Genomic DNA, 121,934 nt, shown 5'->3' with positions numbered 1-121,934 from the left:
CAGAATCCTCACCCTGGCTCAGACTCCAGCGGGGAGGGTGGAAGCCTGGGGAGCATCTTTGAGCTGTTAGGAAGGAGACCAGGAAAGGACGGTGGGAAAAAAGAATGGGTCCTATTAAAACATTTATCTTCCTGACGACAGTGCCAGTGATGGCCTCGGTCAAACATCATGCTGGAAACCGACATCAAATGAGCTCTCTCCTGAAGACACCGGCCTTGTGTGCCAAGGCCGCTAGCTGCTCTTGTGCTGTAGCAGAGGAGCCAACACACTCCATAGAGTTTGTTGAGAAACCAACTAACAACAAGGGAACCAGGATCTACCCTTGAATTCCAGGTCAGAAAGAAAGGAGATTGGATTCCGCAGTGTAGGATGGATGGATGTCCCAGCACAGACAAAGGTTTCTGGGGAGTTTCAAGACTGCAGCTAAACCGCAGTGATGAGGCCATGTGCTGAGATACTGTCGTTAGGTGACGTCACCTCCGTGCAGAGACCGGAGTGCTCACTAAAAGGCCTCCTGCATGAGGAACCAACACATCCCTGCATGTGCAGACCCACCCTCAGCGGAGTCATAAGCTAATGGGGCCAGAGCAGGACTATTAAGAGGGAAAAGATGAGCGAGGAGACGGCATATGTGTGTGCCTATGTGCTTTACCCATGAGTGTGTATGCAAAGACCCGAGGCCAACATTGGTCTATCATTCTCCACCTTAATTTGGAGGTGGGAATTTTTTTCTTCTCATAGTAGAGTTTTAGCTGGCCTGGAGCTTGTATATAGATGAGGTTGGCCTCAAACTCAAAGAGATCCACTGCCTCCTGAGTGTGTGCTGAGCCTGCAACTTGAGCTTTCAGCTAGAAGACAAGAGCCACCCAAGGATGCTAAAGTTGGGAACAAAACTTTAAGGAAGAGCTGGGTGGTGGTGGCACACACCTTTAATCCCAGCGCTTGGGAGGCAGAGGCGGGTGGATCTCTGTGAATTTGAAACCAGCCTGGTCTACAAGAGAGAGAGAGCCATGACGGGCTACAAAGCTACACACGGAAACCCTGTTTTGAAAACAAACTAAAGAAAAGAAAACTTTAAGGAAGAATCTGGCTTTTCTGGCCCTCTTTATTCATCCCTGGAGCATATACTACAGACACTCCTCCCTCCAGGAGCCATTAGATTAGTGTCTTTTCAGAAAGACAAGGGAAGCTAAGCATGGTGCTTCCTACCTTTAATTACAGTTCTAGAGACGCAGAGGCAAGCGAGTTCTAGGCCAGCCTGGTCTATAGAGAGTTCCAGGCCTACTAGGGATACATAGTGAGACCTTGTCTCAAAATAAATAAACAAACAAACAAATAAAAGGGAAAGTAACTGGAGGGAAGAAAACACCTAGCCTGGCAGAAAGCTCCTTAACCAAGAGGCTAATGGCAAAGCCATCAGCAGTGAGCCCATGTTGCTGTCATGGACACATGCAGGTCTGAGGAAAAACAGTGTGTGTGTGTGTGTGTGTAAGAACATCATGGCATGCTTGTGGAGGTCAGAGGGTAACATTCATGAATTGATTCTCTCCTACTTTAGATTCCTGGGTCTTTGTTTGTTGGTTGTTTTTTGTTTTTTAGTTTTTGTTTAAAGCAGGGTCCCTCTATGTAGTTCTGGCTGGGAGTAAAGACATTTGCCACCACACCCGGCTGGTTCCTATTATTGAATTCACTTATCAGGCTTGTATGACAAACACACCCCCCTGCTTTGTTTTTTGAGGGTCTCACTATGTAGCATTGGCTGTTCTGAAACTTTCTATGTAGACCAGGTTGGTCTTGAACTCATAGAGTTCCACCTGTCTCTACCTCCCAAATGCTGGGATTAAATGTGTGCATCACCATGCCCAGGCCCCCTTTCTTTTTTTTGAGAAATGGTCTTGCTATATAATGCTGACCTTCAACTCTGGGCCCCCCTGCCTTTGCCTCTCAGGAGGTGGGTCTCTGAGTTTGAGGCCAGCCTGGTCTACAGAGTGAGTTCCAGGACAGCCAGGGCTACACAGAGAAATGCTGTCTCAAAAAGAGGAAGAAGGAGGAGGAGGAGGAGGAGGAGACGGAGGGGGGAGGAGGAGGAGGGTAAGGAGGAAGCAGCCAGGCATTCGTGGTGCACACCTTTAATCCCAGCACTCGGGAGGCAGAGGCAGGCGGATCTCTGTGAGCTCAAGGGCAGCCTGGTCTACAGAGTGAGTTTCAGGACAACATCCAAACCCTGTCTCAAAAAAAAAAAAAAAAAAAAAATTCAGGTCTAGGGTGACAGCACTAGGCAAGTGCTAACCCTTTGAGTGTGAAGACTGAGTTTGATTACTCAGAACCCATGTTAGGAAAGGCCTGGCATGGTTTACAGTCCTGGCACTGGAAAGGCAAATATCCCATGCAATATAGCCACATCCCATCTCAAAAAAAGGGGTAGGCTCAGTGGGTAAGGGTGCCTGCTGCCAACTATGATGACCCCAGTTTAATCGCCAAAATGCTCATGGTAGAACAAATGAACTGACTCCTAAACATTGTCTTCTGGTCTCTACGTGTGCCCCCATCCTAGGATATGCCTGCCTGTACACATATGCATATGCACGTAAAACAAATAAATCTAATTGGAAAAACCCGAACATTGGACTCACAGGATGTCAAGGATATGAAACTGAGTAAAACTATGTAGATTGTCACCAAACAGAAGAGACTATTCTGTGTGGAATCGTGGACCAGAGGAAAAACTGGTAAGATATAAACACAATTTGTGGCTCCGTGATTGTGGTCCCATGGTTACCAACAACGCTCTGGATGAGGTGAAGGCTCCATGGTTGTGCTTTTCTCAGTCAGTCTATAGAACCTGTCTATATGGAAGGTGGCACATTTTACAAAGAAATTTGATGTAGTCAATTCTTTCCTTCCATCATGTGGGTTCCAGAGGTTGGATGTAGGTTAGTAGGCTTGGTAGCAAGCACCTTTACCCACTGGAACAGATCAAAGGCCCCAAAGGTGGTTTTCTTTTCTTTAGACAAGGTCTCTACATGTAGTCTTTGCTGTCTTGGAGCTCACTATGTAGACCAGCTGGCTTTGAACTCACAGAGATCCACCTGTTTCTGCTGGGATTAAAGGCATGCATCACCATGCCCAACAGACATTTCTTGGGGGTATAGCTCAGTTGTAGAGCATTTGACTGCACCATGCCCAACAGTCCTCAAGTTTTTATTTGGAAACCAGTTTACTTTTATCTAAGATTTGCAAAGATGTTGAAGGGTGTTCTTGTGCTGAATGTAGTGGGTACCATGACACTCGGAAGGCTGAGAAAGGAGGATGCCTGTGAGTTTGTTTCCAGAAAGAGACAGAGGGGATAGCTAGAGTACTTTTCATGGTGTGTGTGATGTATGAGTACATGAACGTGTGAAGGATGCTGTCAGTGTGTGAAAACCAGCCCAAAGCCTGGGGACCCAGACGCAAAATGAAACAGACCATTTTGCATCTCAGGAGGCTGTTCGTGGAGAGGCGGCCTGACATGGTGGTTCTGGTGGCAGCAAGACCAGTTGGAAGCTGGGTGTGGCATAACACTCTTGCAGTCCAGATATATAGGAAGTAAAGGCTATGGAGAATCAGAAGTTCAAGGCCAGCCTTGACCTCACAGAATTGGAGTTCAGCTTCACAAGCCCTCTATGGCACACACACGAACAAACACAAGCACACATACACACACATGCACATATACACTCATGATGCATATACACGTGTATACACATGCAGATATACATACGAACACACAATGCACATACACCCATACACATACACAAACGTGCATACACACATGCACATGCATGCATACACATCTATGCACATACACATGTACACACATGCATATGCACACACACATGCATATACACATGCACATACACACACTAAATTGCAAATAGATATATATGTAATAAGAGAAAAACAATCCAGAGGTTAACTAGCAGGCAGTTCTGGCATCCAAGGGCATCTGGCTATGGCCTTAGTATGAGTGTTTACTCAGTAGATAACAGACCATAGTGAAATAGTAAGCAGCAGTGATGTTGGTCTGATGATGGATAGATAGGGGGATGGATGGTGGGTGGACTGCTAGATGAAAATGGAGTTCTAACCGGGCCGTGGTGGCGCACGCCTTTAATCCCAGCACTCGGGAGGCAGAGGCAGGCGGATCTCTGTGAGTTTGAGGCCAGCCTGGTCTACAAAGTGAGTTCCAGGACAGCCTCCAAAGCCACAGAGAAACCCTGTCTCGAAAAACCAAAAAACAAACAAACAAACAAACAAAAAAAAAAACCAGAGTCAGCTATAGAGGAAAATGCTGAGAGATCAGAGAGAAGGAGCAAGCCAAACACACCTTTAACTCATTAGATTCCCAGCAGAAAAGAGAGCAAGTTCCTGTTTCCTTCTGCCTTTATCCTCGCTCCTCCCAGACATCTCACTTCCTGTCTGTCTGTACAGACCTCCAGACCCCCATGGTTAACTAATGGCAAGCTCCGCCCTCTGATCTTCAGACAAGCTTTATTTGTACAATCAAGATACCACCACAGATGTAGGGCACACGAGCCAGTCAAAGATAGCGCTGAGGGGAATTCAGATGGATGAGTCCTGCGTTATTTACAAAAAAAGATGATTGGTTGCCTAGATGGAACCAGATGAGGTCACAGCATGAACAGCTCCTGTTCACTAGGTAAAGCTTAGGGCGCCTAGGTGTGTGATAGGCTGACCTTTAAAACCATTGGCTGGCTGTGTCTTGTGTTGTCCCCCACCTCTTGCTGTTTTTTTTTTCCTCTAAAAGATGCTTGCTGTGTGGTAATGTATGAGTTCCTGCTTGACTAGACTCCATGCTGTGTCTGATTGTTTCTGGGATCCTGGGAGGCTGGGAAACGGGCAGGCAAGCAGTGTATTTACCTTTCCTCAGACCCAGCTCGGCCTTTCCGTGGTGGACTAAGACCCTGCACGTGGATGGATGGTGAGTGGGTGGGTGGATATGTTCTGGGAATCTTTCTGGAATAAACATCCTAATATCAATGAGAGTGGAAGAGAGGAGATGTCACAGGTGGACCAAAGCCCCTGAAAGACCTTGGTTGCAGGTTTGCACTCTCATTTTATGCTCTAAAGCTACAAATTGGGGCAAGAAAGCAAGAGAGATTTTACAAGACCATACGTGGCAGTCAGCCTTTTTTTTTAAGGCATGTGTTACAAACTTTTGGGTAAGCTAATAAGGTTTAAGCTTTGATGGTCAGGGGTAAAGAGCAGAGACCTAGCATATCAGCCATTTCTCCAGATCATTCTGTTCCAAGTAGCGAGTTCCATGCTTAGAAATGAACAGTACCAGCAACGCTTTAAGTACACCAATGCCCTGTCTGGCCTTTTGACCTCACTCTACTTGAGATGGTTCCCACTGAGCTTTCTCCCATGGCTGAGCTTACAGTTCTCGTTCTCACTCCGGCACTTTTATATTATGGGGTGAACAGTATGAACACTAGTAGAAATGGCTCACCTTCTGGGCTGTTCTGCTGTTCCTTCCTTAGGGGAGAGGGCAGCTCATCCCTAGACAAGGAATCTTTGAGGACACTTAATATAAAAGTATTTGGGCCTGAATTAGGGGTGGCAGCCTCATCTGCAGAGCTGGTTGCTCTGTGAGTTCAAACAGCGCATGACAGTTTGCCAGTGAATACTGCAGCTGGGGTGCTGGTGAAGCTGGCCTCTTTATCAAGGTGTTTGTTATGTCTGTTTGTGTACCCATGTGCATGCATGTGTTCGCCGTGTGGAGGTTAGACGACAACCTGTGAGGATTTCTCCTCCCATGTGTGGGTCCCCTTCGACCCTTCCTGGAAATGCCTTCACAGACACACCCAGCTGTCTCTCAGTTGATCTCAGATCCAATCAAGTTGACAAACAAGATTAAGTGTCACAGGGCTAGGAAGATGGCTGAGTCAATAAACCGATGCAAAACATGAGAAACTGAGTTTGATCCTCAGAAATCATATGTTAAAAATCCAGGTGGAAGCCAGGCATGGTGGCGCATGCACATCTTTAATCCCAGCGCTTGGGAGGCAGAGCAGGCGGATCTCAATGAGGACAGCTTGGTCTACATAGCAAGTTCCAGGCTAGTCAGATATTCTTAATGAGACCCTGTCAAACAAACAAACAAAAAAACAAACAAAAACAAGCAAACAAAAAGCCAGGCAGTGGTGGTGCAAGCTTTTATTCCCAGAACTGGGAAGGCAGAGTCAGGTCAATCTGTGAGTTTGTGGCTAGCCTGATCTACAGAGTGAATTACAACACAGCGAAGGCTACACAGAGAAACCCTATCTCAAAAACAAAAACAAAAACTAACTAACTAACAAACCAAAAGTTAGGTGCAGGGCACACGCTCAGTACCCCTGCCCTGAGAAGGGAGAAATAAGTAGATCCTAGGGCTCACTGGTCGGTCTAACTAGTTTGTGAGTTGCAGGTCCCACAGAAAGATCCTGTTTTAAAAATACAGCATAGGTGGTTCCTGAGAAATGGCACCTGAAATTGTTCTCTAGTCTCCACACACATGCACACTCATGCATATGCAACACTCACAGACACTTATACCTGCACACTCATGCATGTGCAACACTCACGGACACTTATACCTGCACACTCATGCATGTGCAACACTTACGGACACTTATACCTGCACACTCATGCATGTGCAACACTCACAGACACTTATACATGCACACTCATGCATGTGCAACACTCACAGACACTTATACCTGCACACTCATGCATGTGCAACACTCACAGACACTTATACCTGCACACTCATGCATGTGCAACACTCACAGACACTTATACCTGCACACTCATGCATGTGCAACACTTATGGACACTTATACATGCACACTCATGCATTGTAACACTCACAGACACTTATACCCCCACACAAGAACATACATACATATGTATATACTCACACACACACTCATATACAAGGTTAACCACCACGGCCTTCTTTTTTGAAGTATTCCTAGATGTTTGGGGCATTTTGGTGTGTGTGTGTGTGTGTGTGTGTGTATCTGTGTGTATGTGTGTCTGTGTGTGTGCCATCTGTGTGTGTGTGTGTTTCTCTTGTGTGTCTATGTGTGCATGTCTGTGTGTGTGTGCGTGTCAGTGTGTGTGTGTATGTGCGTGTCAGTGTGTGTGTGTGTTGCCTCTCTTCTATCAAAGCCAACAGGAATCAATCATAGAGGACTCTACTACATAGAGGACCTTATCACCTCCGCAAAGTCCCACTTCAAAATATCAGAGTAAGATTGAATTTCCATCTGAAGTAGTGGCACACTCCTTTAATCCTAGCACTCAGGAGGCAGAGGCAGATGGATCTCTCCGAGTTCGAGGTCAGCCTGGTCTACAAATCCAGTTCTGGGACAGCAAGTATTGTTACACATAGAAACCCTACCTCAAAAAAATTAGCACATGAGAACTTAAAGTATAAATTCTAGCTGTATCTGGTGTAGAGTACACACTAAGCTCTTAGGTTCCTCATATCCAAGTTCATGTCTACAGCCAACTTACAACACAATCTGCTTGGGGTCAGCACTATAGCCCACCAGCTAATGGCTCAGTCCCTCAAGACTGCCATAGTTCTCAATGCTAGTTGTAAGTACAGGGGGCTACATGTATTCTGATCAGTCATTGTCTTTGGGTTTCTGTTACTGTGATAAACACCACTACCAAAAGCACTTGGGGAGGAAAGAGTTTATTTCATCTTACAACTCTCTGCTCACACCCCATCACTGACAGAAGTCAGGGCAGGGACTGAAGCAGAAGCTGCTCCCTGGCTTGCTCAGCCTGCTTTTTTCTTTACCCCAACACCATTGGTGTGTAACCACCCAACACAGAGTGAAATAGGCACACTGGACTGGGGTGTGTCTCAGTGGTAGAGCACTCGCCTACAGAGAGCACGAGACTGACGGGATCTCCAGAACCACTGTGGCTACTGTGTGCGCACACATTACACACAAACTTGCACACACACACACACACACACACACTCACATGAATATTTACCTTGCTTTAGGATTGTGTCCACATAAATCTATTATAATTTGAAGTTAATTGAGTTGACAATGTACTGAGCACACCTGATCCACTGGATATCAGGTCATAATCCATCCATACTGTGCACTGGAGTGGAGCCCTGCTGTGCACTCCAGGGGCTGCGCAAACCCAGGCCTGTGACAGCACCTGATGCTTCCAGCTGTGCCACCTCATCGCTTTTTACCGGTGCTGTCCTGGAACTCGCTCTGTAGACCAAGCTAGTCTTGAACTTACAGAGATCCACCTGCCTCTGCCTCCTGAGTGCTGGGATTAAAGGCGTGCGCCACCAACGCCCGGCTCAGCCTTCTTTTGTTGGTGTTGCTTTGGTTTTGGTTTTGGTTTTGATTTTTGAGAAAGGGTTTCTCTGTGTAGTCCTGCTTGTCCTGGAACTCACCCTGTACACCAGGCTGGCCTCAGACTCACAGAGATCCACCTGCCTCTGATTCCTGAGTCCTGGGATTAAAGTTGTGTGTCACCGTGGCCAGAATAATTAGCCTTCTTTAGACGTGTTCTTTGTCAGTCAGACATACAGTAGCTTCTATCCTCTTGGAAGCAACTGAATTAAAAATGTATCCTAATTATGTACAGTAGCATCTGTCCTCTTGGAAACATCTGAGTTAAAAATGTATCCTAGTTATCAGGAAGATGCATCCCTGGTGTAGCATGGGAGACGTGCTGCAGCCCTGGGATACTGCATGTATCTGATGCATTCTCCTCTGCTATCCTCTGGCCCATAACTCTCAGACCCTCAGATCTTACTTTTGTGGGTCTTAGAACATGGCTTGTGACTCAGTGCGTGGGATGGCTCAGGAGTCAAAGTCTGTGCAATACAAACACAAAGACATGAGTTTGGTTCTCAAAGCATGTAAAAAGCCAGGTGTGGTCATTTAAATCTGCCAGCCTAGCCCTGGGGAGGCAGAGACAGATGGGTCCCTGGGGCTCACTGGTTGGCCAGCCTGGCATAATCAATGAGTTCCAGGCCAATGATGAGACCTTGTCACCTGAGAAACAACAGTTGAGGTGAGCATTTATCCTCCACATGCACACACATACATACCTCTCCATGCATTCCCATAAACATGCATACACATGCATGCATACACACATGCATACACATCCATATATGCATGCATACCCCCATACATACTCACATTCATGCGTAGCCACACACATGCATACATACATATGTACATACATACATGCACATCCACAAAGCACATCTCCACGAATATCCACATGCATACACACAGGCACACATGCATGTATGTACCATGTTCTGCATGGCTCCAGGGATCGATCTCTGGGGTGGCAAGGGAATAAGGAACGGAGACATGAACAGAAAAAGAAAGGTGTCAAGTGTTCTGGGTTCTCAGATGGAGAAGCTGCAATACTCTGGAAGCTCAGCATGCTTATTGGATGCAGATAAACAAGGAGGTGGAGTTGGCTAATCTTAGCAGGAGGAGGCTCTGTAGGGGAGATGTCTTCAGGTTGTTGACTTCTGGGGAGGAAAACCACAGTGGACATTTTCTTCACAAACTCTAAAACTCTCAACATTTGCACTCAGACCAGAGAAAGTCTTTGATATCACTCTCATCTTCACCTGAGAAAGGCTTTGCCACTCCCATGCGTCTGAGGGGTTAGGGTCCATGACACCCTGCCAAATAGTAAACATTGACTCTGGGCTTCACTTCTTACTCCCATGCATATACATTTCTACACACATAGATATACACATGAACACACATACACACATGGGTATACATGTGAACACACCCACACATCACACACATGCATTCCTACACACATGCATACTATCTCAGTTTCTCTTCAATTGCTATGGTAAGACCCTTCGACCAAGGCACGTTTTTTTTTTACAAAAATGCTGAGGTTTCAATGTGTTAGAGTCTATAAAGGCAGAACAAAAACATGGTGACAGGCAGCTTGATCCACAAACAGAAGGCAGAGAGCACTGAGTATTTTGGAATCTCAAAGGCCACCTCAGTGGCACACTGCCTCCAAAAAAGGCCACACCCCCTAATCCTTCCCAAACAGTTCACCAACTGGGGACCAAATATTTAAACATATGAGCCTATAGGGACCGTTCTCATTCAAACTCCATACATACTCACAGACCTGTACATACACATGAATGCACACATGTGGGCACACGTGCATGCTTGGTCTCCAGAGCCACAGTGCTGAGAGCAGCTGGGAACTTTCAGAGGTTTCCAAGGAGATAAGGCTTATGTTCCCTGTTTGCCATGAGTGTTTTACTCCTAAGAACTGATCAAGCTACCTTGGGTTTCCAGCCTCCCTTTTCTCGTTGTCCTCTACATCTACCACACTGACGTAGCCCACGGCCCTCACTCAAAGCTCAGGGACGAACTGCCTCATCTGAGACTCTCAGCATCCAGAACTTGTCTCTAGAGCTCACCCAGCCTCTGGTGCTCTGTGATAGCAACGAAATGGGCTTGGACAGTACCTGTATAAATGAGACTCTGAGGCATTCGTTTGGCCCTTCTGGAACAACAAGATCTTGCCATCCATGAGCCTGGAGGTGGATCCTCACCATAACCAGCCTACCTGGAATCCAGTTCTTCCAGGCCCTCAACTCTTCTTACTGTGGAACAGTATTTAAAAATCAAGACGGCTCTACTGTGGAGGCTCACATCTGTATCAATCCTTGGGAAGTTGGGGCAGGAGGATCAGGAGTTCAGTGCCAGTACGGACTACATAGTCTCAATCAGCCAAGGAATAAATCCATTAATTGATCAACTAACGGAAAGCCCAGTGTTAGGTGTGTTCAGAGCTATCGTGTCTATGGTTCTGGGGATGCAACACATTTCCATGCATGCTGAGCAGACAAGCTCTCTACTGAACCCCACCCCAGCCCTATGATAGAACACACTTTAATAAACATGTTAGGATAGATTTTGATGGGTCTGATGGCCCATGACTTAATTCCTAGCACTTGGAAGGCAGAGTCAGACAGACCTCTGAGTTTGTGGCCAGCCTGGTATACAGGGCAAGTTTCAGGACAGCTAGGGCTACACAGAGAAACCCTGACTTGAAAAACAAACAAAAATGGGCTGGAGGGAAAGCTCAGCCTTTAAAGGCTAGGCTTACAACCAAAAATGTAAGAAAAACAAGCAAAAACAACAGAAGAAAGATTTGTTTGCTTTGTGTGTACGTGTGTTTAGTCTGCGAGCGCGCGTGTGTGTGTGTGCGTGTGTGTGTGTGTGTGTGTGTGTGTGTGTGTGTGTGTGTGGTGCCTGTGGAGGTCAGAAGACACTGGGTCCTTGGGAGTTGGGATTACAGATGGCTCTGAGTTACTTCATGGGTCCTCTAGAAGAACCCAAATGCTCTAAACTACTGAGCCATCTCTACAGCTCCCTAGAGCACATTTTTTAAAAAACGTTTCATTACAATGTGTGTGTGAGAGAGTGTGCATATGCCAGGACAGAGGGCAGAGGACAATTTTTTAGTCATTTCTTTCCTTCCATCCCTGTGGACGGACCCCAGGGACTGAACTCTAGCCCTCAGGCTTTGTGTCAAGGGACTTGACCCCAAGTCATCTTGCCAATCTAGGATACATTGTATTTAACACCTCATCTGATCTGTAAGATTTCCCTTCTGACCTTCCCAGGAGGTCTCTGACTCTGCCCTCTGAGGAGCCCCAGGTGGGTCTCCAAGCTACACACCCCTTTTCCTCTTCACATCTGCCTTCTTCAGCCAGGCGACACTCTCCCTTTGCCAACGTTCACTCCTCTGCCTGAAACCTTTCCTCCCTTCCTGGTGTCAACCACAGAGTGTAGGGAGCTGGAGGTATGGCTCAGAGGTTAACAACCTGTATTGTTCCTTCAGAAGACCCCAGTTCGATTCCCAACAACGATGTCTTGTGGGTAAGAACCACCTGTAACTGTAAACTACATGACAGAGCCCCTGTGGGCACCTGCACATGTGCACATATATGTACATTATTAAAATCAATAAAATAAATCCCAAAAAAGGAAGAAAAGGTCACGCAGCACCCTTTAATCCCAGCAGCTGGGAGGCAGAGATCAGGATGATCTCTGTGATTTCAAGGCCAGCCTGGTCTACAGAGCGAGTTCCAGGACAACCAGGACTGTTACACAGAGAAACCTTGTCTTGGAAAATAAAATGAAAGGACAGAAGGGAGAAAGAGAGAGAGAGAGGGGGGAGGGAGGGAGGGAGGGAGGGAGGGAGGGAGGAAGATTTCACAGAGTACAGGTCTGCATTTATTTATTTATTTTTATTTTTGTGTATGTGAATGTGGGTATGTGTCTTAGCTAGGGTTTCCATCACTGTGAGCAGACACCATGTCCACGGCAACTCATAAAGATAAACATTTAGTTGGGTGGCTTATCGTCATGGGACAGCATGACAGTGTGCAAGCTGAGTGTTTTATATCTTGTACAGGCAACAGAAAGTTAGCTGAGACACTGGACATGGCTTGAACATATATGAGACCTCAAAGCCCATCCCCACAGAGACTCACTTCATCCTACAAGGCCACACCTACTCAAATAAAGCCACACCTAACAGTGCCACTCCCTGTGAGATTATGGGGCCCATTACATTCCCACTACCACAGCAAGTATGGACCACGGCGCTTGTGTGGAGGCCTATGGGCAACTTGTGGGAGTCTGCTCCTCCTTCGCCATGTGGGTCCCAGGGATTGAACTCAAATTATCAGGCTATACAGTGCCTTTACCCACTGAACCATCTTGCCAACCTAGCATGCTTTTTTTGTTTTTGTTTGCTTTTTAGTTAGGGTCTCATGTAGTTCAGGTTAGTCTTTTTTGTTTTTGTGAGAGTTTCTCTATATTGTTTTGGAGGCTGTCCTGGAACTAGCTCTTGTAGACCAGGCTGACCTCGAACTCACAGAGATCCGCCTGCCTCTGCCTCTTGAGAGCTGGGAATAAAGGCGTGCAGCACCAACACCGGGCTCAAGTTTGCCTTAAACTCATGATCCCCAGCCACTTCCTCCTTGTGCTGGGCTCACAGGTTATCACAGAAGGCTCCCCATATTTCTGATCACATGACACATTCCAGAAGACAATTGCCAGCTTGTCCCAAATGACATGTGGATTCAGCTGGAAATTACAGCAGTACACAGTATGGCAGACCACACTTTCTGTTCTCTGAATCACTAACCAGACATGGAAAACAGGCCCAGGGCACAGGGGGAGAGCCATGGAGTTAGAAATTATAACTCCTCCACACAGCCAGCTTGTATACCACTGGCAGCTCTTTTACTGTTTTCCTTAGTCTGTCTTGTTTTGTTTTGTTTTGTTTTGAGAAAGAAATCTAGTGTAGCTCAGTGTCACAGTTAAGGTTTCTATTGCTGTGCTAAAACACCATGATCAAAAGCAGCTTCAGATAGAAAGTGTTTATTTCATCTTACACCTCTCAGGTCGCCCTCCATCACTGAGGGAGTTCCAGGCAGGAACGTGAGGCAGGACCTGGTACAGGATCTATGGAGGAATGCTGCGTCCTAACCTGATGCTCCTGGCTTGCAAAGTTGCCTCCCCAACCCTACAAGCCAATCTGATGAAATTATTTTATCAGTTAAGAGTCCCTCTTCCCAAACGACTCTAGTTTGTGTCACAAAACTACCCAGCATACACAGGCTGGTCTGGAGCTCAATATGTCGCTGAGGGTAGAATTCTGTGATTCTAGATGTGTACTATCAGATCTGACTTATTTTGTGCTGGAGATGGAACCCAGGGCCCAGTGCATGCTAGGTAAGTATTCCATCTAACCATGCCTTTGGTTCTTCTGTTTTTAGGTTGTTTTATTTTAATGTGTATGAGTGTTTTCTCCGCATACTTTGCAGACAGCTTGCGATCAAAGCAGTTTTTTTTTTCAGTCAGCTTGGTTGTTCTGAGTCTTCTCATCAGTCCTTACTGCTTATGTAACCTTGGGAAGGAGGGGCTTGTCCATCTGCTAGGTTCAGGGACTTCCTGAGACTTATGAGTTGTTTTCTTCCTGAGTCTTAATGAGTCTCTGATAGTTGTCATCTTTAAAGAAGTGGTGTTTTTTTTTTTGCTGTTTGTTTGTGTTTTTTGTTTGTTTGTTTTTTTGAGACAGGGTTTCTCTGTGGCTTTGGAGGCTGTCCTGGAACTTGCTCTGTAGACCAGGCTGGTCTCGAAGTCACAGAGATCCGCCTGCCTCTGCCTCCCGAGTGCTGGGACTAAAGGTGTATGCCAACAACACCTGGCTTGTTTGAGGTTTTTTTCAAGAGAGGGTTTTTCTGCATATCCCTGGCCGTCCTGGAACTCTCTCTCTGTAGACCAGGCTAGCCTCAAACTAGCCTGCTTCTGCTTCCCAAGTGCCAGGATTAAAGGCGTGTGCCACCTTATTTATTATGTATTTTAAAAACAGAATCTTGGGGCTGGAGAGATGGCTCAGCAGTTAAGAGCACTGATTGCTCTCCCAGAGGACCTGGGTTCAATTCCTAGCACCCACATGGCAGCTCACAACTGTCCGTAACTCCAGCTCCAGGGGATCTGACACCTTCACATCATGGCACATAAAATAAAGAAACAAAACCATGAACGGAACCTCACTGTACGGCCACAGCTGACTTGGAACTTGCTATGTAGAGCAGGGTGGCCTTGAACTTGAAGGTTTGTTGCTTCTTCCACCTGCTGAGTGTTGGCACTAAAGGTGTGTCCCACAACACCTTGTTTCTCATAACCTGTTTTTATTTTACGTGCATTGTTGTTTTCACTGCATGCATGTCTGTGTGCAGGTGTCAGAAGCCCTGGAGCTGGAGCTATAGACAGGTGTGAGCTGCCATGTGGGTGCTGGGAATTGAACCCCAGTCCTCTAGAAGAAAAGCCGGTGCTCTTAACTGCCTTAGGACTCAGAAGCTCCTCCAACTTCTGAGTCTTTTCTCATTGTTGTTGTTTTGGCTTGTGGGTTTTTTGTTGTTGTTTTTGTTGTTGTTTTGAGACAGTGTCTTTGTAGCTTTGGAGCCTGTCCTAGAACTCGCTCTGTAGACTGGGCTGGCCTCAAACTCACGGAGATCAGCCTGCCTCTGCCTCCTGAGTGCTGGGAATAAAGGCGTGAGCCACCAACGCCCAGCTAACTTCTGAGTCTTTTTTTTTTTTTTTTTTTTTTTGGTTTTTCGAGACAGGGTTTCTCTGTATTGTTTTGGAGGCTGTCCTGGAACTAGCTCTGTAGACCAGGCTGGCCTCGAACTCACAGAGATCCACCTGCCTCTGCATCCCAAGTGCTGGGATTAAAGGTGTGCGCCACCACTGCCTGGCGTAAAGAAGGCTTCTTAAGACTCAGAAGTTAGCCGGGCGTTGGTGGTGCACACCTTTAATCCCAGCACTTGGGATGCAAAGGCAGATGGATCTCTGTGAGTTCGAGGCCAGCCTCCAAAGTCACAGAGAAACCCTGTCTCGAAAAAACCCCAAAAAAAAAAAAAAAAAGAAGCCTCCTTTATGTAACAAATTTTCTTGTTAGACTATCTTTTGTAGGACCACAGTTGCCATTGGTGGCCTGGAGACTTACTGTTAATTACCAAAGCCTGGTCTTAGCTTAGGTTTGTTTCCAACTATCTGTTATAACTTAATTACCCCATATTTTTTTCTACCACATGGCTCGGTTACCTCTTCTTAGTACAGCGCATTCAACTTGCTCTGAGTCTACTGGCAACGTCTGTGCACCTAGATTTCTCCTTCTTTTCCTCTCTCTCCCTGGAAATCCCACCTATCATCTCCTGCCTTACTATTGGCCATTCAGCTATTAAACCAATCATACAATACATCTTCACACAGTGCACAAATCCCATAACACCTTTAGAAACTCCCTGGGAGTTCTGGTTTCTTTTCTGCACTGACCAAAGCAGCTTAAGGTAGAAAAGGTTCATTTCATCTAGCCCTTGTATGTAGTTCATAATTTGATGCTGAGAGACCCTGGGGCAGGAACTGGAGCCGGAGTTCTGTACAGAGGAAGCTGCCTGCTCGCCTGCTCTCTGGCTGGTCCAAGCTCAAGCCTGACTCTCTTTCCGGCCTGCTCAGGTCTCCCAGCTGGAGTTACATGAGTCTGGGAACTGAAGTTGGGCCTTCAGAAGAGCAAGGGCTCTGAGCCACCTCTCTAGCCTCAGCTGTTCTGTGGAAGGGCTCTTTTCCTCATATTCTTTTGACATATTGTTTGTTTTCAGACAGGGTCTTAAGCAGCAGTCATTGTCTAGAATCGTCCCACCTTAGTCTCCCTAGGCTCTGGGTTTGTAGGACTGAGCCACACGCTGCCCACCTAGCTGCATCAGCTTACTGAGCTCTACAAGGTTTCTGGAAGGTGAGATGACCTTGACCAGTTCACAAAAAGGGAAGCCGAGGCACAGAGCCCAGGTTCAAACAGGCTGACTGGCCGCTAGCCCATATGGGTAGCCACCAGCCTCTGCTTCCCTTAAATGAATTTCCTTCCAAAAGCCATGCCTGTTGGGGGGTGGGCTGTGGCTGCCAGTCAGGCATGACAAGGAAAGCCCAAGCCTCTCTTGAGTCCTCCTGACTGCCTTCGTCTCCTTGGGGACTCTCTCTAATGCCTTCTCCATCCACTGACACCCCTATTCCTGCCTGTGGTCAGCCCAAATACCAGATGGGGTGAATAGCAGCCTTTCTCAAACATTCCTCGTCACTGCGGCTCAGTTTAGGCTGGCTGAGGTTATGAAAATAGAGCTGAGGTGGTTGGAACAGGCGGGAAGTGGAGGGATGGGCTAGCTGGGCCTTGCCACCCTATCCAGCCCTCTGCCAGCCCTCCTCAGGGAGGGGAAGGGGGTGGTCATCCTCCCAGGCCTTGTGGTATAGCCGAGTGTGTGTGTGTGTGTGAGTGTGTGAGTGTGAGTGTGTGTGTGAGTCCTATGCTGAGACATGGAGAGCAGCTGTAGTCACAGGGGATGTTGGAGCAAGTGAATGCTGGGCTGGAGCTTGAGGAGAGGCACCACAGAGCTGACTATGGTAAGGTGGGCAGGGAGGGTCTGGGGTGGGTCTCCCCACCCCTGCCTGGCTCTGTCCACTGGCTAGGTGGCCAAGCCTACCCTGCAGGGGGGACCCCTCACCAGGCTGGCCTGCTGACCCCAGAGGCCTCAAGAGTTGCTGCTGCTTCTGATGCTGAGGTGGACCAAGGCACACATGGAGGACCCTGCCTTCCCGCACTTGGGTGACGGCTCACAGACCCTGCTGAGGGCCTGTCCTTGGCGCTGCTCCTGTCCCCGAGATGACACAGTGGACTGTGCTGGTCTGGGCCTGAGAGTATTCCCAGACAATATCACCAGGGCTGCTAGGCACCTTTCCTTGCAGGTGAGGGCTAGGGGTCAGAGACTCAGGGAGGCATAGGGCCCAGGTGGGGTCCAGGTGGGAGGTCCACGTGCCAGAGCTGAACCTGGCCTTGCTCTGGGTCTGCTAAGCCAGGCCAACACCAGAAGGAGAAGCCCTGCATGTTGGGAGAGCTGAGTTTGGGGTCGGTCAGCATCTTAGAAGGAGTAAAGCTGCTTTGGTCAGAACACTGAGTTCTGGGGCAATTGTTGTGATGGTGGAGGTCATGGGGTGCTTCAGGAAGATCTGGGGTAAAAATTGTTGGTAAGGATTCTGAGGCCGGAGGATGGACACTGCATAGTAAAGCCCTGTGTGGTGGGGAGGGGGCTAGAGACGCGTCAGAGGCAGGGAACTCCCCACCAGGACCTGGGTGTGGGGGCTGGGAGGCAGCTTCAAAATTAGCAGCTTGTGGGGCTCGGGGGCTCAAGGTGCTGTTGTGGGTGTGTGTGTAAGGGGCCCAGTGCCTTGCCAGTCTCAAGGTTGTTTGGGGTCAAGGAATGGGATGTTTTCTCCTCTTCCTCCCCCTTCTCTTGTTTTTGGAGACAAAGGTGAACGCTAAGCAAGTGCTCTGCTACTGGGCCAAACCTCTAGGTCACAAGTTGAGGAGCAAGGGACAGGTGTTGGTGTGAACATCTTCTCTCCACAGAGCAACCAGCTGCAGGAGCTCCCCTACAACGAATTGTCTCGTCTCAGTGGCTTGCGCACCCTGGACCTGCATAGCAACCTCATCTCCTCAGAGGGTGAGGATGTCGAGCTTGGAACAACCAGGTCCCAACCACTCTCCACATCCGCTGTTTGCCAGTTGTGGCCAGCTCTTCGGGGGTTTCCACAACTGCTGAGCCGGGTGGAATTTCAAGGGTTGGGGGATGGTTGTGGCTGTGGCTTTTGAGAAAGGACAGGATGTGTGGGGAGTGGGGGTGGGCAAAAGTCTGAGGACCTATACTAGTCCCTAGCCCTCAGAATAAGGCCTTCAGAGTAGGGCTGCTAGAAATGCGGGTCCTCTCGTCATCGCCCACTGTGCTCCCCACCCAGGCCTGCCTGATGAGGCCTTTGAGTCCCTCACCCAGCTAGAGCACTTCTACGTGGCCCACAACAAGGTGAGCCTGTATGTATCCCTGAGAGGGTGCATACTGGCTGGTGTCACCCGGTATGCGGGGACCGGGTGTGGGGGCTGGGGGCAGGGAACTCCCCACCGGGACCTGGGTGTGGGGGCTGGGGGCAGGGAATTCCCCACCGGGACCTGGGTGTGGGGGCTGGGGGCAGGGAACTCCGCACCCGGACCATTTACTGTTGATGTTGCAGCTCTCTGTTGCGCCCCAGTTCCTGCCACGCTCCCTGCGTGTCGCCGATCTAGCTGCCAATGAAGTGGTGGAAATCTTTCCTCTCACCTTTGGGGAGAAGCCTGCACTCCGGTAGTCTTAGTCCTGGCTCTGTCTCATCCTTTGACTCCAGGATCCTAGCCTGGGAGAAAGAGGCCTGCCCTGGAAGTGTGTACATGACTTTGCATAAGAAGCAGAGGGCAGCCCTCTTTTGAAGGGTGTGAGGCACGGCTCTGCACGAGGGTGGGGGTAGGGGGTGGGGAGTGGAGAGTCAGAGAAGGCTGGGTTCTGTTCTGGGGATCCTGGGGCATGACCCTGTGCTTGGGGGTGGCAGATGGTGTCAGGGAGGACTCAGATCAGTTTTGAAGGGTCTGAGTCACTCAGCTCAGTTTGTGGACTGTGTCCCTAAACTTGGGGTCAGAGAGATTTCAGATTTCAGTGGGGGGAGCTTGAGTGTGATATAGGGTCCCATACACTGTATCAAAAGTCTAGATTAAGCCTGGCCATGGCAGCACACACCTTTAATCCCAGCACTTGGGAGGCAGAGGCAAGTGGATCTCTGTGAGTTCAAGCTCAGTCTATCTGGTTTTCAAAGCGAGTTCCAGGACAGCCAGGATTATGCAGAGAAACTCTGTCTTGAAAAAAAAAGTCTAGACTAGGACAGACATCATCTACTTCACACACACACACACACACACACACACACACACACACACTGAGAGGGGGGTGGTGGTGTGCACATGCGTGGCTGCAGCCTTGCCCTTCTCAGGTCTGTTTATCTCCACAACAACCGACTGAGCAACACTGGTTTGCCACCTAACTCTTTCCATGGATCAGAGGCCATTACCACCCTAAGTCTCTCCAGCAACCAGCTCAGCTACCTACCACCCAGCCTCCCAGCCTCCCTGGAGCGGCTTCACCTGCAGGTACCCTGCCTATTGCGCCCACACGTGTGCATACACACACACACACACCTGGGCCTGTGTCTCTTACCCAGCGCAGCCTGTGAGAGTTTTCCACCTGCTCCTTTTCCATCCTTTTAACTGCTCCTCAGAATTCCAGATGTTAGAACCATCATTTAGAAAAAACAAAACAAACAAAAACCCTCCACTGCCTTGCACAAGCAAAACAAGCTCCTAGACACTCCTTTACTCAAGAGCCATCCGTGGCTGCCTAGTCGTTCATGCCAGACCCTCCGTTTCACTCTTCCTCCCCCAGAATAATCTCATCTCCAAGGTGCCCAGAGGAGCACTGAGCCTCCACACTCGACTCCGAGAGCTATACCTCCAGCATAATCAGTTGACAGATGGTGGTCTGGATGCAACTACCTTCAGGTACACAGCAGTGCTGGCAGCGGCCCCCTCCTTTATAGGACTCCTAACCCAGGACTTCATTCAGTGAGTGTCTAATGCACACCCCGCTGCCTGCCTGCCATAAAAGGTGTTACTGTATGCTGTGATGCTTGGCTGGTGTCTGTGACCTGCTACCTGCTTTTGAGGTTCTATTACCCAATAGTTGTGGGTTTTTGTGCTGGGTTATGGAATCCAGGTTCTTGCATGTGCTAGAATCTGCCCCATCTCCAGATTCTAGACAGGTAGATGGGAGCTCTGAGCTGCACCTTAGCTCTTGCTTTTTCTTTTCTTTTCTTTTTTTTTTTTTTCTGACAGGGTCTGTGTAGCCTGGAACTTGTTTTGTAGACTAAACTGGCCTCCAACTCATTCAGCTCTGCCTCTTGATGGCTGGGACTAAGGATTACGCCACAACACCCAGATAAATTTATTTATTTTTATGTGTATGGGTGTTCTGCCTGCATGGACGTCTGCAGCACGTGTATGCAATGCTTGAAGAACTGTAAGAGAGTGGTAGATCTCCCAGGACTGGAGTTATGCAGTTGAAAGCCACTGTGTAGTGCTGGGATTCCAGCCCTGGTTCTCTGGAGGGCAGCAGCCAGTGCTCTTAACTGCTGAGCCATCTCTCCAACCAAGCCCCAGATTTTTGAAAGAGTCTGGTTAAGTGTAGTCCAGGCTGGCATGGAACTCACAATCCTCTTAGCTCACCTCATGAGTCCTGGGATTCCATACCTGTACCTATGGCCATTCTGGGCTGCTATATGCTTTTCTTTGTTTTGTTTTTGTTTTTGTTTTTCGAGACAGGGTTTCTCTGTGGCTTTGGAGGCTGTCCTGGAACTCATTCTGTAGACCAGGCTAATCTCCAGAGATCCTCACAGAGATAGTCTGCCTCTGCCTCCTGAGTGCTGGGATTAAAGGCATGTACCACCAACGGCCAGCCTGCCTTATGCATTTCTATATCATATCAACCCGACTTTGTTGCTCCATCACTCTCCAGCTTAAAGGAGTCCTAAAACCCTTCCCTTCTCTTTCTGTCCCTCCCCCCTTTTTGAGATAGGATTTCTCAATGTAACAGCTCTGGCTGTCCTGGAATTTACTTTGTAGACCAGACTGGTCCCATAGAGATCTGATTGCCTCTGCCTCCCAAGTGCTGGGATCAAAGGTGTGAGCCAGCAACTCACACCTGGCTGGGGTCCCTTTTTTTTATTTTTGGTTTTTTGAGACAGGATTTCTCTGTATTGTTTTTTGGACCATGTCCTGGAACTCGCTCGGTAGACCAGGCTGGCCTGGAACTCACAGAGATCCGCCTGCCTCTGCCTCCCGAGTGCTGGGATTAAAGGCGTGCGCCACCACCGCCCATTCTATCACCTGTCTCCCATCAGCAAACTGAGCAGCCTTGAGTACCTGGACCTGTCCCACAACCAGCTGGCCACAGTGCCTGAGGGTCTACCCGGAACCCTGACCATATTGCACCTGGGTCGCAACTGCATCCGGCAGGTGGAAGCGCTGCGGCTGCATAGAGCGAGGGGCCTGCGCTACCTGTTGCTGCAGCACAATGCGCTAGGGGCTTCTGCGCTGCCCGCGGGGACGCTGAGGCCTCTGAGGGCTCTGCACACGCTGCACCTCTATGGCAACAGGCTGGAGCGCGTGCCCCCAGCATTGCCCCGCCACCTGAAGTCCCTGGTGATGCCCCACAACCGCGTGGCCGTGCTAGGTGCGCGAGATTTGGTTTCTGCGAGAAGCCTGGCTGAGCTCAACCTGGCCTACAACCGCCTGGCCAGCGCGCACGTGCATCCCGGCGCCTTCCGCCGCCTGAGCGCCCTGCGCAGCTTGGACCTGGCCGGTAACCAGCTGAGCCGGCTGCCGGAGGGCCTGCCCGCCAGTCTGCGCTCCCTGAGACTGCAGCGTAACCAACTCCGGGCCCTGGAGCCAGAGCTGCTGGCCGGCCTGAATAAGCTGCAGGAGCTCAGCCTGGCACACAACCGGCTCCGCGTGGGCGACATCGGGCCTGGCACCTGGCACGAGTTGCAGGCACTGCAGGTCAGGGGTTAAGTACAATGTGGTTATCTCCACCTCATGCGGGCAGCTTGAGATGGCTAAAACAGACCCTGTTTGGGTTGTTGCTGGTATGTCCCCACTTCTGGGGGGAGACTTTACTTCTGAGCACTCCTCCATTCTACCCAGCGGCTAAGCTCTGGCAACCCAGCTGGGCACAAAACAGGGTCCTTATCCCTTATCCAAACATCCTAGTTAGAGAAAAGGCCATCTAGGCAATCACAGTGATAGAAGGTAAGGAGTAGCCAGGTGTGGGGACCACACTGTCTCTACAGCACAGGGGATGCTGAGTAGGTAGGTGGAATCTGAAGCCTGCTGAGACTGCAGAAAGAAGAAAGGAAAGGAAGGGGAGGAGGGAGGGAAGTCAGGAAAGAGAAAACAAAGGTTGGTGGCGCACACCTTTAATCCCAGCACTCAGGAGGCAGAGGCAGGCGGATCTCTGTGAGTTCCAGGCCAGCCTCCAAAACAAGAGAAACCCTGTCTCGAAAAAAACCAAAAAGAAAAGAAAACAGAGGGTGTGAGTGAGGAGGATGTGCAGGGCCGCTGTCTTCACAGTCTGGTGTCTTGCTGAGTCAGGCAGGTGGAGACCACACCTACCTGTACTTCCCGTGGATGAAACAGCAATTTATCAGCCCAGTAGATCTCTATGGAGCGAAAGGATTTGGCAACCATTAGTGAACAAGTGTGCCTGGGCACGACGAGGCAGAGGAGCAGGGAGGAGACAGCTGGACGCGTCCTTGGCCCTGAGCTTGCCATGTGCTGTGTGCCTGTCAGGTGCTGGATCTGAGCCACAATGAGCTATCCTTTGTGCCTCCTGACCTGCCGGAGGCCCTGGAGGAGCTGCACCTACAGGCTAACCGCATTAGCCACGTGGGCCCAGAGGCCTTCCTCAGCACACCCCGCCTGCGTGCCCTCTCTCTGAGGTGAGGGGCGGGTGAGGGAGCCTGGATATGACGTCTCTTCATCATGGTCCTAACATCCCTGCCTCTCTGCACAGGGCCAACAGGCTTCATATGACAAGCATCGCAGCTGAGGCCTTCCTGGGGCTTGCACACCTGCGTGTGGTAGACACTGCAGAAAACCCAGAACAGGTCCTGGTCCAGCTGCCACCCAAGGGCAGGGGGTCCTGAGCCCTGAGGGCTAGCCAAGTAGCCCTGATGAACTATGGACTAAGAAGTTCTCAGTTGGGGCCTTGGAGGCTGGGCCTGTTCTGCCCAGCGTTGGCAGACACTAGGAGCAGGTGTCTGTCTACTTGGTGGTGGTTGGGGGTTGAAGCAGGAAGTATGCTGCCTTGAACATTCTGGGGTGCACACTATACCTTCCACCAGATGGTGATGGGGAAAATAAACTGAACCCTTTTCTACATTCACACCCACTCAGTGCCCTGTGGGACCCATCTCTTCCCTACACCTCACAGGAGTGCCTTTTCCATCCCCGAGGCCAAGTGCACTTGGAGATAGGCTCTAGGATCTGAGGTCAGTCTGACAGTGTGGTTCCACAGTCAGTGACTGGTATGGATGACCCGAGACTGATACATTGGTCATTAACCAAGCCATGGGCTCACCTAGGCCTTCCCAGGGTACTGGGCTGAGTGGGGAGGCCTAGGTCAGCCACTGAACAGGCCATATCAAGGAAGAAAAAAGACAGAGCTGAGGTGGGTGTGGCCTTGGCTGTTTATTCTGTGTTGGTCCTGGAGGGGGGGGGCAGCTGGGTCAGCACAGTCCCTGGAGAGCCAGCTGAGTTTGACAGCCTCAGTGGCATCTTTGGAGAGGACTGTAGGCTTAAGACTGGGGAGGACAGGAAGTAAAGTGCTTGCAGGGCCTCTGGGCTCGTGCCCAGCCACCCGCCTTGCTCCAGATGCTCCTGGATGTGCAAACAGGACTCTCCAAGGCCCAACCAGCCAGGCTTAGGTGAGGGTGCTGTCCTGACGTCCCTGGGGCTGGGGGCCTGGACAGGGTAAGTCCAGAACCAACTGTCCGCTGATTGTCTGTTTGTCTGCTCGGTGGCCCTGGAGCTCGGCCTGGGCCTCACCTGCGGAGTCGCTGAAGCTGTGGGAGACATAGGGGGTGAGGACACCAGCACCACGTGTCCCTGTCCACTCCCAACCCTCCCACCCCCTGCCCCACTCCTGTGGCCACTCACCTCGCTCTCTACCAGGTTCCGGCGGTACAATGCCTCTTTCGCAGCCTCCTAGGGGAAGGGGTGATTAGTGGATAGTTCAGGATGACCCTGCCCCTACACCTTAGTACACAGCACCGGAGTCCAGCTTACCCTGCTTCCGTCGCAGCCTAAGCGCCGGGCAGCCTCTGTGTAGAAGTGCAGCTGGCGCTCCAGATGCGATGCGTACTCTTGAGAAGTGGCAGTGGGGGTCAGGGTCAGGCAGCTGCTTCTCCCCACTTTTGCCTCTGTCCCATCCCATGGGGTTTCTCGTTTCCCTATCCCCCACCTCTCTCCTATCAGACAGGCCTCTCCCCAGCCCCTTTCGTGACCCTCCCTTTTACAGTACCTCCCTCACCAGATAACCCCTCCAGCCCCACTGCTGCCCTACCCCTGCGGATGCCGGCACCCCCCTGCTCCAGCTGTGCCCTCTGCCACTGGCTACGCTGCACCACATCCTGGTACTGCTGGGCCACTTCTGGGGGCACAGGCCGGCGTGCCTGCCTCAGGGCCAGGATCTGGAGGATACAAAGAGGACTGTGAGCCAATCTGGAGTCCACTCCTAGGCCCACCATACTGAGCCCAGCAGGACAGGCACCCACCTTCCTTTCTAGCCGCTCTTGGTCAAAGGCTAGCACACTAAGGCTATGCAGGGGCCGTGCCGATCTGCAGGGTAGAGAGGGGCATGAGAGGACTATAGAGGGTGCAGTGGAGATCCAAAGGAACCGGTTGGGTAGAGGCACAGGGGGTAGGGGACCTCAAGCAGGGTCTCAAGAAGTTCAGGGACCAGAGAAAAGTAGTTCTGATGCTGGAGGTTCTGGGGCATGTCTGAACATGAACTGAGAGGAGGGACCAAATGAAGACAGAGAAGGCTGAATGTGTTGACAATGGTCACATCATAAAAGGTCAAGCAGAGGCTTTTGAACTGAATTTCCCAAGAGAAGGGGTCCAAGAATGGCTTTGGAGCCAGACAGGATATGGTCTGATGTGCCATGGACATTACAGAAGGAACTGAGAGACCAGAGGATTCACTTCAGTGTGACCTCGCCCAGACTCACCTGTTCCCTGGTTCCCTCCAAGTGGCAGCTATGGGAGGCACCTTTGCTTTGGGTCCAGAGACCTGTTTTTGTACAGAGAGCCAGTCCAATAAGCACTGAGTCCTTGACCCCAGCCCTACTCCCAGGGGTGGCTGACAGGCAGGGGGCTCACTGTGGGCATAGCTGCTGGGAGGTGATCAATGACCAGCCACCTCTCCGTTGTAGTCTCTAACTGCTGGGCTGTCAATGGCTCCCGGATCCGGACCATCACTTCAAGCCGCCCCCCAGTGGGCCGGCGACCATCCAAAACCTAGGTTGGAGTAACAAGGGGTGCTATGGGAAAGAGCAGCAATCTCAAACAGGAGTCCTCAGGAATGCCAGAGATGATGACTGTGACAACAGACCAGGGTGCTCAAAGTCTGCAAGCACCTGCCGCCACCTCACCTCCAGGATCTCATGGACTTCACACGCCGTCTCCAACATATCCAGCTTCAGCTGGGCAGTGCCCAGCACCCTGTCAGTCTTGAACAGGCCCCTGTGTGTAGGAAGGTGTAATGGTCGGCATGCTGCTCCAGCCCTGAGCCCAGGCCCTGTGGTCCTTGGCTCACCCCTTGTGGACCACTTCGAATTTGATGCCCTTGGTTTGGATGGCCCTTCGGAAGCCACGGTGGCCACGGTTGATGCACAGCTTGAACTGCTCCTTGAACTCTAGGCAGGGAAGGAGGGAAGAATGAGAGACTGGCTGTGCGGGAGTGGGCACTGGCCTTGTGTGTTATGTGTGTGCAGTGTGTGTTCATGTGGCAGGCAGAGCACCACCTCAGGGGTTAGTCCTCTCCTTCCGCCAGCGTCTCATTTGTGCAGTTGGCCCGCAAGCTCTCTTGTCCTCCCCTCACTGCAGGAGTGTGGGGTTACAGAGGCGGTTACCGCGCTGCCTTTAAGTCAGACCTGGAGATCTGAATTCCCTTACTTCTGCTAGCACTGCAGTTGCCTTGCCTACTGAACCATCTTTCCTCTTCCTTCCTTTTCCCCTTGAGGGTTTGTGCATGTGGGGTATACCTCTAAGCTAAACACCTTCCCCCCCCCCGCCGTGGCCCTGGTTTTAGATTTTCTTCTGTGGGAGGCCAGGTGACTCACCAGGGGAGTCTGTATTTTTGATCACACTGGTCTTGTCTTTCTGAGCTTCTTCCTGTATCAGGGGGAGACAGGAATGATCAGGCCCAGGCCAGCTGGATTTCCTGCTTGCCTTACTTCCTGGTCCCCACCTAGTTAAAGTTGCACCTACCACATTAGGATAAGGGAAGTCAAACCGGACAAAGGCATCCAGGTCACTGGGGGACAGCCCTGCAGGTAGACAAGGGTCAGGCCTGGGCGGAGACACCAGCCCACTCTTGCTTCTGGGCCACGCCTCACCTGTGGGTGTGGGTAAGTTGATGCCCTTCACGATAAACAGAAGCATGTCATTGTTGCTCAGGTCCGGAAAGACCCTGTCAGTAGTCAGGGAAACAGAGGCAGGCAACTTAGTCCCAACCTGCAGCTCTCATTTCCCTCAGTGGAGTAAGGAACCCTCCAGACTGTGGAGGTGTCACTCCTGGGTTCAGGGTGTAGCGTTGGGCATTCCCTTGCCTGACTTCTGGGCTTTGTTCAGTGCTCACATACTTATTTGGTACCTACTTCTTTTTTTTTTTTTTTTTTGGTTTTTTGAGACAGGATTTCTCTGTGGCTTTGGAGGCTGTCCTGTAGACCAGGCTGGCCTCGAACTCACAGAGATCCACCTGCCTCTACCTCCCAAGTGCTGGGATTAAAGGCATTCGCCACCACCGCCCGGCTGGTACCTACTTCTATTTGTGTCTGTGTATTTATTGTGTGTATACATACATGTGCATGTGTTCGTATGTGTGTATGTACACAGATGTGCCATGACACACATGTGAAGGTCAGAGACGCACTTTGAGAGTTTTTTTTTCTTTAACTCAGGTTGTCAGGTTTGGCAGTAAGTCCCTTTATTTGCTGATCTACCTCACTGGCCCTCATTTACCAGCTTTATTTGTATACCTACTATGTACATGGCAGCATCTGAGCTGTGCCCTTTACTCTGTATTCCTGGAGTCCAACTAAGCACCAGCCAGGACTCTAGCTGCTGGAGGAGCCTTTTCTTTTGAGACAAAGTCCTTGAATTTCTGATTCTCCTGCCTCTACCTCCTGAGAGCTGGGATCACAGGCATGTACATCTGGTTAATGAGGTCCTGGAACCCAGGATCGCATGCATGTTGGGCAAGCATTCTACCAACTGAGCTACACACCCAGTCTCTTCCTTTCTGAGTGTCTGCCAAGTATCAGCCAGGGCCTAGCCAATGAAGCACCTCATGCCCACCCCAGAGCCTTTGCATGTCTAGGCTCACACCATGCATTTACTCTTGACCAGAGTTGAGTGCCGCAAGAGCTTCCAGAAGTGTAGATCCCTCCCCAGCAATACCCAACCAGGGGGCTTTGGGCCCTACTTGATGACACTGAAGGTCCTTTGCTCAAAGCGGGCAGCGGGTGTGGGCAGACTTCGGGCAAAGGCCTGCTTTAGGGTGTCCATGCTCCGCTTACAGTCTTCTGCCAGCTTCTCGAACCTATAGGAGACAGTATTGCTTGGGGCCCTGGCCAGCTGGGCTGCCAGCGCAGGACCAGTGAGGTCGGCACTTACTTGATAGTCTCAGCAATGTTGCCCAGGTGGGTGAACTGTGTGGCATGGCTCAGACACATCTGTAGGGGAAAGAACGAGAACATGTGGAAGGCCAGGAGGAATAGTATAGGGGATGGGGACAGGGTCATGGGTGGGACCTTACTTCATGTTGCTGTCTCAGGAGTTTGGTAAGCTCCCCATAGCGCCGCACGGTCTCCTGAGACATGCCTGGGCCAGGCCGCTGCACCAGTACAAAATCATCCTTGTTGACAGGGGCGGGAGGCACCTATGGAAGGGGTGGGTAGATGAGGCTGGTAGGCAAGGACCTGCTGACCCAACTAGGAGCAGCTCGTCTGGGGCTTTGACATCGTCTCTGCCCCTTACTCTGTCTCCCCTCAGCTCCTATGCTGTCTGACATAACAAAACCATCTTTGGGCAGCCCTGTACATGTGCAGGCACTGCTCTGTGGCTGGGGACCAGGGACGCAGCAGTGAATGGAGTCACCGGCGCACACCGGTGAACTCAACACATAAAGAGATTGTGGCAAGAGAACTAGGAGTTTGAGGACAGCGTGGGAAACAGTGAGTTCAAGGCCTGCTTATATACAGAGACCCTATCTTTTTTTTTTTTTTTTATCTTTTTTGAGACAGGATTTCTCTGTGGCTTTTGGAGGCTGTCCTGGAACTCACTTTGTAGACCAGGCTGGTCTCGAACTCACAGAGATCCACCTGCCTCTGCCTCCCAAGTGCTGGGATTAAAGGCGTGAGCCACCAATGCCTGGCTTCAGAGACCCTATCTTAAAAAAATAAATAAAAATCAGAACTAAAAATCTAAGAAGAGGGGTTAGCCCAGCACGTATCTCTTTGGAGGAACATTCCAGGGTGAGAAGGGCAGGTGCAAAAACCCTGAGGCTAGAGTGGGGCTAGTGTCTGAGCCAGGAAGACAGTGAAGGAGGAGGCCGATCATGAATACCACGGCCGCAGGAAAGCTCTGATTTACCTGTGTGTCTCTGTGGTCTCCCTAGATAGAATGTGTACCCCACAAGTGGGGATATTAGTCTATTTTTGCTCAACATTAGGTTCACAGGATCCAGGATGTGCTCCATACAAATTTTCTGGCATGGATGCTACTGTCTATCATACAAGGGATCCTGGGATCCTGCCTGATTTTCAGGTGGAAATCAGTCTTCAGGTCTCCAAAGACAAAAATAATGCTCTGAGTGAACAATCCTGCCTGAAGTGGCAAAATCTGCTAACTGTCCCCCAGACCAGTCTCTACCCTAGTAACGGCACATAACATTGCTCCAGCAAGAAACTGTAAGCCCCAGATCCTTTGCAGCTAGGGAAGGCCATATGGTTATCTCTGGCCAATAAGAGCAAGCAAAAGGCCTAGGGTCTGGAGGCAGCGGGGGTGTTCTGCTGTAGAGGTCAGGGCATTCTCAGTGCCTGCAATGACTCTTTTAAGCCACTATCTCCCTTTTACTCCACCCTTCCCATGGACAGGAGGCAATGGGTCAGTGGTCCATTTGGATCAGCACACTAGGACAAGCCCCTCGGAAGGTGAAAAGCAAAAACACAGAAGGAGCTTGGACCCCTCAGGTGTCTATCCTAAGTGTGACACGCAAGAAATGACTGTCTCCTTTCAACTGCTGTCTTCCCAGGGCCTATTTGTCACAGCAGCTTGCTTAAAGGATGACTAATACATTCTAGGTCACATGGTTGCTAATGGGCCCACAGGCAGAACGCATGGGTATAAATGCCTCACCTTGGTGATGTCCACAGGCAGCCCATTGCGAGAGGCCTCCAGCATGGGTTCTAGCCCTTTGGCCTGACGCAGATGCATCTTGGCGCCCTCCACGTCGTTCTTTTGCTTGGCACGCAGCGCGGCCTGCAGGAGCTGCTTCTTACGGCCCTCCAGAAAGGCCAGTTGCTGCTGGGCTGCAGGTGGGGAGACCTCAGTGGGTGATGCCCAGCCCATTGGGGTCAGGTTGGCCTGGGTAGCCAGGGCAGGTGGGGTACTTACCCCTGGTAGATGTGCCCTTAGGGGCTGCTTTGCCTGCCGGGGCTGGTCCTGATGAAGGCGCCCTGGAGGGTGAGGACTTCAGTTGGGTTGTGGGGGCAGCAGTGGTATTTTGCTGCAGAGGAATAGAGAGAGGTCAGAGTGTTTCTAGTGCCTGCAGTTACTCTTTCTCAAGTGTCAGAACCCAAAAGCAAGGACCTATCTTTATATCCTCAACAGGGCGGCCTCGACCATTATATAGCTGTCGCTGGCTTTCAACTCTGCAGAGCTGAGATCACAGGTGTGAGCCAAAGTGCCTGGCTCACCCTCAGCCCTGGCCACATCTATGGTCCGGCTTCCACCTACTCTTGGGAACAGCTCTGCACAGGGAGGCTACTCTGTGCTCACTCTGTAGGTGAAAGGACTAGGGTTTGGGGAGCAAAAAGGCTTGCCGGCAGCCCCACAGCCAACAAGTGGCAGGCCTATGGTGGCTTACTCCTACTTAGGCTAAGGTCTCCCAGGGCTCTGTCCTGTTAACACCCCCCCACCAGTCCTGACCCCTTGCACCTTTTTAGGAGCCTCATCTTCTTCCTCCTCTGAGCCTTCATCATGGTTAGCAAGCTTCATGGCAGTTTCCAGGACTCCCACCAGGCTCTGCTGGGTGGGCTCTGCATTCTCCAAGCCCTGAATTGGGGGGAAGCCTGGGCGGCAGAGTGACCTGGTCAATCCCTCCTCCCACGTTGTGAGGGGGCCATCAAGCATTCCTCCCAATAAGGAATTCTAGGCCTTTCTTTTTGTTGGTTTTCTGAAATAGCTTATGTAGCTCAGGTTGGCCTTGAACTCGCAATTCTCCTGCCTCAGCCTCCCAAGTACTGGCATTACTGGTAATGTGCCATGGCAGTCTTACTGTTTTCTGCATATCAAAGACGTAACCTGGGACTTTGTGCATGCTAAGTAAGTGTCCTAGACCCTCCAGGCTACCCTGAGACAGATCTGAGTGGAGGAGCTGTGGGGCCCTTTAAGTGCCAGACTACCCCTTCCCCCGGGCTGCTCCTCCTTCCCATGGTGCTTGCTTCTCTTGCTGGACCCCAAGGGCTTGGGCAGATTCTAATGGGCTCTGTCAGGTGGGCCTCAGCTGGGAGAGGGGCTCCTAGAAGTGGAAGATAACTGTTTCCACAGAAGACAGGTGGGCAGCTGAGAACTTATGAGGTTTCTACTCTACTGAGGACTGGCAGGAGACACGGAAGATTCTGCAGAGTCAAAGCCCGAAGGCTTGGCAGGAGTGAATGGGAGGAAGCAGAGAGGGAGGGAGACATCTGGAAGATAGAACAGGACAACCTCCTAATTTTGAGAACTTTCCAGTTTCCCTGATATAACATTTCTGACATGACTCACATCACTCTGGCTAAGAGGCTTGCAAAGCTTCTGAGTACACCCACGGATGTTTAAGGCAGCCCTTAAGCAGGAATGGATCACCAAAGGCAAAGAGAGGGAGTGGGGGGGGCTACTTTGGGACAGATCTTCCTTGGGGGAAAACATACTTGGGGTGGAGCCCTACCTGGGGGTACTGGCAGCTCAGTTACATCCACAGCTCGGCCTGCCTTGTGGGCTCGAATGGCATCTTGGTATTGCTGCAAAGTACAGAGATGTTAGGGGACCTGAGAGGGGCCCTGGAGGCATTTATCTGGCCCCCTACATACCTTGACAATGCGCTCGTGCATGCGTGCCTTCCGCTGGTCGCCCGTGGCCTTGGCCTGGGCTGCAGCCACACGGTACCGCTCCATTCGCTGCTCCAGAGCCTCCAGGAGGCTCCTTGGGGGTTGGGGAGCCTCTGGGTCAGAAGAGGAAAGCAGGCTAAGGGCTCAGGGAAGCGGAACGCTGGCGCAGTCTGCCCACCTCTAAGGATCTCAGCAGCCTACCTGGCCTGATGGGTGCTGGGGAGGGGTTCAGAGGTTGTGCTGCTGGCAAAGGGGACTCTGGAGACAGCTGGTCTGGAGACAGAGAGGTCCGGCCCAGTGAGGGGCTTGCTTGGTGATCTTGGGCAGCACCAAGGTGAACAGTAGGAGTAGGGGGGGCATGGGATAGGGTTCTCACCAGGTGGAGGGGGCAGGCGGGAAAGGTCCACCAGCTCCCCACGGCTCAGGGCCTCCAAGACAGGGTCGAAACTCTGGGAGAAAGAATGATATGGGTGGAGAGGGGACTACCAGGACCTCAGGGGGTGTTCCATACCCTGCCCAGTGGCAGAGGATTGCCCCCTACCTGGGGCCACCCAACCCATGCTCTACCAATACTGATATGCTGGGCACAAAGATGGCAGCTGTTGAGAGAGGAGTTAGGGGGTGGAAGCCTGCACACTGGCTCCCTCCTCCAGTAGGCCCGTCTGTGGGTCGAAACACACCTTGGCCACTCTCAAGTGTCTGGTGGCCGCAGCAGTGTCGCCCTGATGCTTGGCATGGAGGGCAGCCAGTTTGTATTCATGCTGCAGGCTCTGCAGCTGGGCTAGCGGGGTGCAGGGACCTAGAAAGAGGAGCACACACAAGAAGCCCAGGCCAACCTCACCACACAAAATGTCTATTTGGTCCTCACAACCCAGTTTTGAGCCCCTTTTGTACAGATGGACACCTGAGGCTGAGAGGACATGCTCTCTGCGAGGTCACTCTCTTTTAGTTGGCACGAGGCACGTTCAGCCTTAGGCCTGGCGGTCCTGAGCACTGGATTCTCCCAGGATTCTTTAAAACCTGACAGGGCCGTGTACACTTTTAATCTTTTTTTTTTCTTTTTTCTTTTTTTTAAATTTTTTTTTATATTTTATTTTCCAGTTTAAATTTAGATAAGAAACAAGGTTGCTTCACAAGTCAGTTCCAGGTCCCTCTTCCTTTCCCTCCCCTCCTCCCGTGCCCTCCCCAATCTTTTTAAACTTTTAAAGTTTTCTTCTTCAAACTTTAAAGCAGCCAAGGTTGCCACTCACAGTAAACTATGGGCGTTATAAAGAGATAACTGTGTGCCTTCCCCCTTTTGTGGCATCTTGGGTTTTCAGGGCTGATGGTGGAATGGAGGACCTCACACATACTAGGCAACTGCATGGTCACCAAACGACACTGGGGTTTCAACACCAGTCTGTCTGACCGGGAGGTGCAGCAGCAAAGACATCTGTTACCACCTGGTGGCCTCGGTTTGATCCTGGAACCCACACAGCAGGGATGAGGACTCCCAGGGTTACCCTTTGACCTTCGCGTACATCCCATGGCATGTTCAACCCCACCCCAATTAAAAATGTAAATTTAAAAGTGATTGGAAACTCATCAACATTTACTTTAATGAACATTTTTAGATTCATTTGTTTTATGTGTGTGAGTATTTTGCCTGTGGGTATGTATGTGTACTGCATTCATGCCTGGTGCCCTTGGAGGCCAAAGAGGGTGTTAGCACCTTTGAAACTCAAGTTACAAACAGGTGTGAGCCACCCTGTGGAAGTTGGGAACCAAACCTGGGTCTTCTTCTTTTTTTTTTTTTTTTTTTTTTTCAAGACAGGGTTTCTCTGTGGCTTTGGAGGCTGTCCTGGAACTCGCTTGGTAGTCCAGGCTGGTCTCGAACTCACAGAGATCCGCCTGCCTCTGCCTCCCGAGTGCTGGGATTAAAGGTGTGCGCCACCAACGCCCGGCTCAAACCAGGGTCTTCAAGAGCAACAAATGTTCTTAACTGTTGAACCATCTCTTCAGGCCTCCTACTTCTTCCTTTTTTTTTTTTTTTTTTTTCTTTTTGTGAGACAAGGTCTTATTATATAGCCCTGGCTAGCCTAGGCTTGCTATATAAACCAGACTGGCCTTGAACTCAAAGTGATCTGCCTTCCAAGTAGCAGGACTAAAAGTGTGTGTCAGCATGCCCAGTCCTACTTGTTGTTTTGTAAATTGTAGTAAAATTCATAAAACTTACTTTAAATTGTTTTTCTTTTTCTCTGCTATTTTTTTTTTAAATCAGGTGGTATACACATTCAATCTTATTGCTCAAGAGGCAGAGGCAGGCATATCTCTGTGAGTTCACAGTCAGCCAGGTCTATACAGTGAGACCCTGACTCAAATAAAATAAAACATAAAAAGCTTAAAAAAAAAAACTGCTATTGTGCATGTGGTGGTGAGATGCCCAATTTTTTCTTCCACCTTTGCTGGGTCCAGCCTTTCCCATTTTACCGTCTCTTTGATCTTTCTGAGGTGGGTCTTTCTGTTGTCCTCCAACTTGTGATCCGCCTGCGTCAGGCCTCCTGAGTGCTGGGCTGATGTGTACGTGTCAGCATGCCTGCCGCACTGTAAACATGCTTGCTTTTGTGTGTGTGTTGTTTTGTATGTGGACATGGGTGCCTGTAGAGGACACAGGCTGACATCAAGGGTCCTCCTCAACTGCTTTCTGAGACAGTCTCTCACTGAACTTGGAGCTCACCAACTGCCTAGACTGGCTGGCCAACAGCCAGCCCCAAGGGTTCTCCTGTCTGTTTCTGAGACTGCAGGGACACACCATCATGCCTAGCTTTCTGTATAAGTGCTGGGATCTGAACTTATATCCTCATGTTTACATAGCAGGAACTTTACCTGCTGATATCTGCTTATCTAGTAACCACTTTTTTTTTTTTGAGACAGGATTTCTCTGTGTATCAACCCTGGCTGTCCTGGAACTGGCTCTATAGACCTGGAACTCAGAGATCTGTCTGCCTTTGCCTCCTGAGTGCTGGGATTAAAGGAGTGCACCACTACTCCTGGCTCTATTAAGCCACTTTTGAGTGCATAGTCTGGTGGCTTTACACACATCCACAAAATGGTGCAGCCACCCTCACCATCTCTATACTGTGTATTTCCCCAAACTAAAACTCCGCTTCCATTAAACTCTCACTCCTGTCCGCCCCCAGGATGCCACCTGCCATTCTACCTCCTGTGTTCACGGACCTGAGAGCCCTGGGGCCTCCTGGGAATGGCATTAGTGTCTCTGTCTTCTATAGTCTTTGCACTTAACATCATGTCCTCATGGCTCTTCCATGTTAGAGCATGCTAAAAATTAAAAATACTCCCCTTTATAGTAAAATACTATTGCATGCACAGCCCAGGTACTGAAGTCTCTGAAGAGCCTGCACAGACTCTGTATGACCCTGGCCCTTCCCACCATTTACCTGGAGGCATCTGGGGCTTAGCAGAGGTGTGTGGGGTGATAGATGGGGCCTCTAAGGTGACACTGGACTCTGGGGCTGGCAGGTTCACAGGAGCCAGGTGGGAAGTAGTATGGGTGTGGCTGTGCCCAGCTGCTGGTCCCTTCCCCACAGTGACGAGAGGTGGAATGTCTGCTTCATTGATTACGTTGCCCTTCCTGGAAGAGGCCAGCAGGTTTTCCAGTGTCTGAAACAGGGTGTGAGTATGAGTCTGAGAGTAACTTGGGCCTCAGTGCTCCCGGGTCCAGGTAGAATCTCAAAAGCCTGTCCTTGGCCTGCTCACCTTGAGCCCCCGATCATATCGTCGCATCCTGGCACTGTCCCCGGCTTGCCTGGCATTCTCCACTGCAGACTGGTAGAGGGCTAGCCTCTCCTGCAACACGGCCTCTACTCCTGGGTTGGAACCTGAAGGTTTTGGCTACAGGAGGATTGGGGTACAATTTGGGTGGTGACCCTACTTAGGTCACCCTGACCAACCACTCAGCATGAACACATATTTCCCCTGGAACAATCTTCCCCGCTCCCAATGATCACAGTCCAGAGGTTCAGAGGTCTGTCACCTGTGCCAAAGATCACATGAACAAGGGGGAAAGGTGAACCTTGTAACTCCAGGCTGTGTGTGTATGTGTGACTTAGGGAGACATACCTGGGTCACAGGCATCAGGGGCTCCACAGCCTTCTGTTCCTCCCCAAGGACCTCATTTAGCTCTGCCTGCAGAGACACAAGGCCAGGGTAGGAGGTAGAGGCTGCTGGACAGGGCACTGGGGTGACACAGTGCCACATGTCCTGGCCCCGCGCTCACCAGCAGGTCCTCATCAGCCTCCACATCATCCTCGTCCGTCCCCTCGTCATCCTCATCCAGGTCTCTCATGCAGAGCCGGGCCATCTTCTCAATGGCCTCCATTGGCAGGGGACCTGGAGGCAGGAAGAAGCCCCAGCTAAAGCAGGATCCTCCCAGAGCCCCAGCTGCCCACCCCTACACCCGGGGCCCTGGGGACCAACACACAAGCAACAGAGCAACAGATCCCCTTCCCTGACCATTGTGGCACCCCACCATCCGGGAGCGCTTCTAGCCTGATGCCGTTTACCTACCGCCACCAAGCCCAACCTCCAAGCACTCTTCTCTTCCCTATCCAGTCTCATCTATGTTGCCAGGTACCCCGAGTCTAAACCTCAGCTTTGTAATGTTCTCTTTGTATGACCCTGAATAAGTTCATCTCCCTGGGTTTCAGGAGATCGATAACTTAAGGGTAGACGGTGGGAACTAAGGGTGAATTAAATTCCTGGAGCAGCAATGCATACAGTTGCCCCTGCCTCATCCTTTGCCCCCAGGCTTGTGCCCTGGTGCCTCCTTTGAATCCCCACTCTTGTACTTGGGGTATAACCAAGTAAAACAAAGGCTACCGTAAAGCTCATCGTAAAGCTCATCGGATAAGCTAGATGGCGACAAGATAACTATAGCAGGTCTCTTGCGTGGCAGATGCAGCTGCATCCACAACTGACCCTGTCACCTAGACCCTAGACTCTAGGAAGGTGGGGGTGGGGGTGTCTTTTGTTTTCCTCCCCTACTTCCAACCCAGTGCCCAGCTCCAGGTACTGTCTGCAGCAGAAGCTCCAAAAATATTCTCAAGTGTGCTGAGCGTCTCACCTTTGCCTTTGAGTTTCTCTGGGGCCTGGGGCTGGTCCCCCACCAAAGCCAAGAACTCAGCCTCCAGTTCCTCATCGTTTACCCCATCCTCAGGGATCATCAGGCCGTCCGGGGAGAAATCAACCAGCAGGCCGAGCTGTGGGAACAACCATGGTCCAGTTAGACCTTCTATACACCACCCAGCCCAGGTAGCCAGAGAGACCCCATGGTAGGTAGGGACCAAATCTCTAAAAGCAAACTGGCTCTTGCAGAGACTAGGAGACTGAGACACACATACCATGCAACAGTGTTTTGGCCCTTTGACGGCACGCATGGGTCAACCGCGGAGAACCTGCCAGAGTGTGGCTGGCAGGCGCAATCACCAATAGCGCACCAACCCTAACCCTACCATGTGCAAAGCCCTGGGTTCCATCCCCAGCATGGAAAGGAAAAAAAATTTAAAAATGAAAGCCCTGACAACAACATCTACATTGAAACTGGGTCTTTTCTGTAGACCTGCCCTCCTGTTTTTGTGTTTTGGCTAATGACCAATAGAATATGGTGAGTTACATGAAATTACCCTTCCTGTAAGTCCAAATTGGTCAAATACTAGCAATTATGCATGGCTTCACCCTCTGGGATTAATAATTCCACACTATGTTATAGCATTTTTTTTTTTTTTTTGAGACAGGGTTTCTCTGTGTTGTTTTGAAGGCTGTCCTGGAACTCACTCTGTAGACCGGGCTGGCCTCGAACTCACAGAGATCCGCCTGCCTCTGCCTCCTGAGTGCTGGGATTAAAGGCGTGCGCCACCAACGCCCGGCTTGTTCTAGCATTTTTCATCAACAATCTCAGTAAGACTTTGCAAATGTCCTGCCATTTAGGGACTCTTTCAGGCCTCCATTCCACAGGTGAGAAAACGGAGACTGAAATACATCTGTCGTATGTACCAAGGGCAGCAGGGAACCTGTGGTCAGGTAAACTCAGACCTGAGCCTGAGCTAGGCCCTGTGTTCCCTGGTTCAAAGCTGAGACAAATCAAACTCCTGCAGGCTCTGGATCTGGGAGTATGGTGCTGGGCCACAGTCCTGTAGGTTTTCCTGTACACTTCTGGGCTGGCATGTCTGTCTGGCAAGGCTGCTCAATCTTATGACCTTTGTTAGAGGTCTTCGTCTCCCTGAGCCTCAATGTCCTCATCTATACAATGGGAGTAAAGAGTGTGACCTGGCCCAGTTGATGCAAAGGCTTGAAAAGCTGGTCTGGTGGCTGCCTCTTCTGGGCTGGAACTGCTGCAGCAACAGGTGTTACCCAAAACCAGGGTGGGGAGCCAGATGCTGGATGGCCCTGGCCAGTAGGCCCTACAGTCGGGAGCGAGCCTCACCTGGAGAGGCGGGGACTTGGGTTCACTTGTTAGGAGAATCAGGCTTTTTCTGGGGGTGGGGCACGCCCCGCGAGTGTGAAGAAGGGTGGGGACAGACCCTGAGGAAGGGTGGGAAGAGACCCCTAGGTGGGCAGAGTGGCGCGCACTCACCTGGCGGGCGGTGACAGCGCCTCGGCCTGGGGGCGCCGGGGGTCCATTCCTCTTGTGCATCTTCCAGGATCGAAGTCCGGACTATCAGCCCTGGTACCTTAGTCTTACTCTGCCTCTTCCCCGAACCCGGCTCTCTGTGCTTGCCGTGCTCCAGAGCCCTGAGTCCCTCCTCCGTACCCGGCCCCCGGAATTCTCCAGTTTCGGCCACCCTGCTTCCGCCTTGGCCTTCGGGAGCGCGGCCACAGGATTCGCGGATCTCTGCCAACTAAACTACATTTCCCGGCAGCCAGTGCGTGAATTCGCATGCGCTTGACACGAGGCGGCGCACGGCGCGGATACTGCGCTGCGTGGGGCGGGGCCTCGCGGGCGGGAAAGAGGTGGGGGCGCCGCAGGTGTGAGGGCGCGGCGGCGTGACAGCTAAGAGAGCCGTGGCTCCTCACGCCGCGCCCTGTTCTGCCTAGCCTTGTGGAGGTGTGGGGTGTTACTGCTGCCGGTCCCGTGACTGCCGCTGTGGTCATTTACTCAAAACATCACGCAGGTAGTTCAGGCGATTTTTTTCCCCATCGGATCCCAGCCGACCTCGTCCCTCCAAAGCGACTTCCATCTCTGCTGCGGCCCAGGTTGGTTCTGGCTTGCCTGGGTCCCACGGCCCGAAGACACTGGCCAGAAGCGACTTCTGCCCCGGTGGCTAAAGCCCTCTGTGGCTTTGGTGCGTCTCCAGTGGCCTCTCAAAAGCCGCCAAGTGCCCCACATCCCATATACACGAGCTTTGGCGGGCGCCATGGGGGTGGGGTGAAGCTTAGTTGTCTCCAACTAAGAGACTAGAGTAAGGGTCCTGAGGAGGACAGAAGACAGTCCCTCACACGGAAAAGGGGTGTGAATTCCTACCCGGCCGTGGTTCAAGGTGGCTGTGATCTGGCGTCCCACCACGGTCCTCCTGGAGTCCAGCTGACTCCCCCCAGGCTGCCCCGTGGGCCCAGTGGAGAGGGAAGCTTGGGCACAGATAGTGCTGGCAATAGCTGGAGGGTTTGTTTGTTGTTTTCAGATTTCTCAGGGAAAAATAAAATGAATAAGAAGAAGAAGCAGCGGAACTCAGGTATTTGGTTTATTAAAATTAGCTTTTTATTTATTATTATTATTGTCTTGTTTTTTTGGCACAGGGTTTCTTTGTGTAGCCCCCTGGCTGGCCTAATGTCCACAGAGATCCGCCTGCCTCTGCCTCCGAGTGCTGGGATTAAAGGCGTGCGCCACCAACGCCCGGCTTCAAATTGGCTTTTTAATATCCACTTATTTATTTGAGGTACTGGGCCTGGAACACAGGGTCTTCTGCATGATAAGTTCTCTACCATGGAACTACATCTCCGTCCCAAGTTCACCATTTTTGTTTTGGATGTGTGTTTTGAGCCGGGAGGGGATTCTTGCCATGCATGCTGACTAGTTTTATGTCAGTTGGACGAAAGCAAGAGTCACTTGGGAAAAGGGACTCTCAACTGAGAAAGGTTTGCTTGTGAGTTATGTCTGTAGTAGTTGATTGATGATGGCTGTGGGTGGGCCCAGCTCTCTGGGGGCATGCTACCTGGGGCAAGTCCTGAGTTACATAAGAAGGCCCCAGGCAGCTTTCCTCCATAGCCAGTGCTTCAGTCCCTGCAGCCAGGGTCCTGCCAACTCCCTTTTTTAAAAAAAATAAATTTTTATTTAAATTAAAAACAATCTTATTTTACATACCAATCCCAGTTCTCTCTCCCTCCCATGTCCCCCACCCCAACCTCCCATCCACCCCACCACCCCCATCCACTCTCCAGGGAGGGTGAGGCCTCCCACCCTGACTCCCTTTGATTATGGGCTCTGAAGTAAAAGTGTAAGTGAGATAAACCCTTTCTTCCTCGACTTTGCTTTTGGTCATAATGTTTTATCACAGTGATAGAAGTCCTGACTGGTGCATCATGTAGCCCAGGCTGGCCTTGAACTTGAATCTTGCTGCCTCAGCTTTCCAAATGCTGAGATGATAGGCCTGTGGACCAAGCTCAGGTGTTGTGATGTTGTATAGACAGGGTCTCACTGTGAGGTCGCAAAGGAGACTCAGTAAAATGCTTGCCAAACAAACATGAGGACTTGAGCTAGTCTCCAGACTCACCCTTAAAAAAGCCAGAGGCATGGTGACCCATGCTTGTAATCCCAGTGACTTGCTGGCCAACCAGTCTAGCCAGGCAAGTTCCATGTCAGTGAGAGACCTTCATAAAACAAGGTGGAAGCTGAGGGTATGGCTCAGGGATTAAAGAGCTTGCTGTGCGAGCAAGAGGACCTGGGTGTGAATTCCCAGCACTCACATAAAAGCTGGACTTAATGGTGCATATCTCTAACCCCAGCACGAGAGGGGAAGTGGACAGTCCAGGCACAATAGGGAACTCTAGGTTCAGTGAGAGATAGTACTGAAAAAAAAAATATATAGGGCTGGAGAGATGGCTTAGAAGTTAATATCACTGGCTGCTTTTCCAGAGGACCCAAGTTCAATTCCCGGCACCCACATGGAAGCTCACAGACAACTGTGTGTAACTCCAGTTCCACACCCTCTTTTAGCCTCCAAGAGCATGTGTGTGGTGCATAGACATACATGCAGACAAAATACCCAAATAAGCAAAATTTTAAAATGTTAGAAGACACAGATAAAGGAAGACACCTAGTATTGACATTTGACCTCCTCATGCTCACTTACACTCAGGCAAGAACACTGGCATACACATGCAGGTGAACACATACACACACACACCAAAGTGAAAGGCTCTTGAAGAATGACAAGTGGCATTGTGATCTGGCCTATACACCTGTACTCTCTCTCTCCCACACACTATCTGGTTAAGTCTGGCCCTGACCTCTGGGCTCAGGTGACTCTCCTACCTTAGCTTCCCAAGTAGCTGGGACCACCCACCCAGCTCTCTGTAGCACTTAATTTTTGCTTTTCACCAGAATGCTAATATGATAGCCTTAAACTAAAAGATAGCAAAATTTCAGTACAGGCTAGTAATAATACAAATTATGGAGGATTTATAGGAATTGAGGGATGGTTTAGTTGATCAAGTACTTGCCTTGTAATCATGAAGACATGATTTCAGTCCCCACAGCCTATGTAAAAGCTAGGTGTTGTGACACATGCTTTTAATACAGTATTGGCATGGAGGAGCAGAGATGGGTTGAGTCCTGGAGCTTGTAGGCCAGCCAGTCAACCCTACTTAGCAAGTTCCAGGTAAGTGGGAGACGCTGCGTGTAAAACAAGTGGACACAACCTGTCTTGGTTACTGTTCTGTTGTGAGGAGACACCATGACCAAAGCAACTTGTAACACATTTAATGGGGGCTTGCTTACATTTTCTTTTTCTTTTTCTTTCCCAAGGGTTTCTCTGTATTGTTTTGCAGTCTGTCCTGGCACTCACTCTGCAGATCAGGCTGGCCTTAAACTCACAGCTGCCACCGCCACCACCACCACCACCACCACCACCACCACCACCCAGCTGCTTACAGTTTCTAAGGGTGAATTCTTGACCATCAGGGCAGGGCACACAGCAGGCAGGCATGTCACTGATTGCAGCAGAAGCTGAGAGCTTACATCTTCCACATGCAGCGGACCCAGGGAAGATGGCAGGGAGCAGAAGAGGAAGAGAGACAGACAGACTGAGACTAGACCTGGTGTAGACTTTTGAAACCTCCAACAAGGTCACAGCTAATTTTTCTCAAAACAGTTCTGTCACCTAACCAGGGGGGGTGCATGCCTTTAAGGCAGAGGCAGGTGGAGCTCTTGAGTCTGAGGCCAGCCAGGGCTTTACACAGAAAAACCTGTTTCAAAAAACTTAGAAAAGAAGAAAAAACCCAAACTTTTCATTTTGAAATAATTTGAGGCTTACTGATAAATCTCAGAAATGGTGTGAGGAATCCTATCTTTTCTTCTCCAACTTCTAGCATTAATATCTAACAGAATCAAAGGACATTGAGTAAACTGTTAAGAACAGGAAACTGCCGTGTACAGCCAGACTCCCTCAGGACTCCCACTCTACCAGAATCACAATATAACACCTACCAGCAGACTCAATCCCTAGATGACTGAGAATGCCAAGCAGAATGCAAGTGATATGTAAATCATTATATTGTGTTGTTTAGGGAGGTGGCCAGGAAATATCTTTACATGGTTAATATAGGTGCAGTTTTTCTCCATCCATGGTGTAAACCTGTAAATGAGAAACCTATAGCTACAGAAAACTGTCTGCACACAAATACTGGTTCTCTCTCTCTCTCTCTCTCTCTCTCTCTCTCTCTCTCTCTCTCTCTCTCTCTCTCTGTGATATGTGATATCTTAGTGGTTATGTGCAGGTATGTATGTATGTTGAGGTCAGATGTCAGTATCAAGTGTCTTCCTTAATAGCTCTCCACTTTATTTTTGAGACAGGGTTGCTCACTGAACTTTAAGTTCATCAATTCAGTAAGGCTGTTTTCATCCCCCCTCCAAGTAATGGGGTTATAGGCAGATATGTGATTAGCTTGGCTTTGACATGGGTACTAGGATCCAAACTCAATCCTGTCTTCATGACAGCCATCTCCCTACACCCTGTGTTTGTACTGAATACAACCACCACACACCACACATGCCAACTTATCGATTCTGTTTTTGAGTTCTGGGCTCTGTTTGTTGATAGACCATGTAAAATTTCCTCACTTGAGCCCAGGAGTATAGCTGAGTGCTAGAACATTTGTCTGGTATGTGTAAGTAAGGCCCTGGTATCAAATAAGAAAAAAATTCTCTACTTAAAAATAATAGGCGGGCAGTGGTAGCACATGCCTTTCTTTAATCCCAGCACTTGGGAGGAGAGGCAGGCAGATCTCTGAGTTTGAGGCCAGCCTGGTCTGCAGTAGAGCTAGTTCCAGGATAACTAGGGCTACACAGAGAAAGCCTGTCTTGAAGAAAACAAGAAACAAACAAAAAGAAAATAATATAATAAATCCAGGTCAGTTGGTAGAGTGCTTGCCTAATATTATGTGAAGCTCTGTGTTCTATCTGCAGTGCCATATAAACCAGGATAGGTAGTAGACAGCTGTAATCCCAGCACTAGGGAAGTAGAGGGAGGAGGATCAGAGGTTCAAGATTGTCCTAGGCTACATTGTGAGTTTGAGGCCAGCTTAATTACATGAGGCCCTGTCACTGCTGCCCACCCTCCCCCTCAAAAAGGAAAATAAAGATGCCTAATTAAAAAACAAAATAAGCACATGCCACATGAGGGAAATGATCCCTGGGTGCTAGGAACCCAGCCAATGCCCTCTGGAAAAGTAAAGTGCTCTAGCCCCTTACCCAGTGCTTTCTCTGGATGGGTGGTGTCTTAATGTTTCTGTGCTGTGGAGAGACACCATGACCAAGGCAACTCTTAGAAAGGAAACATTTAGTTGAAGCTAGCTTATAGTTCAGAGGTTTAGTCTGTTACCATCGGTGGGAAGCATGGTGGTGTGCAGGCAGACATGGTGCTGGAGAGGTAGCTGAGAGTTCTCCATCTAGACCCACAGGCTGCAGGAAATGAAAGTGAGTCACTAGGCCTGGCTTGAGCTTCTGAAACCTGAAAGCCCACTCCCAGTGACACACTTCCTCCAATAAGGCCACACCTCCTAACAGTGCCACTCCCTATTCAAACCACTACATTGTCTGCTTTTTTATTGTTAGGTAGTCCAGTCTGGATGAGAACTGTGCCCTGCCTCAAGTTCTCAATGTTAGAATTATAGGCCTGTGTGGCCACAGTGACCTTAAAGCATCCAGTTACTAAGGTGTCTGAAACTCAGAGGCATTTTCTTTCCTTGGGGAGGATGAACTTTTATTTCTGAGACAAGGTCTTACCGTGTAGCTTGTTGGTACTTGATATGTAGGCTGACCTTTGCTTCCCAAGTGCTGGGATTAAAAGTGCGTCAGCACACCTGGACAGGAGGGATAAATTTAAAGATTGGTGTACATTTTCTTCTCAGATGTGAGACAATAGCTCATACCTGTTTTGTGCAGAGTGTGCAGGCCACTTGGAGGCATAAGGATTGCCCTGACCTTTGAGGAGAAAACTGAGGACAGCTGGGCCACCGTGGCAGGTCACCCACCTCTCATGGTCTCGAGCTGCAGAGCCCTATGGGCCTTTCTCTGTCCACGGATTCAGGAGAGAAGTAGGAAGGCTGTGTCTAGTGGTGAAAACAGGCCCTTCACTTCTTGCATCTCCAAGTTTTGGTGTGGAACATAAGGTTCTGCCTTAGTTGGTTTGAATTAGTCCTGTGGGACTGATCATAGGAAGTACTGATCATGGCTGTTGATGTTTCTGCCTTTTATTTTGGTACAAATGTCCACTGAGTCAGCCAAGCAAGCTGCTATTTGGGATCAATCTCAGGCAACCAACCAACCAAAGTTATTTATTTATTTTTGCCTTTTGTGGCAGAGTGAGAGGTGAGAACATAAGAAACATCCTTGGAATTCCTGGGTCCACAGTGCCAGCTGGAGCAGGCACCTGTGAGAGGAGGGTTTGGGCAGCAGTCTGAGCAGAGGATGGAACACACCCAGTAGTACTGGACACCTGCGGGATCATAGTGATCACACTGCTCAGCAAATGTACAGCAGCAGAGCAAAAGGACTGGAGAGATGCAGCAGGCATGGCTTAGCAGTAGAATAGTTGCCTGACATGCCTAAGGTCCTCAGGCCCATCCTAGTCCTGCTGTATGTGTGTGTATTCATGTGTGTGCACTTGTGTGTGCCTGTGTGTATGAGGCGCCAGGTGTCTTCCTCAGTCGCTGTCCACTTTATCCCAGCAAGCCCCCGGGATTTGCCTTTCTCCAACCCTCCAAGGCTGGGGCACAGACAGATGCCACATTCATGGCTCTTATATGACAGTGTGGATCTATACTCAGGTGCTCAATCTTTTAAATACCTGAGCTGAGCCTGGCGAGCATCTGACTGAATTCCAGGAAGACAGTATTCAGTTTTGTCTTTTCTATTTTATTCTACTTGTCTGGGAAGAAGCCCAGTATACAGTATATAGTGCACTATAAATATACAAAGGACTCTTGTAACAGGCTTTCTTTGGGGCCACCAACTAGCTCCCAAATCATGACACAGAAAGTTATGAATGTTTGGCCTTATCTTAGCTCTTGTTTTAATCTGTTTCTCTTTAGCAACATTTTGCCTCAGGTCTTTGATTCAGTGTATCTTACTTTCCTATTTCTTCCTTGTCTGCTGGTTGGTGGCTGCTTGGCTTCTGGCCCCAGGCATCTCCCTCTCTTTCTCCCTTGTTGTCTCTTCTCTCTCCTTCCTAGAGCCTAGATTTCTCTTCCTACTTATTCTCTCTGCCCACCAGCCCCACCTGTTCCTCTCCTGCCTAGCTGTTGGCCTTTTAAGTATGGTTTTTATTAGACCAATCAGGTGCCTTAGGCAGGCAAGGGTCTTTCCATAATTAAACAAATGCGGGCATAAACAAATGTAACACACCTTCACATAGTTAAAGTAATATTCCACAGCAGCCTCTTGAATGTGCAGGCTCTGGAGTTGGACCCAATCTCGTTCTGGTTACTTGGTTTTCTAACCTGGAAAATGGCATCACAGGTCAGATGTGTGACAATCCCCAAATTGAGGAAACTGAAGCAAGAAGAGTACCAGTTCAAGGACAGCCTGGGTATACAGCCAGACCATGTCTCAGGATTGGCATCACAGAAGATTAACCTCGAAGTCTACTTTGTAAGGGTGAGGCAGGAGGACCTCTCCTTAAAGGGAGGAAAGAAAATAATCATAAGCAGTTTTAGGCTGCCAAGGGCAAGTAAAGGACATTCCCCTTTACCCTGAGTGACAGAAGGGCATGCCAGTGCCTAAAGGACCAAGGGGCCTCCTTTGCCTGTGGCCCCACTGTTTGCAAGACATGTTCTTCAGGTGTCTAGAGCAGCTTGTGTACTCCAGGGTGTCACTGTCTATGCCTGATGAAGGTTTGTTCTAGGAGCTTGGTTTTGTTTTTGAAACAGGGTCTCATGTAATCCAGGCTGGTCTCAAACTCTTTTTTTTTTTGGTTTTTCGAGACAGGGTTTCTCTGTGGCTTTGGAGGCTGTCCTGGAATCGGCTCTGTAGACCAGGCTGGCCTCGAACTCACAGAGATCCACCTGCCTCTGCCTCCCGAGTGCTGGGATTAAAGGCGAGCGCCACCAATGCCCGGCCTGGTCTCAAACTCTTAATCCTACCTTAGCCTCACAAGTGCTAGAACTAAAGGCATGCACCGCTACACCTGGCTTCTGTGTGTGCTTAGTTATCACTTTAGAACCTGAACACCAGCGCTGTCCTGTACACTCCTCTAGTAAAACAGAGGAGGGAAGAAGGGCAAGCTCCGCTCACGTGTAGCTCAGTCGTGGAGATGGATGACCTGATGCCCCAGAGGCTAGCAGAAACGCTGTCCACTTTATCATGGAAAAAGGGAAGCCATGGTAAGAAGGGGAGGCTCCAGCCAGGCGTTGGTGGCGCACACCTTTAATCCCAGAACTCGGCAGGCAAAGGCATGCGATCTCTGTGAGTTTGAGGTCAGCCTAGTCTACAGAGCGAGTTCCAGGACAGGCTCCAAAACAACACAGAGAAACCCTGTCTCGAAAAAAAGAAGGGGAAACTCACAGGGACCTCAGACCTCAGACATTTGTCTCCACCATTTGAACTGAGACTTGTCACACTTCTCCCAGGGGAGAGAGGGTCTGGTCACACTTGTCCCATCTGGTTTATAGTCACACTGCTTCAAGATTAGTCTCAGGAGCTCTTCCAGAGGACCTGGGTTCGATTCCCATCTCCCACATGGGGCTCACAGCTGTCTGTAAATACAGTTCCAGAGGATCTGATGCCTCCTTTGGCCCCTGCAGATGCCATACATGAACATGGAACACAGACATACAGGCAGATGAAATACCCATATACATAAAACAAAAATTTAAAAATAAGCCGGGCATTGGTGGTGCACGCCTTTAATCCCAGCACTTGGGAGGCAGAGGCAGGCGGATATCTGTGAGTTCGAGGCCAGCCTGGTCTACAAGAGCTAGTTCCAGGACAGCCTCCAAAGCCACAGAGAAACCCTGTCTCGAAAAACCAAAAAAAAAAAAAAAATTTAAAAATAATACAGATAAAAATTTTATCTCAGTCATGGCTAAATTATAGATTAAAGCTGAGGTGATAGCACACCTGTGAGGTTAAACACTTGTAATGCCAGCACAGGGAAGGCAGAGACAATGTTCCCTGGACCAGCCTAGCCTACTTGATGTGTCCCTGTCTCAAACAGCACGTTGAGCGACTGGGAAATCACACCACATGTTCACCACTGGCACAAATAGGTGCACTTACAAGTGGACACACAAAGCCCTTGAATCAGTCTCCAAGATGCAGACCACCCATCATTCAGCATTTTGGAAGTTGGGGTAGCAGGATGGAGAGTTCTTGGTCAGCCTGGGCTACAAATAAGATCCTGTCTCACCAGAAAAGACAAAGAATCTAATTGTTCAGCCACATGAAGGAAGGGGTCCTGGATCTTGAGTGGGACTCGCTTCCATCTCCCCATTACCAGGTTGGCACTAGAACTGGCCTTCCTGCCCACAACACGGACCTACTCACCTAAGTCTAGCTGTGGCCCTCCTGTGCTAAGCTGACAGCCATGCTATTCCTGACCCACATCCCTGCCCCTCACTTCCCTCTCCAAACCAGGGGGTGACCTCCCTCTCTCAAAGCCTCCCAAGAACCCACGGCTGAAGGACCCCCATGGAAGCCCCGAGAGCTCTGTGCTGTCACAGTCACGCCACTCCAGAGAGTCAGAAGACAGCTCTGAATCTGCTGCCTCTGTAGAGCCAGGTGGGGAGGAACCACAACCCACAGCTTCCAGGTAGGTGGCTCAGAACTTTCCAGCAGGCATCTGCTTCAGTCATTCACAGCAAGCCCATGGGAGAGACAAAAAGGAGTGGACCAGGACGACCTGCCACCACTGCAACCCCTGTGGGGCTTGGGCCCAGTTCTTGCTTCTTGTAGTTCTGTTCACCTAGGAGAATGGTCACACTTAACTCTGGTACAATCTCAATCTCAGCCACACTACAGGTTGAAGCACAAAGAACCCATGTAAAAGTCTCAGCATGATGGTGCATGCATAATCCCAGTGCTGGGGAGGTAGGACAGATAGATCCCTGGGGCTCACTATCCAGCCAATGTAACCTAATTGGTGAGTTTCAGGCCAATGAGCGACTCTGGCTCAAAGTGCCCTGAGGATGACACCTGAGGTTGTCTTCTGGGTGCATGCATGTACATGTACACACATACATAAGAAAAACAGGCCAGTCACAGTGACAATGTCTTTAATACCAGCATATGGGAGTCAGAGGCAGGTAGATTTCTGTTAGTTTGAAGTCAGCTGGGTTATATATTGAGACCCTATCTCCAAAAGAAAGGGAGGGAGGGAGGGAGGGAGGGAGGGAGGGAGGGAGGGAGGGAGGGAGGGAGGGAGGGAGGGAGGGAGGGAGGGAGGGAGAAAGAAAGTAGAATTAGGAGGAGCAAAATGACTGTCTGTCTGTCTGGTTTCAGGTCACAGTATTCTTGCTAACAGTGGCACCATGAAGCCACTCATGTTGGCTCTGCAGACTTGTCATGTGAGCCACATCCTAACCTTCCTCCCAGAAGTCCAGCAATTTCACCCTCAGCAGGGATGTACTGCTGTGAGGCTCTCCAGTCTATAGACTGGGGCCTGGGGGACAGTCAACCCCTCTTGAGCTATTTCCTTAAATGGTCACTGAGCAATAGCACCTATGGGACTGGAGAGATGGCTCAGAGGTTAAGAGCACTAGAGTTCAGTTCCCAGCAACCATGTGGTGGCTCACAACCATCCGTAGTGAGATCTAATGCCCTCTTCTGGCATAACATTGTACATCAGATAGAGCATTTACATACATAAAATCTCTCTTTTAAAAAAATAGCACATATACAGAGAAAGACAGAGAAAAGAAAACCAATATAAAAGAAAATGTGAAGAAAAATCTTGCTGGTGTTCCAGAAGCCACACAAATAGCCTCAGTGTAAAACTTGTAATTTACTCTGCAGTGCTGGAATGGAACCCAGCCCTCAGCATGTCAGCACTCTACTGAGATACCCATATCCTAACATTTTTAAAAATGTCTGAGACACTGTCTTACTGGGCAGCCCTGGCTGCCCTGAAACTTGCTCTGTACACTAGCCTGGCTTTGAACTCACAGAGATCTGCCTGCCTGTGCCTTCTGAGTGCTGGGGTTACAGGTGTGCACCACCATGCCTGGTTAGGATTTTCTTTTTCCTCATGCCTCTTTCCCTTGTTTCTTTTTTGGTGTGTGTGAATAGGGGCTGACTTGCAGCTTATCATCTGTGTGGATATCAAAGAAGGTCTGGGACAACCTGTGGTGTCAGTCCTGACTTTCCACGTTTGAGACAAGATGTCTGTTGCTCTGTTACGGACAGGCCTGCTGCTCACAGCTTTCAGGCTTCTCTCTGGTGCCTCCTGGGGTTCTGGGATTACAGCTCTTGTACCACTCCTTTGGCTTTTATATAGGCCTGCTTGTGTGGCAAGGGCTTCTGCCCATGGAGCTATCTTCCCACATTCCTATTTTATTGCTAAGTAATACTGCACACTGTATATGCTTCTTTGTAAATCTCACCCTTTCAAAGCAAACAATCTGCGCCTGGAGCCTAGTGATGAAGCAATTGCCTAGCAGGTACCAGGCCCTGGGTTCCATCCTCATCTCTGTGAGGGGGAAATGGAATTGATATATATTTTAAACCCTAGAAAGGGATCTCCAGGCCCTCCCTGGAAGATTCAGAATTACTCTTCATTTAGGTTCTCATCTCCCTTTTCCTTGAGGAAGAAAGTGTGTCCATGCATATGTGTGTGTGCATTCATGCATGTGTGTATGTGCATTCGCATGTATGTGCATGTGTGTGGGTGTGTGTATGTGTGCATGAGCATGTGTTAGGGATACAATGCATAGCCTCACATACTAGGCTCCATTGCTGGAGCTGCACCTCTGATCTCCCTTTGTCTTGGTTTGTAAGTGACATCTGGAAGGACTTCAAGTCTCTGTTTTGCTTCTCCCCAACCAGCTGCCCTGTGGAGGACACAAGAGCTGTCTCTGACCTCCCAGGGTCACCAGAAGAGCTAGTCCCCCTGCCTCCTTCCCAGGTGAGCATCCTGTTACAGTAAGGTCTATGTCCTGTTCATGGCCAACAGCTCTTCACTGCCCACAGGGATGCAGGGACATAAGACAACTGTTGTGTGTGAGACTACAAGAAAGAAAATCAAAGCAAGGCATGGTAGTACACACCTTTAATTATAGAATTTGGGAAACAGAGGCAGGTGAATCCCTGAGTCCAAGGCTAGCCTGGACTACACAGTCAGTTCTAGACTAGCCTGAGCTACAAGAGTAAAATCTTGTCTCCAGAAACATTGGGGGAGGGTTTGGGATATAGGGTAAGAGGAGGAAAAGTTGGGGAGTTAGCTTAGTTGATAGAATACTTGCCCTAGCATGCATGAAAACCTGGGTTTTGCCGGGCGTTGGTGGCGCACACCTTTAATCCCAGCACTCGGGAGGCAGAGGCAGGCGGATCTCTGTGAGTTTGAGGCCAGGCTGCACCGACAGCCTCCAAAACAATATAGAGAAACCCTGTCTCGTAAAACCAAAAAAGAAAGAAAGAAAGAAAGAAAAAAGAAAACCTGGGTTTTATCCCCAAGGCTACATAAACCAGGCACTCCAGAGGAGAGGACAGGAGTACCAGGAATTCAAGGTCAACCTCAGCTATATATATCAAGATCAAGGCCAGCCTAAGTTATTTTTTTATTTTATTTTTGGTTTTTTGAAACAGGGTTTCTCTGTATTGTTTTGGAAGCTGTGTTGGAACTTGCTCTGTAGACCAGGCTGGCCTCGAACTTACAAAGATCCACCTGCCTCTGCCTCCCGAGTGCTGGGATTAAAGGCGTGCACCACCAATGCTCGGTTTAGGCTGGCCTAAATTATATGAAATCTCATCTCAAAAACCAAACTTCCAGGGGGAGGGACTTAAAATAAGGGGGAACTGGACATGGTGACACACAGCTTTAGTCCCAGCTCTCAGGAAGCAGAGATAGGCCTGGTCTGCATAGTGAGCTCCAGGATAGCCAGGACTGCATAGAGAGCTTGTCTCAAAAAAAAAAAAAAAAAAAAAGAAAGAAAGAAGGAGGAGGTTGAGGAAAACAAGTAAATAGTAAGAACTAGTCTGTAACTGTGAGGTCGAGTGCTTCCTAGTGTGCAGGGAAGTTCAATCCTGAGTACTGAAAAAGAAAAAGAAGGGATGTGTTGGGCTGCTACTTCTAGAGCCCATTCTTCCATGCTGCTACTGTTCTTGTGTCCCTTTTACAGAACTCAGCCAGGAGGTTTGTCCCCCAGTTTGTCAAGTCTAAGAAGACAATAACCAGAAAAGCCAAGGCATGGAAAGACGTTCCAGAGAGCTGCATTGGAAGCCAAGTAAGAGCCTCCTTCCCTTAGTTGGCTGCTCCTGCTGTTAACCTTGGTCTTCCTTGACTCTGCATTGGCTGGTGCTCTGCCTCTGCCCCCAACTGCTAGTACAGTACACTCCAGGTTCCCAGTATGCACTGCGTGCTGAGCAGCCCATCTGAGACCACCGTGTGGACCATGACTTGCAGCTTGCATGGAAATAGTCAAATTCAGAAAGGTAGTATACTTTTCCTGAGAGCTTCCTCTGCTCCTTGAGGGCTTCTGTGCAAGTCAGGAGCATTATAAAAATGTGGGGGTGGAGAGATGGCTCAGCAGTTAGAAGCACTAGGTGCTCTTCCAGAGGACTCAGAGCTGGAGTTGCAGGCAGTTATGAGCCCCCTGAAATGGGTGCTGGGATTCAAACTCAGGTCCTCTACAAGAATACTATACACTCTTAAATGCTTGCCATCACGAATCTTGGGGTTGACAATGTTGCTTTTGACACATGCCCCTGGAGGAGAGTACATCATGGCCTTTGCAGCAGCAGTGTTTGTAATAGTCCCTAACTGGGAATACTCCAAGTAACCTTCAGTGGATGAATGTTAGGGTTGGGGCATGGCTCATTGACAGAGCTTGAGTAGGCAGTACAGGACCCTGGGATCTGTCTCAGCACACAAATGTACATAGATTAATGGGGCTGGGGATGTTTGGTACAGCGCTTGCTCGGCATGCACAAAGTCCCCAGCTCTTGGGAGGTAGGTGGGAATGGGGGTCCAGAAGTTCAAGGCTATCCTGAGCTGTGTATCAGCTTTTGCCATCAGGTTGGGTTTCATGAGAATTAGTCTTGTGGGTGTGGGAAATTGGAGGGTTGGGATTGTAGAGTTAAGGCAGAGAGTTGTTTGGCAGGTGTTAAAGGCAAAGTGGATAAAGTGTGGGAGAGATGGAATGCAACTGTTTATTCTTTTATTTTTTTTCTTTTTCTTTTTCTAGACAGGGTTTCTCTATATAGCCCTGGCTGCCCTGGAATTGTAGACCACTTTGGCCTCAAACTCAGAGATCCACTTGCCTCTGCCATCTGAGTACTGGGATTAAAAGCATGCACCACCCCCAACCTGTGAGAGTGACCACTTATATAGTAGTGATTGGTTAGCACGTCAGCACTGATTGGACAGTGACAGTTCACACCACCAGGGTCTCCATGGAAGAAGCACATCAAAGGAGACACAGAGAGTGCAGACTGTCCTCAGGCCAGCTATGACTACTCACGCTACTCAGCATTCAGTGTTCTGACTTCAGGAGTATGGTGGGCCATACTATTTAAAAGTGTAGTGTGCCTGCCAGGTCATGCCTGCACTTTCTCCTACACCCCCCCATATCAGATACATACACTGTATACAAATATATATATATATATACATGTATATATGTATACATCCCATACACACATAAATGAATCACATACATGTCATTCATACATATCTAATAATCACATACACAACATTAATAATAAAAAAAATTTGCTGAGCAGTGGTGACACATGCCTTTAATCCTAGCACTCAGGAGGCAGAGGCAGGAGGATCTCTGAGAGTTCTAGGCCAGCCTTGTCTACAGAGCGAGTTCCAGGAAAGCCAAAGATACATAGAGAAACCCTGTTTCAAAAAACAAAACAAGCTGGGCAGTGGTGGCTCATGCCTTTAATCCCAGCACTAGGAAGGCAGAGGCAGGTGGATCTCTGTGAGTTCGAGGCCAGCCTGGTCTACAAGAGCTAGTTCCAGGACAGCCTCCAAAGCCACAGAGAAACCGTGCCTGGAAAACCCAAAAATATAAAATAAAATAAAAATTTAGCCAGGCATGGTGGTGCACACCTTTAATCCCAGCACCCAGGAGGCAGAGGCAGGCAGAACTCTATGAGTTTCAGATCAGCCTGGTCTACAGAGTGAGCTCCAGGACAGCCAGAACTGCTACACAGTGAAACCCTGTCTTGAAACAAAAAAGATATTCTCCCTTGGGAGGCAGAGGCATGTGTTTTGAGTTTTTACCAGCTTGGTCTGTGTAGTGAGCTCCAAGCCAGTTAGACTGCCCAGGGAGACCCAGTTTCAAAACCAGTGTACATGCAACAAGAGCAGCTTTAGTGCAAGGTCACGGTTGCTATGGCTGCTTAGCTTCCTCATCATGGTGGCTCTTTCTGGAGGAAAAGGTTGTTAGGCAGGTGGGATGCTGCTAAGATTGGCCCTTAAACTCCTGATTCTCCTACTTCTACCTCCCAAGTGCTGGATTATAGGCGTGTCACCACTGCTGGAAGGTAGGTCTTCCCCAAGTCACACCCAGGTCATGATGTTATACCTGAGCAGCACAGGGCGTCAGCATTGGAAGATGTGGGGACAGGCACAGGGAACTTTCTGTGGAAATTGTTACAGCATGACTACAGTGGCCTCATGGTAGAAAGGCCTCTGTTTTACCACTGTCACCATTGGGTGTATGAGATAGAATCATATATGTGTGCCACCAAGTCCAGCCCAACCCCAGCTGGTTTTGTAATGGTACTTTATTACCTATATGCGTGTGTATGAGTGTATGTGTCCATGTGCCACACTGTGTGTGTGAAGTAAGAAGGCAACTTGTGGAGTCTGTTTTCTCCACCATGCCTTGACAGAAAGTGCCACTCTACCCACTGAGCCTTCTCACTGGCTCTGGTATATCTTATTGAAGACGCTAAGGGGCTGGTGAGTTGGATGGTCAAGTCAAGACACTTGTCACCAGATCTGATAACTGAGAACCCTCTTAGTGGAAGGAGAGTGAACCAACTTCCACAACTCGTCCTCTGGCCTCCATGTGTACACTGTGGCAAGGATATGCATGTGTGCATGCACACACACACACACACACACACACACACACACACACTAATAAGCCAAAGAATCTGAAGTGCCATTGGATCAACTGGAAGCAGAACCTTTAACCTTTCATTGACTCTCTGGGAGTGGGGCTAGAACTCAGGGCCTTTTGAAACTAGGCAAGCGCTCTATTACCATGCAGCCCCACAGCCTTCTGCCTGGATTTTATTTATATATGTTGGTTTTTTAGGCAGGGTTTTCTGTGCCACCTGGATTTTTATGCTATAAGCTCCTGAATGCTTGGTGCTGGCAGGGAAGGATCCATGAAAGGAGGGGTGTGTGTGCTTCCGGTCCTCCTTCTGCCTCAGCATAAAGCTCTGCCTAGAGCAGCTGCTGGAACCCACTGTGGTACCTAATGATGTGTGCAGCCATCTGATCCAGAGGGCAGGGCTTGCAGCAACTAGTGACTCCTTCAGAGTGCTTGGTTATCCAAGTCCGGGACTGAGTCTTCCTATTTCCACAGGAAACATGGCCAGAGCTGGGTGCCCTCCAGGCAGACAGCCAGCCACAAAAGGAGCCCCTGAAGTTCCCTTTCCATGATGCCAGGAGACCAGAAGACCAGACATGGGCAGACAGTACCTGCTCAAAGGAGAGAACCATCTCCCCAGATATTGAAAGCCTAGCGAACAGTGATTTTGAGATGCAGAGGACCAGGGTTCAAGACAGTGATGGCCAGGGAAGACATCTGTCAGATGGCGATGCTGAAGGGAGGCAGGCAGACAGCAGAGCCCCACAGGATGGAGGTGCCCAAGAAGTGGGAACAGGAGCCCAGCAGTCTAGGGAACCCCAGGAAGAAGGCACCCTTTACATTTCAGTATCAGCTCCTGCCTCAGACCCCACTGTGCCTGTCCCCACACACATACTCAGCAGCACAGGTGCAACACCAAGCTGCAGCAACCCAGCAGATGCCTCTCTTACAGACAGTATCATCACAGATGTGAGCTTAGATCCCTCTCTGCTGCAGCAGAGGGCTCCAGAGGTGGCCATGCTGCCAGGCTCTCCCGATGGGCAGACTCCTGGTGCAGGCTGCAGTGGGACTCTGCTGGGCTACATACCTCTTGCTGAGGAGACTACAGCAAGCAGAGAGGAGGCCAGGCTGGAAGACGGGTCCCCTGGTGACAACCTGGCAAGCCTCGCTGAGGCTGCAGTTCCTGGAAAACAAAAGTCCATGGTAGATGCTGGAGATCCAGGCCATATAGAACAGGAAATGAGTCCAGCTATTGAAACCAAGGACTCTGGCTCTGACGGACAGTTGCCAGAAGAGATAGGAACACTGCCTTTAGAGGCACAGCCCATGAACCAAAAGGTAGTGGAGTTAAGCAGCCTAAACTGCCATCAAGACTTTGAGAACCTCAGTTTGTCCCCTGATACCTCCCCTCAGCTAGAGTATAACCATGCAGCTAATGACCTTCCCCAGGGGACCAAGGCCTGTCATAGCAGCCCAGGAATTCCCATAGACCTGGCAGGGCAGCCTCAGTCAGCTCCCAGTACTAGAGATGAGGCTGCATGGCAGGAGTCCTCAACAGTGGAATTAGACTTCCTGCCTGACAGTCAGATACAAGATGCCCTGGATGCCCCCAACATGGAGGCCCTATCTGAGCAGGTAAGTGCCTTCCTGTGTTCAATGCATACACACACGTGCGCATGTGCACACACACACACCCTTGTTGGTGAAATTCGAAGGCAAGATGGGGCTTGAGTGTTTAACACATTTATGCAGCACAGGCATCTGAGTTTGGAGGACTCAAGGCAGCTTTGGGCATGGTGGAGCCTGGTTTTCCTGAAAGGTAGACTTGCTGGCTATCCTTGTGTGACTGCTATGGAGCCCTAGGAAAGGGAGAGACAAGGACTTTGTCCGTCTGGGGCCTGCCTGCTATAACTAGAGCCTTCAGCTGGGCCACCATGCCCAGCATCTGCCCCTGGCTGGCAAGGGGATGTGGAAGACACTATTAGTCACATACCTGAGGGACCCAATGCTGTTACAGCAGATGGGGAAGGGGACTCACTCCTGACCTGCAAAGAGCCCTTGCTCCCTTGAGACTTGCTGGGAATGTTGACATGGTTTTCAGGCAGACACATGGTAATTGTGCTTTGTATTATACTTCCTAAGGGTCTTGTCTACCCACAGCTGCCCAGATGCAGCCTTCCATGCCTCTGAGCCAAAGCCAGACATGCAAGGTCACCTGTTAGCCCCACCTCCTGGGAAAGAGCAGCCCTGCTTTCTGTTGCTATACTGCCACAACCTGAGACTGGGCAGCTCTGTCCTATACAGGGTGTGTTACAGAGGCTCAGGGAGGCCAGGCACCTGCTGGAAAGGAGGAGCCTATGGTGTCCCTGTGTCTGCTGGAGTCCAAAGCTGCTCCGCCTTGGAATGGAGCATGGTGGTCTCCCGAAGGTGATGCGAGTGCCCTCTCAAAGAGCCACAGCCTCCTGATGAGACACTTAGTCCATTCTGACACTTTGAGAGAGGCTTTTCATAAAGACACAACCCCTCAATGCAAGCAAAGAATTTACCTAGTGATGAATCCAAGAAACAGGCAGCCATGCTTCAAGGCCATCGGTTCCATCCTAGCACCAAAGGACTGGAGAAAGAGCCTGCCCTTCCATCCTTGTTGGGGAACTTGCTGAGCTGCTATACTTCTGAACACCTGGCCTGTGGTGTAAGCCAACATGGCTTATTTTAGCACTGTGAGAATCTGGGGTTTCATCCAACCTTTGTAAAGAAAATCTATCAGGACCAAAGGATCCTAGCATTCAGCTTGTGTCAGACAATAGGCAGCACCAGCTTGGGAGTGGTTATCTTTGACACTAGGCATCCCTGAACAAGTCAGGGTGACCCAGACAGTGAGCATGTTCCCATTAGAGGGCCATCAGTAGCCCAGCCCAGCTGGAGGGCAGAGGCTCTGTCTTCCAACATAGGGACACCTAGAAGTGGGTCTCCTGTTGACCTCACAGCCATCTCACCAGAGGGCATGCCTGTAGGTCACCCTGCAGTGACAGTCTGAGCCTTGCATAGTGCTCTCCCACCAGGAATTTGGTGTTTTCCAGTGTTGATCTGAAGCTGGCACAGCTGGCATGGCTGAATGGCATATGTGGGCCCTGGGCTCCATCCCTAACACTTGGAGTAAACAGATCCTTTTGTCCCTCCTACGGTTTGAGCCATCAGCATTTGGCTGAGGTTTGTAGGGCGTATAGTGCCATAGCCCCTTTAGTCAAGACAACAAACACTCCACAGGCATGCTGGGAGTGTGGCCCCTTTTAAGGGGAGATTCTCTTCCCCACAAGTGGGCAGTATGATGGGTAAATGTGAACACCAGATTTCATTTTAGATGGGTTTTGCAAAGATGCCCTGTCTGGGTTCAAATGACCCTCCTAGGTCTGTGCCACCAGTCCAGTACGGTCCCCTCGTGAATTCCCAGCCTAATTTGTAGACTCTTTCCTATACTGGATGCTCATGCCTGAGGCAGGTAACTCGACCTCCTTTCTGCTGCTGACACCTGGGTCCCGAGATGGTGTTTCTGCAGGCCAGAGTTACATGTGCCCCAGTCCCAGGGTCTTTTTCCTTTGTAAGGGGGTGGGATCTCAGTCTCACATGACCACACTCACATAGGGTAGCCTGAAACCCAGGAGGCTGACCCCAGGCCCCAAGTTTCTAGGACTACAACCGTGTACCACCATGCCTGGCCATGGTTTTTGTTTTCTCAAAACAGGTCTTACTATATATTTCTGGCTGTCCTGGAACTCTGTGTAAAACTAGACTGGCCTTAAACTCAGCCTCAAACTCACGAAGATCCACCTGCCTCTGTCTTCCAAATTCAAGGATTAAAGGTATGCACCACTACACCCAACTTTGCTCCAGGATCTTTTAAGATCCTTTGGGACACTTGTACAGTGACTGGAGTAAAACTCATCAGTGTATCATGACACCTGCAGCCTGCTGGAAGGACAAGACAGAGGAGGGCAGAGTTGTCTGGAGCCCTCATTGGCATGGTGCTTCCCTCTGCCAGGCTGGGCCAGTCACACAGTGTCCCCACTCCTTCTAGGGCTTCCCTACAGAGAACCTTCCAGGCCATGACTGGCCTGTCCCTAACCCATGTGCCACTGGAGGATCTCCAAGGGCGCTGGCCAAATCTCAGCCCAGGTAGGCTTCCCAGTCTTCAACCTAGAATGGGAAGTGGGCTGTCTTTCAAACTGCCACGTACCATATGTCCTGAGAACTTAGGTGGCCCATGCTCCACACCCAAAGAAGTGCTTGTCCTTGGGAGCTGGGTCCCCTGGGGCAGTCCCTCCAGTTCCTTAGACTGTCCCAGCCTCTTTGCACATGGGTGCACTAAGAGGGGGCCTGAGTCTTCCTGAGCTCTGGTGTCTAATCAGAGCTAATAACTGCAGAAAGTCTGAGGCTGCCCCGGCCCTGGCCCTGGGCAGACACCCCAGGCACTACCCACCCATTCTCCTCTCAGGCCTCCCTCCTGTTTGTTACCTTCACTTGAACCTGGCCGTGCTTCTACAGAGACTCATGAATGATTTACTGCCAAGTTCCCATTTCCATCAGGCACTCATGAAGGAGGGCTAGAATGCCACCCTGTCCTCCTCTGTCCCCTTTCCCTCCTCCAGTCCCCTGACCACTGTAGCATGTACCCCATCTGCCACTTGTCAACATAGTCCCTTCCCATATACCTCAGTCTCCCCCTTTAGTGTACCAGAAGCAGGTTAGCTGTTACCCACTGTTACTGAGAAAGATCAGGGCTGCCTCAGTGTGGGTCCTGGAGTCCAGGTGATGGCCTATGACTGAATGAAACTCAGTCAGAGCTGAGGGCCTGACAGCCACCCATAAGTTGCCTAAAACCTGTGTGGCAAAACTGGGGCTCTTGAGTACAGTGTTGAGAGACAGGGTCAGCCTGAACGACAGGGCTCCTCCTCTGCCCATGCATACAGGTGCACATCCCTGTAGCATGGTCCCTTCTAGATTATCTTGAGTGCCAGGGACCATGGGGAGCAAATCAGAGGCAAACTGAATGTTGAGAAGGGGGTCGTTCAAGGAGTTAAAATCTAACCATCAAGACAAACTGGGTTAAGAATATTCCAGAGTTCTCAGAGGCACTGGAAGAATGGCCAGGGTCCAGGAGAGGGCAGGTGATAGACACAGCAACAACCCAAGCATGGCAGTATGTGGTGGCAGGGGTTGGAAGTGGGATGTTCTTGGTGTGGGGGAGGGGTGGTTGGAAAGCCCTCAACCAATGAATGGCTGACCATCCTGAGGACTCAGGCCACTCCTTTCTCCCCCCTCCCCTCAGACCCACTATGGGGACCTGGACCCAGGAGGCCTGCAGGATGCAAGACGCCACAGACACAGTGCGCGGCCTCGTGGTGGAACTCTCCAGTCTCAAGTAAGGGCAGCTCAAGTCACCAGAGAGGATAGGGACAGTAGAAAGTGAAGCATGTCTACGAGTGTTGGGGGGGGCATCTGGTGGCCCCACCCCTGGCTGCCTCTGCTTTCATTTCTGTGGTCAGACCCGGACTCCCCTCTGACCGACGTCTGAGGCTGTGCCTGCCCCTGACATTTGTGCACCTGTGCGGAGCCACCTGGCCAGTGTGGTCGAGACAGGGCCTGTACAGTGGGGAGCCCCAGCTAGTGCTCCCTCTTTCTGCTTCTCCTACAGCCGGTTGATCATGAGCACCCACCGCGACCTGGAGGCCTTCAAGCGCAGGAAGGCCAAGCCTCTGCCGTACCTGACAAAAGGGTTGGGGAGCCTTGCTAGAGGGGATCAGGGCTGGAGGGAACTATAGCTGCTCCAGCCTGCGGCCCCAGTGCCCTCCCGGCCTATGGGGTCAGCTTTTCTGGGGCTGCATATCCCAGAGGCTGAGGGCGCCTGAGCTTCATCTGGGAGCCGCCCTCCAGCCTTCAGAGCCAGGCCAAGCTGAGCTGCAGGTGTCTTTCCCTTTGTTCCGGGAGGAAAGAGGTGCTCTGTGCCTGTCCCCCTCCACGCCCCCACCTGCTGTCCCTGTTCCTTTTGGGAAGTCAGGGAATAAATGATGCAGTCAAGAGCCTGTGATTTGCAGCTGTGGTGGTGATGTTCCCAGTCCCTATTTTCTGCCCACAGACCACTCTACCCTCAACTTTCCACAGCTGCCCCCCCCTTTTTCCAGTTATTTCTTTCTCCACCTGCAAGGCTGCCAGAACACAGGTCAGGGGCTCCCCACAGCTCAGTGTCCCAAGTTTCTAGGACGGTGGACGTGTACACGGGAAACATCCATACACACACCTGGAGGACACAAAGCGTCCCTGAAGCTGCTACAGCCAAGTTCCCAGGCAGGGTGAGGTTCCTGCCTACTGCCTAGGAATGAACACTGACCACCCACCCCACCCTACCCCTGTCTCTGGACATGACAGTGTTCAGCTGTGCCAGGAGCAGTCACCCATTTGCAGAAATACATGCCTAGGTTGGCTCAGGCCTCAACTCACAGCAGAGGCAGGGCCTATCCACTCACCCTCTCGATAAGGGAAACCCACTGTAGGAGGCTGGGAGACAGGCAAGGTTATGACTGGAGGGGACAGCTGTCCCTAACTACCTAACCCCTCTCATCTCTGGGCTCAGACTCTGGTTGGTGACTTGGGTTATGCAAGGACTTGCTGCCACCCCAGTGCCACTCACAGGCCCCAGGCAACTAAGGAGCCCTCCTTCAGTCACCTCATCCCTCCCTGCCTTAGCCCCAGAAGAATATAGGCCAGTACGATGAATCCGGGCCGTGTTGTCCTCAGCACCCCCACAGGACATGAGGGGCTGGAGACAAAGGTGTGATGATCCAGAATGTAGCCCCCATCTAGTCAAGCTTGTCACTGTATCTGTGCCAGCCTGTTCCCCAAATCCTGTGCACCTTTGGTGCAATAGGAGGCCCCGTTTGGCATGTCAGTATGCACTGGGTGGCTGCAAGTTTAAAAGCCTCACAGATGCCCTCATGCTCCTGAGTCAGCTCCCCAAGGTGATCCCAAGATTCAAAGACCAGTTTGCCAGGTGGGAGGAGACAGGGAGTGAGGATGTGGTCTGTAGAGTAGAGGTGTCCCTGCCAGCCAGATTCACACCACCTTGTCCCAAGACTAGGCTCCACTCCTCACCATTTATTGGGTGCTGATGCAACAACACAAGCAGGACTAGGGTGGGGGAAGGGCTGGCGATCTCCAACAACTGTGGCCAGCCTCAGAGTCTTAAGCAAGATCCAGTCTCCAGCATGCCTTGTCCAGACCCTTGGCAAGGGTACCCCATGGTCCTCCCCACTCCAAGCTCCTAGGCTGTAGTGGAGGGACTGTAGGCCGAGGGTGAAGGTCCAGAGGACTTCCTGCCACTTTTGGAACCTGAAGGTTGAAAGCAAAGGAGAGAAATGCTGAAATGAGTGGCTCAGATTGCTGAGCGGGGTACTTACTCATGGGAGTTCCTAGGCCTCCCGGGCTGCTGCGCCACCTGGTGGTCACACATAGGATTGTCATCCTGGGACCCAGAGCAAAGCACAGAAATGCTATTCAAGTGAAGGTGGTGTGTCTCTCTCTGCCAGGCTGCAAGGGACTTTGCATTCCTTAACACCCAGAATGCAACCCTCAGCTTGCTGGGACAGTATGCTGGTGAGGGCACCCTCCAATACCAGGGAGGTGTTCCTGTCCCTTCAGAATTCAGAGACCATCATCTCTATAACTCCTCATTGTTAGCTTCTCAGAGCTGAGTCCCTCTAAGACCCCACTGGAAGGGATAGGGCTGTGGTACAGCACACAGAGAGAAGTCCTGGGATCCATCCCCACAAGAGATCAACAACATCAAACTCTTAATAGGCAGGCATGGCAGTTCACATCTGTTTCAGCAATAGGGAGACTGAGGCACATTCCTTCAAATCTACTGAGCTACACAGAGAGACTGTCACAACAACAACTTAAAAAATTCACAGAATGGGATCCTTGCTTGCAGATAATTGGTCTCTAACCAGAGGTTCACTGCAAAGTTAAGGGAGATACACCCCAGTCCATTGCCGCTCCCAGACTACTCAGGGAAACAAGCACAGAACCGTGGTGAAGCAGCCTCTGAGTCACCTTTGGACCCCCACCCACAAACTTTCAGTTTCGCTCCTGAGACCTCACAGGTACTGGGGCCTGCAGAGCTATTTGTGGTGCAAGCACCTGCCATCCTGGCATTTTGGAGGACAACCTGAGCTACAAAATAGACAGCTGTATCAAAAAGAAAAAATCTCAGAGCTCAGAAAAAACAAAACAAGTAAGAGCTAGCTTACCAAAATCAGCACCTTTGCAGAGGACCTACATCTGGCTCCCAGCACCCATACGGCTACCCACAACCAGCTGTTGACTGAAGTTCCAGGGTTTCTATGCCTTTTCTGGACTGCTCACAGGTGGTACAAGCAGGCAAAAAAAATACATAAACATGAAATAAAAGTGTCTGCATCTCCTGAGGGCTCATTGGGTAAAAGGGAGCTTGTGGCCAAGCCTGACAATCTGAGTTCTGTACCTCAAACCCACATGGTGGACTGGCTCTTGCAAGTTTTATGTGTAAAAAAGATTTAAGAAACAAACTGCTGGGCATTGTGGCACACACCTTTAATTCCAGCACTCAGGAGTTCAAGACCAGCCTGGTCTACAGAGCTAGTTCCAGTACAGCCAGGGCTACACAGAGAAACCCTGTCTCAAAAAACCAAAATAAGTAAGATAGATGGTAAACAAAGAAAAACAAACGGGAGGTAGATGCTGGCTTCTGAAGTCCTGGTCCTAGGGTCCATTAGCATGGAAACCAATAAAACTTCATAGGGCCAGGAGACCTGACTCCTTAGTTAAGAGCACTGGCTGCTCTTCCAGAGAACTGGGTTTCAACTCCTAGCACTACATGGTGGCTCCTAATCATCTTTCCAGTTCCAGGGGCTCCCATACCCTCTTCCGAAGTGCATGGGTACACACATACATGCAAGCAAACCACCCACACACCTACAAGCTTTAAAAACCTTATAGTTTCAGGTGCTTACGTCTGGCCCTGGAGGGTAGTGCTCTGCATTTGTGGGGAAGATGGGGAGGCTCCACACTGTAACACCAAGCAAGCACGTTCCTGAGGGCCCCCTACTCCTGCCTTGCTGCCTTGGAGTGGGCCCTTAAAGTCCATGACAACCATGGGACCCATTGGCCCTGGTCTGCCGCTCCAGTAGAATTCTGAGAAGTGTCCTTGCCTGTGTTGTGGTGTGGAGGTCAGGGGACAATTGGAAGGAAATCAGCTCTCTCCTACCGTGTGGATCCCAGGGATCTTCAGAGTTATATTAAAGCAGTCTTTACCCATTGAGTCATGTTGGCATCGCACCCCAAACATTTTATAGTTCTGACTCGGGACCAAAATCTGGGTCTCTTAAGCACTATGCATGAGCACTAACTGCAGATTCCTAAAGTGACACTCAAAGATCCAATGATTTCTAGCCACCCACAGTGCACACCCACACCCAGGCAGTCACACTGAACCTTATGATAGTTTCCAAGAAGGCCCTCCCACAGTGGAAATAAAGGAATTAAGACTCCAGAAGATACCTTCTCCAGGAAGTCCTCCTGGGATCCCCTCATCTGAGTCAAGTGCTCCCCCATTCAGCACTGTCCTAACTGCACCGGGTGCAGAACACACAAATGATTTCAGGGTTCAGAAAGGGTTTCCAGACTTCACAACTCCTGATGCCCAAGTAGAAATCAGAGCTCACACTACACCCTAACGTCTCTACCACCCCATGCCTGGGTGGCTCAGAGAGGGAGAATAGCTTGTGAAAGATCACACAGCAATGTAAAAACCACACTCCTCAGCCATTGCACTACACAAGGCTTTCAGGATGCTCTCAGCTCTACACACTGGGTTGCTTAGTTTCCAATACTGGCATCACACACACTTAAACACACCGAAGAGCTGAGAGCCTAGAATGGGTCCCTTCTCCACCCAGTCCCTAAACCACCTGCATAGACACCTGCTGCTGCTTCTCCTCCAGAGTGGTGGCCAGCATCCTGTGACTTTGCCTTGTCAGGCCGGGTCAGCTTTTTGCCTGCAGAGTTCCGGGTAGTGTAGCAGTAGACAGAAGTGTAGCCCTGGCCGGTGAGTGGGCAGAAGCGTCGAGTGTGGGCGTGCTCCTGAGTGGCCCCACACTGGGGACACACATAATCCCTCAGGATGGGACACAGCACTCGGCCCGCCTCATCCTTCAGGACGTGGGACTGATAGATGGCACGGGACTCCCCATTGTGCTTGCAGAATGAGCACAAACGTTCAGGAACTGTTGAGGGTTCCTTGCTGGCTCTCTGGCTTTCCAGGCTCGGCTTGGGCTCTGGCTTGGGGTCCAGCCTGACATCAGGCACCTCTTCCTCATGCAGAGCCCCAACCAGGCTTGCCAGGCCCAGGTAGTCTGTCCACAGATTGAAAGTCCCCATGGCTAGGAGCAGACGGCTTCCCTCCGTGCCTGAAGCCCAAGCGGCTCTGGCTGCTTTTCTACCTTGAGGGGGTGTGAGAGGGTGGAGCAGGCAGGCTCCAGGGGGTCCCTCAGTGTCACTGGGGGCTTCTTACATACCTGCCCAGGGGGTATATGGTGTTTGTGTGGGCTGGAGATAGACCAGGAGCCACTGAACCCCCAGGCTTCCCCAGGGTCTCCTCCCCCTCCCTGTGGGAGGTCAACCCTTGCTGGCCAGCTAGGTGAAGAGGCAGGGAGATGGCTAAGAACTCTGCCCGGGGCCAAACCCTTAAACAGAAGGATGATTTACTAATTTTTTCCCCTCTTCCTTCCCTAGAGCTGGGGAAGGGGCCAAGTGGCCTTGAGCCCTAGTTAGGTCAAGTAGCAATCCCAGTACTTAGAAAGGGGTCCTGTCCATGGGGGAGGGGACGATGATGAAAAGGACTGGGTCCCAAAGCTCTGGATTTGCTAAGGGATTTCCATGCCCACTCTAGTGGCTGAGAACTTAGTCAAGAAAAGAAATAAAAGGAGGACATGACTGCTCCTAAAGGACCGAGGGACAATACAGGCAAAGGCAGAAACACCTGGGAGTCCAGAGTGCACATGACGGCAAACTGAGCCAGCTCATGTGAGGAGAGGGAGAGGGGAACCTGGAATGGCAGCCAAGAGGCAAAAAAAAAAAAATTGTTTTAAAGATGGGGGGGGATAAAAAAAAAGCATATAGCAAAATATGGCTGGGCTGTATAGAAACCAGAAAAGCCAAGGGAAGGGCTGTTCCTTGGCTAGGAAAGTTCAGGGTAGGTGACAGGTATGCCAGCCAGGGGGACCTCAAAGCAGGTAGGGACTGAGGGATGCTGGAAGGACCTGGCAGCCAGTGTCAGCTTTGATATGTTAATAGGCACCTCGATTGTTTGTCCTCGGGTACAAAGTGGAGTTTCCAACTCTTTCTCCTTGGTTCATTCAGTTAGGAGCCTCCTTGAGGGGTGAGTGGAGGGGTCCTCCAGGCATGCCGTGGACAGGCTGCATCCCAGCAAGTGCCAACTCTCTGACCCCCAACACCCCAAAAAAGGCACTTGGTCGGGAGTCCCCACTGACTGGGACAGACTTTTCCACCCCTCCTGCCCACCTGCTAACCCATCTGTCCATTGCATGCCCGTCTACCAATTCACCCATTCCAGAAACGCAAACATCCATGCTTTCAGCCCCCACACTATGATTCCCCCAACATCTACCCCTCAAGGGTTTATTTCCCAATTTCAGTCTGCCCATTAAAGTCCCAGATACCAGTTCATCTCCTCAAGGGGAGCAAATGACAGGCTGAAGAACCTGGGGCTGTCTAAGAGGTCCTGCCCTCCTCACCCCTGAGACTGCTGTATGGTCCAGCCACAGTGACATTCATCCCCCGGTGGGTCTGGAACCCTCCTCACAACCCACCGACAACAATGAATGTTGATTGTGACCTACACTGTGGCCTGAGAGAGGGGGATGCCAGGTTGCCTGGGGGAATCTCCCAGATCTAGAAGGTGGGGATGTGATGGGGTAGATTGACGGCAGTTCCAGGCCTCGGGGTCCACTCAACAGTCGATGGTTTGTCTGAGCTGCTCAAACTCACCGACAGGTTGAATGTTCCCCCAAACCCTTGGCAAGTTTCTTGGAGAACTGGAGTAGGGAGTAGCCCAGAGAGGGAGGGGACGTGTAGGGTGATGAAGCCAGGGTCCTTTTGACTCCCATGAAGCCAGCCATCAGTTATTCAGTATCATCTGTCTTTTTGGAGACCCAGGAGCAGCAGCACAAGTATAAATCATAATGTAAAAGTGCGTGGCCTCTGCAACGGAGGCAACGGTGTACCTGTCTCATCTCACCATCCTTTATTCAAGGGACGCACCCAAAGCAGTGTCTGCCTGACACCGCAACACTCCGAGGCTCAGGACTCATAGCTCCAGACCAGCCTGTGCTAAATAGTAAGGTCCTAGAGAGGGCTACGCAGTGAGATAAAAATAAAATCTTCCAAAGCATCCCTGAGGTGCAGACCCCCACACACCACTAGTAAGGAGAGAGAGGCCGAAAGACCACAAAGGAGGGCGATTTTTAGCCACCTAGAAGTCTGGTAGCCTAGGTTCTGGTCTGGGAGGGTCACAGAGGCAACAGAGACGTAAACAAATTCCTTTAACACAATGTAACGGGCTCCTCTGGCAAGCTTGATTGTGAGATAAATAAAGGCTTCAATACAATGTAGACCTTTCTGCTTTCCCATGGTCTAAGCCTAAGTTTCCTCCTGAGCCCACCTCCGCCCTTCCCAGCCAAGCAGTGAGCTGGGAAAGGAACTGCCCCTCCCCCATGCCCACTCTGGGTCTAAAGGTTTCTAAATGGTCTGAGGAGGACAAGATTCCCTAGGCCTTCCGGTGGAGCATCTACCCACTTGGGCAAAGGTCCCGCACCCTTGGCACTGCCAACTTTGCTTTGCCTGAGCTCCTGACACTCCATAGAGGGGAGTGATCACCCTCAGGGATCTCCCGAGGCCACACAAGACAGATCCGGAGCACCACGTGTAACCAAGCTTGCGTGAAACCCAGTAACTCCAGCGCAGGGGTGGGGGTGGCACCAGCCTATGCAGCCCCAGGCCACAACCCCAGACTCAATTCAGTCCTCAGCCAAGGTCCCTGGGACCCTCCTGCAAGCCGGTCCTGCTAGATCTGCCTCCAAACTCAACTACCTGAGAGCTTAGGTCTCACCCTGTCTAGCACCTCAGTGGGCTTCCAGAGCATGCCCAGAATTCCCCTAGAAGCTAAGCTCCTGCCAAGATCCCTTAGACCCAAACCAGGTCCCCGAAGCCAGCGCGACTCAGGAAGCACTCCCACCCGGCTGGACCCTCACCCTGCTTCCTCAGCCCAGTCCCCAGGACTGGTCACATCCTCGCCCCGAGCCCGTGTACCTGGCCAGCAGCCCACATTTGAGGCCAGGGACTGCGGGCAGCCCTTCGTGGGAAAGGAGGGTCTCCTGCCTTGGACGCTCGCTCGTCCTGGATGCGTCCAGAGGAGGGTGAGCTGCAATCAAGGGCTTTGTATAGATTTCCCCTGTACCCCTGGGGAAGGGGACGCGGCGAGTTCAAAACAGTTTTTAAGGGGTTCCTGAAAGCTAAAATGGGCATTTACAAGGCACACAAGACACTCCGGGCAATACGGGTCATCTCGTAGACACCGTATTTTATTCTCTAAGTCCACTCTGCTGCTTACTTGTCCTTCGAAACTCTTGACTTTAACCTTATGCAATGGGAGGTGTCTGCTTCGGGTATTCCCAGCAGGACAGCGTGCCTGTGGGAGTCGGTCTGAGGGGGCGGGGCGGAGGCGCCAGGCCCCGCCCCCTCCTGTCTCTTTGTCTGCAGGCGTGGTGCAGGCTTCCCGCCCTCCGTGTCTGCGCTCGCCTGCCCTTTGTCAGAGGGGGTCTCCCGTCTGTGTCTGACTGCACCCTTCCTGAAACTGTGTCTGTCCCTTCTCTTCCCGGGGAGGGTCTGTGAGGTTGTTGGCAGCCATGTCCCCTGGTGTGTGGGGCTCACAGCCCTAACCTGGGCTGGGAGCTGATCGCATATTTCCCGCCACGTGTCTGCCGGCCTAGGGTGCTTGGGCGGGAGGTTTGACTTTGAAGTCCCTTATGGCGGGTGTGGGAAACAGTCTCCTCCCATCCCCCACCCCAGGTCCTGGTACAGGAGTGACCTGGGTGCGCCATGCCCCATGCTCACTCTGAGCAGCAAAAACAGCTGGGCAGCTGTCTTAGAGGTCAGGTTGAGGTGAGATTCCTGGCCCAGCCAGATGAGGTTAACTCTACAATGGGGGGAAGAAGTAGGGGATGGGTGAGCTGTCTGCTGTGGTCTGCAGTGTTCAGTGTGCCATGCCTATGTGTGAGTCAGCGGGGCAGGAGGAGCAGGTCGACCCTGGACAACAGAGAGCTCATTATTGGGGGTATAGTGACAAGACGTGGCGGTCTCCCTGGGGTCACGCTGATGGCCCAGGCTGGCTAGACCTTTTAGCCACACTTACATGGCTTCTCAGGTGCCCATCCTTCCCTCCCAAGCTTCTCCAGGGCTTCCCAAATACTCTGGTCTTTCATGGAGGGCCTCAGACAGGAGCTCCTGTGTCCTATGGGCAGTGGGTAGGTCAAAAACCCCAAAGTCCAGCTGGCTGGCTAGGAGGAGGCCAGGGCTTCGGGTGGGAGGGGGTTGGCTTCTCCTCTGTTGGGGGCTATGAAGGGCTGATGGGAACTCCAGATGCTCTTCTGAACTTACAAAGTTCAAGATGCAGGGTGGCCTGGGTATGCATCCAGGTGGACTGTCCTCACAAACTCACTGGTGTTAGTAGGTTAGTGGGTGTTGTCTGATCTAAGTTTACTCTGGGCTACAGGAGCTCAATGGTGTGTGTGTGTGTGTGTGTGTGCCATGGTGGGTACTGCTACTAGTGTGTGGGTGTGTCAATGTCTGTTCATCTCTTCCGTGGGCTTGTTTATGTGTAAATGTCAGCATTATTGTAGGTGGGTGTGTCAAGCTCCAGTCTAATTGCAGGTCGATGTGTGAGCAGGTGTATGTGGGTGTCTGGGGTTTGTTAGAGTAACTGGGTGGCTGTAGTCTGTCAGCTGATGGCATCCCTCAGGCCCAGCCCCACTAAAATAACAGCTGTGTTAAGGCAGGGAATTCATTCTGAGTCACAGGTATGTCCCCAGAGCCTGGCACACAATGGCTGCTCAGTGTCACTGGACATGGTGGCTGTGAGACCGGTCACCTCTGTACTTACTAACAGAAACCAGAGGTCAGCTACTGAGAACCTTTTTTTTTTTTTTCCGAGACAGGGCTCCAATTCAGACCCTGTCTCAGTAACAGCAGCAAAACAATTTTTTTTCAGTTTTTTGAGACAGGGTTTCTCTGTGTTTAACAGCCCAGGTTACCCTGGAACTAGTTGTTGTAGATCAGGCTGGTCTTGAACTCACAGAGATCCGCCTGCCTCTGCCTCCCCAGTGCTAGGATTAAAGGTGTGCGCCACCACTGTCCCAATTTAACAACAAAATATTGAGCTGTTGAATATCTGTGTGGCTCTGCCTCTGGGTGTCCTTCCCCCGTGGGTCTGTGTATCTGTGTATGCGTATAACCATCTATGTCTTCCGTGTCTGTGTAGGTGGCTGTGGATTAAGTTCCATGTTTTTGTTTGTGTGTTTGTTTTGACCTTGGGCACCAACCCCCAGGACCTGGCCATCAAGCTTTAACATTGAAGCTACAACCCCAGATCACTGTTTATTTTGACTTTTATGGAGGGTTGTTTGTTTTTTGCTTGAGACAGGGTCTCCCAATGAATCCCTGGTTGACCTGGAACTAACTATATAGATCAGGCTAGCCTGGACCTAATGAGATCTGCCTGCCTCTGTCTCCAGAGTGGTGGGATTAAAACTGTGCCCCATCACACCCAGCCTTCTCTTTTTTATTTATTTTTTATTTTTTAAGGCTGTCTCTAAATTGCCTAGGTTGGTTTATATAGCCAAGCAGGCCTTGAGCTTTCCCTCAGCCTCCCGAGGGCTAGGAGGACAGGTCTGTACCACCATGTCCAGCTCCATAAGGAGTCGTGGCTTTATGTGTGTATCTGTGTCAACATGCATACCTCTGATCTGGTGACTCTGTGTCAAGATTGCTGAGACCTGCCTTGGGCTCATATGTGGGTGTCCTTATCTGGAGGGTGGGTTTGCAAACCAAGTTACTAAGGGGACCATCCTGCCCCTATGGTTGTCAGTGACTCTGGCTGTGTGAGTGACCAGGTGAGGGTGGGCACCTCTAGCATGTCTCTATACTGTGCCACCTCTCACTGGTGACTTTCCTTTGCAGGGGTGTTTCCCCAGCCTTTGTGGGTGCAGTGTGTGCATGCGTGTCGGTGTTGTGGTTGACTGTGTGCTTAGGATATAAGATTATTAATGAGATAGTGTGTATCTATGTCACGCTGGATGGCTTTTCGGACTTTGATGACTTGAGACTAATTTTGGTTTGGCAAGTGCGTCTGTGAGTGGTGGGGGATGGGCAGGGAGGAGATGGGGAACCCAAGTGTGATGGGGGTACTTTCTCAGCCCCCAGTTAGCCAAAGAGGTGGCTTCTGCAGCCCCCAGCCCCAGCATGCATGCCTTCAGGGGAGAGGTCCCCGGGAAAGGCGCCCGGTCGCTTTAAAGCTAGGGCTCCTCAGCAGAGTGATCGGGGCCATCTTTCCTTTCTGCGGCCACTTTTGGAGGGCGGGTTCCAGTTGGCAAACCTTGTCCCCCGCAGTCACCGTGCAGATGCGGTCCGTGCCCCCGGCCGGAGGCGGCCTCCCGCCCCGCGCCCCGAGAACAAAGCGCCCCGGCCCCGCGCCCCTGTCGGCCCGGCCCAGGCGCTCGCAGCCGTGTCCCGGTGCAGGCGGCGTCCCGGGCCGCACAGCCAGGAACAATGGAGGCCTCGGCCGTGGCCGTGACCCGCAGGTGCGCCCCCCGCCCCGGCCCGCGCTCACCTCCTCTCCGCCGCCGCAGCGCCCTCCGCTCCGCCAGGGCCCGGGAGCCCGCCCGGCCGCCCGCGCGGGAAGGCACCGAGCGGTTCGAACCCGCGGCCACGCGCCCGCGCCCCCGAGGCCCCCGCGCGGCGCCGGCCGGTGGGTCCAGCTGCGGCCGTGCGCGCCCCGGGCTGCCTGCAAGCCCCCGCGCTCCAGGCTACGGCTCGCGGGGAACTCGGGGCGCGGGCAGGCACCGGGGCTGCGTGCAGCCCTCCAGGCGCGGCGGGAGCACGCGTGCACAAAGGCACACGGGCCACAGACAGGGAAGGTGCTCGGGGGGCCTTGGGGCGTACGCCTGCCTGCCGGACGAAGGGGGTGGCGGCCACACACGTAGGGATACCTGGGAGCGGCAGGCACCACTTTGAGGGATAGCACGGAATGTTTTTAGAACTGAATATGCCCAGCCAGAGCCCAGTGTCACGGATCACACCCCACCATGTACACACAACCGGGTGTACACCCCAGAAAAAACCTTAAGGTACAAAACCAGAGCACAGTTGGTGAGCCAGTCCACACCTCTAAACCCTGGAACTCAGGAACATGAGGTAGGAGTATCATGGTTTCAAGCCAGCCAGGATTAGAGTGAGCTTCAGACCAACCTGAGCTATAATGTCTCAAAACAAACAAAAACCATAAGCCAGAGCATGTCCCTAGGGAACATCAGACACAGTCTCTGGGCACACACAGTTAATGAGTGTACAAATGTTCACACCACCTTTCATGGTACAGAACAGGCAGGGCCACCAGGTACCTAACACTTGCTTCTGGGACCATGGGGCAAAAACGTGCACGCAGTCTGGTTGTGCAAGCTCCTTTTGGGATGGGGCACATACGGAGTGGAGGGAGGGCCAGGGATGCATATGCAGAACCCCAAAGTTGCAGCTCCCCGGGCACCACTCAGGAATCAAGCACTGGTTGAGCATCTCCAGAATCTACACACACACACACACACAATCCTGCCACAGCCTCAGCTGGCTGGGGGAAGGGCAAACCAGCCTGGGGTTGAGCCGACAGATGACATTGTATGTATGCCCCACCCAAGTACCAGGGCAGAAGACTTTGGGCCCCTCAAACTCAAGCCTTTACCTTTGTAGGACTCCAGCCCTGTCATCCTGGCCATTGTCTGCCTTCCTTTAACTCCTTACTGCATTCATTTCCTCAGTTTCTCCTTGATAGGCTTCCCTTTCAGACATCCTCCTTGGAAAGACAAGTCTCAGCTGGCCCAGGAAAATCCTCCAGGGTGGAGAGGGAGGCATATACAAGGAAATAGATGAGAGTATGAAGTGATTTGGGGCTGAGGATATGGAAGAGTGTTTACCCAGCAGTCAGGAAGCACAGCATAAAATAAACCAAGCATGGTGGTACCTCTGGAGGTAGAGGCAGGGGGATCAGAAGATCAGGGCATCCTTAGCCACAGAGGGAGGCCAGCCTCTCCACCGATGGAGCAATCCAAATCAGACCAAATCAAACTGAATTAGAAACAGCCCACGTTTAATGGATACAGTGCTCCTGGATGGCCTTCCAGTTCCCCAGAGATGAAACGGGAGAGACCGAAAAACCGCAAGTCTATCTTCTGGGGGACAGTTTAAATATCTTGGTCTTGAGTATCTCTGGGGGAGGGGGTAATCATTTGGCTGGCTTTCTGAGATGCAGCAGGGTTTGGAGAGAGAGAGAGGGGAGGGGGCTTGGGTGGAACTTCCACCATAGCATTCCAGACTCTTTGAGTATATGGAGGCCAGCGGCTGGGGCAAAGCTCTCACCATAACAGTTAAGATGGCCCTTGAACTTCCGATTCTCCTGCCTCTACTCCCAAGTGCTGGGGTTACAGGTGTTGCTACTGTGTCCAACCTGAAAGAGGTGGCTCTGGAATGCATGGCATCTATTCATTCACTCACCCATCCTTATCTCTCAGTTTGGGAAGGTGACACTGGAACGGGTTCCTCAACTTCATTTTGTATTTTCTCTCAGAGCTACAAAGACTGACATCTTAGAGCCAAGCCACAAAATCAGTGAAGGAGATATTGTCCTCTCCACAGACGGACAACTGAGACACAGAGAGGCTTAAACCTCTTGCCCTAGGCGGCAGTCACAGGGGCAGTCTGTTTTTCTCTCCTTTTCCCGGTTGGGCTCGCCTGTTTGTTTAGTGTCCTGTAGGGGGCAGCAGACTCCAGCGCTCCTCGATTTTTGGGTCAGGCTGCCCTTCGGTGAGCTTTTTCCTCCCACAGCAAAAGAGAACTCTGCCTCGACCTCCTGCCACAATCTGGGAAGCAACCTCCCGCCTCCCCCCTACACTGCTAAAATGCTGAAAGAGCTCTTATGAAATAATCCCACCCCTAGAAGTGACGTCTGCACCAGGCTCAGTCTGAAGCATCTTTCGGAACGTCTGGCTTCCCTGGTTTATTTACTGGGCCTGGGCAGGCGCCTTTGCATTCCGGAACTGGTTACTGTCCCGGGAGAGGATTTCTGATTGCTAGCCCAGTGACCAGTCTACGCTCCGATTGTTAGACACCCCCCCACCCACCTCGCCTCCAGGAGCCCAGGATAGAATAAGAGTGACTGGCAAGTCCGTGCCCGGGCGGCTGTCCAGAGGACTCCCAGCTCTACTCGAGTGATCTCTGCAAGATTCCCGTCTCCTTTGGGTCTCCTTGGGGACCTAGATGTGGCCGCCCTGGGTTCTACCATCCCAGAGTCCCTGAGTCGGCAGCTCTGGGCGTCGCCCACGGGTGTTCAAAAGCATGCGGCTCGCACACTTAGAAGTCATCCTAGAAGGAAGGGGGCTGCCTTCTTTATACCTTCATGGGGCCCAGGGCTAGAAGGAGGCTGTGGCAGAGTCTCGAACCAGCTTCTGCCACCTGTGCTGTCTGCAGGAACGGCAGCACCCTCATTCTCCCAACTGCAGAGCCCAGAACATTTAACATGCAGCGTTTCCGGTTTCCTATATATGCACCTAGAATCCTGCTTTCTTGAGCCCCCACCGGGTTCCCCATGGCATTTCTCTTGGAGATGTCCATGCGTGGTCTTCTCGCCCTCTCCGGCTGTTCCTTTATGGCCACCAGGGGGCGCTTGAACCACTCAAGGCTGCTCAGAATTAAGGCTAAATAAAGGCTTGCACTGCTCACCTGGCCCCTACCAGCCCTCACTTCCTCCATTGCCCACCTCTCCCTCGGTCCTCCTGCCAGGCCTCAAGCTGACAGGGTTTTGGCACAAATAGTTCCTTCCACCAGGGGCCTGTATACCCCTAGTGCTAGGACTGAAGGCCTGCACCACCATGCCTACTTAACTTGCTTTGAACACGATGAAACCTGTGGCTCCCATTAGGCTTGGCTAGCTTTCCCGTGAGCCCCATGGGTCCTTTTGTCTCCACTACCCAAACATGAGATTACACACATGCGCCAATAACCCAGCTGCCAAAAATTTTTTTTCTCTGGTGGGCGGTGATGGTGCATGCCTTTAATCAAGAGCACTCGGGAGGCAGAGACAGGGAGATCTCTAAGAGTTCCAGGCCAACCTGGTCTACAGAGTGAACTCCAGGGAAGCCAGGACTATTACACAGAGAAACCCTGTCTTGAAACCCCCACCAAAAAAGTTTTTTCTGAAATTTCATTTAACCACAGCACTCTGAAGACAAATGCAGGTGAATCTCTGTGGGTTTGACATCAGCCTGGTCATATAGTGAGTTGTGTGTGTGTGTGTGTGTGTGCATGTGTGCAAGTGTGTTCAGAGGACAGCTTGCAGGGGTTGTTTCTCTGTGTGAGTTCTTGGATTGGGACTCAGGACACCAGACCTGGTGGTAACTTCTTGTACCTGCTGAGTCATCAGCTGTCTTTATATGGTGAGACTGTGCGTACTGGGCTGTCTCCTCTTCCCTACCTCTTTCTTTTCCTCCTTTTCATCTTCATCCCTCCCTGTGCTCCCCCAAGTGTCTGTCTGTAGCCCGGCTGCCCCTGAACTCTATCCTCAGCCACCCTTCCTTCTGTTTGTCTGCTGTGTCCTTACAGCATCTGCTCCAAGTCAAGGAGTCTGATTTGGTTTGGTTTTTTTCACGACCGGGGACTGACCCTAGGCCTCATGGGTGCTAGACAGGCACTCCCACCCTCCAGTCTTCACCCCTGGTGTCTCACTAAGAGCAGCTGTTGAGCTCATAATCATAATTGTCAGGGAATAGAACAAATGTGGGAGTCGCCTGCACCACTGGGAGAGGAGCAGGCAAGCAGCAGTTTTGTGAAGTTTGCTGCTCTGAGAACTCTGGAGGCGCAGGTGTGGGAAAGGCTCAACCTTGTCTGGAGGACGGAACAACCCAAGGAGGGGCCATGGCTGTGGGGGCGGGGCTTTTGAGAGTACATGTGGGGCTGTGGAGGGCAACTAAAATTTATACTCTATAGTACTGGGGTTGCTTTGCTCTTTAATTCTCACTTTTTATTTCTATTTTGGTGTGTGTGCTTGTGTTCTTGAGGAAGTATATTACTGTGGAGGCCAGGCTTACCTCTACTCCTGATCCTCCTGCCTCAGCCTCCCAAATGCCCAGCTGGTTAGAGGAATTTTCAAGCAATCATGGCCGCATGGCTCGTGGCGACCATGCAAGCCTTAGGTCCCATCTGTCCTCATGTGGCTCCTTGGGGCTACATCATATCCTGTCCTCACTGGAAACTTCAGTGCTGGCTTCCTTGGGGATTTCTCTCCCTCCTTCCCTTCCTTCCGTGGGGGTGGGGATGGAATCCAGGGACTTACTGTAGCTACGCCCTTTCGTGTCAATGCCTGTTTCCTAAGAACTGCTCTACTGCACTGCCCATATAAAGACGCAGACACCAAGAGAGACAAGTCAGTACATGCCCAGACTTTTGGCTGCTTGGGAGGCTGAGGCAGGAGGATTCGAAGTTCAAAGCCAATTTGAAAAGTGAGTTTCAGGCCAGTCTGGGAAACTTGGTTAAATAGACCCTATCCCAAAACTTTCTTTTTTCTTTCTTTTTATTTTTGTTGTCATTGTTTGAGACAGGGTTTCTCTGTGTAGCCCTGACTGTCCTGGAACTCACTCTGTAGACCAGGCTGGCCTCAGACTCCCAGCTGCTGGGATTAAAGGCATGAACCACCAAGCTTGGCAAAAATTTCAAGTTTAAAACAACAGTTGGGGTTGGGTGACTGGGACTTGGCTCAGTAGTGACCATTTGTTTAATGTGTGTGACCCTCAGAGTCAATCCCAGAGCACATCATTACATCACCACCACCGTCACCGTCACCACCATCACCACCACCACCGTCACCACCGTCATCACCGTCATCATCACACTACACAGTGTAGTCTTTCTACAGGTCAGAACTGTACAGTGATAAGGAGAAATGGATTGATACTTACTACAATTGGGGTAACCCTACAAAGTGAGACTCATTTATACGTACACTTGAGAGCCCAGAGTTGCAGGACTTGGTGTCTAGAGAGAAAACAGAAGTCACCACTAATGAACTAAAGATTTCTTTGGAATGGTAAAAAGTTGTGGGACAAGGTGTGACAACCCAACCTGGTCCCAGCTACTTGAAAGGCTGAGGCAGAGCCGGGCATTGGTGGCACACGACTTTAATCCCAGCACGCAGGAGGATCCTTGTGAGTTCGAGGCCAGCTTGGAACAGAGCGAGTTCCAGGACAGCCTCCAAAGCCACAGAGAAATCCTGCCTCTAAAAACCAAAAAAAAAAAAAAAAAAAAGAGTTCTCACTCACTGAGCCGGGCAGTGGCACACACCTTTAATCCCAGTACTCAGGAGGCAGAAGCAGGTGGATGTCTGTGAGTTTGAGGTGGCCTAGTCTAAAAGCAAGTTCCAGGACAGCTAGGGCTGTTACACAGAGAAACTCTGCCTCGAAAAAACAAATAACAAACAAACCAATAAAAAGAGTTCACTGTGTAGCACTGACTGGCCTAGAATTTGGTGTAGAACAGGCTGGCTTCAGAGTCACAGGTCTGTCTGCCTCCGCCTCCCTAATGCGGAGTAAAAGCAACGGGCACCATGTATTCTGCTTCCACACAGCTTTTGTTTAAAAGTTTTATTGCTATCAGACCCAGTTTAAAACATCTCGGTTGGGGCTGCAGAGATGACTCAACAATTAAGAGTACTAGCTGCTTCCAGAGGTCCTGAGTTCAATTCATCCAGACATAGTGCCCACATACATTAATACAAAAACCACATCCTCCTACAACCATGTGCACGAGCGAGACACACACACACACACACACACACACACACACACACACACACACACACACACGAGTTCTCCCTCTGTAGCCCTGGCCTTCCTGAAATTCTATGTAGACCAGGCTGGCCTCGGACTCAGAGATCTGCCTGCCTCTGCCTCCAGTGAGTGCTGGGATTAAAGATGTGTGCTACCATGTCTGGTCATAAAGAAATTTAAAAAATAAAATAAAGACACCGTGATGAACTGTTTTTTTTTTTTTTTGTTTTTTTTTTTTTTTTTTTGGTTTTTCGAGACAGGGTTTCTCTGTATTGTTTTGGAGGCTGTCCTGGAACTCACTCTGTAGACCGGGCTGGCCTCGAACTCACAGAGATCCGCCTGCCTCTGCCTCCCGAGTGCTGGGATTAAAGGCGTGCTCCACCAACGCCCGGCGATGAACTGGTTTTTTTGATGCGTAATTAAATCTCTCTTTTAAAACATTTGTTTATAATATGGGTGTTCTGCCTGTGTGCATGTCTAAGAAGACATCCGGTTCCCTGGAATTGGAGTTCCTTCCGGCTGTGAGCAGCCACGTGGGTGCTGGGAATTGGGCCTAGATCCTCTGGAGAACTGGTGAGCCACCTCTCCAGAGACCTCCACCCCACCGCCCACTCCCTATCGCTGATCTTTTGAGGCAGCTGGGGTCTCATTCTGTGTTCTGACTGACCTAGACCTTGTTATGTAGTCCAGTCTGGCTTCAAACATGCGGAGAGGCACCTGCCTGGGTGCTGGGACACGTCCCCCACAAATGGCTCCTTTTTCTTTTTTGAAGCAGGGTTTCTCTGTGTAGCCGACTGTCCTGGAGCTCTTTCTGTAGACCAGCTGCCCTCAAACTCAGAGATCCGCCTGCCTCTGCCTCCTGGGTGATGGGATTAAAGGGTGCGACACCACCGCAGGCTACTGGCCCCTTCTTTAACCTTGTTCCCAAGTGGAGGCTTCTTGGCGTCCTCAGGCCGGGTATGACTGTCGGGTGTCCAGCCTGAGAAGGCTCAAAGGTCTCAGGGAGAGAAGCCCCTCAGGCTAGAGTGGTCCTGAAGATGAGGCAATGCCTCCAGCACTCGCTCTTCCTGACTCAGTTCGCCTGCTGTGTGCGTGCGTGCCTGGGCTCTGGGAAAAAAAAAAAAAAGATCCTCTGCGGTCCTGGCAGAGGCTCAGGTGGCCAAGAAGCCTCCTCCCTGGGAATGCCAGGCCCTGGATGGTGACTTTTCACACACATGTGGCAGTCACCCAGGCCCAGGCCAGCCTCCTGGGGGCAGCACAGAGACGGCCTGGGGGCCGGGCGGGGATGCTGAGCTCTTCTCAAAGGTCCTTTGTAGGAGCGGCTGGTGGGGGGAGGTGCCGGGGACCCCACCCTGTGACTCAACCTCATTGCTGGGCAATGACTCATGCCCAGGCCCCCTCCGGACGGACGCCACCCGCAGCAGGTGCTGCCCGCTCCAGCTTCCACAAGTGTCCTCTGCAGTCACTTCCATGGCAACTCTCTAGGCCTGTGACCCGCACCCGCTTCCGGGAGTCCCCGCGACGCTCTGACGGCCTCGTGCTACTGGGTGCAGCCCCGGAGGGCGCCTACCCTTCCCCCCAATCCCCGTTCCTCCTTGTGGCAAAGGGCTGGCCTCCTGGGGCGCGCTAGCCTCTGACTCACTTTTGATAGCTGCAACTCTCAGACCGGTCTGGAGCTCGCCTGTCCCAGTCTCCTTTAGTAGGAGGGGAAACTGAGGCTACGGGGGTGGGGGGTGGGGGCTTCTGAGCAGGCGGGCGACTCAAAGAGGTGTGTGGAGGCGTCAGAAGCGGTTCCCCCGGCAACGAGGCCTCCATTTTACTCGTGTAAACTGAAGTAAACTGAGGCAGCAGCCCAAAGCCCGGGCCTGCTCTGCCGTGCCCCCGCCGCAGTCCTCCCGCCGCCGCCGCCAGCCCTGGGCTGGATGCCCGCCCGCCCGGCGCCCGCCCGCCCGCGTCACGCCGCGGTGAGTCACCGCCCGCCCCGCCCCCGCGCCAACAAACAGCGCGTTACCCCGGCAACGGCCGCCGCCAGCCTCCCTTGGTCTGGGTTCGAGCCTCTAGCCGGGAGCGCAGACAGGCAGGGGCTGTCCCCTGGCGGCCTGCAGCCCCGTGTGGGTGCGCGGAGGGTTGAGAGAGACGTCGGCGGTCCGTTCCGAGGTCCGAGAGCAATCGAATTCTCAAACCAGGTTCACCCCCGACATCCCCCCCGCAGAAAAGCTGGCGGGCGCTGGACCTCAACGGTCAGAGCTGGGGTCCTAGAAGCAGCCTGCTTGGGTAGGGAGGGCAATCGAAAGGCTGCCACAGGCCGCGCGGTGGTGGCGGCCCCAGCCTTTAATCCCAGCACTTGGGAGAAGGGCCTCTGTGAGAGTTCTAGACCAGCCCTGGCCTACAAAGCTACGGAGAAACCCTGTCTCAGAAGGGGGGGGGGGGAAGGCCGCCACTGGAGTATATCCTTTTTAGCTGAGCATTCCGGTCCTAGGCAGGTGCTAGACTTCAGTCATTAACACATTAATTGGGCTGGGGGGGAGCACAGTTGCTTGGTTAGAGAGAGTTTCTTGTAGTCCAGGTTGACTTGGAACTCACTATGTAGCCAAGGGTGACTTCCAACTCCTGATCCTCCTCCCTCCACCGGAATTACAGACCTGAGCTACTGTGTTTGGCTCATTTAGCTAGCTAATTTACTGTTTGCTAAAGGCCTGTGATGTACCTGGGCATCCCTAGTTTGAGAAACAGTCTCAGGTCATTGCCATCTCTTGAGGATACAGGACAGAATTCCAGGTGGATGATTTGATGGTTGCTGGAACTGCTATGCCTGGAATCTTCTAGAGTGTGTGGGCATGACTGCCAAGTCCACGTTGGACCTGGTTGCTGCCTTTGAGCTCTGGACACAGACAGTTAAACACTGTCTCCTGGGTCACTTTCTCTGACACCCAGCATCAGTCAGTCACTCTATGCTCCCAGCACCCCATAATAGTCATCCTGGCCTCCTGTAGGAATATGACGTCTTGCCTGAGATGATTTTTGTCTCACTTAGGAGGGGTTTAGGGGTTGGAGAGATGGCTCAGTACTTAAGAGCTTTTCTTGCTCTTAGAGAGGCCCTGAGATCAGTTTCTGGCTCATAATTGCTTAGAACTCCAGTCCCAAGGGATCTGATGCCCCCTTCTGGTCTTGAGGACACCTGCATTAATCATGGGCATACACACACACACACACACTCATAATTTTACTTTATAAATTTTGGATTTATTTTATATGTACACATGTGTTTTGCCTGCATGTGTATATGTGCACCTGTGTGGGAGTCAGAAAAGGGTGTTGAATCCCCAAGAATTGGAGTTACAGATCAATGTGCTCTTAACCCCTGAGTCATCTCTCCAGCATCCCATATACTCATAATTTAAAATAAACCTTTTGGCTCCGAGTTGGTGGTGCATGCCTTTAATCCCAGCACTCGGGAAGCAGAGACAGGCAGATCTCTGTGAGTTCGAGGCCAGCCTGGTCTACCGAGCGAGTTCCAGGATAGCCTCCAAAACAATACAGAAAAACATAAATAAACCTTTTGTAAAAATGAAAAAAATTAAGCTACAGCATGATAGTGCATGCCTGCAATCCTGTCACTGTGGGAGGCAGAGGCAGGAGGACAGGCTTTCTTGTTGGACTGTCTTTGGACTGCCAGCGTGCAAATAATGATCTGGAGACTTATAATTATGAAAGCTTGGCCTTAGCTTTTTTTTTCCCAACTAGCTCTTATAACTTAACCCATATATATATTTAAATTTTAATTAAATTTATTTTATGTGCATTGTTGTGATGGTGTCAGATACCCTGGAACTGGAGTTACAGTTCTGAGCTGCCATGTGGGTGGTGGGAATTGAACCTGGGTCCTCTGGAAGAGCAGTTAGTGCTCTTAACCACTCAGCCATCTCTCCAGCCGTGTGTGTGTGTGTGTGTGTGTGTGTGTGTGTGTGTGTGTGTGTGTGTATACACATGTTCTACTGTGTGACTCGGTTACCTCTTCTTAGTTCAGCACATTCGACTTGCCCTTAGTCTGAATCTGCTGGCAAAATCATATGCCTAGATTCCTCCTTGCAATGCCCCCGAATCCGGGAGTCCCTCCTATTCTTTCCTGCCTAGTTATTGGCCTTCTAGCTCTTTATTAAACCAATCAGAAGATGTCTCAGGCAGATACAGATACAGATACATATCTTTACATTGTAAACAGATACTCTGCAACAGACTGCTTCAAGTTAGAGGCTAGCCTTAATAATACAGTGAGTGCCACCAAGCCTAGACTGCCAAATCTTGTCTCAACTTCCACTTCAAATAAAAAGTGATGTTTAATCCCAGCACTCGGGAGGCAGAGGCAGGCGGATCTCTGTGAGTTCGAGACCAGCCTGGACTACCAAGCGAGTTCCAGGACAGCCTCCAAAGCCACAGAGAAACCCTGTCTCGAAAAACCAAAAAAAAAAAAAAAAAAAAAAAAAAAGAAGCACTCAGTGGAGGGAGGCAGGGGGTCAGGAGGTCAGGGTTATCTCTGCCTACCTAGGGAGTCTGAGGCCACCCTGTCTCAAAACAGGGTTCAACACTAAAAATCCAGTGTCAAAGATTTTTATCTTGTAGAGGTGTGAAGGGAGGTGGAGCTGAGGAGCAGGTGGGAGAATGGAGTTGGAGGCGGGAGAGGGGAAGAGGATTGGATTCCACTGTTCCTTTTGAGCATACAGGGTGGAAGGGACCCGGTGGGGAGCAGGGAGCTACCTTAGGGCATTTAGGCCAGAGAGCCCAGCACCCACCCGGAATGACCAGATCGCCTGTCAACGCAAAAGAATCAGAGGCCCTCTTCTGGGCTTCACTGTCCTCTGCACAGACAGAAACACACACACATAAATAAAATATAGTTTTTAAAAATTTCTGCTGGGGGGGGGGCTGGAGAGATGGCTCAGAGGTTAAGAGCACTGACTGCTCTTCCAGAGGTCCTAAGTTCAATTCCCAGCAACCACATGGTGGCTCACAACCACCTACAATTCAATCTGGTGCCCTCTTCTGGCATGTAGACAGAACACTGTATATGTAATAAATAAAAATAAATCTTTAAAAAAAATTCTGCTGGGCTGGGCGTTTTGGTGGGGAACACCTTTAATCCCAGTGCTCGTAAGGCAGAGGCAGGCAGATTTCTGTGAGTTCAAGACCAGCCTGGTCTATAAGAGCTAGTTCCAGGTCAGCCTCCAAAGCCATAGACAAAGCCAGTCTCGAAAACAAACAACAAAACAAAACAAAAAGTTCATGCTGGGAGCTAGGTGGTGGTAAAGTACAACTTCAATTTCAGCACTCTTGATGCAAAGGCAGGAGGATCTCTGTGAGTTTGAGGCCAGCCTGGTCTACAAATTGAGTTCCAGGACAGCCAGGGTTACACAAGAAACCCTGTCTTGAAAAACCAAGAAAAGAAAATTCATGCTGGACAAAGCAGTGGTTGGGCATGCCTTTAATCCCAGGCAGAGGCAAGCAGATCTCTGAGTTCGAGGCTAACCTGGTCTACAGAGCGAGTTCCAGGACAGCTAGTCTGGTGTTAAAACAACAACAAAAACCCTCATGCTGTGTGTGGCGGCACACACCGTTATTGTCAGCACTGAGGAGGCAGTGGTAGATGGATTTCTACCAGGCTAGTCAATTTTACAGAGTGAGACCCTGCCTCAGAAAACACATTAAAATAAAAATGAAATAAAATGCCTTCCAGTTAGATTTGAATTTACGATAAAGTCAATTTTAGTGTAACTTCTTGTCTTTGTTTAATGTATCTGCCTACTAAATGTTGCACAGGACACATTTTTTTCTTTTTTCTTTTTTTTATGAGACAGGGTGTCTCTGTGGTTTTGGAGGCTGTCCTGGAACTCACTCTGTAGACCAGGCTGGCCTTGAACTCACAGAGATCTGCCTGCCTCTGCCTCCCGAGTGCTGGGATTAAAAGGCAAGGCATGTGCCACCATTGCCCGATTTTGTAGTTTTTCGAAATGATCTCACAATGTAGCTTTGAATGTCCTGGAACTCACTATGTAGACCAGACTGGCCTCCCAAGTACTGGGATTAAAGTCGTGCACCTCTGTACTGGGATTAAAGTCGTGCACCTCTGTACTGGGATTAAAGTCGTGCACCTCTGTACTGGGATTAAAGTCGTGCACCTCTGTGCCTGACTCACCATTACACACTCAGATAGAAAGCAGAGCTAAAACAAGACTATGGCTGGGGCTTGTATTCCCACCAATTGGAAGGTTGAGGGAGGGAGATTGCTGGTTTTAGCACAACTTAAACTGCAGCCGGAATTCCAAGCCAGGCTGGGCTACAGTAGGAGACCCTTCCTTGTCTTTCAAAACACTCCCTCCCGGGCCAGCGAAGCAAAAACTCAAAAGGAATTCCATGCTTTGAGATCTGGGAACCCCACTTGGAGGCGAGTATCAACACACCTGGAGCAAAAGTCATTTAACTGGTGTCAGCCCTAACCAGGGATCCCTCCCTGCACCTGGCAGAAGCCAAGAGAGGCGAATCTGTTCCTATTTTAGACATTAGTTGAAGCCGGGGGTAGAAGTGGGGGATCATTTTAAGTCCCTGGCTGATGGGTTTGGCGGATTCGGTGGGCCTGGTCCTCCCTGTCCCTGCTCCTGTTGCTGCCTGCCGGCTTGTTTTACCTCCTCCCGGAGCCGGCGACAGGAAGTGCACACGGGTGGGAGCGGCGGGGCTGTCCGCGCTCAGTCCCCTTGTCCGGACCTACCTCCCAGAGCCCTGAGACAGGGATCCCCCCGCTCCGGCCTCGGGACCCCAGTGCCGAGCCCCTCCCCTGCCATTGTTTACTCCGCGGCCGACTCCAGGAAACTTTGCTCGGCCGCAGTAATTTTATTTGGGAAAGTCGGCCGGTTGCCATAGCAACCGCACTGACGTAAGAGGGGCTGGGGCCCGAAATCTCCCGGAAGGGAGGGGGTGTCGAGGAGGGGAGACCCCGAGAAGGGCTCTCTTTAACCCTGCGCGCTCCTGCGCCTAGCGGCTGCCAGCAACCACTCCTGACATCTTGTGTCGCCTCCTCCTCCGTCCTTTGGCCAAGGCTCCATGTCAGTCGCTGGTGCTGGTTTAGGCCTGGCGATCACTCCTGTGTCACCCACCCCAACAGCGTCCTGGCGATCACTCCTGTGTCACCCACCCCAACAGCGTCCTGTTAGCTACCCACCCCGGGGGCCACTCCCGTGTCACCTACCACAACATCGTTCAGGTAACCACCCTCCCCGGGGGGCCACTCCTTTGTCCCCCACCCCAACAGCATCCTGGCAACTACCCACCCCTTGGCCATCCACCCTTCCAGAGACTCTGGCAAAGCTGTTGTCTCCAGGGGACTCTGAGCTGCAAAAGGCAGGCCACTCTGCCCGGCAGTAGGCCTCACACCGGCGGCTGAATGACAGAGCTGGGCGCCCTCCCCGGATGCGGGGAGCGGCAGTGCCCCAGCGAGGGGGCAGGGATCTGGTGGGCCCGGGACAGTCCACAACACAGCCGGTCGCCACGGCGACAGGAGGCGGGCTTCCTGACGGCCTGAGGAGCCAGCCGCCAGCCAGTGGGGAGGAGCCTCCCTAACCGCAGTGACGTGCGGCCTCCCTGTTTGATGTCTCTGTGCTGCGTTGCCATGGGGCCCGGAGCGCCCTCCGTGTGCGCCCGGGTGACCTGTTGGGCGACCTTCAGACCTGACAGGGTCCCTTGATACAGCCCTTCCCTGTTGCACCAACCTGGTGGGATCTAAATGTCCCCCCCACTCCTGTGGGCCAGAGCATGATAGACCCAGCACTCAAGACATTTCAGCTGTGTGTGTGTGTGTCTCTGTGTGTGTACACGTTTATGTGCCCACATAATCTGGTTTCAGCCTTTCCGGGACCTCTCTGTTTTCTTACATGACAAAAGAGTCAATAGCCAAGTTTGGTGAGCTGGGATCCCATTGGCTCCTGTCTTTGGGCTAGGGCCACTCACTACCTGAGGACAGACAGTGAGGGTCAGGAATTCTTCTCAGCCTGAGAGTTGTTGCATGAGCTATATTGACCCAAGCCACTCAGGAGAATGATAAACCAGTTGACTCACTGGCGAATGGGTGTCCCCAGGCCAGCCTGCCATCTTAGCACGAAACTGAGGCAGGAGGCTCATGAATCCTGAGCAACTAGAGCCTGGGGTACATGATGAGATTGTCTCAACAAAGCAAAATGGAAAGAAAAAAGGAGTGTCCACAGATGAGACTGTGGCAATGTGTGTCTGAGGACAGGGTGATGGTCTACACAGGGCGGAGTGGAGGGCACACCCAGAGGTTATCTGTGCCAGGGTCTGTGTGTTAGTTCACAGGACACCAGGGGACCTGGTGCATTCTCTCTCTCTCTCTCTCTCTCTCTCTCTCTCTCTCTCTCTCTCTCTCTCTCTCTCTCTCTCTCTCTCTCTCTCTCTCTCTCTGCCTTTATATATCTCTGTCTTTTATTTTTTTTGAGACAGGGTCTCATATAGTCCAAACTGGCCTGGAACTCACCAAGTAGCCCAAGGATACATTTGAACTGATCTTTCTGCTCCTACCTCGAAGGCCGGGTCACATTCTGCAGCCCAGGTTGGTTTTCAACCAGTGATTCTCCTGCCTCAGCTCTGGAGTGCTGGGCTGACTAGGTGGAATCCAACTTTTTGTTCTCATTTATACCTCCTCAGGGGGCCCTGAGGCCATCTGTCCCAGCTTCCAGGGCCCGCCCTGCGTTGGAGAAGTCTGTGCCACCCCAAATCCTCCCCCAGGGCCCCAGCGGGTGGGCCGCTCTTTCCCTCTCATGCCCCAACCTGTCAGATCCCACAGTCTGGGCCAACCTGCCTCTTGGGCCCCACGTGGAAGGAAGCTGAAGAGTCCCCAGGGCTTGGGCCTCTGGGGTGACAACTTGGTGTGGCTTCAACCCCAACCCCATGTACACCCCAAAGTGTGAGAGTGCTGAGCTGACCCGCTAACCCGTCCCTCCAGTGCCCCGCCTGGCATGTGCCCGGTCGCTCGTCTCCCCTAGCTCGTCATAGATGGGGCTCCGCGGCAGTCTTTGGAAATGTTGGAAGTTGTTGGAAAAACTGCGCCCAGTTCTGGGAAGGCCCTGACCCATACGTGCACGGTGTGCCCTGTGCGCTGGGGTCCATTCGTCTCTGTCCTGCCCTGCAGAAAGCCAAGTGGCAGCCCGACATGCCCAAGGAGGTTAGTGGGACCACACAGGGCACCCTACCCCTCCTTGGCTGGGTTTTGTTCCTGGCCCCTACCTGGGCACCAGTCCAGGCCCTGAGGCAGGGCCCCGTCCGGCGGAACAATGCCACCGTGTTCCTGACGGCGGGAGGGGAGGTCTAAGGATGAGGAGGGAGAAACTCAGAAAAAGGGAAGGATGGGGTGGGGGAGGGGGCGCTTTCTCAGGAATATACCCGTAGCTGTGGAGACTCCCAGAGGTCCCCGATGGGTGGGGGAGGGTGCCGGGAAGCCTGGAGAGGGGAGGGGCTCAGACTCAGGGGTCACCTGGCCTAGAGTCAAATTCTTTTCCACAACAGCAAGAGAGGGTTGGGAGAGATAAAAGGAGGGACTTTCTAAACTGGAGAAGATGCAGTGGAAGTGAAGATTCCTATTTGGCAGGACCCCAGAGTACCCAGGCCCAAGCCCACTCCGGATATGGAGAAAGTTGGGCCTGAGTTGGGGGGACAGGAGAGAGAGCGTGGGGCGGGCCGCCTCGGGGGCACATGACGGCGGCGCCCGCCCCGCCCCGCGCCCGCCCCCTGCCCGGCCGTGGGGGGAGGAGACGCGGAGGTTTTAAAGGCGATCTGGGCCGGCCGGCGGGGTGGGGCGCGGCCGGCGTCGTCTCGCCCGCGCGGAGCCCGCTCCCCTCCCCCGCGGGGAAGTGGGGTCCGACCCGGGAGAGACTCGCGGGGCGCGGGCGGCGACAACTTTCCCGCGCGGGCCGGGACGAGAGAGGGGCCGCGACCGGCCGGCCCCGGAGGCAGGAGCCGGATCTCGCTGCGGGCGACAGCAGGTAGACTTGCGGGGGCCTGGAGGCCTGACCCCGGCGTGTAGCAGCCGAGGCCACAGCCCTTGGTCCTCGCGAGAGGCTCGATGTCTTGTGCTGGCCCCAGGCTGACCTCTAGATTCGCAGGCCACCGAACCCCTGGGCTGTGCGTGACCTTCCCTCCGGCCCACTGGCTGTCTGAGTGTCTAGGAAGTGCCCTGGCTCCCTGTACCTGCCCCCTTCCCAGCCTCAACAGCTGCCCGCCTCTGGCAGGGTGGCCTGAGAAGGTAAGTGTAAGGGCTGGAGGACCCTGGCACCGGGCTGTCCCCGCCAGCCCAGCCCAAAGTCGGCGCAGCCCGACAGGTGTGCAGGCTTCCAGGCGAGGTGATGCGGGCTCGCCCGGGCCGCTCACCCACGCACTGTGCCTGGGCCAGCCTGGGCACATGTGTTCACACCACCACAGGGCCGAGAAGGGAGGAGCAATGAGGCCCGTGCCTCGGGGAGCATCACGGCTCTCTGTCTTTGTCGGGGTGGGCTCTCTGAGAGTATCCTTAAGACCCCCCAACTGGTCAGGCCTTGCTTGAGGACCTTCCAGGGGGCCTTAAAATAGCTGTGGGCCCAGCCCAGGGCTGGCACGCGGCGCATATGCGTGACAGGGCGTGTCCAGGGGGTCGGGCCTGTCTGCGCTGGCCCGGCCTCTGAGCTTGGCAGATTCTTGCTTGCTGGAAAGAGGCAGCCGAGGCGGGTGCCCCACGAGACACCCCATGCCATGGTCACCCTATGCCTGTTGCAAGTGGAGGCCAGATGTTCCCAGCAGGCCCCAGCTAGCCCCATCCTTCTGCACGTCCCTGCACACAGGCCTGTGTGAGGACAGGAGGGTCTCGCTCACTGGAGCATAGGCTGAGTCACAACAGTGTGTGGCCCAGGTTGGCTTGGAACTCACTGCAATACTCCTGCCTCAGCTTTCCGGGATGCAGCACCAACACCATGCCTACCCTGTTCCGATAGCAGCTTCTAGTTGTTTTGCTTTTTGAGATGGAGTCCCAGGCTGGCCGCAATCTTCGGAAGCTCCTGTCTCCACAGCCAGAGTGTTGGGATCACAGACCTCCAAAGTGCTGGTGATTACACCCCAGGGTTTGTGCATGCCAGGAACCACTCTGCTCTCTGAGCTACAGCTCCATCCCTTTATTTATTTATTTATTTATTTATTTTTGGTTTTTCGAGACAGGGTTTATTTGTATAGCTTTGGAGCCCATCCTGGAACTTACTCTGTAGACCAGGCTGGCCTCAAACTCACAAAGATCCGCCTGTCTCTGCCTCCCAAGTGCTGGGATTAAAGGCGTGCATCACCAATACCCGGCGCTCCATCCCTTTCTAGCTGATGTAGACAGGGTTTCTTGTAACCTGGGCTGGTGTCACACTTGCAACAAAACCAACAATGGCCTTGAACTCACCATCCCCCTGCCCACATCTCTCAAGTATGAGGAGGATGATGGATGTGGACCACCAACCCCAGCTCAGGCGTTCTTTTCTTTATGGAGGAAATGAGACAGCGCCGAGAATGTCACTGCCTCAGTCTTTCCACCTGTAAATGGGAACATTTGGATAAGCAGTGTCACAACTCACAGCTTGCCCCTCTAGTCTCCGGTGTGGTGCTCTGGTCTCTTCATCCCTGAGTGTCCTGAGTGGACATGGAGGTGTGTCTTCATAGCTGGTCATGGGGAAGGACCGAGGGTGGTGGCGTGGGCGTGAGAATTCTTGGGGAGGGAAGGACAGCGCCATGCCCGGCATGGCTGAGTCACACTCCAGCGGCGCCTTGCCTCAGGCTGCTGGGGCTGGCGCCACCCTGGGTGTGGCTACTGAGCTGTGGCCCTGGGCAGAGCAGGGTTGGGTGGCCAGGATGGGCACAGGGCTGGGGGAACAAATTCGGGATACCTCTTGGTACCTCCCTTTTGTCTCTCGAGTTGCCTTCCAGGACTGGGGGTCATCCAGCCACAAGTACACTTTCAGGGCTCAGGAACCCTAAGTCTTGGGCCTGGGCATGATAATTATTAACCTTATTTAACAAAAGAACTTTTTTGAGGCATGGCCCCATGTAGTCTATGCTGGCCTGAAACTGGATAAGTAGTCCAGGCTGGCCTTGAACCCTGGTCCTTCTGGCTGCACCTCCTGAGTGCTAGGATTACCAGTGTGCACCACTTTGCAGGATTTGGCTTAGGATAGAACCCACTGACCCTGTGCTTCCTGCAAAGTGGGCAAGCACTCCACTCCAGTCTGTTTTGGGGTTTGAGACAGTCTCATTTCATAGCCTACCATGGTCTTGAACACATAGCAATCCTCCTGCTTCAGCCTTATGAACGGTAGAATGACAGACATGCCTCACGGTGCCTGGCTGGTTCCTGGAAGTTTTGGGGTGTTAAGGGAGTGAGCCAGAGCCTTCCAGTTGAATGATGGAGGTCCCTGCGTCCATCTCCTATCCTAGGCTGGGCCAGGTCCTGGGATGAACTTCACCCTGTGGCCTCCAGTCGGCTTGAGGGGAACTTGAGTTGGGGACGTGACTCAGTGGTAGAGCACTAGCCCAGCGCGTGCCAGACACTGGGTCCGTCTCCAGCACCGCAAAAGGAATTTTAAGAAATGGAGTAAGGGATTTGGTTGGACCGTGTGGCTGGCGGGCAGCGAGGGTGGGACGTGGCTGTCGTCTTTCCCTATTTATAACAAGTGATTCAGCCCTCCCTCACCCTTCCTGCGCCCCCTCCACTCCCGGGTGGGCACCGGGGCCACCCGCTTGCTCATGCCCTGCCCCCAATCCTAGCGGGTTGTGTGTCCCTGCGTGGGGACCAGCGTGGAGGGCAGGCATCTGCGCCGCAGGTCGGGTTGGCCCCGGCCCAGCCGCCAAGCTCCTGGGAAGAGTCTGGGCCATTAGCGAGCGCTGGTGACCGGGGCGGGGGCGGGGTGGGGCGGGGCCTGCAGCCCTCGGTATTTTCCGATGATCCTCGCTGCTGCGCGAGGGTGGAAAGTATTTGAGGATCAAGCTAGGGGGACGGCCGCAGGGCCTCTGCCATGGCTCCTTCTTGGGGTCCACTATGGGTCCTCCAGAGATGCCGAGGGCCTGTAGGCTGTGTGTGCAGACACCGGCTGGGGTGCCACAGCCCCAGACTCGCCCTGTTCCCCAAGGTCTCCAGCGCCAGCATCCCTGTCCCTTTGGGCCCCCTCCTCCTATGAGGCAGAGAGGCACAATTTTTGGTACAGGTTGTCCCAGCTCCTGGACACCTGCGTGGTAATGCCCTTTCACACCAGACACAGACCTCTGGTGTGTGAGGATGGGAGTGGCCTTGGCCGCAGCCTTGGGCTCTTTGTAGGGGAAACCCCACAGGAAACCAGCCTGGCCAAATGGCCGCCCTTCCCGTTCTAGTCCCTGGAACGAATATGCTGTCTCACTTCCGGAGGTGACTGGGGAGGCTGGCCAGCCTGAGGCCCTGGGCTGCCCCCAGACCCCAAGGGGACAGAGCCAGACTGGGGCTTGGTGCGAAGAAGGGTAGCCAGTGTGTGTGCGTGCGTGCGTGCGTGCGTGTGTGTGTGTGTGTGTGTGTGTGTGTGTTCAGGGAGACACAGCCGACCATCTCTCAATCCCTATTCCTCCGAGGAGCCATTGTCCCGCTTGTCGTTGATGATAGGACAGAATCCTTTTGTCCTGATGTCCTATATCATACAAGGATACTTAGGATACAGTTACTTAGGAAGCAGAGATGTTCTTTCTTTTTTGAGATGAATTTGACTTTATTTTTGGGCATGTGTTGGGTATGTGCATGTTATGTGTAGGTGTCCACAGAGCCAGAAGAGGGCACCAGATTCCCTGGAGCTGGAACCACAGGCTGTCCTGAGCTGGGGAACCAAACTCTGAAAGAGCAATATGCAACCTAAACCATTGAACCATCTTTGCAGCCCTAAGATTTCGTTTTGAGAGTTTCATGTATCCCAGGCTGGCCTACAGCTTGCTCTGTAGCCAAAGATGACCTTGCATTTCTAAATTCCATCTCCACCTCCTGAATGCTTTTACCGTAACATTTCATTGATATGGTGCTGACGATGGAGCCAGGCCTGGTGTTCCGGGCCAGCAAGCTGTCACTGAGCCTCACCACAGTTGCTTTTTTTTTCTTTAATTAAAAATTATTTAAGCCGGGCGTTGGTGGTGCACACCTTTAATCCCAGCACTCGGGAGGCAGAGGCAGGCGGATCTCTGTGAGTTTGAGACCAGCCTGGTCTACAGAGTGAGTTCCAGGACAGCTTCCAAAGCCACAGAGAAACCCTGTCTCGAAAAACAAAAAACAAAACAAAATTATTTAGCCAGGTGGTGGTGATGTATACCTTTAATCCCAAAATTTGGGAGGTAAAGGCAGGTCACTCTCTGTTGAGTTTGAGGCCAGCCTGTTATACAGAGCTAGTTCTAGGACATCTAGGGCTGTTACACAAAAAACCCTGTCACAAAATAAACAAAAATAGCTGGGCATTGGTGGCACACGCCTTTAACTCCAGCACTCAAGAGGCAGAGACAGGCAGATCTCTGTGAGTTTGAGGCCAGCCTGGTCTCCAGAGCAAGTTTCAGGACAGCCTCCAAAGCAATACAGAGAAACCCTGTCTCGAAAAACCAAAAAAAAAAAAAAAAGGTATTTACTTTGTGTGTGTGTGTTTTGTCTGCATGTCTGCATGTATGGGGACTGCAGAGTCCAGAGGGTGTCAGATTCCCTGGGAAAGTAGTTTCCAACAGTTGCTAGCTACCATGTGGGTGCTGGGAACCGAACCTAGAGCCCCTGGAAGGTATCCTGTGCTCTTAACCACGAGCCACTTCTCTAGCTCCTTGTCTCTTGAAATACAGTCTCACTTGGTAGCCCAGGCTGATCTCTAGGTTGAGTTCCTCTATCCCTCTTGGATGCGGGAACTGCAAGCCCATGCCATTATGCCAGGGTCTAAAATAACTCATTATTGATATTTTGCAGATAAAAAGACTTGTCCCAGAGAGGCTGTGTTCTTTGACCATGTCAACCAGCAAAGATGCTACACAGCGCTCACTTGCAGGCACAAAGCTCCAGAACTGAACTCACCTCGCCAAACGCCTTTCCCCAACTCCTTTTTCTCTTCCCTTTTGAGAGGGTCTCGCTCTGCAGACCAGGCTGGTCTCAAATGCAGAGATCTTCCTGCTTCTGCCTCCCGAGTGCTGGGATCAGTGTGTGCCACTGTGAGGCTTCTATGAGACCTGGCCTTGGTGTGTGGCGTGAGCTGTCTGAAAATCTTACCCTCCTCCCGTGTGTGTGTGTGTGTGTGTGTGTGTGTGTGTGTGTGTGTGGTCACGAGGGCAGAGATCAGATGATGACTTGCAGGGGGTCAGTATGTTTTTCTACTATGTGGTTCTTGGGGTTTGAGCTCAAGGTATTGGGCTTGATGGAGAGTGTGTTTACTTGCTGGACCATCTTGCTGGCCCTGAAATTTTTAAGTGGCTATTCTACATTGGGTAGGTTCTAAATTCTTAGACTTGCCCTGGTGCCGAGTGTCAGATCGCTTCTTTTCAGTTAATGTATACTGGCCCACCTGGTAGAGGGTCTTGTTTGTTTTGTTAAGACTAGGATCTCAGACAGTAGCCAAGTTTGGTCTAAAACTCATTATGTTGCCTAAGTAGGCTTTTGACTCTTGACAACTCTCCTGCCTCAGTCTCCTCAATGCAGAGAGGAACCTGAGCCACCAACTGCAATTGTTCTCGGTCTACTTTACAGACGGGGAAACTGAGGCTTGGAAGGCCTCTAGGGAGCTTATGGAGCAGATACTTAAATTTTGCTGAGGTATTGGGGTAGAGGCCTGCTGCTCCCAGCTTGAGTGTTGGGTTGGTGGGCGTAGGGTGCGCCTGAGCAGGCTGTGGAGGAGACAGCTATAGAGGCAGGGGTGGGTGGTGCTGGAGTTCCCTCTGCCTTTCAGGCTAGGAAGTGGCGCCAGCTGGGGTGAGGTCACTTCCTCCCCCCCCACCACCCACCTCCCTCAGCTTCCTCTCTCCTTGGCCCCATTTGGCCTGCTTTGGGCTCAGGGCTATGGGTGGAAATCAGCTGAGCAGGCTGTGCATCCTATCCGGCCTGTTAGGGCTTCCTGGGCACATTGACTTTGCAGGGCTGAGGTTAGAGGCACTCCTGGGCGCCGAGCACCTGGCTGGCTCAGGCAGTTCTCCCAGAATGCTCCTCTGTGGGTAGGCTTCTTGCATCCTGGAAGCAGATGGAGGGCTGGGGTGTGGTTCTGTCACTAGCACCATGTAAACTGGGTGTGGTGAGGTGAGCCTGTGAATCCTAGACTCCAGAGGTGGAGGCAGGGGAGTCACCAGTTCAGAAACTGCTCAGCCATGTGAGACCCTGCCTGAAGTAAATAGCAAATGATAGGCCGTCAAGCGGGAATATTCCCAATCTCATCCTCTCTCCTCTCTCCCACAGGTGCTACACTCCGATCCAGCCTGCTGTTCCCTCACTGTGCCTCGGCCGGCTGGGGTTCCTGGGGATGGGATTTGATGCCAGTCACAAATCACATTGCCAGGGATTTCCAACTGACCCTGTGCTCTGCCTTGGGGACTCCGGTTGCCAAGGACGCCCACCCTGGGGACTGGGTGAGAGAGAAGCCCCGTGTGACAACCGGCCTGAGGAGCAGGGCTTAGCTGCTTGTGAGCAAGGTCCACAGCAAGTCGTGTTCACAGTGGCTAAGTTCCGCTCCCCCGGGCCCCATCTCCTCAGACGGCGCTGCCCGCCCTGCTCTGCCTCCTTCTCCCTGGGCTTCGCCTCCTGTGCCTACTGAGCTGAAACAGTTGATCCCAGTGCACTGGCTCAGTTCAGCAGGAACAGGAGTCCAGCCCCCAGGAGCTGGCCCCCACAATGTCTGCCACGGCCTGAGACCAGGATGGATGGGACCGGGGGCCATGGGGCGCTCAGTCGTGCCTAGGTCCAGCTATCTGCTGTAGGCCCTTCCTCTAAGCCTTCCTCTGGGCACGCCACTCCACATGGCCACTCCTGGAGCTCTTTGTGGTTCCCACAGAGAACAGATGGATGAGTGGGTGATCCTCGCATAAAAAGGCGAGCCGGCTGTGTCCTCTCAGCCTGCAGCCCTTCCTCTCCGGAGCCCAGTGGGGCCCAGGCACCACCCCTTACATACACCTTGCCTTGTCAGTTACCCAAGAGGAAGCTGCTCTAGGCCCTCTGACCGTTAAATGCCAACTCCCAGCTTCCGCAACAAAGCCCTGACCTTATCCGGTGTGCTTAGCACCCCATGAGGCCTGCAGCTTTCCACTGGTGTCAGTGATGCAGGGAGCAAGGTCCCTCAAAGGACAGGAACAGATCGGCCCCTTTCCCCTGATACTGTGGCTTCTTGGAGTAATCTCCAGGCTTAGAAGTTAAAAAGTTGCCTTCTGAACCGGGCATAGGTGGCTCACGCCTTTAATCCCAGCACTCGGGAGGCAGAGGCAGGTGGATCTCTGTGAGTTCAAGACCAGTCTGGTCTACAGAGCAAGTTCCAGGACAGTCTCCAAAGCCACAGAGAAATCCTGACTCAAAAAACAAAAAAGGTTGCCTGCTCTCTCCAAACCAGACAGGATGTAGTCTAGTTGGCACAGGGCTGAGTTACACTTCCCAGATCACCCAGTGTCCCCTCCCAACCCTGGGTAGGGGAAAATGGAGGCTTGGGTGGAGGGACAGATAGGTGGAGCTTGTATTGAATGTGCCTGTTTTCTAATTAAATAAAAGCTTGCCCAGTTCCCCCTTAAAGTCTGATGTTCTTCATTCCTGCCTCCCATTGTGAATTGTTGGCTTTTTTTCTTTTATTCTGAAACAAGCGTTTCTCTGTAGAACAGGCTGACCTGAGTCAGTCCTCCCTCGGTGCCTGGAGTTTGGGGATATTGGTGCACCCCTATACCCCACTCTGGCCCTGACCTCACCTATCCCTAATCCTGTCCCACCTGCTTCTAGGAAGGTGTGTGAAGGTGCTGGGTCGAGACAGCTGGGACCTGAAGATGTTGAGTGGGTGGCATTTGGGGGCAGCTTGGCTGGGGGGCATAACTCAGGCCTGGGGTGTATGAGAGAATTAATGAGTACAGGAACTTTGATTTGAGGTGTGATATGGAGTTGCTAGGTCTACCTAGACGACATTAGTGGCTGGCAAACCTGTGCTGCACCCCCAGAGCAATGTCCTAGGTCCAGAATGCACTGGCTAACGAGGTGCCAGGGATTCAGGCACCCTGAGTACTGAGGGGCCGCTCACACACACCAGAGGGACCTGCTAGGTGGGGTAGCCTCTGATTGGCTCTCTTGAGTAAAGGAGCACTATGAGCCAAGTGATGGCCAGTTCCCTTAGTGCCTGACCTTGCGCGCTGCTGCAGCGCCCCATAGCGGCCACCTCCCCTCTCCCTAACTATCCTCCACCATGACCCAGTCTGTTAGTGCCTAAAGGATACGAAGAACCCGAGAACGAGAAGAAAACCAAAGCAATGTCCCCTGGATGAATCCATCTGAGAACTGGGAGGCTCATCCACAGCCCAGATGCGCAATGGACTCGCCACCGCGGGCCCAGGAATCCCCGTCAGTTTCAGCGTCCCCAGCTGCACTCCATACCTGGCGTGACCTCCCGAGCTCGTTGTCTTGAGCCAGGCGCCCCCTGGTGGTAATTGCGGTGTACGTGCGGTGCAATCCTGGCAGTCAGGCTGGGTGCACTTTGCTAGAGGCATTATAAAAGCCTGACTTGCAGGGAGTTTGTCACATGCAGCAGAGCTGCCATCAAGAGATTGCTCTTTGTGTCACCAATATGCTACTGGAGGAAGCCAGCAGCCCCTCCTATCCCACTCTTGAAGCTGTGTCCAAAAACCAAAATGGATTTTTTTTGGTTAATCGAACAGGTGAGAAGCCCTGGCCTTGGGTATGGGGGGAGCAATGCAACTCAATCTCAAAGAAGTTGTTAAAAAAGAAGTTGTGTTCATTTGGTTTTTTTTTTTAAAGGAAAGGAATACAGTGTGGGATTCAATAAATAGGAAAAAAAGTTACAAAATGATGCCAACTTTTTCCTTAATATACAAGAGAGAAGACTGGTTCAATGGGGTGGAGGCGATCCCTTCTCTTCCTCCCTGGGCCAAGGCCTGGGATAAGGGATGCCTCTGTCAGCAGCTGCGACTTGAGAGATGCAGAAATGGTAAACTAAAGGAAGTGAGGAACAGAGATGGCGTGTGGAGCGAAAGGAAGACAGGGTGGGGTCCCTGGCTGTCTGCCTGTGCCTCCCCCTACAGGGTGGAGGCAGCCTGGTTCCTGAGTTGTGTATCCAGTTACTAGTGGTGGGGTCCCGGGCAGCAGAGAGCCGTGCCCAGCCTACCCTGTGACCTTGGTGCCCAAAACAAGACGGGTCCTGGCTGGACGGCGTGTTTGGGGGAGGTATATGGCAGAGGCTCACGGCCTCTTGATATCCTTCAGTGGGGGTGAGGCATTGATTTGTGCTGGCAGCTTGGGCTGGGAGTGCAGGGCAGTGGAATAGGACCCCTGAGCTGGAGGGGAGGGGAAGAAAAACAACAGGACTTAACTACCCTGATGTGAAGTCCCCAGGTACCTGGGTGGGCTCTGGAGGATCTGCTATACTGAATTTAAGAAATAATTTCTGGAAAGTTCTGCCTCTAGCCCTTCTCCTGGAAGTCCCAGCTAACCCTGTGAGTCTGGGAGAGCCAGAACTTGCCTCCTGCTTGTGGGGCGCCCAGGCACACACCCCCTGCAGGCCTCTAGTTAGCAGTATGGCTTCGGATCCTCAGATCTCCCATTTGTCTGCATACTTCTAGGCACACACTTAGAATAGTGTCACCTCCTGCCTCCCACATTCCGTAGCTTGATCCTGAAGTAGCCACGGACCTCCTGCTTCAGGAAGGCAGGCCAGGGGATACCCATGCTCTAGCTAGTGGTGGTCCCTCAGCCAAACCGCTCCCGAACCAGGAGCATCAGCTTCTTCTTCCCCTTGTAGGTCTGCTTAAGGTTCTCTAAGAACTGTGCGAACTGGAGGTGCCCATCTGGTGCCAGAAGGAAGGTCTCTCGTGCTTTGCCCAGGAACTCGATGAAGTCACCGTAGTGACGTGGGCTGATGTGGGTAAGTCGTGAGTGACTGGTGGTGATGTAGGCGGCTACTGCAGCATCCAGGAGTTGGCAAAGTGGTGCCCTGTCAGTCCCGAGTGGCTTGGTAGCCCTGCGGGCCCCCAATGGGCCCAGACCTGGTGCTGAGAGTGTCCAGCGGCGTAGGATGTCTGACAGCATAGGTGCGCAGTGGATGCTGCGGATGATGAGAGGGACAATGGCTGACAACTCGTGCCGCCCCAGTGAGTGGCTGAGTGAGCAGGCCCATAGCACGTCGTTGACCGCGGGATGGCTGTCTTGGTTGAAGGCGATGCTGAGTTGCGCCAAGGCTAGTGTGGCCAGCTTGTAGGCCCGCAAAGGCAGGCCTCGATGCTCCATGTATCGTGCCACTGTGAACAGATGGGCGTGGCCGAGGCCACCAGCTGCAGCGTCCAGCACAATCTGGTAGGCAGCCTCGAAGGCGGCGTGATTCTTTTCACACAGGGTCAGGGCTGGCAAGGCGCAGTTCTGGGGGTCCTTCATGGCGCACTGCAGTGCCAAGGTGCGGGCACAGGCCCAGAGCTCCTCTCGCCCGGCCGAGTCTAGCTGCAGTCGCAGCAAAGTGGCATGTGTGGTGCCTGTCACTGCCACAATAGTGACTGCCTCCACTGGGGTGAACAACGAGTACCAGTTCTTCATGATGCTCATCAGCGCTGGTGGGCCTGGGAGTGGGGAGAGGGAATGGAGCAGGGTACGTGCGTGTGTGAGTGTGTGTGTGAGTATGTGCGTGTGAGTATGCGTGCATGTGAGTATGCATGCATGTGTGTGAGTGTGTGCGTGTGTTCGTGTGAGCATGCATGCATGTGAGTATGTGTGCATGTGTGTGTGTGTGAGTGTGCGTGAGCGCGTGAGTGTGCTTGCAAGACTCTGTCATTTCCCTCCCCACCCTGCAACCACTACCTCTGCATGCTCCCAGCTTCACCATGCAAAAACTTTAGGGGAGGGCATCTCACTATGCAGCCCCAATTGGCCTCAAACTCAGAGATTCACCTACCAGTGCCTGTCAAGAGCTGGGATAACAGTTGTGGGCCATCATGCCTAACTGTTCCCATGGAGCTGGAGAGCGGCTTACTGGTTAAGAGCACTGGCTGCCCTTCCACAGGACCTGGGTTTGATTTCCAGCACCCTAGTGATAGCTCACAACCATCAGAGACTCCAAGGAATCCTCTGGCCTCCACAGATACCAGGTACACATATGGCACACAGAGACACATGCAGGCAAACACCCGCACACATAAAATTAGTTAATTAAAACCAAGTGAGGCTCCTGGTGCCTTGGCCCAGCCGGCTCTCTTGGTTTGTGTCTCCTCCCTTGTTCTCCCTCCCCATCTGTCCTCTTATGGTTTGGGTTAGTCTGCCAGCCCGGACTCTTCCCCCTGCCAATCTATAATAAAAACCTTCCCCACGAAAACTAACAAACAGAAACAAAAACAAAAACAAAATACCAAGGTCTCATAGTCCAGGGTTACCTCAAACTTGCTATGGAGCTAAGGACTCACCTCTGGTCCTCCTGCCTCCATCTCTCACGTGCTGGGATCAGACTAGTGCTGCCATGCCCAGAGGACACGGCCTAGTACATGTTAGGCCTGTACTCTATCAAATGAGCTACAACCCTCTCCTACTGGCTCTATGGAGATGTGGTCAGGAACCCTGTCCCTGCCAAGTGATTACCGTATGCTGAGCCACACTTCTAACCATGGAGTCTTGAGATGGGTCTCATTATGAGCCCAGGCTGTCTATAATATGGATATTCCTGACTTAACCTCCTCAGTGCTCCAGGTGAACTACCATGTCTGGACAGAAAATTTTCCCCTTTTCGGAGGACCAGGAGTGGCTGGACTGGGTGGAAACCATGAGGCTGGCTAGTATCTAAGGCCTGCTCCTTCTCCTGCCCACTTCAGCCTGGCCGGCCTCCAGGCTTCGTACCTGCACTCATCCCACCTCATGTTCCCTCCCAGGCGGCCCACAGTTGGCAACAGGCAAAGGCCTGCTTTTGTTTTGTTTTTATCTGTTGCTTTGAGGCAGAGTTTACTATGTAGCCTAGGCTGGCCTCAAATCGACAGATCTGCCTGCCTCCGCCTCCCCTGTACTGGGGCTAAAGGGCTGCACAGCATGCCAGGAAGGGCCAGTCTTTCTTGAGCCTGTCTGGTGTCCTCAGAGGTCCCTCCAGGTACTCACCAATCTCTGTGGCACAGCTAACCAGCCAGCGAACCATCTCTCTGCGCCGCCAAGTCATTGTGTTCAGTGTCATCCTCATCACCTGCAGGAAAGAGGAGGGGGGTCCTCAGAGTCCAGCTGTGGCTGACAGTTTAAGCCGAAGGAGGCTGGAGGCAGAGCTAATGCAGCTGACCTGGGTGAGAGCCCTCATCTTTCTGGTCTCAGTTTCTGGCCCTATAAAATATGGAGAAGGGGCTGGACAGATGGCTCAGTGGTTAAGAGCACCAACTGCTCTTACACAGGACCTGTGTTCAATTCCCAGCACCCACATGGCAGCTCACAACTTCAGTTCCAGCGGATTCCACACTTCCATACTGACATACATGCAGGCAAAACACCAATGCACAAAAAATAAAAATAAATAAGTTAAAAAAAGATAAAGATATAGAGGGGCCAGGAGCGGTGCTCACTTGCTGTTCTTGTAAAGAGTGGGAGTTTGGTTCCCAGCACCCATAGCAGGTGCCTCACAACCCCAGCTGTAGGGGAGCTGAACCCTGAGGACACACCCACACACATGCACACCCACACCCACACCCACACATGCACACCCACACCACACATGCACACCCACACATGCACACACCCACATACTTATGCACACACCCCCACACACAGACACACACGCACACATACATGCACACACCCACATACATATGCACATACCCACACACACATGCACACACCCACATACATATGCACACACCCACACATACATGCACACACCCACATACATATGCACATACCCACCATACCCACATACAGCAGTCCTTGTGCACATGTATGCACATACTCACATGTAGCTAAAAATAAAAACTTTAAAAAAAATGAACCTGGCATGGTAACACACTTTAGTCATAAGCAATCAGGAGGCAGAGGTAGGCAGATCTCTGAGTTCAAAGCTAGCCTAGTCTACAGAGAGAGTTCCAGGACAGCCAGGGCTACACAGAGAAACCCTGTCTTGAAAAAACAAAAGAGGGAAAAAAAAGAACTGGGAAGAAGGCTCAGTTAGTACAGTACTTGTCATACTAGCATAAGAAACTGAGTCTGATCCCCAGGACCCATGTAAAACAAAGATCAGGGGCTAGAGAGATGGCTCAGCATTCAGATGCTTACTGCTCTTCCAGAGGACTCAAGTTCAGATCCTAGCACTCAAGTCCCAACTCTGGCTCCAAGGGATGCTACCCTCTTTTCTGGCCTTCATGTACATGTGTGTACTAACACACATATGCACATAAATAAGAGTAAATCTCAGGGGCTGGAGAGACAGCTCAGCAGTTAAGAGTACTGACTGCTCTTCCAGAGGACCTGATTTCAATTCCCATCAACCACATGGTGGCTCACAACCATCTGTAATGAGATCTGGTGCCCTCTTCTGGCCTGCAGAATGCTGTATACATAATAAATAAACCTTAAAAAAAGGGATCTACTGCATGGTGGTGCTATGAAAATGAACCAAGATGACATGGTTGAGGCGATTTGCACTGCTTACAATGAGCCTACCAGCCCCCTTTCTTGGAAGTTCCACACCTCAAATCAGAAGATTCTTCCCAGCAGCCCCAAAGCACCCACGCTCTGTGGGTTTCACCCTAAAGAAACACCTTATGTGTCTGCCTGCCTTGAGGCCCCAGCTTGGAACCTGCCTCTGTAAGCTTCCACAGTGGTGTCTTCTCTTCAGTCAGCAGTCTCCTCACTAATCCCTAGAGCTATTAGGGCCTTGGAAGGACAAGTCCCACTGTGAAAACTGTCCTAATTTGCTTCTTCAGTTGTGTGTGCAGGCCTCGTGTCCACATGAAGGCCGAGAGCAGCCTCGTGTCCACAGGGCACACACGTGGAGGCCGAGAGCAGCCTTGGGTGCTGCTTCATAGGACCTGTCCACGTCATTGTTGTCTTTAAAATCGTTGTTTTTGGCTGGCTGGTGGTGGTGGCACACACCTTTAACCCCAGCCCTTGGGAGGCAGAGGCAGGCGGGTCTGAGTTTGAGGCTGAGTGCTGTGATTAAAGATGTAGGCCACCATACCCAGATTATATAAGACTTTTATGCAAGTGCTTTGTTGTTTGTTTTCTGAGACAGGGTTTCTCTGTGTAGCTCTAGCTGTCCTGGAGCTCACTTCTGTAGACCAGGCTGGCCTTGAACTCACAGAGCTCTGCCTCTGCCTCCCAAGTATTGGGATCAAATGTGTATGCTACTATATCCAGCCGATTATAGCTTTTTAAAAATCATTTTCTTTTTTTCTAAAGATTTATTTATTACAGATACAGTTTGTCTACATGCCAGAAGAGAGCATGCACCAGACTGAATTGTAGATGGTTGTGAGCTACCATGTGGTTGCTGGGAATTGAACTCAGGATCTCTGGAAGAATAGTCAGTGCTCTTAACCTCTGAGCCATCTCTCCAGCCCCTAAAAATTATTTTCTTAACCTTTGCTCTGGGACATAACTGTCCACACAAGCACTTTACTGACTGAGCATCCTGAGAACACTTGTAAGGTCTGGTTGTTACTAAGGTCGGGTCTGTGGTCTGACTGTGAACTCAGACCCTCCTGCTGTGTCTTCAGGCTGGCATGGCAGGTGTGTCGCCACCTGCAGCTGTTTTTCACACTCTCAGTTTCTGAAACGTCTGAGGCCCTGTGCCCAGTCCCTATGCCTGTCTAACCCTTCAGTTCTTACCTATCCGACATCCATGTTCTTTACAGGCTGACCTAGGTCTTGCCATGGCAGAGCCATCATAGTCATAGGCCTTGCTTACAGGACGCAACCCTCAGCTAGCATGACTCTGTATGCCCCACTCCCAAGGGTGTTTCTTACTAGTTGACTCCCCCATTCATGGCCCTTAATGTGTATGGGTGTTCTGCCTCCATCTATATCTGTTCACACATCTGTATAGTGACAGCAGAGGCCAGAAAAAGGCATCAGATCCTCTGATACTGGAGTTATAGCCTGCTGTAAGCAGTCATGTGGGTGTTGGAAATTAAACACAAGCCCTTTCGAAAAGCAATCAGTTTAACTGTTGAGACACTAAGAGGAATCCTCAGGCTCTATTTCTTTCTTTTCTGATAAAAAAAATTTATACTGGGAATGGAATACAGGACTTAGTATAATCTATTACAGCCCTGTGGAGTCACACCCTGGACCCTGGTCTGTGTTTTTTATGTGTTTATTTATTTTTGAGACAGGGTCTCAAATAATATCTCCAGGCCTCCAACTCTGTATGTAGCCAAGGATGACCTTGAACTTCTGACCCTGCCAACACCTCCTGAATGCTGGAATTACAGGTGTGCATTAACACACCTGGCTTATGTGGTGCTGAGGCTGAAAACCAGGGCTTCATACATGTTAGGCAAACATTCTACCAGCATTCTCTGCCCCTCTTCTGTCCCCTCCCCTGGCCCATTTACTAGCTTGCAGACCTTGCCCTGCCCAGCCCACCTGGATCCTCTCCATCTTTAACACAGTCCTGGAGATGGGTTCCTATTCATGAGCCTCAAACCTAGAGTGATCTACCGTCACCTCAATTTTGGTCTATAGTTCTACCCTCAGAGGTGTGACTCCTATGTCAGCCTTTGTCCCAGGGCAAGGTTCCCACTCATCTATCCCAGGTCACAGCACCCTCCTGCTAGTATTAGCTGGAGTACCTGCAGGCCAAGCTCCAGTGCGATGCCCAGCAGCATGGTGTCAGGTGGTGCGCTGGCTGGTGTGGCTGTCTTGCAGGCATCCTGTGCCAACTTGAAGAGCAGGGCTGGGGAGTGGATGTTTTGCTGGACGGAGCCCAGGACTGCATGCAGCCACTTGGTATCTCCTGGAAGGAATAAGAGAGGCCACAGTTGGAACACCAGCACAAGTGGAGCTGAATGACCTGTCACACCAATCCTCAACAGGCTGCCCCAAGAGGTTGCACAAATGTAGATGTTTTCTGTTTTGTAGGGCTAGGGGACGGACCTTGTGTGCATTAACCATGTGCTCTACTCAGGAGCTCTAGCCACAGTGCAATGCTCCCTTTACCAAAAATATCACCCCTGTTCTCGAGTCTATACTCCCGTCACTCTTCTAGGGTCTCACTAGTCTGTTTTCATGTAGTGTAACTTTGCAGTGTTGGGTTAGCACCCTACCACTGAGACACACCCCCAGCCCATCACTGGGAGACTCTAGGCAGGGCTCTACTACTGGGCTGACCCCCAGTTTCTGATCTTCTCTTGTTCCTCAGATGCACAGCTGTAGCCCAGCCTCAGGGCTTCTGTACTGGTTATACCCCTCTACCTAGAATGTCTCTCTTGAAACATGGTGTGGGTTAAACTGCTGTCCCTTCTCCTTCCACATTCCTGTGCTGGAAAGCCCTGATGGGATGGGCAGCTGTGTGAGAGGAAGCCAGAAGGGTGGGGCCCTGTGAGGGGCTGAGACAAGGAAGGACTCTCTGTGTCCTTCCTTCTCCTACCAACTCCACTAAGGAAGGACAGTATATGTAAACCAAGAAGTGCACTCTTGCTGCCAACCAACTCTTCTGACACCTTAAGCTTCAACTTTGGCCTCCTCATCTATGAGAATTGCACTCAAGCTGCCCAGCTCACGTTACTGTGTGACTGCAGCCCAAACACAGCTCTGCCTTCATGTGTAAGTACCCAGCAGGTTGAGGTTTAAAAAGTCCACCTTTTTAAAAATATCTATAGGCTGGGCGTTGGTGGCGCACGCCTTTAATCCCAGCACTCGGGAGGCAGAGGCAGGCGGATCTCTGTGAGTTCGAGGCCAGCCTGGTCTACAAGAGCTAGTTCCAGGACAGCCTCCAAAGCCACAGAGAAACCCTGTCTCGAAAAACCAAAAAAAAAAAATCTATTAATATTATTAAGATGTGTATGTGTGTTTTGTCTGGTGCCTGCAGAGACCAGAAGAATGTGTTAGGTCCCCTGGAACTGGAGCTGTAGATGGTGGGGATTTAACTCAGGTCCTCTGAAGAAGCAGAAAGTGCTTTTAAACACTGAGCCACCTCTCCAGCCTTCCCCCAACATTTTTTTGAGACAGGGTTTCTCACTGGTATAGAACTCACTATTAGGGCAGTGCTGGCCAGATGGCAGACCTTGGGGATTCTCTGTCTGCACTTACTGAGTACTGGGTTGACAAGTGTATGCCATCACACCTAGCCTTTTTTATTTTAGTTTAGAGACATGGTCTTAGCACATAGATAACTCTGGCCAGCCTGGAACTTACTGTGTAGATCAGTATGGTTTCAAACTCACTGAACTATGCCTGCTTTTGCATCTACCTCCCAAGTGCAGGGATTAAAGGCAGGTGTACTTAGCCTTACGCCATCTTTACATGAGCTCTGAGGACTGAACTTAGGTGCTCCCTCATGCTTGTGTGGCAAATGCTCTACCAAATGAGCCATCATCTCCAAAGCTCATTAGTTTGTGTTTTGTGGTGTTGGGAAAGAAAGCTCAGGGCTTCACACATGCTAAGCAGGGTTTCTACAACTGACCTCCAAGGCCTGGCTAGTTGATCATACATCTTCATAGAGCCCAGGACTTGGGATAGTTTTGTTGTCTGCCATCCCCAGCACTGGGCAAAGATTCTGCTTGTTTCTTTTTTGTTTTTTCCTGGTTTTTTGAGACAGGGTTTCTCTGTGTAGCTTTGAAGCTTCCTGGCACTTGCTCTACAGACCAGGCTGGTCATGAACTCACAGAGATCCATTTGTCTCTGCCTCCTGAATGCTGGGATTAAAGGCGTGTGCTATATGGTCCGGCTCTGCTTGTTTCTTACCGAGGTTATTCAAGCAGTAATGGGAAAAGTAGTTTGGTAAAAGAAGCAGAGCAGGTGTGGTAGAAATCGAGGCTAAGGGTGGAAGATTGTAATTCAAGGCCACTGTGGCATTCCAGGCCGGCTTGGGATTCATTGAGACCATAATTTAAAACAAAAAATGGGCTGAGAGATGGCTCAGAGGTTAAGAGCACTGGTTGCTCTTACAGAGGACCAGAGTGTGATTCCCAGTCATGTCTAGTACACACATGGCAACTCACAACTGTCTGTAACTGCAGTTCTAAGAGCTCTGAGGTCCTCCATGGGCATAGTGCACACACACAGTGCAAAGACATATATTCAGGTAAACATTCATACACATTAAGAAAAATAAAATCTAAAAAGAAAAACAGAAAATTAAAACCAAAAACAACAAAGAAATGGAGGATAGTAGTGGGTAGAAAAGGGAAGAGGAGGAGAACAAGGAAAGTGAGGGGAACAGGACACCAGAAGATGGCTGTCACTGCCCTCACCCTTGGCAGCAGTCAGCATGGTGGAGGCCAGTTCGCACTGGCGGGTCTCCAGGTGGCCGAGGATGAACCATCGGGGGAAGCGATTGCTCATGATGGAGTCCAGTGGGTTAGGGTGAGCTTCTCCAGCTGGGAATGTTGTCTCAAGCACAGGCAGCCTAGACAAGGGAGAAGCAAGCACAGGGTGGCTGGGGCTACCACTTCTACCTTCTGTCCCTGCCTAGAATCTCCCAGTGAAGTGCTAGTGGGAGGCAGGGAGGAGTTAGCAGGCAGAGTCTGCTAAAGGCCCTGGGTTCCATCCCCAACACTATAAAAAATGCCTAGGATTGGGGCTGGAGAGATGGCTCAGAGGTTAAGAGCACTTACTGCCTTTCCAAAGGTCCTGAGTTCAATTCCCAGCAACCACATGGTGGCTCACAACCATCTATAATGAGAGCTGGTGCCCTCTTCGGGCCTGCAGACATACAATGCCCAGGATTTTAATGGCTACTATCATACGGAGAAGATATATATGCTGGCAAGGATGGGGAGAAAGGGAACTTGCTAAGGTGCCGGGGTCTGAGCTCAGTATTAGAGCAGTCACCTAGTAAGCACAAGGCTCAGCATTTGGTCCTCTGCTCTAAGAACAAAACAAAAGAAACCAGAACTTATCCATTGTTGCCATGTCAATTAGTACAACCATCATAGAAAGCAGAAGTTCCTTGGGAAACTAAAAACAGAACTATCATTAACCGAGCAATCTCACTGCTGGGCACATGTTCACAGTAAATCAGTATGTCAAAGAGACAGGGTGCTTGCAGTATACTGCACCACAATAGTCAGCACACATGTGATAGTCAACACACGTGAACATGATGAACGGCTACAGAAAATGTAACACCTGCACACAAAGGAATATTATTCAGCCATAAAAAAGAATGCAATACCATTACTTGCAGCCAGGTTTGGAACAGGATGGTAAGCCAGGCACAGGGAAAACACCACACCACTTTAGTCATGAACAGGAGCTAGAGCAGGTAACAGGCCAGGCATGGTGGTCCACACAGGCCCTGGCAGTAGTCCAGAGGCTAAGGCAAGAAGGTTGAGAGTCCTAGGCTAGGGGCTGGAGAGATGGCTCAGCAGTTAAGAGTACTGACTGCTTTTCCAGAGGATCCAGTTCAATTCCCAGCATCCACATGGCAGCTCACAACTGTCTGTAACTCTGGCTTCAGACAGAGTTTATGGTGGGTTAGGGTTAGGGAAGGTTGGATCACAGGTGACAACATACATGTGTGTCTTTATTATATATCCAACTCTAACTATCCACACATTTCTCACTACACCCTTCTCTTTCTTTCTCATCATGTATCAACCAACTAGATTTTGAAATTCAGTCTTGTTATGTAGCCCAGCCTGGTTTGGGACTTGAGATCCCAACTCAGACTTAATGTGCTGGGATTACAGGCCTATGTCATCACATCTTGCTATTAAGAAAATGCATTTAAGATGGGTGTGGTGGTGCACCTTTAGTCCCATCACTTGGAAGGCAGAGGCAGGTGGATCTCTGTGAATTTAAGGCCAGTCTGATCTACAAAGTGAGTTTCAGGACAGCCAGGGCTACACAGAGAAACCCTGTCTCAAAAAAAACAAAAACAAAATCAATCAAACAAAAGAATGCATTTAGTCGGGGCTGGAGAGATGGCTCAGAGGTTAAGAGTACTGACTGCTCATCCAGAGGTCCTGAGTTCAATTCCCAGCAACCACATGGTGGCTCACAATCATTTACAATCCAGTCTGGTGCCCTCTTCTGGTATGTAGTCAGAACACTGTATATATAATAAATAAATAAATAAATAAATAAATAAATCTTTTTTTTTTTTTTTTTTGGTTTTTCAAGACAGGGTTTCTCTGTGGCTTTGGAGGCTGTCCTGGAACTCACTTTGTAGACCAGGCTAGCCTTGAACTCACAGAGATCCGCCCGTCTCTGCCTCCCGAGTGCTGGGATTAAAGGCGTGCACCACCAACGCCCGGCAATAAATTAATCTTAAAAAAGAAAAAAAAAGAATGCATTTAGCCAAGAGTGGTAATGCATGTATATAATACCAGGGGGAGGGAGAAAAATCATGAGTTCAAGCTCAGCCTAGGCTACACGACTGCTTCAAAACAAAAGCAAACCTCATCACAGGAGCAGACACTGTTTAGATGTCCTGGGAATCCATCATTCTGTGACAGGGAGGAGTATGTGTATGCAGACACACACTCCTGCATCATCCCCTCCTCTCACTGGCTCCAAGCACAGTCCCATTGGGAGCTCAGAAGGTACATTTCCTTTGTATGAGCTATCACAGAAGGGAAAGTGACAACATCACTCCTGCAGATCCTCTGGGAGCCAGCAGAGGCTCCTTCAGGCAGCCCAGGCCACTGCCTAGAACACCCCTCCCACACAGCCTTCTGTTCCCCTCCACTGTCTTAAGCATTTCTCTGCCAGGTTCCCTGGAAACCCTGCATGTGAAACTGCAGCTTTCTGTCCAAGTCTCCCCTCTTTCTGTTCTCTTCCCACATCTCCTGGAGCTCCATCTGCGTAAGGCAGAAGGCACTGACTGAGTCTTTGCCCTACTTGTTTTGCTTGTACTGATTCACAACCACTATTGGTCATAGACAGGGCACACACATTTGTTGACTAACTTAACGTTGCCACCAACTATACATATTTTAAACATGAATAGAAATATTAACTGCAGAAAAAAACCACACATGTCATATGTGTGATGCTGGACACTGACCAAGCCAGCAGGGTACTGCTGAGTCATGCCCCAGTGCAGAGAACCATCTACCCAAGTCTCCACTGAGCCTCAGGTAGGCTGAGACAAACCCTCCTTAGAAAAAGCCTGCACTTGGAGCATGCTTGTGGTCTGTAGCTGTGAATCATTCTCAAGTTCGCCGTAATATACATTTTCATTTAACAGAGAAACACTCTGTTGCATTGGGCTGTGGGCCTCATTAACCAGACTGTGAGACCCAGCTTGGAGGTGTGGCTCTTAGCTCCCCACTTCCTTCTCCTGCCCTTACCTCATGGCTCGCAGCGCCAGGCGAAAGGCCAGATCTGGGTCGTGTGGCAGCAGAGCAGCAAACAAGTATCGGGCACAGGTGTGCATGGGTACGCTCTCCCGGAAAATCACTTCTCCAAAGCCACTGAAAGGGCCTCCTACAGGGACAGGGTGACTTCAGTCTCCACTATCCTTGTGCTCCAGATACATTTAGAGGAACAGAAGAAAAGAGGGGTCCCTAGGCAACACTGCATGGTGAAGAATGAGGCTATAGGAAGAGGAGGCAAGCCAGTCCAGCCTCAGCAGTAAGGGGGGGAAGATTTAGCAAGGAGCCAATAGGGTCAGACCAAGGGCAGGACTAGAATATGGGGCGGGGTTTACAATGTGGGTTGGTGGACAGGTTGCAGCATCAAAGACTAGGGCTGTTCTTGCACCATGGAGGAGTAGACAGAGGTCGGGGCGGCAGGGCCTCACCTTCCAGCAGCAGCCCAGCCTGCTTGCGTAGCACATGCACCAACCGCTCGTCCAGCTCCACCTCCTCCAGCAGGGCCAGCAGCTGCTCTTCGTTGCGCACTACTTTGTCCTGGGCATACAGTCCCTCCGGCAGGGCCCGCTGCTGCCCTAGACCCAGCAGTGCCACTTCCAGTGCCAGGGCCAGGTAGGACTCTCCAGGGCTCCCTGGCACTGGCACATGCTGGTAGGTCAGCTTCCGCTTCTCTGTGGCCAAGTCTGGGGGAGACACAACCAAGGCTGCTGAGGTCTACATACCCAAATCCCTCGGCCCCAGGCTTGGTGACAAAGGTGTAGAGAAGTTTAAGGATAGAGTCCCAACTCTCTTAGCCCTGACAGAGTGCACAGCCAAAGCTACTAAGCTTTCCATGTGGCAGTATCTGGCTAACAGAGCAGGTGCTGGTCCTCCTGTGGGGGTCCTCAGGGTGGGTACCTGGGTAAAGAGAGTGAGGCTCCTCCTCCAGTCGACAGGCCTCCAGCAGTGCCCTGCAGAGGCAGCCAATGGGATCCAGGGGATGGCCCACCCAGCCTTCAGTGCTCGTGAGGCAGGTAGCACCTTTCTGGAGCAGTTCTGCAGGCGGGAAGAGGTGGGCTCTGAGCAGCCACTAGCCCAACTCAGGAGGCGTTCTCTCCCACCCCACACCAATCTCCCAACATCATCTGCCAGCCTGTGAGCCACCCCATCTTCCTGAAACATGCAAAGCAGTACTCGTTTCCTAGCCCTAACCCTCTCCCCATTTCTGCAGCCAAGCTCAAACTGCTTTGAGGTCCCTTGAGGGGCAATGTGAAAGTTCTACTATGATAGACACCTGAATGCGTTGTAAGGCCACTCATTCACTGACCTCCCCTGATCTTGGAACAAAGAACCTTTGTCTCTCAGCTCTACCTGTGCTGCTCCTCGAGTCACCTGGAGATTAGCTCTGACTCTTCCATTCCAGAGCCCACTCCTCCCTTACACTCTTTGATGCTATCAGCTTTGCTGCCAAACTCAGCCAGTGGCTCCCTTCTGCCCCGATTTTGTCACAGCACCTTTCCTTTTGTTCAGTGTGCTTGTGTTTGTGTGCAAATGTGTACATGTGGTATATGCATGTGCACACGTGTGCACATGCATGCCACATGAATATACTGAGGATAGAGTTCTGGGTTGGGAATCTTCTTCCAGTCACTTGGGTCTTCTGCAACAGGAGCAGCTTTGGTGAACCTGCAGTCCTAGAGGTTGCCTTCTCAGCTAGAACAGCTGCCAGCAAGACCAGACTCCCAGACCCAGGGGACAGCGACATGCCTAGCTTTTATGTGGATAACAGGGTATACAGACTCAGACCCTCAGATTCTCATGCTTGCACAGCCAGCACTTTACCTACTGAGCCATTTCCCAGCCCTGCTTTTCTATTTATTTATTTTTTTTAAGACAAGTTCTCACATGGTTTAGGTGGGTCTTGACCTCTGACCTTGAAGTTCTGACTTTGTTTCCACTTCCTGAGTGCTACGGTTGGAGGCATGGGTCACCATACCTGACTTCTAAAGCGCTAAGGTATAAAATACACACTAGGTAAGTACTCTATCAAAGGATCCATAGCCCTTTTGTAGTGTTTCAAATGTTTGTTATATTTGAAACACAACTCAATTTGTTGCCATGTTTAAAAGTGAGCAAATTCTACATCAAATAGTCCAGTCTTCTGCTTCTCTCTTTCTACAAGTATATCCTCGAGGGTCACATAGTAATCTGTCTACTGCAGGGTCTGAAAGCTCTCACATTCCCTAGTCTTTGCATGAAAGGTGGATGAACAATGGGAATGCCATCATTACCCTGTGAACAGGGGTGGCCAAGGCAAGGTGCAAGACAAGCTTCTGCTGTCCTCTTGGGAACTGGCCCAAGAGCCATACATACCCATAAGCAGTTTGACCCAACTCTTACTCTTTTCTGGTCTTTTTTCTTTTGTTTCTAGGACTGAGATCCAAGGCCTCAGGCATTAGCAAGAGGCGTCTACCATGCAACTGCACTTGACCAATTGAATTCTCCCACCACACAGTGCTTCGGTTTCAACCAACAGTGCTTTTTGTGAGAAAACCCTTTCTATGATACCCAGACCCTCTTTGCTGTCTCTCGTGGGGCTGGCGTGTATCTTGGACACCTGAGCCCTGGAGCCTATGCCCTCATTTACCTTTTTTTTGCTGCTTGTAGTTCTCAAGTTGGTGTCGCCGCTGCAGCCGCAGAGCATTGACTATGGCACATGCTAGCCGCAGAGCCTTGTGGGGATAACCATGAGCACGCAAAGTATCCACCCGTGCACAGGCAGTAGGGAAAGGTTCACCCAGCCAGATGGGGTGGCCCTGAGGGTCAAAGGTTGGCTTGTCACCTCCCATATTGCCAGTGAGACTCGGGCCACAGGAATCACTGGCCAGGATCCTCTGCAAGTGGCTGTCATTCCAGTGCAACTCCCCAGCCTGCAGTGCTCGGCTGAACACTGTACGGCGGGGACTGGTGGCTGTCACCTCCTCCTCTTCATTCTCTGAGCCTGCAGGAGGGTGCCCAATGTAGTAATGGTGGCTGCTGGCAGACATTGTAGCCAGCTTCTCCCATCAGGTGCCAAATCAGGGTTCTACCCTAGGCAGGTGATGGATGTGAATTCTTGAAGCAAATCTTCCAAGGGAAAGTGGAGGCTGGCACACGGTTGAAGGCTGTCTGTTTCCCCCCTGCTAGCCATTCTTGCTCCTTCTCCCTCAGTCTAATCTCTTCTGTTTTTCTTCCCTCTCCCTCTTCACTCGTCTCACCCACACCCACATCACTGTGTGTCTGCCCCCACTCAACTGGGTTCCTGTCCTGTCCTTATCCGTGGTTTCACTTTTGCTAACTGGAAGCCCAGCCAGCGCTGTGTCTCATTATCCTTAAGGATGTCATTACTTGGCACTTGCTTCCTTTGGTTGGAAGGACAACCAATGGGGCCCCTTTTATCTCTCCTACCCCCTCTCCTGGGACACAGTACTGTAATAGAAGGTTAGGCTGTAGTGAGTGATGACACTTTTGTTGAAAACAGGTGGTAGGTCCCCTCTCCTACCTGTCCTGGAGGTCAAAGTAGGCTGTACGCTGGGGAAATCGAAGGAGTAGTTGCCTTCTTCCAGGGGGCACACATCTAGCTTATCCCAGGTGCCAAGCAGCTGCAGCCAACCTGACCGCTCATCTGGTTTGCAGTGGGGGCTCAGAATGACACAGACCCACAAAGCCCCTGAAGAGTAGAGAGAGACTCAGTATCCACATCAACATCAGTAACACAACACAGGCAAGTCTGCAACTGCTGTAGCCTAGGGCATGTCCTATCCTGAATATGGGCTGCAGCTCAGGGTCTCTTCACATTGTGGTAAGGAAATAAAATAGGATCAATGAGAGGGAACAGTAGGGAAAAGTGCTTATAACCATGACTAATGATCTGAGTTCAGTTCCTGGGACCCATGTATGGAAGGAGAAAACTAACCCCACAAAGTTGTCCTTTGACCTCCACACGTACACTAGAGTATGCTCACACACACACACACACAATATAAATAAATGTATCGAGAGAGAGAGAGAGAGAGAGAGAGAGAGAGAGAGAGAGAGAGAGAGAGAGAGACTGAAGTATGGCTGAGAAACTCCACTAGTCCTAGGTCACACTGCATTTAAGTCAAGGGCTTAGTGCCTTGTGAGTTTTAGTTTTGTTTCTTCCCCACTTTTCACATTGCTATAGTGATGACCATGACCCGGCACCTGGAATGTGGGGGGAAGAAAGACCAGGAACTCAGGGTCATCCCTGACAACACTGTGAGATTGAGGTCAGTCTGGGTTATACTGAGACCCTTTACCAAAAACAAAACAAAACTGTACAGAAAGTATATGCATAGATTCCCAGATTTTTGATCTTGGAGTATTTGGGACAAATCTTCCAAGGACAACAAGGAACAAAACTATATAGCACTTAAACACCCATCTAGACATGCGTCCTCCCACTTACCCACCCATCCATGCATGTATCTAGCCATACTTGCTGGAGACAGAACTCAAGGTCTCATGCATGCTAGACAAGCCTGCTACCACTGAGTTATATTCCCAGCTCTAACCATATAATATTAATCGTGAGTCTTCACCACTGAATATTAGCCCCAGGAGAGTCAAATTTTGTATTGTGTTCTCTCTGGGAGTTCCCAGTAGGGTGGCCAGTGGAGGGGAAATTTGGGTACAGATGTTTTAATGTAAGTGGGAGCCAGGGTATGGACTTCAACCCAGGGTCTAGCCTTACCCAGTTCATCCCACAGCTGCCGGCACTTGTCTGTCATGCCAGCACCTTGCTGCCGCCACAGGGCCAGGCGAGGGTCCTGCAGGAACTGCTCAGTCATAAGGATTAGCATGCGTGCCCCATTAGAGTCCCTTGCCCGAAGCATCTCCCGCACCTGTGCAGAGAAAGCAGGCAGTAAGAAAGGGAAGGACACACAGGGCCTCTGCCCTGCCCACCCCCAGCCTTGGCACCTTGCTGAACATGGACCTCAGTTGCTGGCTGGCCCCATAGTGGCCACCATTGGACAGCAGCTGCTTCACCTGCTCCTGGATCTGCTCCTCATCCAGATGCCAGCAGTTGGCATCTTCTGTGCCTGCACCCGCTGTGGGGTCTGGAGCACCTGCAGCAAACAGATAAGTGTAGAGTGGGAGAGAGGGTGTCAGTCTTCCCTCTGTCCACTCCTCCAACATCAATACTGTGCCACCAAAAGCAACACCCACCAGTGCGTCTGTCCAGCCACACCAACACTCTACCTCTTAACTCACCACCAGTCCATCTGTCGCTCCACTCACTCATTATTCACTCATCTGTCCATCATTCCCATCTATCCATATAACTGTCCATGAATACATCTTTGCCAGGCAGTGGTGGCCACGCCTTTAATCTTGGCACTCAGGAGGCAGAGGCAGGTGGATCTCTAAGTTTGAGGCCAGCCTGGTCTACAAAGTGAGTTCCATGACAGCCAGGGCTGTTACACAATGAAATCCTGTCTGAAAAAACAAAAATAAATCTGTCCATTGGTTCATCCATAACACTATGAGCCCCTCCATTCACTTAGTCAGGTACTCAGTCCATTCATCTATGGAAACACTGTACATATCCATGTATTTACTCACAAAACACCAGCCACTCATCCATTTCCTCATCCATCATCTATCCATCTCTTCCCCTTTATATCAGTTCCTCCACACCCACATCCTAGTTCGATAGTCCTGCCTCCAACCCACCTACATGTGTGTCTACTCCCATGACCCCACCTACCCACCCTCCTACTTGTCTTTTTTTTGGGGGGGGGAGGTTTTGAGATAGGTTTTCTCTGTATTGTTTTGGAGGCTGTCCTGGAACTCACTCTTGTAGATCAGGCTGCTCTCGAACTCAGAGAGATCCACTTGCCACTGCTTCCCAGTGCTGGAATTAAAGGTATGCGCCACCAACGCCCAGCCTCCTCCTAATTGTCTTACCACTCAAAAATCTACCCTCCCATTTATTCATCAATCAGCCTTGTTGTCCACCTCCCAAACTACTCCAATTCACAAATATGCTTCATTCAAACCCACATACTCTTTTCAAAACACCTACCCATCAGTCCTCAGTGTGTGCACCTATTGGCTTGCCTTTCTTTCTAACTTCCTTGCATTTTTTGGTTTTTCAAGACAGAGTTTCTTTGTGTAGCCTTGGCTGTTCTAGAACTAGCTCTACAGATCAGGCTGGACTTAAATTCACAGAGACCTACCTGCCTCTGCCTCCTGGGTGTTGGGATTAAAGGGATGTGCCACCACTGCTGGCTTCTTTCCGTTTTTTTCAAGACAGGGTCCCACTCTGTAGTTCTGGCTTCCTGGAACTCACTATGTAAATCAGGCTGGCCTCAAACTCACAGAGATCCACCTGCCTCAGCCTCTCTAGTGCTGGGATTAGAGGTGTGTGTCACTATGCCTGGCTACGCACTGGCCCGTCTCTATCAGCTGCCCATCTTCCCTAATGATCAGCTCCACTCACCAGTCACTGCACTCAGCTACCCATCTGCTCATTGCATGTTCTTTCATAGCATCAGGCCCCCAGTAATCATAACCCTGAAACCCACTCAGCACCCCATGACCCACTGTGGCTCCAATCACTAGTCATCTACCTGCTATCTTCTTACCGCTATAGCCAAGCTAACCAGCAGCAGACCCTCCCCAAAACGCCTCAGTCTACCTCAGCCTCCCCAGTCCTGAGATGACAGGTCTGTGTCCACCACACCTGCCCTATTTCTAACTGTTCAGGTGTCCTAGGGTCAGACACCTCAGGATGTACCTCTCTAGGCAGGGCATGATGGCACCCATTCTGCCTGCCTCTGCTCTACGGCCCTCCTTCCCTCCACTCACCATGAACCAGGTTGATCTCAGAGCCCAGCAGGAGGATCTCATCAGCAAGGCGCTGGGCAGTGGGGAGCACCTCAGTGTGGTGTGCACTGATGAGATACTGTACAAACTTCTGAAGCTGGTCACGGTTCATTTGTGACAGAGTCTCAGAGATGGGTAGCCGCAGCTCTACCTGGTGTGCGTGACGGATGCGGTACAGAGACAGGGCCACCACATGGGCGCAGTAGAAGAGGTCTCGGTTGTCACAACCACAGCTCACAGATGTGATCTTGCAGCGGTCAAAGCTGATGGAGACGTGGTAGAGATGCTCTGGCTCGCCTGGGGCCCCCAACTCTCGGATGTTCCCACTAAGGTGGAACCCTAAGATAGAACACACACTGTGGAGACTGGGTCACCCCAACACCTGGGTGTACAGCTCTGCTGAGAAAACCCAGCGCAAATTAGTTAACTCATCCATGACTCAGTTTCACCATCTATCCATATGCAGCAACAATAATCTTATGCCTTGTTCCTTGCCTTGTTTACCTTTAGTTTTTTGAAACAAGGTTTGTCTACGTAGTTCTGTGTGTTCTGGAACTGGCTATGTAGACCAGACTGATCACAAGCTCACAGAGATGTGCCTGCCTCTGCCTCCTGAGTGCCAGGATTAAAGGCGTGCACAACTATGCATTGTTTTTGAGACAGGCTCTCTCCCTGAACAGAAAGCTAGCCCCTTTGACTAGGCTAGTCATGGAGAGCCTCCTGTCTCTGTCTTTTAAGTGTTGATGTTACGGGCATGCAACACTGTGCCTGTGCCTGGCTTTTACACGGATGCTGAACACCCGAACTTAGGTCCTTGAACAACAGGCATCTGACCAAATGAGCCCTCTCCCATGTTCCTTTGTCCTTATTCTTTTTTTTTTTTTCCTGAGACAAGGCTTCTCTGTGGCTTTTTTTTTTTTTTTTTTTTTTTTTGGTTTTTCAAGACAGGGTTTCTCTGTACTGTTTTGGAGGCTGTCCTGGAACTTGCTCTGTAGACCAGGCTGGCCTTGAACTCACAGAGATCCGCCTGCCTCTGCCTACCAGGTGCTGGGATTAAAGGCATGTGCCACCACCACCTGGCCCATTGTCCTTATTCTAATGATCACTAAATAGTATTACCAATGTAGACACAATGTTTGAAACACTTGGGGTTGAAAGTCTTTGGGTTGCTATGAACTTCCTGAGAAGATGCCAAAGGCCTGTGGCACTTGAGGGCAATAGGATGATGGAGCAAGTCCTGGGCAGTCCTCCGTGTCTGTCAGGCTCATCCAACTGGTTGGGCAGCCTGATGCAACCTATGTCATGCAAGGCATTGCTTCCTCATACCAGGGGTAGCCATGGGGCCTGTGGCTAGCTTATGCACAAGCAAAGTGGTACTGAGGCTGCCAGGCAGGCTCACCATGGCTGAGCCATGACCAGCTATCATGGGAAGCCAAGAATAAAGTCTTACTCAATCACTACTGGTCATCTTTCTAAACTTGACGCTAGGGTCTAAGGTCTTTTCCCTCATCTTCCTTCCTGTTTCCCCAAACCCAGTCTTCTTTGCTCCTTTTCTTTCCTTCTACTTCAGAACCATTTGAGCCCACTGCCTGAGGTCTGAGCCCACCCCTCGTGGCCTTATCCTTGTTCATTTTGTTATTCAGTTGTGTTTTTTTTTAATTTGCCATTTTCTCCCTTAGCACATAATAGCTGTACACATTTGTGGTACACAATGTGGTAACTCAGTAGGGTATACAGTGCATGGTGATCAGATGGGGTAACTGGCTTTTCCTGCTCCTCGAATAGTGATTATTTCTCTGTGTTTAGAAGCTTCCAACTTCTTCCTCTCAGTCTTTATAAAATAGACAATAAATTTTTGTCAACTATAGTCACTCTGCTGTTCTACATATGGCTGCAAACCTTTGATCACAATCTCCCTAGGAAACAGCTGCCTAAGCCTCAAACTCTCTATTGTGTGACCAGCTTCTACCTGGGTCCAGCTGCTGAGAGGCCTGTGATCACCCTGTTTGGTCTTGAGACAGAATCTCACTATGAAGCCTTGGCTGGCCTGGAAATCACAGGGATCCATCTATTTCTGCCTTAGGCATATGTCACCACACTGGAACTGTCTTGATTTGAAGCAGAGTTTCACTGATTCGTCAGGTTAGTCATGACTTTGAGACCTTCTGCTCCCAGCCTCATGAGCACTGGGGTTACAAGTGTGTGCCACCAGATCCAGCCTTAGCACCATTTGTCCCTCTGTCTCTTACTCCATGTATCACAGATGCCGTGTCTGAGGCCTGGAGCTGCCTCTTGCTTGTGGTTAGCCCTCTACCCTCTCTGGGACCCTGCTTCCTCCTTATTTTCCCACCTCTTTTATTCCTCATCTCTGTCTGAGGTAGACCTTTCACCTTCAGCTCATAATCCTGTTGAAGCCCAGCGTGAAGCCCAAGTTCTAGAATGGTCACAATGTCTCAATCCCTCTAGCAGGCCCCCTCTAAGATCAAGATCAACTCCACCTGTCCTCTTCCCTGACCTGGGTCCTCCTGCCAATGTCTGGTCCTTCTCTACACCCACTTTCTAGTTCACCTTCCTTTCCCTGAGCCTCCCAAAATTCTGATCTCTGACATCTACCATATTCCTAGCTTTAGTACCCAGGCCCCCTCAACTCCCACTGAAACAGCTCTTACTGTGCAGCTCAGGCTGACCTCTGCCTCCCCAGCATCCACAGTGTCTCACCCAACAACACCTGGGCCTCAGAGCAGATGGCTTGGGAGCTCCCAGCCACCCTCCCTGCTCCAGCCTGCCCTGCTCCCTCTGCCTCCTCCCAGGGTAGGGAAGCTCACTCACCCACTTGTAGCACTCGATCCACAGCCCCACTCTGCAGCAGGTGCAGCCCACGGGTGAAGGGCACCCGGGTGTCCTGCTCGCCTTCTGGGGGCTGGTAGCCTAGTGATGAGTACATACAGATCTCCCGCTCACTTCGTGGAAAAGACCAGAACACAATGCGCTTCTGAACCGGCTCCGGCACCCGGGAAAACCGCTCCTCTACCTGTGAGAAGAGCTGGTGGGTTAGGAACCTGGGATAGAACCCTGGCTCTAAGTCTCGGTTTTCTCACGTGAGAACCAACCATCTTACGGAGATGTGGAAGATAAAACATATACCAGTGAGCCCAGCATGGTGGTACCCCCTTGAAACCCCAACTGCTTGGAAGGTTACATTTGAGCCAAGTAGTTCAAAGCCACCTTGGGTAACAGTAAAACTCCCAGCAACAAAATAGCTTTGAATACAATCGTATTTACTTACAATAGTGCCTGGCTCATAGCTACCATTCTATAAGTTTTTACAGCCAGTTTTCCAAGGGTCTGCAGTAAAACCCTTCTACAGCTCAGGCATTGTGGGGACAAGAAGTCAGATATGAGCGTAAGAATAATCAAGGACATGAGGTCCTAACTTGCCCTCTGTTCAGGCCCTTATCCTCACAGGGCACAAGACGCTGAAACCACAGCATTGGGTCATTGTCACAACCTCAGAACCTGAGGGGGTCAGTGTCATTACCTCAGAACCTGAGGCTCAGAGATGGGACAAACTCATCTCTTCAGGATCTCTAAGACGAGGAGCTCTGACTCCCAAGACCAGCTCCACCCTGGGTTTTCTTTCCCTGCCCCTTCCCTGAGAAAAGCCCCTAGGAGGGAATGGCTGTCCTGTCATCCCCTGTGGGCTCCAAGGAATAGAACCAGCTGTTTCAGGCTGTGTTCCAATCTGAGCTGGCTAGTCACTGGCTGGGTGACCTTGGGCAAGTTTCTCAACCTCTCTGTGCCCTAGTTTCCTCAAAGTGAGAGCAAACTCCCAAAGAGTTTCAAAACCTTTCCAGAGTTCTGTCAGCACCTGCCAATCCAGGGCAGAGCTGTGGGCGCCTCAAGATGGTTTTAGGGTTATTCTGAGCATGTCACCGAGAGTGAGCAGCACAGGAGCCTACCCTGGTTTCCAGAAGGGGAGTTAGTGACTGGGCTCCTGACAGTTGGCAGATGACTAAGGAGGGATTTCCCGGTCGTGAACAGCCTGTTCCATCCACAGTCAGCTGAAACCCACTCATCCCAACGCAGGAAGAGTTGCGAGCACAGGACACCCTCAGAATCAGACTGGAAGACGCCTGTTTGGGACTGACTGAGAGGAGCCCCTGCACCTTCCCATCTCCTTGGGGGACACTAACACAGGGGAGAGGGGAATTTGCGGGGTTCCATCCACAAGTTACAGAGAAAGGGTCCCAGGCGCCCAGGTGCCCCAACCTTGGCTCCAGAATGGCTGGAGGGAGGAGGAGGGAGGAGGAGGGGCACAGAGCCCTTCCCTCAGTGACCCTGCCTCTTGTCCCACAGTTGGGGGATCTAGAGGACGGGTGAGCTCCGGAGGCTGGCGCACGGGGATACAGGGGCGTCTTGTGTAGGCCCTGCAGAGACTGGGGTCTTCTCCCTGGAGGGTGGGACAGGGAAACGGAAGGCAGGAATGGAGCAGTGTGGGTCTCTGGGCGAGTGTCCCTCTCACGGAGAGAAGCGGCCCGAACGGGGACCGGGTGGGTCGCGGACGGAGAGGCGCCGGGCGCCGACGGCGGGGGGGGGCGCTGGCTGCTGGGGAGGGGGCGAGGTGTGAGGCCTGGGGCAGGCCGGGGCCTCACCTGCTCGAAGGCCCAACTCTCGGCCACCCGCTTGGCGCTGAGGTCCAGCAGCGGCTCGGGGCGGCCGCGACGGGCCCCGGTCCCAGGCTCGTCCCCCGCGGGGCAGCCCCGGCTGCGCTTAGCCGCCGGGGGCTCCATCCGGCCGAGCCGGCCGGGCGACGCGGCCCCTTTAAGACTCTTCACAACAATGAAGCCGTCTCTGCGGCCGCTGCCTCCTCAGCTGAAGCTCCGCCCCCGCCTCCCTACCTCTCCCTCACCATTGGCTGCCTTTGCAGACCCGCCTCCTGGAAGCCACTGTTCATTCGGTATGCACCACGTCGGTTTTTACGGTGCCACCCAATGAAAGGCCGCAGGGAGAGGAGCTGTCCATCACGGGGTGGTATAAGCCAATCAAAGCGAGGGGACCTCACGGCTCGGCCTTGTGAGGAGTTTCGGGGCGGCCCCAAGTTCATTCACAACATTCCTCCCCCGCCCCCATGGGCCGGCCTGCGAGCCCGGAGGCTGGGGCTGCGCCTACACACGGCTTTGTTTACGGAGGGTCGCTTCCGGGCGCCTAGGGCCGGGAGCTGACTCTCTGTGGGCTGCGGGACCCTAGAAGCGCACGCACCCTCTCTGGGCGACCGTTACGGTGTGGGTGCTTTAGCGGCCGCCTGGGCCGGCACAGCCTTCCTAGCAGCGTTTGTGGGCTCTTCACGTAAGACTTCCCCTTGAGCTGCGAGCCAAGACACACTCTCTACATG

General features: G+C 51.5%; 6 protein-coding genes and 1 long non-coding RNA gene across 11 annotated transcripts; 3 read left to right on the top strand and 4 right to left on the bottom strand.

Annotated features, from left to right (window-relative positions):
• Positions 1–16,143: 16,143 nt before the first annotated feature.
• On the top strand, positions 16,144–23,530 carry Podnl1 (podocan like 1). Its single transcript, XM_040736742.1, has 10 exons — positions 16,144–17,081; positions 17,205–17,423; positions 18,085–18,178; positions 18,471–18,535; positions 18,741–18,850; positions 19,527–19,683; positions 19,976–20,091; positions 21,489–22,146; positions 22,936–23,084; positions 23,159–23,530. The coding sequence occupies exons 1-10, from the start codon at positions 17,037–17,039 to the stop codon at positions 23,289–23,291; spliced, it is 1,746 nt and encodes a 581-aa protein (XP_040592676.1). The 5' UTR covers positions 16,144–17,036; the 3' UTR covers positions 23,292–23,530.
• A 286-nt stretch (positions 23,531–23,816) lies between these two features.
• On the bottom strand, positions 23,817–38,644 carry Cc2d1a (coiled-coil and C2 domain containing 1A). The gene is made up of 29 exons (XM_005087565.4): positions 38,371–38,644; positions 36,862–36,997; positions 36,016–36,128; positions 35,859–35,924; positions 35,496–35,630; positions 35,177–35,399; positions 32,420–32,538; positions 32,116–32,188; positions 31,941–32,012; positions 31,722–31,852; positions 31,580–31,652; positions 30,589–30,722; positions 30,046–30,157; positions 29,788–29,960; positions 28,187–28,309; positions 28,045–28,103; positions 27,854–27,970; positions 26,766–26,839; positions 26,638–26,696; positions 26,490–26,541; positions 25,964–26,063; positions 25,800–25,890; positions 25,528–25,665; positions 25,377–25,438; positions 24,921–24,984; positions 24,710–24,836; positions 24,433–24,509; positions 24,304–24,351; positions 23,817–24,209 (listed from the first exon to the last, which is right to left on the bottom strand). The coding sequence occupies exons 1-29, from the start codon at positions 38,428–38,430 to the stop codon at positions 24,189–24,191; spliced, it is 2,832 nt and encodes a 943-aa protein (XP_005087622.1). The 5' UTR covers positions 38,431–38,644; the 3' UTR covers positions 23,817–24,188.
• A 96-nt stretch (positions 38,645–38,740) lies between these two features.
• Positions 38,741–60,799, top strand: Brme1 (break repair meiotic recombinase recruitment factor 1). 3 transcript variants are annotated; one of them, XM_005087573.4, is made up of 9 exons: positions 38,742–38,990; positions 39,416–39,466; positions 48,085–48,259; positions 50,491–50,569; positions 51,783–51,887; positions 55,215–56,354; positions 58,795–58,892; positions 60,046–60,138; positions 60,412–60,799. In XM_005087573.4, exons 2-9 carry the CDS (start codon positions 39,436–39,438, stop codon positions 60,536–60,538), a joined length of 1,848 nt encoding a protein of 615 aa, XP_005087630.2. In that variant the 5' UTR covers positions 38,742–38,990; positions 39,416–39,435; the 3' UTR covers positions 60,539–60,799. The 3 variants fall into 3 exon arrangements, with proteins under 3 accessions (XP_021079466.2, XP_040592675.1, XP_005087630.2); XM_021223807.2 differs by lacking the exon at positions 58,795–58,892 and having other exon boundaries at positions 38,741–38,990; XM_040736741.1 differs by having other exon boundaries at positions 38,741–39,466.
• A 1,049-nt stretch (positions 60,800–61,848) lies between these two features.
• Nanos3 (nanos C2HC-type zinc finger 3) lies at positions 61,849–71,795 on the bottom strand. Of its 2 annotated transcripts, none has more exons than XR_005873474.1 (2): positions 71,713–71,795; positions 61,849–62,102 (listed from the first exon to the last, which is right to left on the bottom strand). XR_005873474.1 is itself a non-coding variant. In XM_040736743.1 (2 exons), exons 1-2 carry the CDS (start codon positions 65,187–65,189, stop codon positions 62,035–62,037), a joined length of 525 nt encoding a protein of 174 aa, XP_040592677.1. In that variant the 5' UTR covers positions 65,190–65,384; the 3' UTR covers positions 61,849–62,034. The 2 variants fall into 2 exon arrangements, 1 of the variants encoding a protein (XP_040592677.1); XM_040736743.1 differs by lacking the exon at positions 71,713–71,795 and adding an exon at positions 64,733–65,384.
• Positions 71,796–84,835: 13,040 nt separating this feature from the next.
• On the bottom strand, positions 84,836–85,861 carry LOC121136405. Its single transcript, XR_005873493.1, has 2 exons — positions 85,288–85,861; positions 84,836–85,138 (listed from the first exon to the last, which is right to left on the bottom strand). It is a non-coding gene; the product is annotated as an uncharacterized LOC121136405 (long non-coding RNA).
• A 1,674-nt stretch (positions 85,862–87,535) lies between these two features.
• On the top strand, positions 87,536–95,762 carry LOC121136389. 2 transcript variants are annotated; one of them, XR_005873481.1, is made up of 2 exons: positions 87,536–88,268; positions 94,446–95,762. XR_005873481.1 is itself a non-coding variant. In XM_040736752.1 (2 exons), the coding sequence occupies exons 1-2, from the start codon at positions 87,719–87,721 to the stop codon at positions 94,798–94,800; spliced, it is 645 nt and encodes a 214-aa protein (XP_040592686.1). In that variant the 5' UTR covers positions 87,704–87,718; the 3' UTR covers positions 94,801–95,762. The 2 variants fall into 2 exon arrangements, 1 of the variants encoding a protein (XP_040592686.1); XM_040736752.1 differs by having other exon boundaries at positions 87,704–88,008.
• A 1,180-nt stretch (positions 95,763–96,942) lies between these two features.
• On the bottom strand, positions 96,943–121,386 carry Zswim4 (zinc finger SWIM-type containing 4). Its single transcript, XM_040736751.1, has 14 exons — positions 121,195–121,386; positions 119,372–119,573; positions 116,525–116,881; positions 114,632–114,780; positions 114,405–114,555; positions 113,193–113,360; positions 112,299–112,652; positions 110,570–110,707; positions 110,101–110,355; positions 109,649–109,784; positions 106,604–106,758; positions 103,982–104,145; positions 100,311–100,392; positions 96,943–98,794 (listed from the first exon to the last, which is right to left on the bottom strand). Exons 1-14 carry the CDS (start codon positions 121,330–121,332, stop codon positions 97,935–97,937), a joined length of 3,309 nt encoding a protein of 1,102 aa, XP_040592685.1. The 5' UTR covers positions 121,333–121,386; the 3' UTR covers positions 96,943–97,934.
• Positions 121,387–121,934: the final 548 nt, after the last annotated feature.

This window comes from Mesocricetus auratus, unplaced genomic scaffold, assembly GCF_017639785.1.
Source record: "Mesocricetus auratus isolate SY011 unplaced genomic scaffold, BCM_Maur_2.0 Super-Scaffold_100081, whole genome shotgun sequence".
Lineage (NCBI taxonomy): Eukaryota > Metazoa > Chordata > Mammalia > Rodentia > Cricetidae > Mesocricetus > Mesocricetus auratus.
This window is presented reverse-complemented; position numbering and strand designations above follow the sequence as displayed.

Excerpts from the sequence above, each read along its gene's own strand:
- Nanos3 (XM_040736743.1), bottom strand. The coding sequence starts at position 65,189 with ATGGGGACTTTCAATCTGTGGACAGACTACCTGGGCCTGGCAAGCCTG. Across the intron at positions 62,103-64,732 it reads TGGAGGAGAAGCAGCAGCAG|GTTCCAAAAGTGGCAGGAAG; the intron begins GTGTCTATGCAG and ends TTCAACCTTCAG.
- LOC121136389 (XM_040736752.1), top strand. The coding sequence starts at position 87,719 with ATGACGGCGGCGCCCGCCCCGCCCCGCGCCCGCCCCCTGCCCGGCCGT. Across the intron at positions 88,009-94,445 it reads CTCGCTGCGGGCGACAGCAG|GTGCTACACTCCGATCCAGC; the intron begins GTAGACTTGCGG and ends TCTCTCCCACAG.
- Cc2d1a (XM_005087565.4), bottom strand. The coding sequence starts at position 38,430 with ATGCACAAGAGGAATGGACCCCCGGCGCCCCCAGGCCGAGGCGCTGTC. Across the intron at positions 26,064-26,489 it reads CAAAAATACAGACTCCCCTG|AGTTCAAGGAGCAGTTCAAG; the intron begins GTGAGTCACCTG and ends TTCCCTGCCTAG. Across the intron at positions 25,439-25,527 it reads TCCCAGCAGCTATGCCCACA|GTCTCTGGACCCAAAGCAAA; the intron begins GTGAGCCCCCTG and ends GTACAAAAACAG.
- Zswim4 (XM_040736751.1), bottom strand. The coding sequence starts at position 121,332 with ATGGAGCCCCCGGCGGCTAAGCGCAGCCGGGGCTGCCCCGCGGGGGAC. Across the intron at positions 112,653-113,192 it reads TACTTTGACCTCCAGGACAG|GCTCAGAGAATGAAGAGGAG; the intron begins GTAGGAGAGGGG and ends ACCCTCCTGCAG. Across the intron at positions 100,393-103,981 it reads CACTGGAGCTTGGCCTGCAG|GTGATGAGGATGACACTGAA; the intron begins GTACTCCAGCTA and ends TCTTTCCTGCAG.
- Podnl1 (XM_040736742.1), top strand. The coding sequence starts at position 17,037 with ATGCTGGGCTGGAGCTTGAGGAGAGGCACCACAGAGCTGACTATG. Across the intron at positions 17,424-18,084 it reads CTAGGCACCTTTCCTTGCAG|AGCAACCAGCTGCAGGAGCT; the intron begins GTGAGGGCTAGG and ends TTCTCTCCACAG. Across the intron at positions 18,179-18,470 it reads CAACCTCATCTCCTCAGAGG|GCCTGCCTGATGAGGCCTTT; the intron begins GTGAGGATGTCG and ends CTCCCCACCCAG.
- Brme1 (XM_040736741.1), top strand. The coding sequence starts at position 39,436 with ATGAATAAGAAGAAGAAGCAGCGGAACTCAG. Across the intron at positions 48,260-50,490 it reads CCACAACCCACAGCTTCCAG|CTGCCCTGTGGAGGACACAA; the intron begins GTAGGTGGCTCA and ends CTCCCCAACCAG. Across the intron at positions 60,139-60,411 it reads GTGGAACTCTCCAGTCTCAA|CCGGTTGATCATGAGCACCC; the intron begins GTAAGGGCAGCT and ends CTTCTCCTACAG.